Here is a 144,179-nt window from a genome sequence, read left to right on the forward strand (position 1 = left end):
TGAATATTGAAAGTTTGTATTATCCATCTGGTTTTGGGTTTTTTGTTTGTTTTTGTTTTTTTGAGGCAACGGTAGCCCTGGCCAGCCTGGGACTCAGAGATCTGTCTGCCTCTGCCTCCTTTGTACTGGGTTGTGTGTGGTGGTGTGTGTGTGTTAACATAATCCTTCCAACCATTAAGAGGCAGATATCATCAAGCCCATTCCTGTCTGTTATATGGATTCCAGTGGAAACCAGCAAATACTGGTTTACTCTTATTCCAGATATCCATAAGAAGGCTCATCTGTTTGTGTTGTTTTCACATTCTCTTTTAATTCAGAAGAATTAAAGCATTATTAAGAATTAAAGAATTACTAAGCATTCTCCAATTCCATTCACTCATTCTTGTTTGCATGCTTTGTTCAATGGTGCTGTCAAATGAACCCATGTTCTCATTTAATGCCAGATAAAGAAAGGCTCTGACACTGAGCTACAAGCCCACCTCTCATTTAAAGATTTATTTATTTATTATGTATGTGAGTATACTGTTGCTGTGTTCAGACACCCCAGAAAAGGGCATCAGACCCCATTACAGATGGTTGTGGGCTACCATGTGCTTGCTGGGATTTGAACTCAGGACCTCTGGAAGATCAGTCAGTTCTCTTAACCACTGAGCCATCCCTCCAGCCCAACAGGTCTCTCTCTCTCTCTCTCTCTCTCTCTCTCTCTCTCTCTCTCTCTCTCTCTCTCTCTTTTGGGCTGAAAATAAGGCGTCTTCTTTGACTAGGGGAATGAATTGAAATAATGCTTTATGGATTTGTACAAATATTCTCCTTAGGAACTAAGGCGTCTTTGACTAGGGGAATGAATTGGAATAATGCTTTATGGATTTGTACAAATATTCTCCTTAGGAACAGTGATGTTGAGGAAAGCTGGGTTACCAGTTTATGTATCAAAACCCATCACAGCATCATATAAACATTGCTTTTATGAAAAATCTTTTGCCAGGTTTTAGCATCAGTCCTGCCTCCTGCCACATTTTCTGATTTCTCATCCTCCCCGAGTTGTGGAAGAGGCTCCAGGAGACATGTTTGTGAAGTTCTAGCTTGGCAGCATGTGGCAGCAGCTGGGGCTCTTGAATAGGGACTAACGATGTATCAGGGTCCTCAGGAGGATCAGACAGAATTATGAACAGGGATCTATTATGTCTGCTTAGACAGGGGGGCTGGGTAGTCTTGACAGAGTGTACACTCCAGAGGCCCAGAGCACAGTTGCTGCTGGATGCCTCTGCAGTTTTAGTCTGTCCACAGCCTAGAGGATCCTGGAGAACCACCCGTGTCCCATCCACCTTGGAAGGCTGAAAGAAGTGCTGGGAGGCGTCAGCCATCACCACAGAGCAGAGTCACAAGCAAAGCACAAAGGTAGAGGTGCTTCACACGGCTGCTAATGGAGGGAGGTGTTGCCCTTACCCCTTCCTGGAAATGCCCTTCATACCTGCCAGGGACAAGCCTCTGAGTTGAGTTTCAGATCCAGTCAAGATTAACCATCATGAGGAATGGTAGAGAAAGGGTGAGATGGAGCAGTCAGTGAAGTTGAATGGAAATCACATAAACGAGTAAGGACACTAGGGAGGGGAAATAAAAATCACATGATCATGAATTATCCTGTACCCTAGTATTGCACACTGGGTTTCCATGACAATCCTGCCTTCCCTACCACCAACCCTGCCCTCGGGGATCACTGTTCTCTGGAATTAGTTTTCAACTTCAAGCCCCTGAGACATTCACTCCCCTGCCATGGGCATTACTTAGCCTTGGCCTCAGATTTGGACTTGTGCATGGTGCCCTTCTATTTGCATTGCACCTTGGCTAGGAGTGAACTGGTGGAGGGAGGGGCAGGGAGCCATGTTTTCTTGACTTGCTTCAGGAAGGATTGAGCCTAGCAGATATAAGTGCACAGTATGAGCACCTCGTTTGGAGCAGCTGTGGAATAGACCCAAGAGAGTATTCTCAGTAAGATTAGCCTTGGAGGGCTGGGGCTGCACTTAAGTTAGAGAGGGCTTATCTTGAATGTTCAAGGGAAGCCTGCAGCTAGATCTGCAGGACTTTCCTGCCCCACCCCACAAATTGAGACAACGCTGACAAAATTTCAGCCTCTGAAGACCCATCCATCAAAGAGCTAGTGTTCCAGAAAGTTCTCTAAAGTATGAGGGGAAAAGATAAAAAGTCTTTTACCCAGAAAGAGGCATTGATATAATCAATGACAATATGGTTTCTGGCCAGGTACAGGATTAAAAGTGTCCCTTTCTAGGTGTAAAGCCACCTGACAAGCGGTTTGGAAACTGACAGTGTCACCCTTGGGTGCTCTACAGAGCACTGGGCCAGATAACAGACAGGATGTTTCCAAGGCGCATGGATTTCACAGTTTTCACTGCGAGCCAGAGTCCTTATATCCTGTCAGATAAGAGTTCCCAGAAGGGCCCGGAGCCCAGGGCACCAGGAGCGAGAGAGAGCCTAGTGCGTAGGACACAGGCTTTCTCACAGTCCTAGTCTAAAATCATTCAAAGACTCGTCTACACAGCTTTGTACTTAATGCAACTCCATTGTACGGCTCAAGGACCATACTTTAGGGTTATGTGTTTAGCCAGAATAAGCAAAACTGTTTTTAATTAGTAGCACATTCTACGAGAAGCCAGGGGCTATCTTCAAGGCTGGGTGATTTTGCGCATAACTTAGAAAGAGCTGTTCACCACAGACCTTGCAAGTTCCCATGCAGGATGACTCAGGATCACGCTCCTTTACTCACATGATGCTCTAATTGAGCACAGCATAGGAAGCCCTTACTCTGCTGGGAATCCAGTGATCACTGAGATACGGTCTTGTTCTCAGGGCACTGAGTCTGAAGCAGAAAAACAGAAAACTGAATACTTAGCTAAGCTTGATTTTTAAAAGGAAGAAACAAACACTGGGGAGATCGAAAAAAATGTCCCCCACTTCTCAGGGATCCAAGAAAGATTGGTACGAGGTGCTGAAATCCAGAGAGCAAACAGGAACCAAGCAAAATGTTGCCGGTGAGGGGTGAGAGGCAGTACTCCACGTGGAAAGTCCCTCCAGGCCAAAACCCAGAGGTGGGAGAGGATCAACATGGCATGCAGTAAACACACGAGAGGCGCCATAGTCCAGGACAAGCAGTTACCTGCGTCACTCACATCCTGAAGGCAGAGCTGGCCAGCTGAAGAAACGACTTTAGCAAGCAGCTGCACCTTAATGAAGCCCAGCACTGTAGTGGGTTCTATTCTGTACATACTGGTGTTTCCAGAGAAAGGACCACTGCACTCAGATGCTGGCCTACATCTCCTGCTCTTCCAGTTTGCTGTTGCCATGGTAGCCTGGTCTCCTTTTTGACTGTTAGGCCCTGGAGCTAGGTTCAAATACCTACCAAGCACGTGACCTCCGGAATCTCTATATATTTTGTGGTAGGCACATAGTACCTGAGAAGTGCTCAATAGCTATTAATTTAATTATTAGTGGAGGGAACAAAACAAAGTCAGGGACCCCGTTGGTACCACTTTTGTTAGGCTGAACCAAGTTGTTCTATGCTTTTTCTGTGTATGTGGATGGTAGTGGAGAATTTCACAAGAGCTCACAACCTGCTCAGGTAGCTATCGTGAGGTTTAGTGATTGCATAATTGTTGGGGTGCCCTGCAAGGAAGCAGGGAAAAGCCTCACAGCACCGCTTAGAACTGTCGGGTAAGAAGATGGCAAGTGGTTGCTACTTTCAAGGTAACTTCTTTGTGGCAGGCGGGCTAGCTGCCCACCACAAACTCATCCTTTCCCAGTTACATTAACAAACATTTTATCTTGGGCACAGCATGCCTGAGAAGTTTCCATACCCCCTTGTAGCCAGGAGTGAGGGTCTTGCTAAAAAGCAAGCAGAGGTTGTTAGGTGGAACTGCTTGGAAAGGAACTGAAGAGAAGATGGAACCTGCCTTTGGCTTTTTGTTTTTTCCCCCTTTTCTTGACTAGCTGACGAGCAGCCATCTTGAGGTCATAGGTGTGGACCATGCAAAAGATGTACGAGGGTGTGATTGATGGATTGCCTACTCCTGAAAACCTGACTGCAGTGACAAGGGAAAGAAGAAAGGGCAGACAGACAGAGAGACAGACAGACAAGTCATGCTTGTTCTGATGAAGTGGCACCAACTATGTAAAAGCCTGGAATTTCAGCGACTTTGTTATTTATGTTTGGCGTGAGGAGGAGTAAGGTTGTCTCAGTAGGAGGGCTGTGTGTGTACGGAACAATCTCGTTGCTGTCATCCAGACAGAAGGAGCTGTGGTTGCTTGTTTCTGCACACACTACTGACATCTGCACACGGACCAGGAACTCTGCCAGTTTCCTTAGTTTCACGTGTGTACGGCTTTGCCTGTTCCCGTGGGTCTGAGGCACTGGTCCTTGTCATTAGCACATTTACTTAGGACCTCAAACGATCCCTTCCGTGTTCATTCAAGGCTGCTGCCTCTCCCCACAAAGGACCCTCAGTCCTTGGATGGTTAAGAAACGGCTATTTGAACTTCTGTAAGTTGAGGTTAAATTACATATGGCCCGTGATGAAAAGGACCAGGGTGGCCTTCTCTGGTAAACATGCTATGCAGACTGTCCTTGGCCAGTCAAAAGCAAGGGTGACAATCAGTGTGAATGTAGCTGTCGGACTGAGTGCTGTCACTGCCCTGCAGCTTCCTGAGTCTTGTGCATCATGGGTGTAAAATCACATGGGAAGGCATTATTCAAACTCAGTTTTATTAGAATGCTAATAAAAGCAGATAAAAAAAAAATCCACACAGTGAAAGGAAGACACTTGAATGCTGTGACAGATCAGGCACATTAGTGAGGAAGAACTTGTCAGTGTATACAAAATGTAAACATTTGCCCTGGGGTTTCCCACAGAGACCACAGTCCACAAGGACTTATTTGGAACAAAAAAGAATGTCTATTGAATTCCCAGCATAGGCTCTGACCTCTGCAGATTCTTGAATTAAAAGGTTAAGATGGCTAGCACACCCCAAATTTTCTATTCAGTAAACTAAATGGCTCCCAATCAAGGCAATAGGAAGAGCGGCCGCCTCGCCGTACTGCAGGCAGCCGCCACTCACCATGCCAACCGTGTTTACATTACCTTGAAAGATTATAAAAATAGACAGCGTATAAAACTCATGTGAGCCACATGAAGGAGAAGAAATGTCCTTGCTTGTCAAATGCTGCAGCAGGAGACGTCCAGTCAGTCCTTTGAACCTGGGGAGGAAGGACTAAGAAGAGGCCCTTTTCTGTTCAGAAAACGGAGACTCGTAGACCTCCATGGGTGGGCAGGTGCAGACGAGGTGCTGATCTCCGTAGATGTCGTCGATCCGAGCAATGGTTGGCCAGAATTTGTTCTCTGGTTTCACAAAGGGCTGAAAAGGAAAAAATGGATATTTTGGGATGTTCCCAGTCCTTTGGGGGAAATTGAGATGTAGTGGTTTTCGGGTGTTCCCGCAGCCCAAGGCACCAGTGCCAAAAGCTGTACTTTTCACAATTTCAACTTCGGAGTCTTGTCCGTATGCCTCTGGGATCAGACGATGCCTTCCCAATGAAAAGGAAGTGCTAGAGGCTAGAAAGATGGCTCTGGTAAGAGCGCTGACTGCTCTTGCAGAGGACCTGGATTTAGTTCACAGTACCCACAAGGCAGCTCACGAACCACTAGAAATTCAAGTTCCTGCTTCTGCACACAGGGTTCATACACACATAACCTCCACCCACTGCACGCCCCCCCACACAAATAATAAATAAACCTCCAGCTCCCGCCGGATGCTGGTGGAGAACACATTGAGCCATCCGACCAGGACTGCTGTTCAGTGTTGATCTTTGACCCTGTGGGTTCCTAGGCTTGTGACTGATGCCCTCAGTGGGCTCAGATGACTCTTGAGGGCCAAGTCTTCCCCCTTGGTTCCTCATCGAGATCCACACTTCACCAGCCATTTCAGATACACTTTACATAGCGAGGCTGGATGGGAAACCTCAGGGCCAACGGGAGCTATAATAACACGGCAGTTGGCAGAGTTCAGAGAACTTACCAGAGGAAATGCTGCCACCTCTCTGGAATATGGGCGATCCCAGCGGGAGGATGTGACACAGGTCAAGGAGTGTGGAGACATCTGGACAGAGAAATGGTGGCAGACGGTCCGGTCAGAACACTGTGCTGCTTTCTCCTAAACCTCGCCCCAACATCTAACCCTGAATCTGGTGACTATTGCTTCCACTGTGTTTCCACCGCACACACGATAACACCGCCGAGAAGTCGCCACACCCTGACAATGCAGCTTCGCACTGTGGGGAAGATCCTCCCTTTGCTGCAGTATTTCAAGCAAGGTTCTCTCGCCTTCCAGCATCTCCACAACGAACCTCCAGGCAGGCAGTTCTAAACTTGTTACTGCATCACCTATAGCTCTGTCCACAGAGCGTTCTCAAGCCATCTCCTCATTAACGTTTACACTGAACCGGAAAAGTAGGATTCTAAAAGCAATGTGTTTTGGAGGAGATTGGGGACACGTTGGACTTTCCTCTACATGGGCCATAAGCACTGCTAAACTCCCAGGGTGAATCAAACACCAATTAAGCTGGTCTCAGATTGCTATGCCAGCACAAGGGCTGGATTTAGAGAGAGAGAGTTCATGAAGGAAGTAAACGAACGCTGTGACACAGAGTGGTAAGAACTCTCCAACTGGGGAGCCTCCTCTCCCCACTCCCTCCTTCACAATCAGTTGGGTACAGGTGGCATCCACAGCTCCTACAACCAAGAGCCACCCAAGTGACCACTCCACCCCAGTAACAGCACTGCCATTCAAGAAGACAGAAGCCTCTACGATTCTCATAACTCTCTCATTCTGGGCAAGAGTCTAATCACCACAGAGGGCTCAGGGAGGGTCAGCACACTCCCCAGACACCATTTTCAACTTCCGAGGATGCTGTGTACCTTCAGGGGGTTGACCCGTGGGTCGATGCGGCCCTCCTCTATGTCCGCGATTTCCTGCCGGATGCTGATCATAGCATCACAGAATCTGTCCAACTCGGCCTTGTCTTCCGACTCGGTGGGCTCAATCATGAGGGTCCCTGCCACGGGCCAGGACATGGTAGGGGCATGGAATCCTGTAAAGGGAGACCAGAGAAGTGTGTGTAAGTCAAAAGTACACAAATTTATTATAATTAATAACATGGCTTTTACAAGCACCGTAAGGTATATATGTGTATTAGCGGGTAAGCATGACAAAATTAGAGTGGAATTTCCATTTCACCTCGTGTTTTAGAATCTTTCTAGACTGAAGTTGACCCTTAGCTTCAGACCATATGCTTAGCATCCCTGAGGCCTCAGATTCATGAGTGCAACAACAGCCAAAAACAATGGTGACAACCACCACCAAAAAACCCCCAAAACTCTCTGTGATGGTGTGTTGTAACGACAAGAAACAGCCAATCAGAAATTCAAGAGAAAGCAAGCAAACCTCAGCATGCTCGTGCCGTGTGGGGAACCTAGGGGCGGGTCAGCATGTGTGAAGCCTTTGCCTGAACACAGTGTGCGTTAAGAAACAAAGACATGGTCGAAAGAGGTTTTTCTGGACAGAGGCAAGCAGAGCTTCGCCTCCTTCATTCTTAGCGGGATCTGAGCTGCTTTGGGTTTGCAGTGAGAGCTCCAATCCAGGCCCCAATCATGCTCATGTAGATTTCCACCGGACTCTGCCCATCCCATCTCTGAGACCATGTTAAGACTTAGCACAATCTCCCAGACTGACGGCCTTTCCAGCTAATGCTGCTGCAGAGACCAGAGGTTCCCAACGTCAGGCAGACCTCACCATTGGCCTTAACGGACTCGTTTCCCAACATTATTTTAATAAAAATGTTCAAGTCCACGGGTAATTTGAAAGCACTGTAGCCAGGTACCCACATATCTGCCAAAGATTCTTCAATGACACCATCCATGCTATTCTTTAATTTGTGTATTTAGCACATGTGTGTTTGGGTATTGGGAGCCTTTGGGGAGTTAACGCTCATTCCACGTGGGTCTCAGGGGTAGAGCTCAGGCCACCGAGCTTGGCAGCACTTACCACTGAGCCATATTGCTGGCCCCGACTTATTTTTTTATGTAATTCATAGAATGCTGTAACTATCAGAATGCTTTATTTTGTAAGTAGTTTAGAATGCCCATCAGTAACAAGAACTCAATATTCTTGTACTTCGTCATAAACCTCAGAGTGAAATACACGGGTTTCAGCTAAACCATTTAATGGGCTTTAACAAAAGCATTCATCTGTGTCAGATGTTAGCCCCAGCAAGGAGTTGTTTCGGTCTTTAAAGCACAAACCGATTTCATTACCCATTGGAGTCTGTCCTCAATTCCTTGTGTGAGCAAATTCTATTCATATTCTGCTTTAGTGGCTCCCACGTCTGGATCCATCCACATCTGGAACCATCCATGTACTAGGCTAGAAACAGATTCCTGGGTCTTGACCCTATCTCAGGAAGGGAGGCACCCAGATGTGGTTGGTTGCAGCTACCATGGGTACTGCATGCTGGGAATAGAACCCAGGTCCTCTGCAAGGGCAGAGAGTGCTTTTAACCACTGAGCCTCCAACCCTCCCCCAGCTTCTTAATTACTTGTTTTAAGAAGAAATGTATATCAGACATTTCCTAAGTCTTACTGACACATCTTAAATAGGAGGCCCACACACGACTCCCTGTGAATGGGTGACCTATTGTGCAGAATTACACACAATAAATGGAGAATGTCAGAAAACCTGGTTACTAGTGAATTAACAACCAGTTCCTCACTGCCCCTTCTTGGAATCCCCATCAGCTGACAGCAACGTCCTTCCCTCCCTCCCTTCTGGTTCACCTCCTGGCCACGGGCTGAGTAATAGCCACTTGTGACCGGGGCGTGCAGTTCCTGGATCTGTTGTCTAGTCATGCACCGAGTGCATGTGCCTCTAGGAAATGGTCCACAGCCTATAGGTTCCATTGTGCGAATATCAAAAGCCACTTACCGTAATCCTGGAGCCTCTTGGCAACATCCACAGCCTCGATGTTGGCAGATTTTTTGAAGGGTCGTGTGTCCAAAATGAATTCATGAGCCACGTACCCTGTTCAAGAACATAGTGTCCGCTGATGATGGATGCTGGTTTACCGTTTCACTCAAGTGCACAGTTCAGCTCTTTACACCGGACCATGGGAACCAAGGGGTTAAGTGAACTCGATATGGTTACAGTTGGCAGGAAAGACTTCATTTACCCTTTCATACACTCTATCACATCTTAGACTGCATATCTTACAGCCGGCAGTGGATGAAGGGAAGGGTGTGTGTTGGGGGTGGGGGAGAAGTGTTACTAAAACGATCAGCAGGAGATCTGTGAAATTTCTATTCTAAAGACCTAAAATCTCCTTGAAACAGTTAAATACAACCCCGATCTTTTTACACAAATTGTTTCTAAAAGATTCACTGGTGAGTTCAGCATCTTCAACTTTCAAGGTTAAATAGCTTGGCATTTAACCTTGGGCATCTGTGAGTACATATCGATAAACACGTATTCATAGGACACATGCGGAATTTAATATGATGCTTCAAAGGGTGGCCAAGGTTTTTAATATCAGGCTGCAGACCAAGAATTAGAAATAAGCGCTGTCAGCGGGATGAAGTGGTACCCTCCAGTGATCCTAGCACCAAGCAGAGGCCGGAGAATTACAGATCAAGACTTTGTCTCAAAACAAAATCCAAAAAGAAAGAATAGAAACAACAGGAAGAAAAGAAAGAGGGGGACAGGGGGGAACTGTTAAACAACCACAGAATCGGTGAGACTGAAATGTGTGGGGGTCAGTTCACTTCCACCTAGTTCATAAACAGACTGCCTTCCTAGATCCATCAGGAGCTACCGAGGACCCAACCATCAAGAATAAACTAGTGGTGGGGCTAGAGAGGTGGCTAAGCAGTTGAGAACACTTCCTGCTCTTCCAGAGGACCTGTGTCTGGTGCACAGCACTCTTGCCCTGCAGCACACAGCCACCTGTGACTCCAGAGGACCTGTGACCCTCTTCTGGCGAGACTCGAGAAAGGTCTATGTCTAGGTGAGTGATCTCAGAAAAACGTGTCCAATGGAATAACCCTTCTAAGATTTGAGGAGCAAATTAAAAAAAAAAAATCACAAAAATCCTTATGACCTTATCAGCTTCGACTTTTAGGAAACTTAGAGTCCAACGTCAACCTCTGCCCTTTCTCCTCTGAGCTTCGGGCTGCTACCCTGGGCTACAACCCCAACAGGAAGATAACTAGTGATGTTTACTGTTCTGCAGGGCATGTGGCTAGCCTGAGGCTGGAAATGTACGTCAGCAGGAGAGGAGTCATTTGTTGGCAGGCCTAGAGGACAGTCCTGCAAGCAGGGGTTCAGTGGCAGCGGACTGAAGTTCATCTAACCAGGTCACCCCAACACTGCTAAACCCAAGATTCCATCTGCACGGGCACCGCCACAGACGAGTGGTTTGGGAAAAGGTTCACTCCCAAATATGAGGTTCAGATGTTATTTTCTAAGTGCGCACGCTCATCCTAAAGAGCCCCCCTTGCTCTAAGAGCCCTCTAAGGGATAGCATTTAAATTTGGCGGCCATGAGAGGCCAGAGCCCAAGATGCTCTTCTCTGTCTACAGCTTTTGGGAGAGAGTTATACAAACCGGCTCTGCCTATGGCAAACTGGGGCCATCTAAGACAGCAGCTGTTTCCTCCAGCCCTAACCAGGACTGCAGCTAAGAGTGACACCAAGTCAGAGGAGCCTGAAACAGCAGGAAGGGGTGGGAGGAGCCACTGGTCACGGAGGACTGTGGAAGAGCAGAGTCTTCTCAACATAACAGTGCCACGTGAACAGCTCTCAGCAGCTGTGGATGTCTGCATAAAAGGTGAGGAGGTGGGACAATAGAAAAACGAAATGAAGGCCTGGCACTTCAACAGCACGACGAAAATAGGCTCCTAGGGAGTGGCAGTATTAGGACTTGTGGCCTTGTCGGAGTAGGTGTGGCCTTGCTGGAGGAAGTGTGTCACTGGGGGTGGGCTTTGAGGTTTCAGATGCTCAAGCCAGACCCCACGTCTCTCTCTTCCTGCTGCCTGCAGATCAGGATGTAGAACTCGAAGCTCCTTCTCCAGCACCATGTCTGCCAGCTCGCTGCCATATTTCCCACCATGACTATAATGGACTAAATCTCTGAAACCATAAGCCAGTTCCAATTAAACGTTGTCCTGACTAAGAGTCGCCTTGGTCATGTTGTCCCTTCATAGAAATAGAAACCCTAACTAAGACAATGGGATTCTCCACGCTCCCCTGGAGAGCACAGACTGGAGACACTTCTGCAACATTCTCACAGAGACTGCCTCAGAACGCTAGAAGTAAGCGACTTGCGTAAAGCTTGGGCAGGCCATCAAAGGGCCCTCTGGCTCTGTGGTAGCCTGAGACAAAAAGAGCATGAGGTCTGGCACTCTGCGCCCTAGGTTACCATGGACCAGCCAGCCTATGGGGCCACTGCTCACTTTCAGAGGAAGGGCCCCACCTGCAAAGGCCTTCAGGAACAGGAGTTTAACCCAACACTGGCCTTGTCCAAGATGAGAGGCAGATAAAAACGTTAACAAAACCATGCTGCCAGAGTCTAAATCCAGGAGCCGCCCAAAAGGTGAGGGACCTGATAAGTTACAAAATCCCTTCTCTTACAAAGCTACCATCCTTTCTGGGTACAGCAAGAAGACTTGCATAATCCCAGCACTGAGGAACGTTAAGACAGGTCAATCACAAATTAAAGTCTGCTTCAGCTAAGCAGTGAGATGCTACTTCAAAAGAAAAAAAAAAAAAAAAAAAGAATCTCCCCCAGAAACATCTACAAGAAAGACTGACCAAGACCACCAACAGAACAGTTATTTTAATTAAAGTCATTCCTTTTATCTTCATTGCAACAGAATAAAATATTTCTCCAGCTTCTCCAACTGCCTCTTGCCTGCTGTACCCTCATTTGCTTTAAAAGCCCACTAGCCTAGACAGTTTAGTTACTATTCAAATCTCAGAGGAGCAGCTCACACTGCGAAGCCTGGAGTTCATTAAAATGATTGCCTCACAGGCATCTGAAATTCCGACGTCTGATTTAATGCTGGTAAACATGGTTAAGATGAGCACTGGTTCTCTAATAGTGCGACCAGGCACGTTAGAGTCCACTGTGATTATTAAAAACATTCCTATTTTGAGTCCCCAAAGCACAACAGTGCCAGGCTCCCAGGCCCCAAAATATGAGACTTGAAATTGTGTAATGTATGTGTTTAGCATGAGTCAATGTTTGGTTTGACTAACTCTGGGATTGGGTAATAAAGTGTGCAATCAGCAATCTATTTCAGTCCAGGACGAGAACTGCTACTTGCAATTTAATCTGGGGGGAAAATGTCAGAAACCAATGGAAATTCCATCCATCTTTCTGTCCTCTTCAGTCCCACAGAATGGAGTTGGGCTCTATGCCCAAAGCCACGACTTAAATGCTAAGTGCATGGTGACATCTGACCTTCTCACAGGGGTGCCAACCAGCCCCATTCAATTGAAGTCACATTATTTCCTGCATTTAAAACCTAAACTTTGCAATCAGCAAACACATTAAAAATCGCTGAATTATGCAGCTTAAATGAGCAGATTATATGAGAAGGTATGTTAATTCTTGGTATTGTTGCCCAAAGTAAAACACAATATACGACAACTTAAAGGCTGCGACAGACAGCTCGAGTTAGAACACATACCTAGCAAGAGTGGAGCCCTAGATTAAAAAACAATTACTGCCACCAATCACTAACTAAAGAGAGCAAAGAAACACTTAAGGATTATAAATTAAAACAAAATGTCTTCCAGTCATGAAACTGGCAAGTGCTTTTTTTTTAAACTTTTGTTGTTTTTTGGCCTGTTCTCATATGCCTTGGTGTGACGGGCACTCTCAGTGCCAATACCATAAAATAATGGACCCAGTGTCTTTGAGAAAAATAATTGAAGGAACATGTATGTACAAAAAGCTCAAAGCCTCCATACCCTCTTTTATAAGTTATCTAAAGAAATAGAAATCTTTCTTAAAAAAGAAAACAAAAAACAAAAAAACAAAAACCACAGTACTGGAGGGGTTTTTCTTACAGCAAAGACATAAAGCAAATAACTAAGAATTTAACTATCGCCTCCCAGGGCACCCACACTATTTACTCACATGGGACAAAGCTCAGGGAAACAGGATAGGCAGTATTTGTGGCACTGTGGGGAAAATGCTTGCTGTAGAGCCTCTTAAAAAGACATTAGATGACAGTGCATGCATGTGTGCGAGAGAGAGAGAGAGAGAGAGAGAGAGAGAGAGAGAGAGAGAGGGAGAAGCATCCAAGTAGCCACATGAAAAAAAGACACTGGGTGAGGGGCGGGGTGGTGTGTAACTAGGCGAAGAGAGGCTTGCTGGTCAGCCAACCTCACTGATAGCTGAAATGGTGACCGTCAGGTTTAGACCCTGTCTAAAAAAACAAAATAATAGAAAAAAAATTAAAGAAAAACTAAAATTTAAAGTTAATTAATTAAATTAATTAAAATTAAAGAGCTATTAAAGAAGGCATTCCTGGGCTGGAGAGGTGGGTCACTGGTTAAGAAGACTGGCTGCTCTCCTAAAGGCTCTGAGTTCAATTCCCAGCACCCACATAGTGGCTCTCGACCACTTATAGTGAGATTGCTGCCCTCTTCTGGCCTGCAGGTGTACACACGGAGAGAGGACTGTTCATATGCATAAAATAAATAAATGAATCTTAAAAAATAAAAGGCATTCCTATGTCAACCTCTGGCTTCGGCCTGCACCCATTAATAAGGGAGAACATGCCCTTCCTTACATACCCTCCCACACAGATGCAAAAAAAAATCCTTCAAACTGCATCTGTGATGTCAGCTTAATTATCCCAGAGAAATAAGAAAGGGAATACATTAAAATATTCAGTGTTAGCTTTATCTGGCTGACGGGTGCAAGCACCATTTAGATTTTCCCTCGTGTTTTTTTTTTTTTAATTTCCCCAAACTTCTGAATCGAGCAATATACTTCATTTATGTAACCAGACAACATAAATATTCAAGCCCCTCATTTAAGCAAATGCACACGAGGCTAGGTCTCACAGTACGGGAGCTACATCTGAATCCATGCTTGCTGTAGAGTCTCTTAAAAAGACATTAGAGAAGCACTCTGCTGCCTGGCTTGGAGACCGACTCCTCACAACCCGCTCTGCTCTCTCGAGAGCATCCTCCCCAGGACTCCGGGTTATTCACTTCTTTATTTCCAAGCTCGCAAAGTATCCCTTTGCATCCACATTTATAAGATCAGAAGAGCCTTTAAAGTAAGGACTATAAACAATGCAGATGCAGGGTCTGTCTGGGCTGGAGAAACCAAGAGGGGGCCACTGGCCATCCTTCCTACTGCCAGCATCTGCTGGGGGCTTCACTCATTCCTCAGTGTCCTATCCTTGTTTCTCCTTCCACAACTGGAGCAGTCAGGCATCTAAGTGTCTACCTGGTTCCTTTTATTTGTATGCACATTTATATACTCTGTGTGTGTGTGTGTGTGTGTGTGTGTGTGTGTGTGTGTGTGTGTGTCTATGTGACACACACGTCTATGCGGGTGCCTTCAGAGGACAGACGAGGGCACGGGATCACCTGTAACAAGTGGTTGTAAGCTGCCTACGTAGATGCTGGGAACCTTTCCAGCCCCTCCCTGTTTCTGACTTCCATCACGTCCCATCACTTCTGGGATGACTTTGTTCTCCTACCCATTAGTATCTCCTAAACGTTTACCTAGCACGCTGCACTAAGGAGTCACTCTGTCCAGCTGGCTGTACTTCCAAGAACCCATCCATTTCACCGCCTTGACAATTCTCAGCCTTTTCATGACCCTAATCTTGTTACTCCTCAAGCTGGGAAACCTTTGCTGGATGCAACTGGCTCAGGAGTTAAGTCTAGGCTCTTCCAAGACCTTCAAGGTACCAAGCTGTCCTTTCGACCTCATCTCATTGGCCCTCTCACTTCCTATCCCACTTCAAGCAACCCTTCAGGCAGCTCCTGCTTACCAGGCCGCTCATAAGAAATAAGTGCTTCCTTTGTCAGACTACCCCATCCTGACTCTGCCTGCTCTAAGTGGTCCACTCTTTCAGACAACTCTACAACATCCTGTGCAGGATCGGCTCGTGGTGTTTATGTGAATCAATCTCTCTCTCTCTCTCTCTCTCTCTCTCTCTCTCTCTCTCTCTCTCTGTGTGTGTGTGTGTGTGTGTGTGTGTGTGTGTAGGCTATGTAGACAAGGGTGGAGTAGCTCTGTACATCATAGTGAGTACGTTGGTCATGCTTCCAAGAATTCTACACTTTCCTTTGCATATTCTAAGAAATTGAAGCATCCCTCCCACCTTCAAAATCACACCTACATCTAGCATAGTTTCAATATAGGAGCCCCTCGCAGAGAGAGAGAGAGAGAGAGAAAGAGAGAGAGAGAGAGAGATGGCACTTGCCTCTTGCACCTCTGAAGAGGACTCTGTAGTATCTCTCTAATCGTTTGGCCATGTAGTTGGCATTTAGAATGGCGATTTCTGTGGCCTCTTTGAGACCCTTTCCCCCCATCATCTGCAACAAAGAGAAAAAGAGCCATTTGAGTGGGTGAGGTAAAAGCCAAGACACTAACAGATGCTCCCCCATCCCAGATCAGTTTGTTCAAATGAGTTCACCAGCTCAGCATCACTGAGATTAAAAACAAATGGAAATTTCCAGAAAGGAGATCTGTTGGTCTCTGCCATGCTTGAATTTTTTTTTCCTTTAATCGCTAATTTTCTTGATTTTCTTTTTGGTGGTGATGGGGGATCATAGCAGCGAAGCCTGAAGCAGGGCACAGTTGACTGCCCCCTTCTGCTCTCCAGTGAGAAATGAGAACTGTTCTTAGAAATGCCGGAAGGTTTGTTTTTTCACTGACTGTGAATCTGACATGTAACGAGAATTTAGAGTCTGATGAGAGCTTGGCCAAAGTCCATGAGATTAATTTTGTGTAGTTTGTCTTTCTGTATTCGTGTCCATGTGTACCAACTGCCAGCTTCAATCTTTTCTTACTCTGGTGGTGAGTCCTTGCCATCGTACGGGGTAAACGACAGGATGAGCGAAGGGTTTAAAAATCAAGATTACACCAATGTTCTTGGCTGAGGGAACGTCCAAGTACAGCACTGAATAAAACACTGGTACAAAGTTCAAAGTGAAAAGAGAACAATGTGGCAGGAGTGGGGGTGGGGGTGTGGGCGTGGGTGTGGGTCAGAGTAGCCTTCCGGAAGTCAAAGCTAAACTTTACCATAACCTTGAAATCGAGCAAATGAGGGGAGGTTGGGTCTGTAGAGGGGGAGGGGGAAGTGCCAAGTGAGTGGACTGACAACAGCTTACAGTGGGAAAGGCACGTGACTGTCATCTGGGAGTCATCATAGCACCGGGGATTAGGATCTCACGTCCTGAGTCTTTGCTTTGACATGGATGTGGCCCAGTCAACTTCCTACATGTCAGAGTCACCAAGCATCATTCTCTAAATGCTGATGGCTCTAAGCACAAGGCCACATCAGTTGGGTTTTATTCTCAGTGGGACGGGGCCAAAACACATGCTGGTGAGACCAGGCAGTGAAGGTAGGAAGCAAGGAGGGTTCGGGGCATCAGGAAGAGATTATCCTTCGTGAGTCTCCACAGTGCAGTACAGAGGGTAAGGAGAAGTAATAACCTGAAATAAGATAAGGCTCAAATAAACACTACTTATTTAGCTTGAAAACTCATACTCTGTTTGGTGTTCTGGGCATATGGCCAAAACAGCCTTAGGGGCTTTACTTTCTATATGTAAGAAGCCATCTCCAGCCCAAATATGTTTATACAAATAGTCCAATTTAATAGGATCCATGGATCAAAGGGACCGGGGGATTTGGTTGTTTGCAAAGAAGACAATTTTCATTCTCATTGGGTTTGTTTCTCTAATTTGCAAACGACTTGCACAACACTTCAAAGACGGCATCAAGGCTCCGGGGTACAGAACTGTTGCCTTTGCTTCCAATAAACTTTTCATTAAAAATCATAAATGAAGCATGCTTTGAGATGCATGCTGGGAAAGCCAAGACTTGGGAGACAGAAGGAGCTGGATTCGGAGCTCAAAGACTCCTGTCTTAAAAACAAAAACAAACTAAAAAGGGAAAACAACAAAAATAAAACAAAGAATTATAGGGACTGGAGAAATGGCTTAGTGGTTAAGAACACTGGCTGCTCTTCCAAAAGACCCATTCCAGGACCTGTACAGTGACGAATTGGAATCTGTATAATTCCAATCCCAGGCAATCTGATACCTCCAACAGGCACCGTATAGACACAGTACACAGACCCACACGAAGACGAAACACCCATATACATACAATAAACAAAGTCTCAGAATATTATGTAAAAAGGAATCACAAATACCAAGCAGTCACATGACCACCTATGCCTCTAGTCCCACACTTGGGAGGCTAATCCGAGAGAACCACAAGCTTGTACCAGACTGGATAAAGACACTGTGTCTCAGAAATAAGCTTTAAAAAAGAATCATAAATGTCATCGCACTCAGACAGCGCCAGCCCCACAGTTACCCAGCACGACTTGTATAGCTGAGTCCGGGTTTTTGTCTCACCCGAGGCCACCCTCCCTTTACCAAGGGCCATTGGTTTTGAAAACACTGTTCTAATTAGCAACCTAGCAAGAGTGCCTGTTCACAGATTTGACATTCTAGAAGGTGGGCAGGTCAGTCTGAACAAGAGCTGCATAAAATCGATTCTGGTTTGAATGTTTCTGTGGAGAAGGACAAAGGGGGATAAGCCTGTTCTCTGACAAAGTTCCGTTACCCCTAAAATCACAGTCCCCCGAGTCTGAAACCACCCCAATTCCCAATCCATCCTACTCATCCTCCATGCCTCCTAGAAATGCACCCCATCCTGTCCCCCCAAGATCTCAGCAGAGTGTCCCAATGGCCATGTGCAGCGCTCCTCGCTTGCTCGGAGCTGACTGTACTCAACAGGAAACCAGATGACGCAGCCAGAACACTCGCATGACTCACGGAGCTTAACGGTGTCTGGAAAAATGCAAAGCCATCATGAGAATCTAAAGGAACAGATGAAACAGTTCTGGGTGGCCTTCTAGGTTTCCTCCACCCAGCACTGGACATGACCCCAGCCATCAGCACCTCAAGTCACAGAGTTCATTTTTAGCCCCTCTAAGAAAGTGAGTCCCACCCCTCCACAGTAACACACGTTCTTAAACTCACCTTAATATAAGCCCATGAGATGGGCAAGATGGAGCTGGAGCCCCATGGGGCCGCACTGACAGTCCCCACAGGCCAGGTGTCCTCATTTGGTTTTAGGCAAACAATGGGATGGCTGGGCAGAAAAGGCACAAGATGCTTCTTCCTGTATTGGTTTTAAGGCGCACATTGAAATGATGTGGAAGGGACACAATTAAACCAAGTGGCTACCTTCTCTAGGAGCTCTGTTCTTCATGGGGGAACACTGATGGGGGTAGGGACCTGACACGGGTAGGGGGCAAATAACAAGAAAGCAACTCAGGTGGGATCTCTCCATTCCTTCCCTCCCTCCCTCCCTCCCTCCCTCCCTCCCTCCCTCCCTTCCTTCCTTCCTCCCTCCCTCCCTTCCTCCCTCCTTCTTTCCTTCTACCTAATATCTTCCAAGAACTTTCATAGAAAACTTGGCAGAGGCAGCCCCATACAGATCCCTCATAGCAACCCACACCCTTTCAAGCTGTCTGCTGACTACGGAAGGCTGCTGATGACATGGTGCCCCTGCCCTCCACTTGGGGGCTAACACACGAACACTGCCCCACTACACACCCTCTGAACCACCTGGGACGCTCACTAGCTATGCATAATGTGTATCAAAAGGAAAAGACAACCAGACTCCCAGCAAGCCTAAACACTGCCCTTCCCAGACCACCACCACACATTTTGAGAAGTCCAGAAGCTCTAGATAAGTCCGTTACTATAGTGACAAAACTGTCAACAACTAAAAGATATCCCACCGGGACACAGTGATGTCATGCACTTATCTCTAGTATAAAGTGTTTCCTCCTCATTCGTCATGGAGCTGATGAAGAAGATTAAAGCCTTCATCCAATTCACTCTCAATAGTTTCAATAGTTTCTTTGGTTTTGGTTTTGTTGTTTTAACAGGGTTTCTCTGTGTAACAGCCCTGGCTGTTCTGGACTCAGATTTCTAGACTAGGCTGGCCTTGAAATCACAAAGATCTGCCTCCCCAGTGTTGTGATTTAAGGCAAGTGTGGCCACGCTCAGCAAGTATAAGCTTTTTTTTTTTAAAAGGAAAAGAGAACAAGTAAATTAAATAAATAAATAACTCTCAGAAACATGAGGTCAAATCCATGATACTGACAGGGACTAACATTCTAGTTCTGTTAACAAGCAGGCTCTGGAGCCCAGAGCGGCTGAGTAGACACCATGGTTACTAAGTTAATGACGTTTTCTTTTGGACCCGCTCTAAAACACTCCAGTTGTGCATCTAGCTGCTGGAAGTGCACTAGATGTGAAGGTATTCGTGATCCTTGAAGACTCTGGTGGGAGGAACAAGTTTTGGGTCATCCTGCTTCCTAAACAATCCCGAAGCCAGCACCCACAACTCACACTCCGATGGGCCCCATGCCAGGACCACCTCCTCCATGGGGAATGCAGAAGGTCTTGTGAAGATTTAGGTGAGAGACATCAGACCCAAAGTCTCCAGGACGGCAGATCCCCACCTACTCAAAGGGAGAGAGCGAAAGTCAACGTCGTCCTGGCCCTGGGAGGGTACAACGCTCTGTGTTGTTTGTCTCCCCAGGAAAGGTAAGCAGCAGAGACACATCCATAACGCCTGCAGAAAAGGCTTCCTTGGGGCAGGTGAGATGGCTCAGTGAGTAAAGAAAGGCATTTGATCCCCAGGACCCACATGATGTTAAAAGAGAACTGACTCCTGCAAGCTCCCCTCTGACCTCCATGCACGCACACACACGTACAATATAATTTAAATATCAACCATAAAAAGGGTTCCTAAAAGGTTCTGCAGTCAACCTGGCATCCCACAATCAAAGCGACTGTGGTTTCTATGGAAACAGAAACTGACCATTTAGCCCTATTCGGATTTTTAAAGACATATACTGGGGCAGCCCAGAGCTAAATGTCTACCTTAGGAGGGAGTAAGGGAAATGCCACTGACCCTGGGTCACAGTGTGTTCGCCCTCATGATCGGCAACTTTTATAAATCAGCAGCACCACCTTCTCTGGCCAATTCAAGGCTGGGTATTTACTGTGCACACCTAGACTCTAGGCCCTAGAGGATGCTGGGCTGAGGAAGAGGGAGTGAGGCTGCCCATTTTCCTGAGAGAATCCAGATACCCAGTTGCAATATCCAACTGGTAGTCCTGCCGAGTTGACTTGGGAAGATACATTTGCTTCAGGCTGCTGAACCAGAGCGCAGTCCTCCCGGGACTACACTTATGAATGGAATCAAACTCAGGAAAGAGTTAAGAGGCAGGAGTTCGAATTGCAGACCAGCCGTCACTCTTACAACCCGGGGAGGCAGGACTCAATCTCCTGGGGTCCTGTTGAAGGTAAACTCCAGGTAAATTGGTTTGTGCAGGGTCTGTGGGAGCACAGCATCTACCAGTGCCAGCCCAGAACTTGGTTCTAAGCTCCACCATCTAGGATGTCCCCAGAGGTATGGCACTCCTGACAATATAAGCTCCTTGTTCGAACATAATATTAACCTTTAAAAATTAAAAAGAAAAATACATCTATATCTGTTTCTCAATGGGCACTAAGCATCTGCACCTGGGCATTCATGTTTGCCCCGTCGAGGTAGACCTGTCCTCCATGTTGGTGAATCAGGGCGCACACATCACTGATGTTCTCTTCAAACACACCATTGGTAGATGGATACGTGATCATGATGGCGGCCAGGTTCTCCTTGTGCTTATCCACCTGTGGAGAGAGGGAAGCTATGAGAGGAAGAGATCTGATCCTTTCTCAGCCGAGACTTTGCTTTTCTTTCCTAGGATGAGGGAAGGTGAAGTCTTGGTGTCTGAATTCTTGACAATATCTGTCTATGCCACCAGTCGATCCTTCATAAATCACCCAAAAGCAGCAGCAAAGTCCTTTTAGGAAACGGAAACCAGGCTTTGGATGTGCCTCAGCTGACGGGGCTGAGCCTCGCACGCAGAGCCCTAGGCTTGCTCCCTGTACCATGTAAGAGCGGTACACTGTGATAACCATAGCCTGGGGAAGCTGGGCATCCTTGGGTACACTGTAACCATGGGTTACGTGAGACTGTGTCTCAACAAAACCAAGCCAGAAACAAGAGGCTGCTCAGGGGATTTTTGCATAGTTTGGGTCCAGTTCTATAAAATGGTTCTGTTTTGGTTCAAGTCACCTCAAAAAAATTATCCCAGGCTGTTTTTAGAGTGTTGGGGGGGTGGGGGTGGGGGGGTGTCTCTGTTCATGGCTAACCTTCCAGCTAGCCTTTTTACTCATTTATTTTGGTGTGCTCCTTCCTGTTTGGAGACAGGGTTGTTTTGTTTGTTTGTTTGGCTGGTTGGTTTGGTCTCTTCTCGTATGACCTCTCCCTCTCCCCCCTCCCCCTCTTCTCTCTCTCTCTCTCTCTCTCTCTCTCTCTCTCTCTCTCTCCCTCCCTCCCGGGGGGGGGGGTGTTTCAAGGCAAAGAATTCACTCTGTAGTCTGGACTAGCCTGGAAATCAGAGATCCGCCTGCCTCTGCCTCTGCCTCTGCCTCTGCCTCTGCCTCTGCCTCTGCCTCTGCCTCTGCCTCTGCCTCTGCCTCTGCCTCTGCCTCTGCCTCTGCCTCTCTCTCTGCCTCTCTCTCTGCCTCTCTCTCTGCCTCTGCCTCTGCCTCTGCCTCTGCCTCTGCCTCTGCCTCTGCCTCTGCCTCTGCCTCCTGAGTGCTGGGAACTTCAGGCATCTGCCATCCGGGCCGGGCCGTAGCTCAGACTGACTCCCAGCTTTCTATGTAGCCAAGGATGGCTTTGAACTTCTGACTTAATTGTTGGCATTACACGTGTGTGCCACTGTGCCTACTTCTCCCACCCGAGAAAGCAACTGTATTGGGGAAATTGTACTTGTTTTTTCTTGTCAAGTGGGGTAATAAGAGAGGAAATACAAGTCATATTCCATATATTCAATGTTGGTCAAGCTCAACACCTACTAGTGACCGAGAATATTTCCAGACAATAAAGAGCCAATGGAAAGGAAATGGAGAATGGAGAAGACGAACAGGACTGTGTATTTTCAGCATCCTTTGGAGGGCTTTTGCGTAGGTTCTCAGTGCCCGTGCCTACTAACCCTGACAGAATCGCACCGCTATTCCACCAATTTCCCTTCTACTTAAGATGCAGCCTCCAGTCCACTGGTGGAAAACAGATACGGTTGCTAAGCAACCTTTTCCTGGAGGTTGAGAGATTGGGAGTGGGGGTTGGTATTGGAGGAAAACAGGGCTGAATGTTGCCTGGAATCCAGTACAGCTCGGCTGGAACAGTTACAAAATCCTCATGTGTACTTTAATTCTCGGCACAACTGTAACCGTCTGACCGCGAATGGAAATATATGAGGGCTGACAGGGAAGCAGGCCCTGCAGTCTTCATACCATGATATCACAATAAATGCTTCACTCGTTGTATCTCAAGTGGAAGAATCGGGGCTGAGGGGTCTGTGAAAAGACCCTTCTCTCTGTGGGGTAGGGAGGGGGATAGTAGACGTGGCCAGTTTTAATTGGGGACCAAAAAATAAAACTGTCTTTTATTTTTCTCTTTCCCTTTAATGATTGTTAAGGTTTTTGAATTTTGTTCTCTTTCCCTGCAGACCCATTTAGAGAAGGAATCATGGTCTTTCATTACATCTAAGAGAAGACAAAGTTGACACCATGCATCTATTTCACACCCCTCGATCCTCACCTCAGCTCTCCTCAACCCCCTCCCCAACTGCAGCATCACTATCTCTGTCCCTTCCCAGCACAGAGCCCTCCAGTCTATGAAGGGGAGGGTGAGTACCATGGCCTTGAGGTGAGCGACATCGATGTTCCCGTATCTGTCCACCTCCACAGGCTGGATCTTCATGCCGGCCATGTAGGCACTTGCTGGATTCGTTCCATGTGCTGACTTAGGAATGAGACAAACCTGGCACACACAAGGAAAGGAGGCAGAAATGGAGAAAGAGAGAAAATAAAATCTCCAGGACATTTCGAATTATGACACGTTAGACACCACATGTTTTTGCTAAAACCGACCACTGATGGCTTGACATCAGCCATCATTGGTGTTGTTGCTAGGAAAACAATGTCCTGAAGGGAAATTTCCATTTGAACCCCCCAAATACTTTACTAAAGACATCAGAATGCCTTCCCCTGACCCAGAGCACTATACTAAAGACAGGCCTGTGCCTTTTCTAACCTCATCTTAGACACAGTGTATGGAAAGCACCATCTAACAACATGAGGTTGGAAGTTCTCTAGGACCCCAACCCCACAGCTTCTGTGCTGCTCTTGTGAACCAGGACAGATGACAATGACAGATACACCCCAGGGCCTCCCTAGGCCGACACTGGGTCCTTATTCTTCTGTGAATGATGAATGTGAGGATCAAAATCTCTGCAAGGAAAATGGTCAGCACCTGCCCTGTGCTCCCATGCACCGTTCACTAATAATACTAACACTCACTCGGAGAAGCAAGGCCCAGTATCCACAGTGCAGTAGGTGACTGACTAAATGTGACACGGCTTCACTGGAAAAAATCAAGGGACAGTGCCTCAAGACCGCAGACAACACTGTAACCAATGGAGCTGTTGGATTTGGTTTTGGATTTCAGTCAGGTCCTTGCTCCTGTCTGGCGACTCCTCTTCCACTGAGCTGCATCCCTGATTCCTTTATTGAAGCTGCAAAGCCCAGGTTTCCACTGATTCCCCCACATCAGGACATGACTACAGTAAACTAGCAATTTGCAGATCTCGGGGAGAAACGTCACAAGAGAGAACAGGACAGAAGTTTCCCGTCAGAACTCAGACATCCTCCTACCCTGAAAAATCACAGAATCAATATGGCACCTCCTCAGGGGAAGGGTTATAAAAATGGGCTTCCTGAGGAAAAATGCGGCTTCTAGATGATTCCTCCAAACAGAGGTGGACTTAAGAAAAACATGACCAACCACCTCCTGAGAAGCTTCATCCAGTAGTGGTTGGAAACAGATGCAGAGGCCCACAGCCATCAGAGCAGAGCACACAGAGTCTTGTGGAAGAGTGGGAGGATAAGATTGATTAAGCCAGAGTGGGTCAGAGACATCACAAGAAGACCCACAGAGTCAAATAACCTATGTCTGTGGGGGTGTGTAAGGGCTGGATCAAGGTCCCCTGCACATTTGTAGTGCATGTGCAGCCTGGTCTTTCAGGTGGGTCCCTTAACAGTTGACGCAGGCTGTGTCTGACCGTTGCCTGTCATTGGATCCCCTTCCTCTAGCGGGACTGCCTGGTCAGGCCTCTGTGCGACTTGATGTGCCAGGGCAGGCAGGTACCCAAGTGGGGCTTCCCTTTCTCTGAAGTAAAGGGGAGGGAGAAATGGGAGGAGGGATCTCTAAGGGAGGAGAGAAGGAACACGGTGGGGCCACAACTGAGATGTAAAACAAATAAATATATTAATGAGAAAAAAACCACATGTATGCAAACACACACAAGGCAACATACAAGCACACACAGAGATACACACACACACACACACACACACACAGACATTCGTATATACACAATCACATTCACACAGAATGGAGGACAAGGCTGGATGGGTCAACAGTTAAGAGTGTGTACCACTCTCAAAGAGAGCTTGAGCTCCTTCCCTTTCTAGCTCTAGGGGTCTGATATGGAAACTCTGTGAGCACCTGCATTCGCACACACAAACACCATCCCATCCAGAACTTTAAGCACAGGGCAAATGGAATTACCTGACCCTCTCCTGCTAACTGATTAAGTCCTTTTAAAAATGACTAGAATACTGTGTGTGCTGACTCTCCTTTAATTGTTTTTCTTGTTTAAATACTTGTTTATGTGCTCTGTCAAACTTTTTTTTCTTTATTTATCAGGACCAAGTCCAGAGGCACTATCCTTTCTCATAAGTTATTTTTATTCTACATCGTACGATGAAAGCAACCCTTTAGGACAGACTATTGATGAAGAGTAGGAAAAGAGACTATCAGAAAAGTGAGTACAAACCATTCTGAATGGGCCAAAATTAAGAATTTATACAAAAGAGGTTGTCCAAAACGAGCTGAGAATGCCAGCCGTGCTGTGATCAGCTGAGGAACAGTCTTGGGTGTTTCCTGTCCAAGGCCATGGAACATGGGTGTTAGCGTCTACAGCAAAGGAGACAGAAAGGTCTACAGGTGGGGGGATTATTCTGGATTTGGATTTTCAGCTGTTCCTACATGGACTCCCAGGAATTTTGTGGGATAGCAAGAAGATAACCTGCGCCCAGGAGGAAGGTAGCCAGTGGAGACGAGGGAGATGAGGAGAGGCAATCGGTTCTCTCTAGCTCCACCAGAGGAAGGTATCTGAGGGCACCATGAAGACAGTTTCCGGTTCTGCCCTGTAGCTGTAAGACAGACCCTGAGTGCAGTCATGAGACAGTGAGTTTACAGTTGTTTGTTAAAGCAGCTGTGGAAAATCAATCCCACTTTGGAACAGTGGAGAGAGGCACTGTAGACACTCGAGTCTCAGGAGATTGAACAACTTTGAGCTACTTTCGCCCTGAAGTTAACTTCCCCTCGCTTTAAGATCACAGTGTTCTGTTGGACACAGAAGTATCAGGACTCAGATCTGGTGTACTGGATTCTCTCAGGCGAATCCAGCCATGGTGCACTCATTCATCTCCTTTAAGGGGATGCTCTGTCCTGACTTCCAGGAAGCCTGTTTGGGAGCACAGATTTCATCCTCAAAGAATTGCTGACTGTATGACAGATAAAAATTTAAATATTTTCCTGGGATTAAAACCCAGCAAAAGTTATGACTGCCTCAGGCATTCGGGAAGGGAAATGACTCTCAAAAATTAGTTTTAAAAAAAGTGTTCAGATGTGCTGATGTAAGAGCCCCGTGTCCGTCTTTCTATAGGAAGCTCAGCATCTCTTCAGAACACTCGAGTTGAGATTTGACCAGCAGAGTGAAAGACGGATTGTAAAGTGCTTTGTATCTGACACATGGTAATTGCTAAATATGTTTGTTAAATAATTCACATTTTTTCAAATTAAACTGATGAATCATACACTTGGACCTCTGAAACTTCAGGAACCTCTGAAACTTACTCAAAGCAATTGTGAGAGCAGAAGGCCATGAGGAACCCGGGCAGCTCTGCAGCTCATAACTTTTCCCAGTCATCTTCAGATGAGAAGGGTATGTTCAACTGAGCCCCGTTAGAGCCTGTGTGGGAGCAGCTGCCTTAGACATCACTAATGTGGAAAATCTTCCCTGGCTATTTGAATAAGTCATCCTCTTCTCAAAATAGGGCTAAAATTAAAGCTATTTGTCTAGAAGGCAGAAAGTTTTTCCAGACTGGCGGGTTCTGTCCATGTTTCTGAGCTCAGAAGCTAGGAGGGCTTCCCTGTCTTTCTTTTCTACTGTCCAGAAGTGCAGAATCCTGCACCTCCACATGGAATGGCCTCTCACCCCCTGTGACAGCAGTGTGCACAGTGGTGCGGAGGAAGATAGATATCATACCGGGGAAGGGGAGTGCAGGAGGAGGACTAGAATGCTCAGAGAGGAAGCAGGAGCCACCAACAGCCAACCACCAAGGCTGGTGTTCACTCAATTCAGAAGATCTCTCATCTGGAGTATCTGTCTGGCTTGGTCCTCGACTCCTGTATCAAAGCAACTATTTCTTGGTGTCAGAATAAGGAGATAGGTAAATACTGAGGCTTGGGAAGGACCAGAGAGTGGAAAAAACCTGAGTTCTGGCTGGCCTATTATCACTGCTTAGTCCTGGGTCTGCCACAGGCTAATGTGGTTTTGGTGCAGTGGTTGGTTCTCAACCTGTGTATTGTGAGCTCTTTAGCAATCTTCTATGTTCACAAATAATTATGTTATGATTTATAACAGCAGCAGAACTTCAATTATGAGGTAGCAACATAAATAATGTTATGGTTGGGGTCCCTACAACGTAAGGAGTTGAACTGTATTAAATGGTCACAGATTTAGGAGGGTTGAGATCCATTGGTCTGATGGCTTGTCTGCCAATCAATGGCTGTGCAGTGTGAATGACCTCACAGCAAGACCTGCCCCTGGGTCCAGGTTCTCAACTGAACAACAGTGGAGAGGCAAGGACAAGGAACTTGAAGGCTTGCAGGTTATTTTAGACCCTGAAGGAACCAGGAGTGGGTCATGTAGTGTTCCCTCACTGGACAGCTTAGCTCCATAGTTCCCTTTCTGATTCTATTCAAGAACATTCATAGATCTAAACTCCCCTTTCCTCATAAAGCTAAGAGATGAAGGTCACAGAAACCAGGTGAATAAACCCACACTAGCATGTCTGCTCAGTCTACCGTATCATCAGATCTCTCTGCTGTCACACTCTGTCTGCATATCCAGGGCTCAGCAGTTTCTGAGTTCATAAATGGCATATTCCAAAGATTGTTAAAAATCAACTCAGATGACAGTTATGATGGAACACATTTGTGAACCTAGCACTTAGGGTATTGAGGCAAAGCAATTACAAGTTCAAGGCCACCCTCAACTGTGTACTGAGACCCTACCTCAACTAGCATACAAACATATCCAACATCAAAACAGTGGGGCATGTGCTCAGAAAGTCAACCTCAGCACCTGGAAGGTGGAGGCAGGAGGTCGAGTAAGGAGTTCAAGGCATTCTTAGCTGAGTATGAGGCCAGCCTGGGCTACGTGTCTGTAATAGTAACAGTATCATCCCCAATAACAGAAAGAAGGAAGTAGAGAAAGAGGAAGAGGAGGAAGAAGAGAAAGAATATTTATTATTCCATTCCCAGTGGGAAGACACACTATTAGAATCAGATGGATAGGCAACAGAGGGAGACAACACTCCTTCCTCATGCACTTTTCAAGGGAGATGTGGAAGTTTTAAAATTCTTCATTGTAAAACTCAAGACCAGAACAAAACAAACAAACAAACAAAAAACCAGCATCTGTAAGCTTAGAAAGGACATGAGCTTGGGCTGCCACTCACTGACATCACCCTCTTAGGTAAGAACCTTCTGGAGCTCTCCTGGAACAGTCATGGCCTCTTTGTCCTGCTCCTGATACCTACCCTATAACGCCTCTAAGAATCCCAGCTCCATAGCTTAGTACAAACCCTAGCACAGAGCTGGCCTCCAAAGTGAAGGCACCAGGAACAGAGACCTCCTTGGCCTTAAGGAGAATCTTTGGATAGATCACAACACATCTTTCTGGGACATCAGTGGTATCCAGTAGTGCCAGCTGGCCCCCAGGAGTCATTTTTGCAAACTGGACTCCCATGCCCAAAGCAGAGCACGTAGCAGAAACACATCTGCCCCCCATCCTCATGGTTGCATAGTGCTAAGGGCAATCCCGTGGGGGAACATATCTACTCAGTGGAATCTTCTGAGGATACATAGTCTGATGAGCCCAGACTGTGCTTGGGCTCAAAATTGCTAAGTCTTAGGCCCAGAGCTGGGGTTGAGCCAATGAGGAGGGCGGCCGTAGCAACAATCAGGCTCCTGCCTCCCTCTCCCTAGAGAGCACTTGCACGGCCAGCTGACTGACTCCATATGCTGGGTTTGCACAATAGCCTTTTTATCTCTGAATATTGTCCCTCCTGAGGATAATGTGGGATGCCAAAGACCATGATGGTTTCCCAGTCCACTTCCAAAAAGGCTGCAAAGGCAGATCCCACAGAACAAAAGTAACCCTGAGCTCTGAGCCTGCAACCTCCCCAGAGGGAGCAAGTGCCACCTGCCCGTGCTCACCGTTCTGTGCCTCTCTCCTTTCTGGTCTAAGTACGCTCGGATGGTGGCCAGGCCAGCATACTCCCCCTGCGCTCCACTGCAAAGACAAGAAGAGAAGAGTCAGGGTTGTGGTCTCCAGGCTTTCCCGTGTTCAGTCAGGATTTGCCCGACACTAACCACACGTTCAGCAGCCATGGTCCAAGTTCCTACCATACGGCATCCGTAGAGGAAGAGAGCTAACAGCATGGCACTAACCAAAAGTGGGCCATGCTTATCAGCTCAGGGCCAGCAAATCAACCTGGTCTTACTCTGGGGAATTTGACTGGTTCAGAAAAATGTGAGAATATAAGGAACCCATTATCCAGCTTCTACAAGGGGGGAATTTGAAATTATAAGAAGACATAAGGATCAGTTCCTGGTGAGTCTCATTCCTAAACACATCCTGCACTCAACAAACCCCTGTATGCTGAGCTAAGCGATTGTGAAACAAACATCAGGCTCAAACCAAGGAAAGAAATCATAAAAAACGTAATCGCAGCATAATGATCGCACCTGGAATAATAACCTGGTTTTAACACCTTCCAATACTGAGTCATGCAGAGGCCACACTATCTCCACAGAAACTTCCCATTCTTATCGCTCACTGTTTCTGTCCCACGATATCATGGTTGCTAGAGGCCCGGCACTATCTTGCAGGCACCACTTCAAGAGCATTCTTAATGACTCATGTTCCTGTGAGCAAAGCGGAGCCCAACTGTAAATCGGTCAGAGTCCTGGTACTCCGTGAAGCAAGGAAGGGGAAGTGAATAACAGGTCTCTCTGCCTCCTTCACAGATCCTTGTCTCCTCTGTTCTACACTCCCAAGATAAATCCGTCATTTTACAGCTGAGGCCAAAAGTGCCAGCACACTTAATGCCTTTTCTTTCAAGAACAAGGAAATGAGCGCCGTACGTGAGAACCACCACTCATTATATGGTCCCTACTTCTCTGTCACCTATGACCCCAGTTCAGGCCTAGGGCATGCACTGCCATCTTTCAGCCTCCCAGGCCTCCTTGAACCATGTCAAGCAGATTCTCATCCCGGGGCTTCTCACACAATGTTGAGCTGCTCAGAACTACCTGAAACACCAGTCTTGAGAATCTGACACGCTCTTCTGACTTCCTTAGGTGGGTGTGTACACACACACACCACACACACACACACACACACACACACACACACAAATCATCATCATCATCATCATCATCATCATCATCATCATTTTAACAAACCCTATTGCATTTTACCTTACATGGTCATGTAATTCAAGATTAGGCCGTGCATCTGCTGTGTAAGGAAGGTTATTACGATGCTCATGCTATGTGACTGCCTTATTTCAACAAAGCTGGACGTGGCGTTCTTTACGTTTCCCCACAAGGGACCTAAAGAACTGTGTCTTTATGATATGAGGCAGCTCTGGAGTAAGTGCTTAGGAGATCTGTTGCAGATTGAGTTCTACCCTTCAGCCCAGGCAATTCACACACAAGTCCTCTTTCCCCCTGTAGTCAGGGACTTTAAAAAATGTGCAGTGACACTCCCATTCCTGAAGATAAATGTCCTAGGGTTTCCATTGCTGTGAACAGACACCATGGCCAAGGCAACTCTTACAAAGAACAACGTTTAATTGGGGCTGCCATACAGGTTCAGAGGTTCAGTCTATTATCATCAAGGTGGGACCATGACAGCATCTAGGTAGGCATGGTGCAGGAAGAGGGTATTAAAGCCCACATCCATAGTGACACACCTACTCTATCCAACAAGGCCACACCTCCTAATAGTGCCACTCCCTGGGCCAAGCACATGCAAACCACCACCATAATCAACAGCTATCTAATTGGACTTCAGCCTGCCCAAAAGAAGCAAACCACACCTGACACTGGAAACCTAAGTCAACCACACAGGAACGGTAAAGTCATGGATCTTGGAGAACTTACTAAAGCCACTTTACCCAAACCAAGCGTAATTCCTAACTACACTCTAACCACTGATCCTTATACCCCAGATGTATGTAGCCCTCACCCTCCTCGAAGACCAAATACACTTCTCTTTGTGGCAGATGGAGGCCACTGAAGAAAACCATATCTTGTCAAAATGCAAAGAGCAAGTGAAGGTGCCTGGCCCCCGTGAAGACATCTACAATACAACTCCTGACCCAACACTGGGGAACATTGAAGATAGGGCAGAAAGACTTTAAGAGCCAGAGGAAACAGGAAAACTGCTGTGAGACTGCCTTTGAAAAATGACTGAAAAGACACATCCATGAGACCTCAACGGTATGGCTATCTAAACATGAGGTGGACAAAGGCAGCCTCAATAGGATGCTAACAGGGAAGAGGGAGTCTCGTGAGGCCCCACCCCTTGGCAGAGAGCGGGTAAACAACCTTCCCTGGGGATGAGCCCCCTTGTTAGTTATCCAACATAAAGGGTACAGCCATAAAGTCATATACACACGAGCAACACTAACGGACTCTCAGATTGCATGCGCGCACGTGTGTGTGGGGGCGGGGGGGAGACAGGGAGAGAGGGAGGGAGAGAGAGAAAGAGTAAAAGAAAAAGAGGCCATGAATTTGAAAGGAGAGCAAGAGGTTATGGAAGGAGTTAGAGGGAGGTAAGGTGGGAAGATGACGTAAATATCTTACATTTGCCCCTCTTGTTCTCACACCATCCACTCACCTTGCCTTGTGGCAGGTGTGGATGAGCATTGATAGAGACTGGGCATGGTGGGATGGGCCAGTGGGTTAAAGGGGAGCTTGCTGCCAAGCATGATGACCTGAGTTTGATCCCCAGACTCGACCTGCCTGGGTTGCTGTCCTTCAACTACACAAATGATGTGGCACATGTATACACACACACACACACACTCTCTCTCTCTCTCTCTCTCTCTCTCTCTCTCTCTCTCTCTCTCACACACACACACACACACACACACACACACACACACACACACACACAGATGAATGAATAAGTTGTTTTTTCTTTCCTTGTTGTCTTTGAAGAGAAGAAACTATTTGGACCGAAGAGTCAGTAGGCCAAGAGGACGGCAATTCAGGAAAGATGCTAAGGCTGACAATTTTTTTTGCCTTAGATGCTCTTAATATCGACTGATTTCTTCTGAATACTGCAAATACATTTGAATGCCACGTGAAGCTGACTTCAGAGAAATCATTAAGGAAGGTTATTGGTGCCACCTGTTGGCAGAAAAGGATTACGGAAAAATGCTTATCTGTATAAACCAGCTGGGGACCTGCGGGAAAGTATCTGCTATGGAGGGGAACTCAGGGCAGTGGCTTTAATAGCTATTTGGAATGAAAGGGTGATGGTGGGGAGCTGTACGGCAGCCTACAGGAGCTGATGCTAAGGGAGAGCAGGCCTTGGACCCATGGGTGCTGGGTGAGCAGTAGTGTGAGGCTGCCTCCCATCACTCAGAGGAAGGACCAGCTATGCATTGTTCACCTCAGAAGAGGGGGAACTCAGGGACGATTTCATCTAAAACTAGCACTTATTCAAAGAATCCCCAAGAAATTCAGTATGCTTTCAGAGGAAACCAGAATAACCGGTCGAGAACCATTAAGCTGGCCAGAGGCTGTAGCTGAAGAGACCCCAGAGTTCTATGGCAAACTCCACCTCCCCATCTGGGTGCATGGACGCTGGTGTCCAAGCCCAGCTAGACAATATGAATTGAGGAAAAAAAAAAAAACAACTAAATTAAAAAAAAAAACCAACAAATTGTACACCGAGACAGGGAGGTAGTTCATACAGCCAGTTTCCTTTTCTCAGAGTAGAGCAAACATTTAAGTGCAAAATTCAATGATTTTTTTTTTTTTTAATGAGCACCCTCCTGCCAGGAATTATATGAAAAGCCTGAGGTTTTGATGTACCTGCCTCAGACTCAGCTTAGATTTATCTAGTTTTGTGCATTCAATTCTTCCTGGTGCCTAAAGAAGAACAAAATGTCTAATTTCACGGACACCAGAGAAATGTGGCAGAGAGCGCTTTGGAATACTTAGGGACAGGCTTCACCTTATGAGGAATATTTCCACATCTCTCTCTCTCTCTCTCTCTCTCTCTCTCTCTCTCTCTCTCTCTCTCTCACACACACACACACACACACACACACACACACACACACACAAATTAGGAGTGGAGTACATGCTGTCCCCAGCATCAGCTGTCCCCAGATCTCCCACTGAAGATGCGTTGCCCAGACTGAGGCTGGTTTTGAACTCCTGATCCCCTTACCTCTATCTCCCAATGCTGGGATCACAGGAGTGTGCCACCATTGTATTTGTAAAAGTCAAAAGGTATTATGGGTTGAGGAGTAAACTTCATACCCAGAATACTTGAGGCCCTCAATCAAACCCCAAAATGACAACAAGACAGGCATAGACAACAAGACAGCTTTAATATCAGAACTCAGGAGGCAGAGGCAGGTAGATCTTTGTGAGTATGAGGCCAGCTTGGTCTACATATTGAGTCTCCAGGCCAGCCAGGACTACATAATGAGTAATTGTCTCAATTAATTAATTAACTAGAGAATTCAACATTTTCCCGAAAGAAAAGATGATATTAAGGACTGTAGTGGTTAAAAAGCTGAAGATAGTTTGGGGGCTCAGGCCTATAATCTCAGAAGCAGGGATATTGAGTTGGGAGAATTGCTATGAATTTGAGGCCAGAATAAGCTACAGAATAAGATCTTGGCTTGATTTAAAAACAGAGACAAACAGCAAGAGAGTGTGAGGACTCTGCTTCCCATATCGATGTGGAGCCCTAGGCTGCTACCACACCTCCTCAGGCTTGCTCAACAAGCTCTTTGATTCACTGAGTCATCTCCTTTGTGCATCTGAACTTTGATTTGTCAAAAGCAATTGTCTTAGTTAGGGTTACTATGGCTGTGATGAAACACCATGGCTGAAAACAAATTGGGAAGAAAAGAGTTAGTTTGGTTTACACATCACTGTTCATCACTGGAGGAAATCAGGATAAGACCTCAAAAAAAGGCAGGAATCTGGAGGCCACGGAGGGCGCTGCTTACTGGCTTGCTTACCCATGGCTTGCTCAGCCTGCTTTCGTATAGAACCCAGAACCACTAAGCCCTGAGATGGCTCTGAGATGGCTCCCTACACCCTCTCCCCAACCCCACCCCACCCCCAATCAAATCACTAATTAAGAAAATACCCTACTCTTGCCTTCAGCCCAATCTCATGGAGGCCTTTTTTCTGTTGATGACTGTACCATGGATCAAGTTGACATAAAACTAGCCAGCCCAGCAATTTCCTCGACTTTAGGAGCCAAACACGCTAACAGTAATTTCATCGTATCCTCCACTCTATGTGTCCCTGGACCATAAACTTGTTTCTGGCTGCCTTAAACACTGTATCATAATTCTGAACCAATTTTCTAGAGTGTATTTGGTATGTGCTATGGGGTGAGTTTAAGAATGACAGAGAGAGGGCTGAAGAGATGACTCAGTGGTTAAGAGCACTGACTGCTCTTTCAGAGGTCCTGAGTTCAAATCCCAGCAACCACATGGTGGCTCACAACCATCTGTAATGGGATCTGATGCCCTCTTCTGGTGTATTGAAGACAGCTGCAGTGTATTAATATATAATAAATAAATAAATCATAAAGAAAGAATGACAGAGTTTTGGAAACAAGTTGAAGCAAGTCATGCTGAGCTCAATGGGAAAGGCAAAGGCAATTACATATTTTTAGGATTTTTTCTTATCCAGTCTATAAATGTCTTCTGGGTTGATTTTAAGCAAATAAAACAAACAGAAACAGGATAAAACCCACTACATAGTCTTGGCTGGTTTAGAATTGACTATGTAGAGCCATGCTGGTATCAAATTCACAAAGATCCATCTACATCTGCTGCTAAATACTATGATTATAGATGCATGTCACCATGCCCAGCAGGGATAAACTTCTTGACATTTTGCATTTAGGATCTAAATATCCCAGAGAAACAGAAAGATCAGCAATGACTTTCTTAGTATTAAGCAAGGTTGATGTGTCAAATGTTATGGTTATTATCCCCACTCATAGCTTCTTAACTGAAGCACCACAGTTCACTTTCAGAGCATGGGGTGTAACAGGAAGCTGGACCTGAAACATTTATAATTTTGCATGGTTTGGAACATTCCCCCTTTGAACTCAGACACCATGTTATCTCTAAGGAGGCTCAAGGAACAGCGGGGGTGGGGGTGGGGATGAGGCTGTCATATGATGGAAAACCAAGGTCCTATTCAACAGTCCCCTATTTTTCTTCCAGCAAATGATTACCAAATGTAAATGAGGCCACTTTGCATGTCTGGCCATACCCCTCCAAAGAGTCTAAATGCCTAGTCAACACATAATGATACATGGTAATAAATGATAAAATAGAATACACTGATGGGGCTGGAGAGATGGCTCAGTGGTTAAGAGCACTGAGTGCTTAACATGGTGCCTGCTCTTCTAGAGTACCTGGGTTCAATTCCCAGCAACCACATGGCAGCTCACAACTGTCTGTAACTCCATTTCCAAGGGATCTGACACTCTCACGCCAATGCATGTAAGATAAAATTAATTTAAAAAAATAGAATACACTAAGAGCATGCTGTACTTCTGGATGTGTGTTGTATGGCTGCCAACCAAAGGGAATGGTGCCTCTTACCTGTTTGGCTGGAATGAGACTCGGTCATACCCCGTGAGCTCACACAGATCCTTCTCAAGCTCTTGGAAAAGCTGCTGGTATCCCTGGGCCTGGTCCAGTGGCACAAAGGGGTGGATGTTGGCAAATTCTCTCCAGGTGATGGGCTGAAGAGCAAGAAGAGGAAAATAAGCATGGGTACAGTGTAAGGGAAACAATGATTTTAATGCTGAGGATGGCAATATACCAACACCAAGAATGCTACCAAGGGGCCAGGCCCTCTCAAGGCATTCAGAATACACACTTGGTTTCTCTGCACAACCCAAGGATATAAGAACAGTTACTGTCTACACTGTACAAGTGTGGCACAAAAGCCACGAAGCAAACTGTCACAGAAACACTATTCTACCTATCCAGGAGCAAAAAGGTCCCAAAATAGACTGCCGTCCCTGAAGCAGTTAGTTTAGGCAAACTCTTACATGTGTATATATGCACACATATTATTATTATTATTACATGTGTATGTATGCACACACATTATTATTATATGTGTATGTATGCACACATATTATTATTATATGTGTATGTATGCACACTTATCATTACATGTATATGTATGCATACATATTACTCTTTTCACTGAGCAGAACAAGCCATGAACAGAAATGTAAATAGGAGAGACCCTCCCTAACTCATATCGTCAGGAGAATCCCAAGAAATAAAGGGAATGAATTAACTCTATTGTAATGACCTAGGTCTATCACAGCACCAAGTCATTCCTGTTGACATAAAGAATGAATTCAAACCTTAAATAAATCTCACCCTCTGACACTGTGAATGGATTTCCAGAAAGAGGTATATTTTCATTTGTCTGTTTGGTTTTTGAGATGTGAACTCAAGGTCCTGCCTTGATTTTCAATGCTGGGACTACAGGCATGTGCCTGCCAATTTTTCTTTGTTGTTGGAAGAAGCAAACCAGAGCCCATGAATGCCAGGCAGGTATTTTACCACTGAGGCAACCTCCAGTACATGCTTAATGTTCTTAAATCTACCTGAGACTAACTGCAAACTAATAAAAATTAAGAGGTTTTTAAAAGTCCAGATTAAAAAAAAAAAAACTTAATTAAAGAATAATTTCTAAGAGTTGGTAAGATGACTCAGTGATGAAGTCGCTCTTCACGAAGCCTTATGACCTGGCTTTGACCCCCGAGACCCATACATAGGAGAGAGTCACTGTACTGTGCCGTAGTAAAAATAATCACTTGACACAGCTGGGCATGGTGGACATGCTTGTAGACCCAGCTGCTTGGGACACTGAGCGAGGAAGACTGCTTGTATCATTGGCCTTAAAAATATCCTGAGATAAAACTTTGTCAATAAGAGTAATACATTTTGTCCATTAATTGGGTTGTTTTGGTTTGGTTTTAGAGGCAGAGTTTGTCTGTATAGCCTTGGCTGTCTGAAATCCACTTTTTAGACCAAGTTAGCCCTAAACTTAGAGATCCACCTGCCTCTGCCTCCAGGGTGTGCTGGGATTAAAGGCATTTGCCACCATACCTAGCATGTGTATATATTCAATCATTATACATATGAATATAATTGAATAAATTAATATATACATATATTCATATTTATTTGTGTGTATGAGAAAGAGCGAGAACACCACCACACCCAGCTTTATCTATAAATTTAACTGATCAAGTTTCAAGAAACATCAGGGTCTCTGCCACGATTGCAGAATGACAAAGTAAAGGATCATTAGGGCCCAGAGTCACAGTCTAGGTAGGCTTTTGTCATCTACTTCTGCATTGCTGGAAATCTGCCCATAAACGCCCACGTCGCAGACACGAGCTACTTACCGTGAGTTCAGATGAGCTATTGAGCTTCATGGTGCAGGATCCCTTGAAGAAGCACATCCAGCCCATTAGTGACTTTCTGTGCCCCACCTGTGACCCCTCCCCACCTCCCCGCAAGGTCCTACTCCTCCCCTCTTGTACTGTATTAGGTATGACCCACAGAGAATCGGGATCAGGCTAAAAGTGAGAAGAGAGGCCACAAACGGCTACCAGTGGAATCATGCTGTGAACGAGGGAGATGTCCTTGTTCTCCAGTTTCTTCATATATCGAACAAGATTGGTTTCTGAGTGGTAGCTGTGAACGAAAATCACAAGGGCGGTGCCACTAAATTAAATGAGAGTCATGCCAGTCCTCACACAAAAGAAGGAGTCTCAGCCCTGGAGACTCATTAACTCATGTGGTGGGGGGAGTCTAAGGGATCTCACTCAGAGCACCCCTAGCAATTCGAGGCCACTGAGAAGAGGACACAGGTTTCCGAGATGAACTATGTCTGTAAATTCTCCTTCCTTGCACAACACCAGCAGTGCAGGCGACCAGAAGACAAGGTATGCCTGGCTCACATCGGGGAAGCGCTCTTTCCAGCATGACAAGATTAGTGAGCCTGGCTGAGTGGCCATAACCCAGGACCTATCATGGTCAGCATCAGAAACAACATCCGCCCCAGGGCTCCCTGGTTCACAGAACACAAAACACAGAATTGGCTGAAGTCACACAAACCTGTTGAACACCTGATGAGTGAGGAACGGGCTGGTTCTCTTGAATGAAGACCCTAGAAGACCCCTCCATTCCTCTCCCATGCCTTCAGCAACCAATTCCTGAGAGAAAGAGAGAGAGAGAGGGAGAGAGAGGAGGGGGGAGGGAGAGAGAGAGAGAGAGATAGAGGGGGGGGGGGGGGAGCATTGAGGCTGAAGGACAGGAACAAGGCTGGAAGCCTCCAGGTTAGATCACACACCCAACAAAATGGACATTCATGTAAAGACCAAAGTTATTGAACACTCTGATGAAAATATAGGGACCTGTTATTTAGCGTGGTTTTTGTTCTTTGTTATTATCTGAGACAGGGCCTCATGATGTGTCCTGGCTGGCCTGCAACTTGCAGTGTAGATAGGATTTCCTCAGACAGAGGTCCACCTGCGTCTGCTTCCTAAGTGCTGCGATTAAAGGCGTGCATTAACAATGGTGTATGAGCAGCACAAGAGAAAAAATGATGACCTGTGTCAGGGGCGTGGAGGCCTCTGTGCTCACAGACACGCACTAGAGCAGCAGTTCTAGGGCCTTCCTAACGCTGCCACCCTTCAGTACAGCATCTCATGTTGTGCTGACTGCCAACCAGGAAAGTATTTGGTTGTTACCTCATGGTAACTGTAATTGTGCTACTGTTCTGAATCATAGCGTAAATACTGGAATGCACAACCACAAAGGGGTCGTAAGCCACAGGTTGAGAACCTCTGCATTAGAGGCGCCAGGAATGTTAAGCCCAAAGGGTTGTTCCTTCAAGGGAAGAAATGCAAAACCCGTTTTCCACTAGGAAGGCTGGAGCAGGCGTACTTTCTAGCCTGGTGACTTTTGTGCTCTGTCTTTAGTATTTTTGTGGTTAGGGGTTTTTCCAGCACCAGATCATAAATTTGTTTTTCTCAATCAATCATAAATAAATCGGTTTTTCTCAGTCAGACCATAGAACTTTATGAAAATTACAGAGAGTTCTGACATAGTCTCATCTGATCTGTATTTAGCTTACTGTGTCCCTCAGACAGAGAGATATATGCTTTGTTTTGAGTGCAGGATTGAGTTAACCAACACTAGAATAGCTTTTACCAAACGGTGCTGTGCTTAAATATGCCTAAAACAGTGGTTCTCAACCTGCAGGTCAGAACCCCCGGGGTCAAAGGACTCTTTCCCAGGGGTTGCCTAATACCATCGGAAAAGGTGCACATTTACATTAAGACTCATAACAGTAGCAAAATCACAGTTATGAAGTAGCAACAAAAATAATTTTATGCTGGGTGGGGTCACCATATCACAAACTGTATTAAAGGGTCGCAGCATTAAGAGGCTTGAGAACCACTGGTCTAAAATAAATCACTCTGGGTCAGACTCCGGATGTTTGAACCAACACTGGCTACTGAGTTGCGTTGAGCCAAACTGTCTCCTTGCTTCCCTGGGTTCATCTCTCTGCTGCCGAGATGCTTACAGAAACCCTTCTAGTCTTGCAACACATTAAAAATCAAAAATATTTGAGGGGCCGACTGAGGATGATGTAAAGTTGGCACAGTGCTTCTGAAACTCGTGTGAGTTTTACCCATAGACCAGCACAGACTGGATGTGTGACATACACCTACAATCCTAGTGCTAGGGAGGTAGAGGCAAGAAGATGAACAATTCCATCTGTACAGGGCTGGAGAGGTGGCTCAGTGGTTAAGAGCGCTGGTTGCTCTCTCAGAGGACCTAAGTTCAGTTCCCAGCACCAATGTTGTGGCCTACGACCTTGTGTAAATGCAGTTCCAAGACATTGGACACCCTCTTCTGACCACGAATATTCATATGTTAAAACACTTACACATGTAAAATAAAAATAAATAAATATAAAAAAGTTGTGAAACCCTTGGCTACACTAGATCTTGACTTAAACAAGCAAGCAAACAAGAAAACCCAAAAACAAATTAAAATAAACAAACAAATAAATAAGAACATTTGAGCTATGTGAGTAACTCAGGAGCAGATCCGTTGCCTGGCCTGAGTTAAATACACCACCAAAAAGACAACAAAAAACAAACAAACAACCGAGATTTGTAAACTACAGGGTGTAGCTCATTAGTCAAGTCCTTACTTGCTGGGTGTGTGTGTGTGTGTGTGTGTGTTTCACTAGCACAACAAAATAAGTAAGCAAAAATAAAAACATCTGTTCTGTTCATCAGTGATATTATCAGGAGAGCCAAGAAGCTGTTCTAATGATGGGGAAAGTGTGTGCAGATCATACAGATTTTATATCTAGAACATCTAATCTAATACATGCCCTGTTCCTCATCCCTCCCTATGTCAACAGCATGGTGTGCTGGTTTGCCTTTGTGAACTTGACCCAAGCTAAAGTCACCTGGGAAGAGGGAATCTTTGCCTAGGAACTTCCTCCATCAGATTGGCCCTTGGCAAATCTGTGGGGCACTTTCTTGATTGAGGACTGATGCAGGAGGATGGCGTATGTTGCTGCCACACTGGGCTCATGGGCCTGGATTTTGTGAGAAACAAGCCGATAAGCAGTGTCCCTCTATGCTTTCCACCTGAGTTCCTGCCCTGCCTTTCCTCAGTGATATACTGTAACCTTCCTGCTTTTGGTTGCTTTTGGTCATAGTGTTTTTATCACAGCAGCAGAAAACAAATGGAAAGACACAGCTACCTCAAGTCATGTCAATGACTCCAGAAACATCCCTCAAATGTATATAGACCAACAATCTTGAGGAAACTCACTTTGGTGTTCTACAGGAAAGGAGTTTACCTGGTCCTATTTACTTAATAAATTTCAACGTTGGGGGACCACTGGGAAGCTTCATGGTAGTTTATAACTAGTCTCTGGAGTTGAATAATGCTCTTAATAAGTCTGGACAACCAAAGACCATCACTCAGTACTCTGAAGAGTTTATTTCAACTCCTACTGTAAAAGCTTTCTTTCACTAATTCAGTAAACAAATATTCACTGAATATTCTCAATATATATAACAAGCATATGCTCTGCTTAGACCCTGCCATGGGTCTAGAGAGCCATCTCTTTCACTTCTGTCCTACAGCATGGTAAGCCTGTGCCTCGTTCATCCCTGATGGTTGGCTATTGTGGGAACCCACTCAGTCACACAGAACAGCTTCAGTGTCTCAGGCATCTGTCTTCCTGGCCTTTATGACTGTTTCCACCAGGGTAGAATATATATCTGAACCTACCCTTCTCCTCTCACACCATCTTGATGTATCACAGCTCACGCTCACGCTCCTATCTTAAGGTAGGTAACTGACCCGAGCCCTGGTAAGAAAGAAGCTGGCCCGCTCTGCCCCTGGTTTCCTCGCAGACCATGCTGGGATTACTTCTCTGGCTCCTTACTGGACGGTATATTTAGTAGAGGCAGGAACCATGCTCAGTTCGTCATCATAACCTCAGGGTATACATTATCTGACACATATTACATCCTTGAGAATTACTCGTTAAATGAATGGGTGTCACATCCAGAATTGACAGAAACCGAGATGCAATGTCACAAATCTTTGCGTTAAAGTCAGGGTGCAGCACCACTAATAATTCACCTAGCCTGGATGTCCCGACCTGGGTAGGGTCTGTTCGCAGTGACTTTTAGTTTTCAGCAGTCACGGGAACAAGGGACAGATAGGCAGTGCCATAAATTGAACAGCAGGATGGCCATTGCCACACTTGAGCGCTTTCTAACTCATATTCAGGCCCACAAAAGGCAGAGCGGAGCCATTCTCGACACCGCACCTAATAATCATGATGAATGGAACATGTCTTTACTTACGGTGGATGACTCACAGCCAAAGATCCACAGTAAATCATCCAGATCTTTCTCAGTGACTGTTTCATCCAAAGAAATGCCAAGCTACAGAAACAAAAACCAAACGGAAGCCATCAGCTCCAAACTCCAGATCACAGGAGGAAAACTGTCCAAGACGCCAAAAGGGAGAACGTTCTGATCCTAGAACACCAGGAACTGTGAGGGGCAAGTTGACCTTTAAGGGAAAGGGACTAGACCAGTCTCAAACCTGACAAGCTTTAATTAAATTTGGCAAGACAACTGTGGACGCTAACAGTCCAGTGACTTCAGGATGCTCCCACAGGCACTAAATGTGGTTAGCGTCTTCATCCCCCAAATCTCCTTTGTTATCTGACTTAGACACTAAAGCATGAACAGTCCCCACATACAAAAACAATCGGGAAACGCTGAGCACAATTTATGCTTCTTCGAAAAGATCACAGTAGAACAGGCTAGAAATTCGAAACTGTTTACAAAAGTAGTAGACTCTGAATCCCAGTGTTTCTTTAAACAAAATGGAAGGCTCTTCATGAGAGGACTCATGGAGACACAAAGAACTGGCACAAACACTAAGCCTCTGACTCACTGTGCCGTCATCGAAGAGTCGAAAGTTGATTTGCCTCTGAGCTGCTCTGCCCAACACCTCCTTCAGTGAGCAGCCACACTGAACCTTCAAAGTGTCAAAGAACAGGTCGTGCTGGAGTTGGTGTCCCGCTCGCTTGAGACCTAGGCAAGACGGGGAACACAACCATCTCAGACAGAGCGCTGCACAATAGCCCCTAGCGTCACAGACATCAAGAGGTGACCACTGCATGTTTACCGGCCAACGATTAATGCTATGCTATAGAAAAATCATGAAATACATAGCAACAAGGGAGGAAAAGAAATTACCAGAAGACCAACCAGAAATCATTACTACCTATGTTTTCATGTACAAATTAGAAATGGGTGCAGTCTCATTGTGTCTCTTTATCTATGGCTCTCTCTCTCTCTCTCTCTCTCTCTCTCTCTCTCTCCCTCTGTGTGTGTGTGTGTGTGTGTGTGTGTGTGTGTGTGTGTATCTGTGTGCGTGATTAAAAAGGACATTATGCCTAGCACCCTATAAATTGAGAGGATGAGGCAGGAGGATTATACCAAATTTCACGTAGGTCTGGAACTTATCATGGCTCTTCTTATGCAGTCTTGTCTGTCCTGGAGCTTACCATGTAGACCAGGCTGGCCTTAACTTATGACCATCTTTCTGCCTCAATTTACCTTAACTATGATTACAGACATGAGCCACTATACAAGGTCTCATCTTTGCTTGCCTACAGATCAATTCCCACATAATTATTTTTTCAATAGCTGAATAGATTAGACGAGACACAGTGTGATTATGTGCTGTTGCGCATTTAATCTACTTCCAATAATAGTCCAAAGCTGGACTATCTATTGTAAATGAGGTTTCAATGGACAACCCTCTCACATTTATCAGGTTATTTCCTTTAGATATGTGCCTAAATAGTAGTGTAGCTAGATGATGTTTAGGCACAATTAAGTAGGGTTTTGTTTTAACAGCTAGAAGTTGTTAGTCAACTGCACTTCTCTGTGTGTACAATGTATGTGCATGTGGAGGTCAGAGGTCAGCACTGAGCACCTTCTTCAATCCCTTTCATATTTCTCTCTTTGTTTGTTTGTCTGTTTATTGATTCAGGGCCAACCCAAATCTGGAACACACCAACTCCGCTAAACTAGCTGGCTAGCAAACCAGGGGTTGTTAGTCAATACCTCCCCACCCCTGGGATTATAGCTAGGCCTGAAATCTGAGCCACACCCCGGCTTTTTAAGTGGAGTCTGAGGATCTATATTCAAGACCCTGTGTTTGTGAGGTCATCTTCCCTGAGTCAATTTAATTTTTTTTTTGATACAATGTTTAGCTGTCATCCATAAAAAGCTACCACGATAGGGTATGGCCATTTGACAATCCTTGCCAAAGTAAAAGGTCAAGGGCCTAGAGCCTCAGTGCTAGACATGCAGAGGGCTCTGGAATTCAGCCCCCAAAACCATACAAACAGCAAAAACCAAAAGTAATAAGACAGTGTGTGTGGTGGCACATGTTTATAATCTCACTGCTCGGCAAGCAAGGGCAGGGGATCAGGAGTTCAAGGATCTCTTCAGCCACACAGTTTGAGATTACCTTTGTCAAGAAAACAACAAAAGTAAATGAGTGAATAAAATAGTTCCTGGATTAATAATGAGGTTAAGATTTTGTGGGTCCACTGGTCATTGTTGGTATACTTATTTATTTCTGAATTGTAGAATGACTTTTGATCATTTTCTCATAAAAATGTCCATCCTCCTTTTGCATTTGGGGTGAGAAAGATCAAGAGCTTCATCTATTACAAATATCAACACTCACTGAATGGGGTGACACATGGCTTTAGTCCCAGTCCAAAGCCTGTTTGTTTTACATGGTGAGTTGTAGGTCAGCCAGGGCTGCAGAGTGGGACCATGTCAGAGAGAGAGAGAGACAGAGAGAGAGACAGAGACAGACAGACAGAGAGAGAGAGAGAGAGAGAGAGAGAGAGGAGAGGAGAAGAAAAGAAAAAGAGAGAAAAGAAAAAGAAAAAATGAGCAGTCTGTTTGTCATGCTATCGTAGATACTGAAAATACTGTCCTGTTTCTTATTTGACCAATAGTTTGTATTCAGTGTTGTGCCCACCCAAAGACTTCACATCCTTAAAACACATGTATCCATCTTATTATGTTGGGAACATAAATCACTCACCTTCAGACAAAATCAAAGTAGCATTATGAACTCTTTTGGCAATGTGCTGAAGCCCATGGGATCCATGGTAAATGGCAAACATGGCGGCCATGTTGGCTAACAGGGCCTGAAACAAGACAGAACAATTACAGACTCAACCATGTGTTAGAAGACAGGTGGGGGTGGAGGAAGGAACTACAGATTTAGGATGCCCAAGCTGAAGAAAAATGAGCCCAAAATGATTTAATTTCCTGCATTCTCTGTAACAACCACTTACATATCCTGAGGGAAGACAGCACTTAAGTCTCTATACCAACCCTCACAAAGGGGGTCTCACTGGTAAAGGGATCGTGTCAGTCATAAGGGAAGGCTAGCAGCACCAGCAAGCAATAGCTACTGTTGGAAGACAGTAGAGCAACAAAGACCTCGATGGGGAAAAAATGAGATCTGAGATTTTATACACAAACATTTCTTTAAGAACCAAAACAACAAGCAATGTTCACTCAAAAACTCAGACATACAATTCTGAGGCTAAAGCACAAGGGACCAAACTGCAGTAACTGACAGATCAGTGAGGCTGGAGAGATGGCTCAGTGGGTAAGGTACTTACCCAGGAGTGTGCTGGGGGCTGTGTTCAGGTCCCCAGAACCCACGTCAGGCCAGAAATGGAAATGCAACATCTGGGGTTGTCCCCTGACTGCCACACAAGCACCATGACATTTGCGTGCCCATACTCAGATACAGTAGAGCAGTGCTTCTCAACCTAACACTGTGACCCTTTAATGCAGCTCCTCATGTGACCTTAACCATAAAATTATCTCATTGTTACTTCATATCTGTAATTTTGCTACCATTATGAACGGTAATGTAACTCTCTGATATATAGGATATCTGATGTGACCCCAAAGGGGTCACGACCCACAGGTTAAGAACCAGTTCACTAAATAAATAAGTAAATAAATAAATGTAATTTTAAAGTATTCACTTTATATGTGAATTATATGTGTGTACCTGTGTGTGTGTATGTGCACCACATGCATGCAAGAACCCATGGAGGTCAGGAAAATAATCGAACCCCAATCCCTTACATCTGAAATTGTAGACAGTTGTGAGACATCACATAGATGCTAAGAACTGAACCCAGGTCCTCTGTAAGATCCATAAGAGATCTTAACACAAAGTCATCTTCCCAGACCCTGTAATTTATTTATTCATTTATTTGTTTTGTTTGAAACAGGATCTCTAGGCGGGCCTAGCTGACCTTGAAGTTACTATGTAGACCAAGCTGCCCATAAAAGTCACAGAGATCTGCCGACCTGTATCTCCTGAGTGCCACCACACCTGGCAGACTCCGTAATTTTTTTTTTAAAGATTTATTTATTTATTATATTTAAGTACAATGCCGCTGACTTCAGACACACCAGAAGAGGGCATCAGACGCCCATTACAGATGGTTGTGAGCCACCATGTGGTTGCTAGGAATTGAACTCAGGACCTCTGGAAGAGCAGTCAGTGCTCTCGACCGCTGAGTCATCTCTCTAGCCCCCGCAATTTTTAAATATTAAATATATTTACATATATACATGTGTGTGTGTTGACCTACAATACATTCCTGTTTGTTTATTTATTTGTGTGTGTGTGTGTGTATGAGAGAGAGAAACAGAGACAGAGACAGAGACAGAGACAGAGACAGAGACAGAGACAGCACACACAGAAGGAAGATGGAACTCTTGGGGGTCAACTGTCTCCTGCTACTTTGAGGGCTGTGTGGATGGAACTTGGTCATGAGGCCTGAGTCTGCAGACCTCTACCCACTGAACCATCTCGTTCATACTTTCTATTATTGTTAACAGGGTCTCGCTGTTTGCCTCAGGCTTGCCTTAAATTCAAATCCTCCTGCCTCGGTCTCCCTACTGCCGAGATTTCAGTCCTGTGGTTCCACACCTGCCTTTCAGGGAGATCTTTAAACCTTTCTTCTCCTTTCCTTTCTAGAAAGCCTTGTGTGTGCAAGTACATCCTGATCAGCCTGGACAGTTATTGTTCTAGATCCAGTCCTCTGGCCTGACCTTGCCTATTCTTCGCCTACACCAGCAGACACCTTTGGGGGGGGGGGTTGTCAAGTAACTTTTTTTTGGGGGGGGGGGTTTGGAGCTGGGGACCGAACCCAGGGCCTTGCGCTTCCTAAGTAAGTGCTCTACCACTGAGCTAAATCCCCAGCCCCTCGTAACTCTTTTACAGGGATTGTGTAAGACTATCACAAAACAAATATCTATATCACAATTCATAGCAGTAGCAAAATTGCAGTTATGAAGTAGCAATGAGAATAACTTATGGTTGGGGGTCACCACGATATAAGAAACTGTATTAAAAGGGTTGCAGTTTTGGGAAGGTTGAGAACCACTAGCCTTCTGCATCTCATATAGCACATATATCATTTTATGTAGTGGAAATAAATCTCCATTACTTTTCTTTGGGAGAACTGGTCTTATGCTTCCCAGTGTGACCTTGAAATCATGATCATCCTGTCTCTACCTCCCAAGTGCTAGAGTCTGGAGGGATGAGAAATCTAGTGAGTGTCTGTGATGGTTTGTATATGCTTGGCCCAGTCAGTGGCACTATTTGGAGGTGTAGCCTTGTTGCAGTAGGCTGTCACCATGGGCATGGGCTTTAACATCCTCACCCTAGCTGCCTAGAAATCAACATTCTGCTAGCAGCCTTCAGATGAAGATGTAGAGCTCTCAGCTCTTCCTGCGCCCTGCCTACCTGGATGCTGCCATGTTCCTCTCTTGATGATATTGGATCAAATCTCTGAACCTGTAAGCCAGCACCAATTAAATGCTGTCCTTATAAGAGCTGCCTTGGTCATGGGGTCTGATGGCAGCAGTCAAACACTAACTAAGACAGTATCCTCGGTTATATAGTGGCTTTGAGGGTCCCCTGGGATGCAATGAGGCCCCGTTTCAAGCAAAAAAGGAGGGGGGGGGGCACAAAACATTGTGATAATTTTGATATCATTTAGGCCACAAGTTCATAGGAAGAGTTTGAAATGTAATCCATTCACAGACTTTCAGAGATTAAAAGAAAGAAGCAGCCATGCTCTACCAATGATGCAAATCTAAGAAGTCCATGGTGGACCACAGGCAGGACCAAGAAGAACAAGCAACAGTTGACAGACGCAGCATCAGACAATACTCAAAGACAGGGCAGAGGAAAGAGCCCAGGAAAGGGCAGCTGAATCCTGGCAGAAGGGCAACTGCATGCTTTGCAAAGACAAAGGCTCTGGAGGGCTATGAGCCGTCGGCCGCTTACAGAACATGTGAGGAAGGAACACTGAATAAAGAACCAGACAATCGGCAGAATGAAAAGATAACAACCAGGGAAGACAGAGTGCTACACCCCCAGGGCAAACATCATCTTCTTTCGGCTTTTCTTATGAACACCGTTTTCATAACTGCTGTAAAATATGCAGAAAGAAACAATGGGACGAGCTATACATAAGCTAGGTAGAGGAAGAAGAAGCAGCCACATAACTCCGTTCATGTACACAGCCCAGGCGTACTTGGAAATGATTTTCAGACGGTGAAGCAAAAGGGCCAGCAGGCAGAAGAGCTTGCAGGCCTGACGAGCTGAGTTTGATATCTCGATTCATCAGTGGAAGGAGAGAACTGACCCATGCAAACTGTCCTTTGACCTGCACACGTGTGTCATGACACACATGCACCTATTCTCTCTCTCTCTCTCTCTCTCTCTCTCTCTCTCTCTCTCTCTCTCTCACACACACACACACACACACAAAACGTGTTCATGTACATACCTGTATTACAAAATTAAAAAATAAACAAGCAAACAGAATAGTTGTACATACCTATATTAAAAGCAAACACACAGAATAGGTGCTAGAGAGACAGCTCTGTAACCAAGAGCACTGGCTACTCTTACAGAGAATCAGAGACCCTCTTGCCCCTGTCTCCTTTAATTCCTGCTGGAATCAAAGGCGTGTACCGCCATGCCTGGCTTTGCCTACTTTTGATGGTGTGTGTGTGTGTGTGTGTGTGTGTGTGTGTGTGTGTGTGTGTATGTGTATGTGTATGTGTATGTGTGTGTGTGTATGTATGTGTACCACCCGTGCCGAGCCTTGGCTAAGTTTCTAGAACCCGACTCAAATCCCAAATTAACTCAAGGAGTTCAGAAGCCCCAGAACTGCTACCTACATTTCCATCAATTTCGGAAACATTTTCAGTGATTCTCCCCAAAACGTTTCATGTTTATCAGAAGATGTCATCCTGAAACTTCCCCTCTGGCCCCATCAGTCACCTCTGACCCCCTGGCTTATTTCTTGGAGATCTTCCATTGTAGCTCAAAGAAATGGTGCCACATGTCTACCCATATGGACTGCCCATGGTTAAGAATAGAGAGACCACGATGCCCATTCTTCATAATAAACACACTCAAAGCACATGGAGATTAAAGAGCATCCTTTTATCCTTTCTTCGAAATTAAGCAGTTCAAGACGGCAAAGGTTGATTTTAGGCAAAATAAACACCAATAATGTATTTTCTTAAGATTTACCTTTGTGTGTGTGTGTGTGTGTGTGTGTGTGTGTGTGTGTGTGTGTGTGTGTATGTGAATGGGTATACTCAGAGGACAGAAGAGAGCCCAACTTGCATCCTCAGGAGAAGCAGCAGGTACTCTGAGCCATCTCTCTGGCCCCAATGTTGTACTTTTTATTGTTTTGTTACTAATGCCAAAATGGATGCCTAGGCAATGTCAGTGGCATAGAAACGCAATGCGATGCGATACCACGTGACAGATACAAAACCAGGCTTCTCGGTCAGGAAGATCCTTCCATCTGTAGTGTACATGCTCGCCAGTAGGTGGCGACTGAATAAGGACGTGAGAGGGGGGAAGGAGCTCCTCACAGCACTCGGCAAGCATTAGATATGATACTTACCTGAGCGGTGCAGATGTTGCTGGTGGCTTTGTCTCTCCGGATGTGTTGTTCTCTGGTCTGAAGAGCGAGGCGATACACTTCTTTCCCCGTGGCATCCCTGGATCAAGACAACAACACATCCAGTCAGCACAGACGATCAAAGCACCAAGGATTAGAACAGCAGTTCTCAACCAGGTTATCGGACCTGTGGGTCACAAACCTTTTGAAGTAAATGACCCTTTCACAGGGGTCAAATATCAGATATCCTGCATATTTATATTATGACTCATAATGGTAGCGAAATTACAGTGATGAAGTAACAACAGGAATAATTCTATGGTTGGGGGTCGCCACACGAGAAACTGTATTAAAGGGTCGTGGCGTTGGGAAGGTGGAGAACTGCTGTCTTAGATGGGCTTGCTTTCCCAGCTGAAGTGAACGCAGTGGGCTCGTGTGGGTGAAGTTCATAAAAACCAACTTCCAAGTGGCCCTCTTCAACTAATACTATAGGTTGTTGATTTGGACTTAGGCACTGAGATACAGACAATAAAGCCAGGAATAATGAAAGGAGATTTCCCAGGAATCACTCTGCCTCACAGGATGATGGGGATCAAAGATTATATGTCACCCTGGTCTTCGTGGCTGACGAAGTGGAAGGGTGATGACCTGAGAAAATAGTTTCTTCACTGGGGGTTGGAAGGGACTGGATGGAAACTGAAAGGAATGTTAATAGTCTCACTACTCAACTCAGAAAAATTTCCCCTCACTAATGTAAATACATATATATTTATATATTATATAACTATAAATATATTTACATATTACATATATGTATTTATAGGTACATATATACAGATACATATACAGATATATAAACTGCATATACATGTATATATATTTATCATAATATGTATATATCTATATATACATACATATATATGTGTATGTGTATATATATAGACATATATATACACATATTTATCTTAGTCCCCCAAAACTATACACATGCACACACACACACACACACACACACACACACACAGTATAGATACACATATAGTGTTACACAGCCATTGAGACTAAAAACCATGTGGCAGGAACCTCCAGAACCCTACTGGGTCACACTAAATCTGTGCTTTTATTGCAAAAGTGAGTTCTTCCATCCACAAAATGAATATTTAAGAAAGACACTGGTAGGCATGATGCACTTAAAATATGCAGGTCTTTCCAAACATCTATCAAGCTACTGCCTGTACATGGCGACTCCACTAATACCTTACAAAGGATGCACACACCTCACCTTTCCATGTTGTCTGAATAACGGTGCACAGTACACAGCCCAGATGGATCCCTCTTCTTAGTTTGTATTACACTTGTTTTTAATCTACTTGACATGGACCAATTAAATGTAGAGAGATATCAGAAAAAAAGAACGGGGGTGGGAGGGCTCGGCTGTTGAGTGCTTGCCCTTCTGAAGGACTTGAATCCATTTCCTGGCACCCATGCTGGGCAGCAACTGCCTATAGCTTCAGCTTCAGAGGACCCAACACCCTCTTCTTGTGTCCTTGGGTTCCTAGGCACACATGACATACAGTCACATGCACACACACACTCTTTATGGAGGAGAGAAAAGGAACAGGGAGGTCATGATCACAGTAAGGGGCATGAAGCTTTACCTTGTCACCCCCACCATCCTTCCAGGCATCATCCTCACCAGACTTTCTCTGACAGCAAAAAAGGCTGCGTGTGGTCCCCCATAGCCAAGTGGTACTCCAAATCTCTGGGAGTTGCCCAGGGCAATGTCCACTCCAAACTCTCCAGGTGGCCTCAAAATACACAGAGCTAAAAGGTCAGTAGCACAGCAGGTCAGGCTCTGGGGGAGGAAATGGAGAAGAGGTCAAGGTTATCACCTTATCCTGAGTAGAGAGTACACAGGAGTTATGGCTACTGCAGACAGACTGACTGGGACAGTGCATGTCTGTGTCCCCTTTGCTTACGCAGTCACGCACAGGATATTTACTGAGAGTGTACTTGAGGATCAGGGATTGGCGAGTGACGTTAATGAAGAGGAAGGAGTGGGAGAAGAGGATGTCACCATTCCGCATGACAATTGTAAAGAGATTAAAGCATACCGACAGACAGACAGATATGAAACCGGAACATGGCTTTCTAAGCCTCAACAAGGGGCTTACCTACCCCAGTCTGATGGGCTCTTTCTACAAGTTCCGTGAAGTCCTCCACCTTCCCCTCAGTGTCTGGGTACTGGAACAGCACCCCACTGACATCTTTGCCACTGAAATCCATTTCGTGGGGTAACTTCAGCTCGACAATCACCCCCCTATATCTGAAAGGACAAGGGAAAATTGGTCCTCTTTATTATGGTGCGCAAGTGCATGCGTGCCTGTGTGCATGTGTGTGCGTGCATGTGTGTGTGCATGTGATGTTCATTAGTGCAGATACTCATGTGCCAAGGTACGTGCATAGAGGTTAGAGGATGACTTTGGAGATGGGGGGCTCTCTTTCCACCATGGGCTGTGGTGATAAAACTCATGCTGTCAGGCTGATATGCTGACCCAGAAAATGTACTCAGCAGCAGCTTGTTCCCAGGGAGACTGTATTCATTTTCTATTCTTTCCCTGGGTGTCCTTCCAGCCTCACTCCCAGCCCCACCCCATCTCATACCTGGCTCGTTACAGTGCCCCACGCCAACTCACATGTGTGCTTCACCCTTCTGTCCCTTTCCTCTGTCCTCCCCACTCCCCTCTCCTCAACTCTATATGAGAATCTACTCCTGGCAGGAGAACCACCTCTTAGAGTTAAAGACCCAACCCCTCTAACAGAGCCATCTTTGTGACATCCCGGTTCAGCTACGATAAATGAAACACATCCAGATGACAGCAAAAACGTCCTTAGATCCTTAAAACCCTCTAACTACAACTCCAGCCCCTTCTGAGGGGCAGTGTAGGACAGAAGACCATCCCACACGGCAGAAAGCGGATGCAGTAATAATGGCTGGGCTGGGGATGTTTCTGTTGTTTACAGGCCTAATTGCTGCAAAGGCACCAAAGACTCATCAAACTGGTCCTTAGGTGTTGTTGGTTTCCTTAGCAACTACATCTGCACAAAGTGCACACAAAACCATGGCCATGACAGGCATGTGAGCTCTGCTTTTCCAACTGTCCAAAACATGGCTGAAGTTACTCTAGTTCATCTTTTGTCTATATATCTGTTCACTCTTAGACAGGTCCTCTGACTCATTTCCTTCATGGTAGTAGGGGATTGAACCCAGGGCCTCACTCAACCCAGGCAAGTGTCCTGTCACTGAGCCATAGCCCTAGTCTCTACTTTGGGACAGTTTCATACGATGTGGTTCATTCTGGCCATAGACTTGAAATCCTCCTGCCTCAGGCTGATTTTAATATTTTAAATGTTACCAAAAGATGACAGAACAGCATGGGAACTTACAATAGCGAAAGGCAAATGAACTCACCGTGTGTTTGTCCCTCAGTAATGATGAGGGAGTAGCAGAAGCATCCATGGGGAAAGATGGGGGTGGGACTCAAAATTCAGTATAAAGCAGGGAAGGAGAGACAAGGTACAGAGAATATGATATTACCCGTGGGCTCAAAACACAAATTAAATCAATTACTTGGCTCGAGTCTGGACGACAGCTATTGTCTGTGGGTGGCAACGAGGATCAATGAAAAATCTCTTCCTCTTGTTGTGTCTGTTGAAAAGAAAAGACACACTGAAACCTGAAGATCTCAGAAGGAGCTCCCAAATATGGAAGAGGTTGTTTTCCCCTTCTCGGGTATTCTAGCATGGCCTCCAACTCTACTGAACTTCCGATCCTCCTGCCTCTCCTCCACGGTTCGGAGGTAACAAGTGTGAGCCATCATGGCGAGTGTAGGTAGTGCTGGTTACCAACCTGGTCAAGTTCTCTCTCTCTACACACACACACACACACACACACACACACACACACACACAAGTGCACAAAACAACAACACCAGAATCAGAGTTTCTAAAGCAGCAAGGCGGCGAGGGGAACTCTAAGTATAGGGTAAAGAGAACTGAGCGATCAGTTCCTGACGGCAATCCAGCAAAATTCAACCCTGTTCCTACATAATTTAACAATTCAGGTCGTGTGTGTGTGTGTGTGTGTGTGTGTGTGTGTGTGTGTGTGTGTGTGTGTGTTTGTACAGATATTAGGTATAAGGGGAAATTGAAACCACTACACAAAAAAGTCTTGTAAAGTAATATATCTTGTCACAAGAGGTGTTTCAGCTTAGCGTCTCAGTTGGGCAGAAACAAGACAGGCCCTGCCTCAAGGGAGTGGGGGACCAGACCTTCTAGCCTCTACATGTGCATCATGGCATCATGGCACACACAGACAAACCACTCACATACAAAAATAAAAAAGAACGGAAGAAAGAGGATCACGTCGAGATGATTTAAGCCAATGTTTCCACCCAGCACCAGGGGGAAGGACAGAGGCTGAGATGCGCACAGGAAGACCAGTAGCTGAGTGGGCTCCAGGTTGCCCGAGCTGGGCGATTCGTCTCCTTCTGTGGTTTCAGGAAACAAGACTGATGTGAATAAATAAAACTTCAGGTACCAAGTGTGCATCTGAACAAAAAACAGGCACAGAGTGCATGCACTTGTGCATCACGCTACACAACTGCTATCCCAGTAAACACACAATGGTTTCTTTGCAGGCTTGCAATAGGAAAATTTACTCTGAATTATATCCCACCCAGTTTGAAAGATGGTTTTTCACTAAATACTGGTGTTGCTTTTATAATTATATATAATTTATTTTATTTTTGTTTGTTGGTTTTGTTGCTGTTTTGAGATAGGATCTCGGTCTAGGCTGTCCTTGAACTCACAGCAAGCCTCCTGCTGTAGCCTCCTAAGTGCTAGCTTTATACTATATACAACTACATTTGCCATAGATTTGAATTTAATAAGGAATAATTCAAGTTGGAAAAATTAAAAAAATAATTACCTAGTGTAATTATTCCAACAGTTTGAATGGAAACAAATGGGAGAAAAGTGTTAATAGGGACTCAGTGAGCTGAGGTGAGAGCCAGCCCCAGTTACAGTGACTTTTAAAGGGGAAAAGCACACACGCACGCACGCACACACACACAAGTGCACAAAACAACAACAAACCCCCCAAAGTCCTATTCTAGAAAGCTAAGTAGGAATGAGGTGTTCAAAATATACTGAGAAATAGGAGGGAAAAGCAGGCAGAGAGGTGTGTATCTGAAATGACAGCACCAAGAGGTGAGGGCAGGAAGAGCTGAGAGTTCAAGTCCTCATGAACTCAGATAATCCAAGGCCTGAGAAAACAATTCAGTGTCAGAGGGTACCCATGGCCCTGGGACTATGTGCTGCTCAAGAAGTAGGGAGCTGGGGATGGGGGAAAAAGAACGAAAACAAGGCAAACACTAAACAGAAAATTCTTCCCAAGAAGGAGTCGCTGATGGAGCCCATTACAATGTCAGCTCCCCCAACACACCCTACTCCTCCTAGAACCCAGATACCAAGGACAAGGCTATGCCCATAAGAAGCTTAGTCCTCAGATCATGTGAAGGAAGGTAGTTAGTGAAATGTGTGTAAAAGCTGTTAAGTGAAATCTCTTACATTGGCTAGAAGCACCCCTGGGTCTCTGCCCTTTGCTTCTTCCTGAGTGCAGATGTCAATGTTATGGCTAGAAGCCTAACAGTCATCTCTTGGCATGAGGATATAATGTAACCCTAAAGGTGGCAGGCAGAGACGGAACCTGTCCAATAAGTCATCTTCGGACTTACGACACAATGTTTTTCTGTCAACAACGTTTTTCTGTTAAACAATTAGAGGCTTGAAACTGATTGCAACATATATATGAGTCCACGCACATACATATTGTGTGTGTGTGTGTGTGTGTGTGTGAGAGAGAGAGAGAGAGAGAGAGAGACAGTGAGAGACAGAGAGAGAGAGAGAGAGACAGAGAGACAGAGAGACAGAGAGAGAGAGATATTACCCATGCATATAGCAAGAAAGTATGTAAGAACGGGGTTTTGCAGAATTTTCCAACTCATGACTCATTTTTGTCAGATAAATCTTCCCATGAAAGAAAGTATGTTGACTAGTCTTATGTCACCTTGACACACAAACATGAGCTATCTGAAAGGAGGGAACCTCAATTGAGATCTGCCTGGAGGTAAGCCTATAGGACATTTTTTAAATTAATGGTTGCTGGGGAAGGTCCCAACCCTTTGCACATGGTGTCATCCCAGGGCTGGTGGTCCTGGGTTTATAAGAAAGCAGGCTAAACAAGCTACGGTTAATGAGCCGGTAAACAGCACAGCATCCCTCCATAGCTTCTGCATCAGCTCCTGCCTCCTGTCCTGTCTGAGGTCCTGTTCTGACTTGCTTCAATGATCAACAACAATATGGAAATATAAGCCAAAAAACTCTTTTCTCCCCAACTTGGTTTCTTGGTCATGGTGTTCTGTTACAGCAATAGAAATAGTAAGTCAAAAGACATATATGTGTGTGTGTGTGTGTGTGTGTGTGTGTGTGTGTGTGTGTGTATATATATATACATATATATATATATATATATGTATATATATATATCTCACATCCAAATCAAACATTTGCTGAGGATAGAGCATAAAGACATTTATTTTGAAACAACCCTTTAAACAAAAGCAAATTTGCTTATTGATTTATTCGAATGCTGAGGAAAATTTGCATATTAATGAGATAGTCTTTATTTTCACTTAAAGAATTAAATCTTGGCTGAATGTTTGATTGGAGAAGATGAAAAGCATCCTCAGATTCCTCAAGTTGATGGCCACTGTTGATTTTATGTGTCACTACTAAGATACTCCTTGATACAAATATAGTACAATGTGGCGGAAATACGTCTAGAGTCACTCAGGAATTGTTTGAGATTGTCTTTAACCCCAAGCCAAAATTCATGTAACATTTTAAATGGAATTCAACAGCAAATCAAACAGCAAATTTTTGAAAGTGAGCATTCTAGCATAGCGTAAAGCAAAGACATGCTAATTTGACACGTACATCCTGAGGAATTATGTCGGGAAACTATTAAGTATTTGTTTCCATAATGAAAACATTTATGTATGAGAACAGAAAGAAGACTGACTATGCATAGGAAGCCACAGTTGGACATGGTGGCTCATGCCCATAGTCCTAGCACTTGGGACTTAGCAGGTAGAGGCAGGGGATCAGGAGTTCAAGGTCATCCTCAACCCTATAGCCAGAACAAAAGCCCACTCCTATAACTCACAGCATGCAATACTTCTGAACACGAACTGTTTCAGGCAGCGTTTGTTGGTGTGTGTAACAGGAAGAAGGCACATGAGGTACACAGAGTGTGTGGATGTGTCATGTGCCTGAAAGACCAAAGCTGCAATGAAGTCAAATGACACAAGGTCTGCCAGAAACACTTGGAGTCGTTAGTGTCCTGTTTTAAATTAATTTTTGGTTGCTATACCTTCAGAACATCATTTTTATTGTTGCCAAAGTTTTCTTTCAGTGAACTCTACACTTAGCTATAAAATCCAGCATGGGGTTTCCACCCAGAGTTCGGGATGCCGGCACCAGGGGGCCCCTCTCTTCTGGAGGGAGGAGCCCCCGCAGAACCTCTCACCTGTGACACAGTTGCATTGCCTCTGCGGCCGCCGTCGCCTCATCCAGTAGGGAGGCATTGGCCATGTCCAAGCCTGTGATGTCAGACACCATGGTCTGGTAGTTGAGTAAACTCTCCAACCTCCCCTGAGACACCTCGGGCTGATACGGAGTGTACTGAGTGACCCTGGAAGGGAAACAGAAGACTGTGTCCAAACCAAGCCGCTCCTGACCAGAAAAGCTCATGAAATCCCTTTATTTTCAAATTCAGTGCCTAAATCTCTTGAGAATTACATAACACATGGGTAAGACCCTGAGATGACCAATTTGACCCAACTTAAACCTGCTTAGGAGACCAGTGAAATACACTTCTGAGTGCATCTGAGTGTGGAAGTTTCCAGAAAGGTTTAACTGAGGTAGAAGACCCAGCCAGAGGCTCACTCTGAGGTGGACAGCACCATGCAGCAGGTTGGAGGTCTACTGGATTGACAAAGAAGGTGAGTTCCTACATGACCTCCTGCGGTTCCCTCACCTTCCCCCCTGATGATATTGATGATGATATTGATGTTGACGTGGGTGGTGAACCTGGGCAGGCGACAGCCCAGCAGGAGAAGGTGTTTGCACCAAGCCTGACAACCTGAGTTTAACCCCTGAGACCCAAATGGTAGATGAGAACTGCCTTAACAGGTTGTCCTCTGACCTCTATGTGCACACTGTGCAGGGCCCTGCAAAGCACAACCCCCCCAGTAAGTAAAGTAAATAGATAAGTAAATAAAATCTTAGCCAAAATAAATCTCTCACCTCTAAAGTTACTGAGTATTTGGTCACAGCACTAAAAAGCCAGTTAATACATCTTATCTTTGGGTTTTAATGGGGAAGAACAGAATTGTCATAGTAAAAATTACTATTCTTTGTCCACAACCCATATTTATTCTTTCCCCCCTCCGCATTTTTTAGATTTAGTCATTTCATTTTACACACCAATGAATATTTCGCCTGCCTGTGCGCATGGGCATGACATGAGTGTCTAGTGCCCGCAGAGGTCAGATATGGAAATCAAATCTCTTGAAACTGAAGTTAGAGATCCTTGTGAACTACCAAGTGGGTGCTGGTAACCAAATCCATGTCCTCTGAAAGACGAGCGCTCTTAACCACTGAGCCCCTGCCGTTTTATCATTACTCTTATAAACACATAATCGTAGTTTGTAGCTCAGGCTACCTGTCATCTACTCAGTAGATCAGGCTGGCCTTGAACTGACTGCCTCTCCTTACCTTCTGAAGGTCTAAGATTATATGCATACACCACCATGCCCAGCTTTCTAGATTCTTTGTTACATTCCTATTTTAATTGTCTTACTGTACATATGTATTTTGTATGAGCATCGCACATGCATGTGGGGGGGGGCAGAGGTTGATGCTGAGATCGTCTTCAATTTTTCTCCAGCTTACCTTTTTTTAAAAATTCATTTACTTTTGTTTCTCATATGCACTGACGCATTGCCTACACATGTGTCAGGGTGAGGGTATCGGATTCCCTGGAAGTGATCTCACAGTTAGGAGATGCCCTGTGGGTGCTGGGAATCGAGCCTGAGCCCCCTGTAAAAGCAGCCAGTGCTTCTCAACTTCTGAGCTACCTCTGCAGCCCTCCAGCTTGTCTTTCAAGACAGGAACTCTCACTGAAACTGGAGCTCATCAAGTCGGCTAGGATCCGTGAGCTCCACGACCCACCTCTTCCTGGGCACAAGGATTGCAGGTGAGTGCCGCGGCTTGAGCCTTACATGGGATCTGAACTCAGGTCCTCGGCAAGCATTTGACAGAGCCTGTCAATGGAAATCCCCAGGGCATCCGTCTGTGTTTTATGCCTTCCTGCCGCCATGTTCCCTGATGAAGGGCACAGATTTACCTCCTGGAACAGTAAGCCTCCAAATAAACCCTTCTCTAAGCTGCCCTCTCAGGGTATCTTATCACAGCAATAATAAAAATTAACTAGGACACCAAGCCAAAAGAGTTAAGTGATATAAACGGCTTTGATTTTTATACCCTTTTTTTTCTCTCTCTCTCCTGCTCTGGCAATCATATGTAGGCTTTGAAATCATTGCTATGTTGAGAGCTTTATTTAAAATGATTTCTCTTTGAGGAGCACACAGTACTACATCAGCACATTGAAACAAGTTCCAGAGTTTTTTGTTTGTTTTTTTTTTTACCGGTGTGACTGTGTGTGCGGTGGAACCCATTGTTACAGCGGTTAATTCCCTGCGTAGCCTAGATTAGCGATTGTAAAGGCAAATCCTAAGCCAGTGGTGAACTGGAAGGAAGGACGCATGCAACACAATACACAGTGCAGGCGAGTGAATGGGACGTTGAGAGAAGTGAGGTCATACGAAACCACAAACAATGAGCACTGGTGACCTCCAGTTGGACAGGGCCATCACTCACAGCCTGCTGTTAGGAAGACAGCAGTGACACTGTCCCAGCCATATGCTCAGACTTAGACTGCCCAACCGGACACTCGAAGTGTGTTCAGGGACACCACTGAGATTTATCAGGTAGACAGACACGATTTCCTTCTTTCTGTTTGGTTCTTGTCTTCAGAGAGGGTCTCACTATAGGCCTGGCTGGCCTACAACTGTCTATTGTGGACCAGGAGAGCTTTAATCGCATAGGTTAAATTCCCAGAGCTGAGCCTAAAGGCACTCTCCACCACATCCAGCTACACCTAGGAGAGATAGTTGTTACCTGGAGCAGATGAGAGGGGGATACATTTCCGAGGTTAGGCGCTGGTCACCTGAGCCTACACATACAAAGTTGAGCATTTTAAAGAAACAGCCACCAAAGTGTTCTTTTTCATTCAAAGCACGGGCAGTCCTACCTTAACAGCTGTTGTTCTTGAACAACAGTGAGCAATGGCTGCTATTTCCATAGCAAATTCCAGGGCAGCTAGGGCTAAATAATGAGCTGCTGTAAAAAAAAAAAAAAAAAAAAGATACGGTGGCACACGCTGTGACCACGGCATTCGGGAGACTGAGGCAGAAGGATTAAAAGTTGGAGGCTGCCTGGACTAGACAACAAGAACCGTGTCTCAAAAATAAGGGGAAGGGGAGGAGGGAAAGGAGGAATGGAGGAGGGTGACGGAGAGAGGGAGGTGGGTGAGGGAAGGAGGGAGGAGGGAGAGTGTGAGACCTGGTGGCTCATTTCAGAATCTCTAGGGATGATCACAAACCTCCGTAACTCCATATTCAGGGCACCCCCACCACCACCTCCTCCAACTCACTGGGCTCTTCCACAAGGCTACATAATACACCCCCTACAGACACATAATTAGAAATAGAAAAATAGCCTCGTTTTTTTAAATCTTGAGGCAGAGGCAGGGGGTTGAAGTGGTGCTGTTCTTGTATTGGATCTGCTTCTGGATCCCAGCAGCCGTATCGAGTGGCTCACAACCACCTGCAACTGCCATTCCAGAGATCTAATGCCCTGTGCGGCCCACATGCATACACCAGTGACACACACACACACACACACACACACACACACACACACACTCACACACACTCACACAAAACATCAGAACCTTAAATTTCGCATTAATTTAAAAAGAACAAGGAAAAAAAAGACCAGGAATGGTAGTGTGCACAACTTTGGGGAAAAGAAAGTTCAAAGTCACCCTGTGCTACGTGGGAGTTTGAGGTTAGCCCAGACCACTTGAGACCCTGTTTAGAAAAAGCCTAAAATGAAGTCACATAATTTAAATACAGATAGGATCATCAATCTTCCAATGGCATCTGTACCTGCCCAGCCTTTCTTTGTTGCCTTACTAATCTGGCAATTCTTAAAACATGAAATTGCCAAATATTTGAGGTGCAAATGTACATTTTTTAAAAGATTTATTTATTCTATATAAGTACACTGTAGCTGTCTTCAGACACACCAGAAGAGGGCATCAGATCCCATTACAGATGGTCGTGAACCACCATGTGGTTGCTGGGATTTGAACTCAAAACCTCTGGAAGAGCAGTCAGTGCTCCTAACCACTGAGCCATCTCTCCAGCCCCAAATGTGCATTTCTTGACTCCCCGTTCAAATATCTCTGATGAGGCTGGCAAGAAGGCTCACTGGGTAGGAGCACTTGCCATCAAGCCTAAAGTTCGATCCCCAGAGCCCACGTGGGTGGCCTCTGTACCATAGCACATTCATACCCATAAACACACATGCACACAAGTAAAATGAACAAAACCTAAAGATCACTTTGGCTTCCTTTCATGCCTGGGAAAAGCACTAAATTTCCTGACCAGTTGCTCAGCCTGAGACTGCAGGGAGCCGGTGACCTCTGCCAGTGTGGTTTACTTATTCTGTCTTTTGACTGACCAGCCTTCCTGTCCTTAGCCCCCTTAATAATCCAAGACTTAGAGCAGTAACTACCACTGCTCTAAACAGTTACGGGTGTTTTATTTATTTTTTAACACTGTAGAAACATAGCAGGCATAATTGTTCTTCTTAGCAATGGCCTGAAAGGAAGTACAGAATAACCCTCTCTCATCGTTCAAAACTGCTACCAAGTCATGGTGACTCTCATTTAACCCCCACACTTGGGAGGCAGGGGTGGATGGATCTCTGAGAGGGTCAGGCCAGCTTGGTCTACAAAGCAAATTCCAGGACAGCAAGAGTGATAGTGGAAGCCTAACTCAAAAGTCGTCTGGAGAGAGGGCTCTGCACTTATGAGCACAGCTGCTTTTTCAGAGGACCAGAATCTATTACCCACATCCATCTGGTGTCCACAACCATCTGGAATTCCGGTTCCAGAGGGACTTTATGCCCTCTTGTGGCTTCTCTGGGTATTAGACATGTATGTGGAGCAGGGAGGCACATCCATGCAAACACCTATACACATACAATTAAAACATTTTTTAAAAGTATTTTACAAAGGTTTTCAAAGTTGCCATGAAAGGGCTGCTGTCATACATACAGGAGTTTGCCTCAGTCTCGGGTGGGGGTGGAGTGTTTAAAACCATTTGTCTGAGGAACTGCAGAGGTTTCTTAGTGGCGTGAACACGTTGAGTTTAGTATCAGGTACCAAGAGGAATTAAAAGAGGGGAAGACGGTGGTATCTGTGACCCATGGCTGTGTCTTGGTTGACATTAATGCAAATGCTTTCTTTTTCTAGGTTTTTAATATATGTATTTTAAAAGTACCTATATATCTAAAGGCTGATGGTTCTGAAGTCGGTTACTTGTAATATATTCGACGACAATGGCATTTATTCCTAAAGAACCAGTTCCCTCTATCACTTTGGTAATGATTTTCCTTTGGAATCGGGAGAAAAGTAGGGGGCTTGCAGAAGGGCTCATAAAACTCATAAAAAGCCTGCTTTAATCTTACTGCCAAGATTACAAACACCAGAAAGCCACAAGGCAAACGCAAGCGTTGATATTAGTCATTGACGCTCTCAGCAATTGACGCTTTGGGACAGTGGGCCCCATGAGACAAGTTCTAGATCCAGTGTACAGTTTCTTTTCGGAGCCCAAATGTTTGTATTCTTTCGAGTCTATGTGACCCATTTATTTTCACCTCACGTCACCGGAATTTGTTGGCTCCATTGCTATGGAAACCATTCAGAAGTATAATGTGAAGTGTACCACCCACGTGTTCATGGCCCTCTCTATCAGCATGAGCAGGGTGCAGGATCGCTCTGAGGGTCTGGCCAGCTTTTGGATATTAATGCAAAGCAACAATATTTAAAAGGCACCCAAAGTCGGACCCGGATGCTGAAAAACAAAAAACAGAGTATTGTCTCCCTCTCAAAACACTGGCTGCCCCCAAATTAATTAGCATACTAGCTCACGGCCAGAGAGAAATATGGCAGACACTCTGTATGGTCAGTAAGAGCAAAGGCCACAGGCCAGACTCAGGCAGAGAATGCTGGAGCCCATTCATGGACATCGACAGGCTTTTTTTTTTTAAAGGGGGAAGAGAGAAAGGCTATTTGCTTTTGAAATCAACCTTAGAGTTTACCATGCAAACTTTTACCAGAGCCACAGTGGAAAACAAGCCCTCAGCTAGTCAAACACATCGGCAAGCACATTCATACACTGAAACACTGAAAGACTTTCTCTGCTGATGGGTCTGCTTTCCTGTTCTCTTATTAAAAAGGAAGTAGCTATGGAAATCTCCACACAGGGGTAGAGAGCAATCATGGAGATACCAACAGATCTGGTCCCTGTGAAGATGGGACAAGACCAGAAGGATGGCCCAGCGGGGAAAACAGCTTTCGAGACAGGCCTGACAACCTGAGTTCCCCAGACCCCATGGCAGAAGAGAACTGACTCCTGAAGGCTGTCCTCTGACTCATAGAAGCGCTTCCCCCAAGGAGCAGGAAAGAACTATCTGATTGGCAAGGGGCGATGGGAGCAAGAAGCTGGTCATGCACAGCGCAGGCCTGCCCACAACACACATGTTCACTTCCTCAGTAAAATGGCAGCAATAAAGCTGATGTTCCAGTCTTCACTCTGCTGACACCATGACTTCGTTTCTATCAGCTTCGGGCCAAGAAACGTGGGGATAAGTGGGACATGAATATGGACACTTAAAAACCCTGGCAAACGGGGTTGGGGATTTAGCTCAGTGGTAGAGCGCTTGCCTAGGAAGCGCAAGGCCCTGGGTTCGGTCCCCAGCTTCGAAAAAAAAGAACCAAAAAAAAAAAAAAAAAACCTGGCAAACAGCAAAAGTCTGGGACTCAATATGACGAGGTTCGGACACAGCCTGAAATGCCCCAGGGCCTCACCAAAGAGGAATAAAACCTTGTCCAAAACAGTATAGAGATTCAGATTGATTCAGGAAGAGATCACCAGATCTGGACTTTATGCAAATAGAAGGGGAAGGATCTATTTCAACATCCTGCAAGGAATTTCCCAACCAGAAGCCATGTGGGTTCCTGGAGTTGAGGGCGGCAGGGGCCAGGGGGCAGGGGGGGGCGGTGTGTGAGCCATGGGGTACAGGGATCTCATATCTAGTATGCCTGTTCTCGGGCACAGAGATACATTACCATCCAGAATTCTCCAGTAAGTTCCGCAGAATGGTCTGGGGCACCGAGCAGTTATAGTAGCCCATGCCAATATAGGATCTCCAGATCTGGTTTTTGCTTGCAATGGCATGCAGAGTTTCCAGGATCTCATTCTCACCTGATTGTGGGGGAAAAGAGACAGGTTACTGGAGAAAACGCCCCCGAGGCAGGGAGCTCCACTTACAGTTTAAAAGCCTCGTGTTGTTTGAGTGTTTGTATCAGAACAGATATAAAGAAAAATAAAGTTATCCATCCAGCCATCATTAAACAATACTGCATATAGAAACCTGGTAGGAGGACCCACGGATTCCTCAATATTAATCTCTCATTATTTTTCCATCCGTGTAGTATGCGCTCACAGGTGTATGTAGGTGCACATGCTTGTGTGTGAACAGAAGCCAGTGGTTGATACTTTCCTTGATCACTCTCTAGCTTACTTGAGACAGGGTCTCTTACTTACCCCAGGGCTCATTAATTCAGCTATACTGCCTGGGCAGCAAGTCCCAGAGATCTGCGTGTCTCAGCCACTGGGACATGCTCGGTCATGCTTAGCTTTCATGTGGGTGCTAGGGATCAAACGCAGGTCCTCAAACATGGGTGCTCATGCTTCTGTGACAGGCACTTTACCCACCGAGTCATTCCCAGAACCCGACTCTTAACTCTTCTTCATTCAGTGAGCTCTCTCTCTCTCTCTCTCTCTCTCTCTCTCTCTCTCTGTGCATGTGTGTGTGTGTGTGTGCGCGCGTGTGTCTGTCTGTGTGTGTGTACACTCAGAAGTAGCTCATTGACCTTCTGGGAGCTGCAGGCAGTTGTGAGCTGCCCCATTGTGAGTGCTAGGAATGAAACTTTAGGTCCTCTGCGAGAGCAGTAAGTGCTCCTAAGTACTGGGACACTTCTCTTGCTTCTCTCTTTCAGTTGTTTTATAGTCTCTAGAGATAGGCAAGGCCATAGACTTATGTAATACATAGTTTACATTTTGTTTATAATTGTTCTACTGGTTATTTTCTTGTCATTTGAAGAACTATTAAAAAAACAAAACAACAACAACAACAAAAAAAAAGCTGGTATCCAAGAATATAAAGTGACAATCATAACAAAAGACTCACTTAAACTCTCAACTAGTGTTCCCATAAAGGGACCTAGTTAGTAAGGAATTAGAAAATTCTTGAATGCGGGAAATCCAATCACCTCCCAAATAATCTTAGGAACAGAGTGATTCAAAAGCCCAGTAGGAGGGGAGATTAATTAGCAGTGCCTGGCAGGCAAGCCAAGCTTCAATTAAGGTCCGTGAGAGATGGACAGGTCCCTGCTCCACATTGTGCCATCCAGACAAAGGCCCAGCTCTCAAATGAGAACAGTCTGAAAGGATTTGCTGGTCAAACCAAGAGCTCAGCTCTTAGATGCTATAGAGTACTTTTTAGAGGAAGAATATGACTTTGTATTATATACACTCTGTATTATATATATACAATTCTGTATATAGAAGATTGTTCTATATATAAGGTTGGAGAGTCAACAGAGAAGATTGTGGTCAGCAGTTAGCACTAGAGTCCAGGAGGGATATGGGTAAGAGGAATACTGTCAAGTGAATTTTGTCTCCTAAAACAATGCATTGCGATTAGAATCCCTGGTATCTTTGAATGTAACATTGCTTGGATGTTGAGACTCACAGATAGATATAAATACTGAAATTAAAACTCGATAATTTCCATTTAATAGCCTGGTTTTATAAGAACATGGGAATTTGGGCACATTTGACATTTACTCCAAGAGAATGCCATGTCATGTGTAGACCACAGTGATGTATCTACACGCCAGCAATGACCAGAAGCCAGAGAGGGATAGAAGAGACTCTTCCTCAGAGCTCCAAGATGCAACCAACCTGTCAGCACCTTGAATTCGAACTCAGCCTAAGAGAACAAATACCTTCTGCTTGAGCCATCCAGATTGCAGTAGGACACTTGAGCAACCTTAGCTGACCAAGACAGACATCTGCTCAGAAATTTTCTAGAAGCTCTAGGACAATTGTCCCTTCCAGACACTGAAACCACAGCCATGGACCAGGGTGGTTTCCAGGTCTTACTTTGCCAGACCAAAACAAAACAAACAAACAAACATAAGGGTATATAACTTTAACTCCAACACCCTGGAGGCAGAGGCAGGAGGATCTCTGAGTTTGAGGCCAGCCTGGTCTAGGTAGTAAGTTCCAGGACAACCAAGGCTGCATAGAAGACCCTGTCTCAAGCCAAATAAACGAGAAGGGCCTGAGCGCTGCCCATTCACCCTCACAGTCCAATGCTGAGGGTGCAGGAGCTTCCTGAATTCATGTTCCACGAAAAGCTGACCAGAGATAACCAATTCAATTCTGACTGGCTCCATGTCTGGCAATGTAAAAGCTAATTGACTTGGTTAGAAACCACAACCATAAGGCTGACAAGTGGGCAAAAGTGCTTCTCACACGGCCCGAAGACCTGAGTTTGATCCCCTAGAACCCAAGGTGGAAGAAGGGAACGGATCTATGAAAGGTGTCCTGCGACCATTACCACTTTCATAGCCATAGCATTCGTGCACTGCACTCACACACAAGAAAGACGCTGACCAAGCGATGCCTCCCTCCCGGTTTCCCCTGATGAGTTAGGTTTTGACACATTGAGCAAAGACCTGGGCAAAGCCCCCCATTTCAGTTTTCTCAGGAAAGTCTTGAAAAAACTGAAACAAATAAATGGTTTCAAAATGTGACCAACATGGTTTCAATCTCAGGAAACCTAGGTTTCACATTTACTCAGACTGCCAACAGGATTATTCAGTGCAGGCGACTCCTTACCACAAAGAGCAGGGCTGCTCTGAGGACACGTGAGCTTCCGATAGGAAAATGGCTACTGTGCCAAGATTGGCAATTAAGGACCTACATTTCCCATTTAGTCAAATTATCTGAAAAATGCACTCGTGTGTGTGTGTGTGTGTGTGTGTGTGTGTGTGTGTGTGTGTGTGTGTATCTGCTATAGCACATGAATGGAAATTGAGAATTGAGGACACTGTTGTGGACTCAGTTCTCTCCCTTTACTTGGGTTCTTGGGAGCAAACCCAGGGCACAAGGGTGCTTACTAGGCCATCTTGCTGTCCCCAAAGCTGTGTTTTAAAACTCAGATTCAGAGAGTCGCAAGCAGGTCAGGACAGTGACAGGAGTTTTGGGGCTCAGTATAGAATCCAAGAAGACAGCTAAACTACAATCATCAACTCACTGACCTCTTCCTGGAAGGAGCTCCACTCTGTGTAGCTGATGTTAAGATACTTCATAGGTTCTCCTTTTTTCCCACCCTTCATTCCCACACCCCAATTTCACTCCCTATCTAGGAGAGAAAGCATAGAGGGGAGGTAGAGATCCTTAAATCTAATTTCTTTCTTGTTTCTTCTTTACTTACAGCTGATCTTTGCTACTATGTGAGTTCTTTTTCCCACTCTTTATCCCCTTCCCTGATTCCAGCCCCTATCACTACATAGGAAAGGAGAGAGAGAGAGACAGAGAGAGAGACAGAGAGAGAGAGACAGAGACAGACAGAGAGAGACAGAGACAGAGAGAGACAGAGAGACAGAGAAAGCTTTGAATCTCCTTTCTTTCTTCCTTTCTTCCTTTCTTTCTTTCTTCCTTTCTTCCTTTCTTCCTTCCTTCCTTTCTTCCTTTCTTTCTTCCTTCCTTTCTTTCTTTCTTTCTTTCTTTCTTTCTTTCTTTCTTTCTTTCTTTCTTTCTTTCTTTCTTCCTGTTTCTTGTTTGAGCACTACTAGTAACAAACTGCAAACAATCTCCAGGAATAACAGTAACCACCAACCTCACCTCTCAGGGCCCTTGCATTTATATATCCTGTGAAAAGTTCCCAGAACTCCAAACTTCACAGACTGCAGAGATTATCTGCAGCTGGCTAAACCACGCCTCTGCTGGAGCATGAGGCAAATCATGGTCAGCTACTGCAGACAGTTCGAAGCAGCCTCATGCCCTCACACCTGGGATTAAAATGAAAGCCCATTCTTATAATAGGCCTGTTTTTAAAGAAGCCAAAATTCCAAAATTTGTCACTACGGCTGTGCTGTTTGGATTTTACTATCAGACCAGCAGTCATTTTCTCTTTTTACCTTCATTTTCTATTGTCATAAGGGTTTCATTTTTCTAGTCCTATGGTGAGAGCCCTGGCTGTGTGTACTCATTCCCAATGATATAAAAGACAACTTTAATTATAGATCTGCAATGGAGGACCCTCCCGGGGGGAGCAGTAAGACAGATGGGTCAGTTTCTCCAAGGAATCCTGGAAGAAGACAACACTCCCATTCTCTAGTAAGCAGCTCACTCAAGGACAGACAAGACCAGTTAAGAAACGAAATCCAGTCAGTGACAGTCTTGCAGGGGATAAGAGGTAGGGCTGTCTTTTCGACTGACAAATGGAACGAACATAGGAAGTAAGATGGTCCCTGACACTTGAAAAAGAGCAAAAAACCGCAAGTGAAGAAGCTCATAATGTTTGGCTTTTAATAGGCAATTGAGCATAAATGAGGAACAAAGAAAGTCATTATACTCGGAAGCAGGAAAATTCTTTTCAGCTGGGTGTTGGTGGTGCACGCCTTGAATCCCAGCAATCGGGAGGCAGGGGCAGGCAGGTCTCGGTAAATTCAAGGGCAGCCTGGTGTACAGAGCCAGTTCTGGGCCAGCCAGAGCTGTATAACGAGATCATCTCAAAACAAACAAACAAAAAACTCAAAGTGTGACATTCAAGTGGGAAAGCAGGGCACTACCATGGGAGATCCTGACATTTCTGGAGACTCTGGATTCTTAACTAGAATCATTCTCGTACAAGAACACAAAACCTTTGACATACCTCTAGATGGGATGGGGACATCTAACTCTAGTCGTTACAGTGCAGTTCCCATCTCTTCTTTCTGCATCCTCCCAGCTATCCACAGAAAAAGTCAAACTTATGATGTTCATTCTGCTCCGATCTAGCTAGGACCAATACGAATTCTTCCCCATGGTCTTCATGCTCTCTCACTGTCTGTTGAATGAGCTTTGCCCTGCACATCACTTGCACCCTGCCGAGTGTGGAGAGCCAGCCACACTGTGGCTTGTGATTACTAGCTCTCAGAAGACCAAGGCAGGAGGTTCTTTGAGGCCAACCAAGACTACAGGGCAAGACCCTATCTCAAAAGGCAAATGGTTGGGGATATACTCAGTCACATAGCAAGGCTGGGTTCTATCCCCAGCACAGGGTATTGGTAACTTGACACAATCTTGAATCCTCTGGTAAGGGAGTATTAATGAGGCCCTTATTTAATTTGACTGTGTGCCTTCAAGCTCCTGCTGTCTTGACTTCCTTGCAATGATGGGATGCGACCTAGAATTGTGAGGCAAATAAATCCCTCTCCCTTTAAGTTATTTTGTCAGAGTTATTTATCATAGCATCTGGAAACAAAACTAAGACAGCAAGTTCCTGGTCATGCTTCCTGAAGTGTGAATGCTGTGGGGAGCCGTTCCCGCTCTCTCAGCCGCTGCTGCTTGCTTATCACACCTGAACTCCCCAACTAGAAACTAGGTCATTGCTACGATAAAAATCTAAGACCTCAGGCTCCCTCACCCACACATAAGAAAAGCTATCCCCCAAATGCAGAGCTCAGAGTGTACAGTTTCAGATGTCTTCTCGCTGCTTATGTCTCATGTCCATTCAGAAAAAGTCGCTTGGGTTTATGTGCAGAAGGGGCAACCCAATCCCAGAGTTAGCTGCCATCTTGACATGTCCACATAGCAATGGAAGGAAGGGAGAGAAAAGGGGAGAGTTCATAGGCTCATAGCCAGCAATGTATATGCTGAGTCCAGGTCACCTGAAATGGAACTGGACAGAACCGGGCCTCAAAGTCTATAATCTGGACCATAATGAAATCCAAGTAAAATTCCCGTCGGAAGAACACAGGGCCCAGGTGTCACTTCTCATCTGCCTTGGAAAGTACAATTAAATAACTAGGGAAGAAATGAAGACAGAACCAGGAAGGAGAATCCATGAAACACCATGCAGAGGCCAGGCACAGTGCTTCATACTCTTAATGCTAACACTTGGGAGGCTGAGACAGAAGGATTACCATGAGTTCAAGGATAATTTGGGATACATACTTGAGTCATAGGCCAGCCTGAGTGAGCTGCACAGTGAGGTTCTGTTCTCAAAAAACCAGAAAGAGGCTGGGGATTTAGCTCAGTGGCAGAGCGCTTGCCTAGGAAGCGCAAGACCCTGGGTTCGGTCCCCAGCTCCGGGGGGAAAAAAAAAAAAAAAAACGGAAAAGAACCAGTTGGAGACAAGCTGTTATTTTTTTTAAGATGCCTTCAGCCCTGCAGGACCGCTGGACACCGCACCCCCAGTTGTGTACTTCCAACCGTGCAGCCTCTCAGGCAATCTTTCTCACATCTGAGCAGCAAGTTCTTTCCCTGTGGAACAAACACCTACTTCTGGCCTGTTTATTCCCTTGCCTCAGAGCATTACATAATGACCTGGTCCTCACGGACAGAGAGCAGAGTTCGGTGCCCTCTGGGCTCTGCTTCTCCTCAGTCTCCAGGTGGGGAGGGGACTGCAGCTCACCTCCTTCTTGGAATTCATTGAGCACACCTCCTTCCTCCTTATGTAACTCCACAGGACAAAGGCTTTCTAAGAGCAGCTCCCTTGCCTAAAACATCCAGAACCTTGTACCAAATAAATCTTCTCATTTCACTATGGAACTCTGACCTGGAAACCTTGCTGTGTAGACCAGGCTGGCCTCAACTTCAGAGATATATGCCTGTGTCTGCCTTCAGGTGCTGGGATGACAGGTGTGCCAACATACCTGGTTCAAACAAATGTTTTAACGACAGCGTAGGTCTTAAACACCTGGCACGTGGCCATGGCTTTTGAGATTTCTCAGATGAATGCATCTGGAATGGACAGGCAGGCTATGTGAGTCAAGATGCATAGATTGCACCAAAGCTCACACTAACTTAACTTGCATACATGCTCTCCCTCTGTAACCCATGATGAAATCCTCTATTTTGGTCTTAATTATATAGGAAGATGCATTTGGGATTCACTGTAACCCCCTAATCTGAAGATAATATTCCTGTGATTCAATACAGTGTTCATACACACTGCTCATATAATGCTCTTTCTTCCTTTCTTCCTTCCTTCCTTCCTTCCTTCCTTCCTTCCTTCCTTTCTTTCTTTCCTTCTTTCTTCCTTCCTTTCTTCCTTTCTTTCTTTTTTTGGTATGTGGGATTAAACATCCTTGTATATGCTAAGCAAGCATTCTATGCGGGGCTATATACACCCTAAATGTTTATTGTCTATATGTTTAAAGAATGAATACAAGCTGGATGTGGTAGTGCATGCCTATGTATAATTCTAGCACTCAGGCTGAGACAGGAACATTGCCCTGCCCTGCTTTCAAGGCCAACCTGAACGGGCCAGTCTGTAGGAAACAAAATGGCTCAGCCAGCAAAGTTGCTTGCTGCCCAGCCTGTTTGAGTTCAATCTCCGGGACCCCCCATAAAAGAAAGAACTACCTAGCCTCCATACACATTCTCAGATACAGCATAAAGGAAACAGATAAATGTCATAGCAATGAAAAATAAGCATGCACTTGCTCACACATACATAGACCATCTCTGTAATGATTTGTAGAAAGCTGAGGTCAGAGGAAGAGCTGAGTCTCGCTTTCCCCTGAAAATCTTGTGCATCTGAGTTCTGGACAATGCACTTATATTAATTATGATAGCAATTCAGCAACGGCATCATTCCGGGGCTGCAGTTGGGAAGTGGACGGGTGTGGCGCTTTCTGACTGACACTGCCTCCCAGCAGCCCAGCCAGCAGCATCCGCACAGAGCAGACAGTAAGCAATGTCACGGCCTCCCCCGATTTGTCACCCTCCTTACACTTGGCAAGACACTAAGAGTGTCTCCGAGGAAGTCACCGGGATGGAAAACCAACATGCTCACATTTGAGTTTGCCCAGCCAATGTCACCAGCTGGAGAAAGGTCTTTCTTTGCCAGAGGCTGAAGGGAAATGCTGGGGACAGATTGCAAGGGTGGAAACTGTCTTGGCAGATTTTTCTTGCCAGCATGCATATCCTTGGCTTCAGAACTGTGTGGGAACCATGGGGTGGGGGTAGGGGGGCTGGGGAGGATGGCAGGTGTCAACCATGATCAGTGTTTTTATGAGAGATCGTTTATGTTACGATTTTCTGAGTAAAAGCCAGAATAAAGAATCAAATTCTGCCTAAAAAACTTAAGTCTTTTTTCCATATCACCTAGTCATTTACAACACATTGGTGTCTGTCCATTCACCAGTCCAGGTACCTAATTGGTGTCAAATTTCCTCCCTGGGAAGTGGAGGATTTTATATCAACTTCTGTTCAATCATAGACTTTTTTTCATTAAAGGAAACCGAACCAGACCAGACCAGACCAGATTCTCTGTCCACTATGGAATGGAAAGTCTGATGGAAGGCCCTTAGCTACTGGCAATGAAACCCTGTCTTAGTCCCGTTTCTTGCTACACTGGTAAGAAAAAAGATACCCTGATTTTAAATGCAGCTTTAGGGAGATGAGTAAATCTGGCCCACAATTCCAGCTGCAGTCATGGCAGGAAAGTCAAGACGCAGGGGTTTGGAGCAGCCAATCTCCTTACATCAACAGGCAAGAACAGTGCAATTCAATGACTGAAGTATGCCAGAGCTCCCCTCTTCAGTGGTACAGGGCTCCCTGCCCAGGTGCCAATCATCGATAGACCTTTCAACTTTCAGTTAAGGTAATCAAGATGATCTCTGCCCCACGCCGTCCTATCCCTTCCCTTCAGACAGTTCTTTCCCTGGTGATTCTAGGCAGCGTCAAGTTGACAATTAAAATGAAAATCAGTTACTATGGCCACTTTGGCTAGGACAATAGGAGCAACATGAAGATCTGACTACCCTTTACCCTATCCCAGCTTCCTTCCTTCCCTTCTCCAGATCTGGTCAGACCAGATTCCAGTTAGCAAGCCACCATAACTCCTCCAATCACCACTGCCACCGTAAGGAGTTGAGGCATGTCTCTTCTGTGTTCTGATGGCTCCTTCCTTCATGGGACAGAGTCCTTCCTCTGCAGCAGACCCTGCTCAACTGAAAGGCACACAGCTTCAAGATCAACAGAGCAGCAGCCACAGTGGTAGAGAGAAGCCTGAGGGATATCGTAATTGTTATTTTGTTGCTTCAACCCCAAATCTGTCCTTTCTTGGGGAGGCCTCATCCTGGCCTCTGTGAACATAGAGAAACACTGCGATTCATAATATTTATCCAGAACACCAGGTGACCTACGTCTTCCTACTCAGGCCAGATGGTTAGGTTGAAATGAAAGTCGGCAGAGTTTGTTTTCTCTTTTCTGCCCAGGGCATGCTGCTATGCCCTGCAGAGCAAGAGCACAAGGGGAAGTATATGCTCCAAGAGCTTAACTCAAACCACTTACCCTGCCTAAGGGAACGACAAGTGGCCGCCTTTAATAGATCAAAGGAACGATCTGTGGAGAGATCTGTGCTTTAATTTATAATCTCACCAAGTAATGAATTGTATGTAATCTCTTTGCAGACAGGAACACGGTGGGTTAAGAAGAGTTATGTTGGGCTGGAGAGATGGCTCAGTGATTAAGGGCACTGATTGCTCTTCCAGAGGTCCTTAGTTCAAATCCCAGCAACCACATGGTGGCTCACAACCAGGTAGTTCCGCACAACTAATAACTTACCTAGCACAGAATCCATAGTAGATCACTACAAAAATCGTTTCCCTAAACGGTTCAGCTCTATTCTTATAAGCGAAAGCTTTGGGGAAACATTTATAAATGGAAACTCAACACTATCGGGAAAGTTCCATCAGTGCCTACAATAACTTTGGATTCAGGGATTTCATCTTTCCAGAGTTTAATAATCAGCATTGAGAATCCAGACTTTAAACTCTCTCCGTTTGTACTATAAAAATATCCTGGGAATAATAAGCAAGACAGGAGGAGTGAGCAGAGAAAATGAGATTTATGGGGCTGGAATGACGGATGGCTCAGTAGCTTTTATGAACACCTGCTTCTCTTGCAAAGGAGCAGTTTTCAATTCTCCTCGTCCACACTCGGGTTCTAGGAAATCTTCTGGCCTCCAAGGGTGCCCACAAGCACTGCACACACACATACAGTAAACTAACAATGGATGCTTTGTTTTGGTTTTAGTTTTGGCTTTGAGGCAGGATCTCACGGTGCAACTCTGGCTGTCCTGGAACTCGCTGTGTAGACCACCAGGCTGGCCTCGACTCACTACCTGCCTCTGCCTCCCAAGTACTGGGACTAAAGGCGTGAGCCACCATATCTGCCATAATTTATAAATAAGTCATAGAAAGAGATCTAAGTCGTAACCCACAACACATCAAACAAAAAGCAAAGGACACAGCTCCTGGGCGGATGGTTTAGCAGAGACATCAGAAGTCAGAAGACACTCAGAGCAGCGAGTGTATAACCTTGTGATCTTACTTGCCCCAGTGCCTCTGCCTTCAGAATGGTGCGCTGCCCGTGTTCTTGCTCCCTGTCCCATGAAGTTGGTCGTTGAACCTCTAGGTGCAAGATGGATGAGTCTTTCCATCTCCTTCCAAACCCAGTGGCCTGAGCTGACCGGCAGACCTTGAAGTCTCTGGCACTCGAAGGTTCCAATCCTCAACCTCGGCTGAACTTAGTGACTACATGTCTCATTCTTGCTCCTAGACTGTAAATGATGCCTGACAGAATCAACGTCATTCAACTTCATCAGGCTCTCTCTGAGGGGCGACCTCCACTTTTACCACCTAGATACGTGACGGGCTGACTCTTTTCAAATTTCACTTTTGCCCAATTCAGCCTTACTCTTTCTGCTTGCCATGCAAAGAGAATACCGGGCAAGCAGCTCACAAACTCCTACCACCTTAGAGGCCACTCTTGATTCTGCTGACATCTTGGACCCAAGAGAGGTCCAAAAGTCAACACAGGGACCACAGCACTTGAGGAAAGTTTTCTTCTTGATCCTGGTGACTGCACCTGACTGTCCCCCTCCACACGCTCATCTTTCCCACATTCTGCCTCTGTCTGTCCACTGTGGAAGTCCCTCATTCCCACGAAGTCACTGCGGAACTCTGGAGCTCCCTCCGCTCTTTGACGCTTTTCGACCTTTACCTTTCCCAGACTTGCACAGCCATCTCAGAGTCTCTGGGTTCAGTCTTCCTACCTCTGCTCCATTCAGGCAGGGTCAGAGCTGCAACAGTCTGAGGCCGCCTGTCATCCCTGTTCCCATCTTGTGCATTTAGCATGGTCTTGATGCCTGCTTCAGGAAGAACTGAACTATCTCACATTTAACATATGCTTTTTGGCTCTGACTCCTCCAGAGTGACATCTCATACCTTGCTTTCCTTACTCCCTGACAACGAAATAGTCTGTTTACAGTTTGTCCATCACTCCTCAAACAGCCACGTGTTTTCACACTTCACCTCTGCCGAGGCCATAATCTGTTTCCATCCTATTTGCAGAATATTCAGTATTTCCTGTCAGGGACCTTATTTTTATTACCATTCGACTCTAGTGTATCCAGTGCCTCTGTAGCGCCTTCTACCTTCTAACACCCCTCTTCATAGTCCAAGGGCACCTGCATTCTAATACACTCCAGCCCCCTTTTGACATTTCTGTTAACAGTGTGGTCAGCGTAGTTCCATATATCAAAGCCCAAAGAAACTTAAACAAGCCTCTCAGGACGGGAGGATGGGAAACTGACAGAGGAAACTATGGGGGCAGACCTGGAAACTGCAAACTCAGACAAACTACTGCTAACAAAGGCCATTGGAAACACCAATTCAAAACCTAACAAGCTAAATAGTCCAGGGAATTTCATGTAGGGACAAAGGGTCCTTCCCACCTTAGTGGTCTCCAAGGGTAACACTGTATTTACAGCGCTGCATAAGTGATTATGATAGCACTGGATATTTTGATGCTATTTAAAAATTCAGCATAAGTTAACATCATATAGGGAATATGTAGACATTGGGGAAGATGCAGAAGTCTTGTTTTGTTTTGTTTTTTTTCTATCTAATACAATGATCAACACAGGTCATTGTACAGTTCCAAACTCCTAGAACGTACATCATTATCGACTACTGCATAAGAAATCATGCTACTTCCTGAATTAGCTAGGACCCACGAGTAAACATGAATTAATATTCATCAGCCAGACAAGATGGTGCACATCAGGTCCAGCACGCAGGAAGCCGAAGTGAGACAACCACAAAGAGGATGCCTAAGATGAAGGAAAAAGTGGTCCATTAACCGTAACAAACCGACCAATCTGGTGGGAGATGGGGCCAGAAATATACAGGAAATGTGCGGACACTACACGGAAACCTTTATCAAAAGCTGGATCTACAGACATCTTTAAACTACTTTTAAAAAATGTACGTGTGTTAATATTTTTGCCTGCACAAGTCTGGGTACCACATGCATGCCTAAGAGAGCCTGAAGCCAGAAGACATCAGACAAGATGGGAACTGGAGGTACAGGTGGTTCTAAGTTGCTAAAAGGATGCTGAGAACCAAACTCCCTTTCTTTCCAAAACCCCAAGTGCCCTTATCCACTAGTCTCTTTACACCCTTCTTGGCGAGTAAACATCTAAGAAAGAAGAAATCTTAGATCTAATCGAACCTCACAGCAGCCTGTGGGGACCGTAGCTTATTTTTGTTTTAGAGAAACCGTTGAGTTTGGCAAAAATTTCTAATTGGCAGTAGTTAGCCTATAGTTTTTCCAAAACAATCCACTTCAAACAAACAAACAAACAGACTGTCCTGGCTGGTTTTGTGTGTCAACTTGACACAAGCTGGAGTTATCACAGAAGAGGAGCCTCAGTTGCGGAAATGCTTCCATGAGATCCTCCTGTAAGGCATTTTCTCAACTAGTGGTCAAGGGCAGAGGGCCCAGCCCATTGTGGGTAATGCCGTCCCTGGGCTGGTGGTCTTGAGTTCTATAAGAGAGCAAGCTGAGCAAGCCAGGGGAAGCAAGCCAGTAAGTAACATCCCTCTATGGCCTCTGCATCAGCTCCTGCTTCCTGGCCTGCCTGAGTTCCAGTCCTGACTTCTTTTGGTGGTGAACAGAAATGTGGAAGTGTAAGCTAAATAAACCCTTTCCTCCCCAACTTTCTTCTTGGTCATGATGTTTGTGCAGGAATAGAGAACCCTGACTAAGACACAAACAAACAAAATTTAGGAATGTTAGATGCAAAATATGATTTTTCTTTATTTTTATATATAATTTTGTTTGTTTGCCTTTTGCTTTTGTTTTTTGTTTGTTTGTTTTGTTTTGTTTTTTGTTTTGAGACAGAATTTCTCGGTGTAGCCTTGGCTGTTGCTGGAACTAGTTCTCTGTAGACCAGGCTGGCCTTGAACTAAGATAAGAGATCTGCCTGTCTCTGCCTCCCAAGGCCTGGGATTAAAGGTATGTTTTTAAAGACTGTTTGTACTCAGTGTGCATGTGTCCACTCGTGCAGAGAACAACTGGGTGGTTCATTTTCTCCTCCCATCTTTTAGGCTCTGGGGATTGATCAGACTTGGTTGCAAGTACCCTTATACTCTCAGCCATCTCATCAGCCAATAAAACTTAAAAAAATTAGATCTATCTTTTTTTTTCTTTTCTTTTTTTCGGAGCTGGGGACCGAACCCAGGGCCTTAAGCGCTCTACCACTGAGCTAAATCCCCAACCCCTAGATCTATCTTTATTGATGCTAGATGGCTTCCGTGATCCTTTAAGAAGGGGCTGGGGCTGGGAGAGATGGCTCAGGCACTGCCAGCACCCTGGTCAAGGAACTCACAACCACTAACTCTAGTCCCAGGGAACCTAATGCCACTCTGTACTCCAAGGGTACCTGGGCTCAATATACTCCTGCCTCCACTACTCACATGCAATTATTTAAAAATAAACTTTTTTTGATATTTCTGTCAACAGAGTGGTCAGCATGGTTTGATATGCCAGAGCCCAAGAAACCTTGAAATATTTTAATGTTAAAAATGAACTTTGTAAAAAGACTGGGATTTATGGACTTCCTAGCAGCCCTAAGGCTGTAGGTTCAAGTCCTAGCATTTCAAAGACCTTCTAGCTCAGGATCAGAGGGAGCCATAGCCGTGCATGCTCACCAATAGCCCCCTGTTGGAACCATCCCTGAAGCCTCCTCCCCACGTCCACTCTAAAGATTTTTCTATTTTCCAAAACTCAAGTCTAATTCTTGCTCCTGCAAGTTCAGAATAAATAACCTTGACTTTGCCATTCAGTGAGTCCGCAATCCCAGTTATAAATGAGGCAGATTTATCTCAGTTGGGAAGGATTAGGAGGAACCAGAAATACCTGAGCCTCGGGGATGAGGGCCCTCCAGGTAGGACTGACTTGGGGAAGGATAGCTGCTTCATTCTGAGTGCCCAGATCAACTAAAGACTACACAACCCTCAGGGTGATAAAGTTATCGCTTGCATCTGCACTGTACAATGTCCCTCCCACATCACTGCCCTCCACTAAACATTTATTTAAAAATTCATTCTGCTGACACACCTTAGAACATTCAGTCCTCAGGAGCCTCATCCGAACTCTCAATCTGACAGCTCAGCGCCTCAGCTCCAGTTGAATAGTTTGAGCATTGCGAGGGTTGCTCTCCTCTCTCCCAAAGCACGGCCCAGGAAGAGCAGTGTGAGGGTGTGTGTAAACTTTAATCTCTGCAGCATTTGGTTGGTTAGTTTGGGCTAGTTTAATCTGGCTCCTTTGAGATGCCGTGACTGGAAAGGTCTACACAGCAAAACGGAGCAGCGCAACTCATCATTTCGGTTTCTGGAGTAATTTTTAATTAACTATAACACTAATAGAAGAAACAAAATAATTAAAAGGCAGCTTGTATCGTTTGAAGGAAACCAAGGCTCCCACTAAAATATAGTTTTTCACTGATTTATTATTTTGGTGCAAGGTTGTGGCTGAGGGAAACTCATCTGAGTGGAATTAAGCTGACAGGATTTTGAGCGAGAGGTGTTGCTTGCTTCCCTGAGTAATGACTCAGTGACTAATTTATAAAAGTATTTTTCAGGGGATGGGGAGGGCAGCATTAGGAATGTGAATAAATATTATTTTCACTTTCTGAAGGAGAGGAAGTCTCTCTCCAGACGGAAGGAACCCTTCTACTCTGTCCTTTACTTTGCTGGCCCCGTCTGCAGCAGCATCCTCCAGGGCTGTCAGTAAGGGGTGTTTCTCACCCATGCAAGCACTGCCCTCCACACCCACTGCCTTTCCTTCATCCTGGTGTGGGCGCGAGAGCTCCACACTTACAGCCTCATCGTGGGCTCTCATTCCTACTGGGGCAGTTTGCACAGGACAAAAGTGGCTGCTCCAGTATGACTGGCTTGTTGTGCACCTTAGAAGAGTCAGGGCAGGAGTTCTCCGCCTTGCCTGGGATATCACAAAACCAGCAATCTGATGACCAGAGAGGGTGGGCGATGGAACCACCTGGTCTGCGTTTGCATCCTGCTCCCACCCAAAGGCCATTCCCTAAGACACTGGCAAGTTAATGAGCCTCTGTGTATCACGGTTTCTTCCTTTTAAAGGGAGTGATGGCTGTGAAACGGTAGTGTGGTACAATGGTAGGCGGGCTATATTCCCAGGTATCTGGGAAGGGAAGATAAGGAAGCACTTGAGTCCATGAATGTGAGAAGTTTGGGCAACACAATTGAGACCCTTGTCTCTAAAACAAAGGGCAGAGGAGGAGAGAGACAGACTCGGTTCATGGATTGCAATGAGGATTGAACAAATAGTACACAGGAAACACTTTTCAAAAGTGCCCAGAGGAGGCACTATATACACGTGTTCAACATTATATCATTGTGCATAAGTATAACCCAAGTATCTACTCATTGCTTACAATGAGGGTGGTAAAGACAGCAGCTTGCTCTTACAGCCACCACAGCAAACGAATCTTTGCTACAGAAGAGAATCAGTACTCACGGGAAGATAAGTTTGGGTAAGGCAGCTCCACTCCTAAATGCTCCTGTTGGAAGCAACAAGAAACCAGCCTGCTTTCCTCACAGAGACCATTACTAGACATGACACAGCAGTGTAAAACATCCAAGTCTTGCAAACGCAACATCCCTAACCCTCACTTCACCCTTGCTCTTTACCCCAATAAGCAAGCTTTACAGGAAAGGGGAGGTAGAAAGTGAGAATTTTGACTGCAGAATATTTTCTCCGAGGGACTTCAAAGTCTTGGGAACCTGTTCCAAGGGACGGGGTGAAATAAATCTCTTGATAGAAAAATCTGAACTAAACAATAACGAAACAAGTCATTTTTAATCCCAGCACACGCAGGAGGGAGACAGAGGCAGGTGGATCTCTGCCTTTGAAGAAAGCCTGGTCTACATAGTTCCAGGCAAGCTACAGGGACAGGGAGTGCCTATTTCAAGGGGGGGGAGGGTACGGAGTGGGGGGGGTGGGAAACAACACTGATTAGTGTTGTACTAGGGGCTAATATAGACGTTCTGTTTTTGAAAGTCTCAGGAAGGCAATTACTTGCACAAATACTCTTCAATGGCTTCCTTGACAAACAAAAACCACACAACTAGGGTTGAATGTGCACTCCTTTAATCCCAGCTGGTCTCCAAAGTCTGACTAGCCAGGGCAACATAGTGAGACCCTATCTTTTAAAAAAAATGAGAGAGAGAGAGAGAGAGAGAGAGAGAGAGAGAGAGAGAGAGAGAGAGAGAGAGAATGAATCACAAACACAAAATTATTCTCAAAAATACAGTTTTTCCTCATTATAGTGTACACATCATAGAAACTTTACCCAATGAATAAGGACCAGAAAAATCACAAGTTCGAGGCTGCCCAACCTACATGAAAGTCCTTATTTGAAAAAAAACAAGTAAGCCAAGCTCACTGTTTTTCTCTCATTTGATGGCTCAGAACTTTGGTGTCCTGAAATTGAGATAGATACACCTTATGGCCACCTCTTTAAGTCTCATGTGGATTTCTTTGTGAGCAAGCTCCTTACCGTCAGAATTGACAGCAAGAGGGCAGCAGCCCCAGGGAGACCGTTAGGTACAGCGTTCCCCAGCTGCAGGCTCAGGTCACCTTTTAAGACAGAATCAGGTTTGCATCTAGAATTCCTTCTCACAGAAACCAAACCAAACAAGCAGCATCAGGCAAGCAAGCAAACAAACAAAACAAAACAACCGTCCCAGAGAAATATCTCTTATGATCTGAGTAAGCAGGGGAGGAGCTTGGTGGGTTTTTTGATTTTCTTAGGGTTCTTCAGCTCTGACCACGCCCTTAACGTTTAGATTCTTCCCTGACTCCTAGAAGTCAAAACACCCAAAGACAGTTTTTGGACCATTAAAACCATTTTTACCAAGTGGGGGTGAAGAGATGGCCCAAAGTTAAGAACCTGTGTTGCTCTTGAAGAGGTCCCAGGTTTGCCTCTCAGAACCAGCATGCCGCATACCTGTGAGGAACTCCAGTTCTGGAGGATCCAGCAGCCCACGTGGTACGCAAATATAAATGCAAGCAAATCTTAAAAAATAAAATAAATAAAAAGGGAAGCCTATACATAGCCTGAGATTTCTTAACCAAGCATAAATCGGTTTTGTGTGCTCTTCGAAAAAAAGGAAAAAAGAAAAAGAAAAAAACCCGCTCGGTCTTGCAAAGCACTGCTGTCTTTGGGTGGGTGAGTATGGGAGGGCAAAACGGATGTGACACAGAACAATTTGAAACTCTGATGACTACGAGGAGAAGTCTAAGTCCCCTCCCAAACAAATCTCTAACTACTCCAGCTGCATGACCTCAGGTGATTCCTTTTTCCTTTCTGAGTCTCACCTGATCTCTTTAGATAACAACCCTCCCAGCTCAAAGGAACAAAAAGCCCTTCCGGTGGGCGTGCAGGAGGTGGAGAGTCCTAATCCTACACGTGTCTTTCAGCAAGGCCTTCTTTGGGAAGCTAGTAGGTGCCTTGCCTGAACCCCAAGGATAAAGACCACGAAAGGGGCTACAGATTCTTCTCGGGAAAGAAAAATCCCAGCGTTTTAGGGCCTGTCAAATACTGAGCAATCCAATCTCCAAACTGGACCATTAGAGATTAGAGAAGGCAGAGCAAGCAGAGAGCCCCAGGGAGTCCTCCGGGCCACTTACATACAGGGTCTTCCAGTTTCAAGGGTCTCTTCAAGCGGATGCTGGCGGGGACGGTTTTCTCGATGAGTTCATCAATGCTCTAAAATTTAAAAACGCAAGCTGGTGAACACGACAGGCAGAGAGCAAAATGCCTGAGTTCAGAGAGCCACCTCAATTTTTTTCATCTTCAAAGGCTGGTAGGAACTTCTAGTTAGGGGTTCATTTTAAAGTGAAACTTCAGGAAACAGAAATCTTTTGGAGGAAAAAGAAAATGATGGAGCCGGTTGGTAAATCCGCTACTCAGGGTTCGGGAGCGGCAACTGGAGCTGACCGTATTAATGTACTCTAAGTAGGGAGTCTTCCTCCTTTTCCGGCAAAATTAGGGTTCGTCTGGAGTTGGGGATATTTTTTAAATGCGCTTTTGAAGAGCGGGAACAGCAGAAAAGTTAAGAGAGGAGGAGGCACCAAGAGCTCGCTCGCTTCCAAGCTGGGGCCCGGGACGCAGGAGGAGGGCAAGGTGGGAGCCCGGAGGCCCGGCGGGCAGAGCCCGGGCAGGGTGGAGGGTGGAGGGCCTTACCGCCAGCCCCAGCGCCTGCAGCATCTCCCTCCGGTCTTTGTCTCCCGGGCCGATGTGTCTCCGAGCGAAGTCATCGTGTCTGGGCAGGAGGCGCTCCAGGAGGCGCGAGGCCCCAGCCGCGCCGCGGTCCCCGCCACCGCCGCCACCGCCGCTGCTGCTGTCCCGGCTCCGCGGCGCCCAACTCAAGCCGGTGCCCCGAGCCAGGCGGTGGCCGCCCCCGGCTCCAGGGCCCAAGCGCAGCCCCCATGCCCTGGCACACAGCTGCATGGACGCCGTCACCTCCTTCCCAGTCCACGAGGGTCAGCGGCGCTCTCCGGCCCTCCTCTGGCCCCAATGCCCCGCGAGTGGCCGCTGCAGTCCGTGGATTCCCTCCCTGACCACTGTGGGCCGGACCGGAGGACGGGGACTTGCGGGCAATGAATGGGTGCAGCGAACTGCACTAACTCCGGCAAAGTTCCTCCTCCCTCGGAGGCACCTGCTCCGCACACTTTAAGCGTCGCCCGAAGGCGGGCGGTAGGATGGGGCCAGGAAGCCTTTAGCCAATGGGAATGGGTTGCGGGGCGGGGGCGAGGCAGGGCCCTCCCTTTCTCTCATCTCCTCTGTTCCCACCTCCTCCCACTTCTTTCCCCTCTTCAGCAGCAGGATGGAGTCCCTGCCTGATTGCTGGAAATCTTAGGTCCCCAGTCATTGGGACACAGAAACAGTGTGGGCAGCCCTAAAATTAGTGAAGTTCCTGGACCAATACACTGAGACAGAAGACGGGTCTCATACTGTAGGAGGACTCCAATAGTTAGTTGGTATCTCTCTCCTCATTGACTTTAGGGTCACATCTCACTAGAACCATTATGGGAAAACGAAGGTTTTTTAGTAGTTATGAAGTCTGGGCAAAGAGCACAATCCCTAAAAAATCTTACGCTTTAATCTTTTTTTGTAAAGACTTTTTATTTTTGTTTATTTGTGTGTTGGGGAGAATGTCTATCTGTATGTATGTATGTATGTGTGTGTGTATGTGTATGTATGTATGTTTGTGTATCACACGCATGCCTAGTGCTTACAGATGTTAGAAGTGGACATCAGATTCCCTACAAATGGAGTTACAGGCTGTTGTGAGCTACTGTGTGAGTGCTGATAATTCAACGGTAAGAGAAGCAGGTGCTCTTGACCACTGAGCCATCCTCCTGACCCCACTTTTATTGAACTATGATGTGATGGAGATCAAAGCCCCAGCCTCCAGCTAGCACTGAACTATACCCCAGCACCTCAGCACCTGTCTTCCTTTCTCTCCCTCCCTCCTTTGTCTCCTTCCTCCCCTCTGCAACGGTTTGATATGCACTCATTCCTGAAATTTAATTTTCCTTTAGTTGGAATGCATGAGTACACTGTTGGTATATTGGATGTATTTTGATTTCCTAAGTAAACCTAAACAAATACTCTAATGGAAGCAAAAGCATCTTCAGGAAGCTGACCCTCAAGGACTGGCCTATCTGGCTTTCATACGCATCCTTAATGATGACCTTAGAGTTAGAGGGGAAGAGAAACTGGGTCTTGGGAAAGACACAAACAGTGTTGCTTGAACTATCAGGGGATGACTAATGTATCTGTTGCAGGAAGGTCTTTATTAGACCAAATAGTTGCTAAATAGGCCCTTCCAGGGGAAAGACTTTCAGGGAGGACTAACTACTGTCATGAGTTTGTAGGTTAAAATGACAGGTCAAAAACAGAAAAAGACTTCAATGCTCTGAAAGAATCTTGTCCTTTCTGTTGCTACAGGAAGAGTATATTTAACAAATCATTCAGACCCAGTGTTGGATTGCCAAATTTCTACATAACTTGACTTCATAACTTTATTTGGTCTTCTGTCTAAATATCAGAATGAGAACATTTTAGTAGTTTGGAATATACATGATTATTCTGAGCAGCAAATTCTACTGAGGTAAGACGCATTCGGTAACACTTAGTAGTAATCACTGTACTTGGGAGTTAAAGGCAGGAGGATCAGGAGTTCAAGGTCAATCTTGCATACACTGGCGATTTGGAGACAGACGAGGTTTATGTGGCTTTATCTCATCCCCACCATGTAATACACCCCTGCCCCCAAGTCTCCCTTGCTTGCTAAACCAGCTCCTCCTTTATTAACAGACTGGCCATGCCTTCCTTGCGGGTCCTATAATTTCACCATAAAGATGTTAATCATGCAAGGATCTGTCAACATCTCTTAGCTGCTAGACCCATAACCCAAGTCAGGTCTTCGCATATACTCCAGGAAGGTGAATAAGACATTTGATGCCAGACAAGAAGCTTCTACAGGGAACAAATCCCAACACGCTGTGCATATGCTTTATCGTGACAAAATTTCTGCTTGACATCAAATTCCTGACCAAGTGAAAATTCAGGTTATATGGAAATTGCAGGTGTTTGTAGCACCAGAGATTACACGTATTCAGTTATGAAATGGTTAGTATTCATTATCAACTTGACAGAACCTAGAATCACTTGGAGAAGGGACCTCTGGGCATGACTGTTGGCCATGGAGTATCTTGAATGGAAAGATCCTTCGACTGTGAGTGGCACTATTTCCAGGGCTAGCATCCTAAACTGTATAAAATGGAGCAAGTGAACCTAGCAGAAGCATGCATGTATTTCCCTGCTCTCTTCTGACTGTAGACATAATGTAACCAATTGCTTCCAGTTCTTGATACCTTAACTTTCCCACCAGGATACATTGTAACTTGGAACTGTGAGCCAAAGAAATCCTTTCTCCCTTAAGTCGCTTCTATCAGAGTGCTTCCTCACAGCTACCAGAAAAGAAACAAAGTCAGTACATAGCCTCAGCCAGGAGTGGCCCTCAGTTTGCTAAGTTGGCTGATGAAACCCAGCACAATCGTCTCTTCTGTAAATTGGGCAAATATAGTTGATCATTGCTGGATGCAGCTGAGAAGGGAGGAGTTTAAGGTTTGATGAGAAATGGACAAAAGTGTAGAACTTCCCATGTACAACACAGTCTTCCTTTCACCGAAACATCGGGAAGCCATTGGTAAAAGGAGTGCTAGTGGGTTTGGAAGCCCTATCCTTGCCTTTCTGTCCTCTGCCAGTGTGGCGATGGTAGTGTAAGATACCTCTCATGAAATAGGTTCCTATGTTACAGTTTGTGGTGGTTTGAATACGCTTGGCCCATAGGGAGTGATACTGTTAGGAGGTTTGGCCTTATCAGAAGAAGTGTGTCACTGTGAGCATGGGCTTTGGAGGTCTCCTCCTGTGCTCAGGCTCTACCCATTGAGGAAGAGAGCTTCCTCCTAGCTGCTTCCTGAAGATGCCAGTCTTTCCTGGTTGCCTTTGAATCAAGATGCAGAACTCTCAACTCCTTCTCCAGCACCAAGTTTGGCTGCATGCTGCCATGCTCCCTGTTATGATGATAATGGACTGAACCTCTGAAATTGCCAGCCCCAATTAAATATTTGCCTTTATAAGAGTTGCCTTGGTCATAGTGTCTCTTCATAGCAAGGGAAACCCTAAGTAAGACCCAGTAGTAATAGTGCAAACCCAGAATGGTAGAACCCAGTGGCAGCACTGGCCAACAGAAAAGTGACCCGGATGTTCTAAAGGGTATATAGACTACTAACATGTTCCTTGAGTTGATAAACTAAAACTTGAAAAGTCACTAAAACAAAGAGACCTCATTTGAACTATGACCCAATTGACGGGTGCCTCTTAGGTGTAGAGATCTTGAAAAAAGATCCTGCTACAGATATACTGAACACCTCTCTCATGTTCTACACCAACCAACCTGTGGCTATTTACCACGGCAACGATAATATCTAGACTCTGAGTGGATTACTATTACCTGGTTCTATGATGATCCTGAGCCCTGCGGATCTATAAAAACAGACCACAGTCCACAGTGAGCTATGAAAGACACTCACCAATGGAGACTGGGGCTTACAGTTTTAATTCCAGGTTATTAGGAGCATGAGATCATCCTTGCTATTACAATTACACTCAGCCTTACAATAAGAAAAGGTTAGACGTGCTTTAAAAGAATCAGTTAATAATTAATTTTTGTGAAATGACAGCAGCAGAGAAAACAGCAGAGGTAAATTGCCTACCCTGTGATTTCACTGAGTACTTATGGGTCCCAAAATATGGAATGCTTTGGGAATTGGCTTGTCAACCTTGCACAGAAGCTACGGTAGCCTCTGTATCTATCAAACTGTAGTATATGCCACCATGTAAACACTATATATACATATATATATATACGTATATATAGTGTTTATATATATAAAATTAGGGGCTGGAGATATGATTTAGCAGCAAAAACACAGGCTGCTCTTCTAGAGGTCCCAGGTTTGATTTCCAGCACCCAGTTACAGGATATCTGGTGGTCTATTCCAGTCTCTGAGCTACCAGGCGTACACATGGCACACAGACATACATGCAGGCAAAATATCCATACACAGAAAAAATAAACTTAAAAATATTTATCAAAGGGGTTGGGTATTTAGCTCAGTGGTAGAGCACTTGCCTAGGAAGGGCAAGGCCCTGGGTTCAGTCCCCAGCTCCGAAAAAAAAATATATATATATATTTATCAGGTGTGGTAGTTACATATCTTTACAATATGAAGGAAATTGGGGTTTCCCTTGGGGTTTTTAGTCTCATCAATAAAAGAACTTAAGAATGGACTCAAATGAAAGCAGCAAGGCAGTTTAGAGTTTAAAAGAAGAACCTCGGGTCAGGCAAGCATGACTTAAGGGGAGTACACCTTCCCAGAGGTGGTCCTTTCGCCAAAGTGAACCAACCGGAATGTTAGGCCTCCGCCTGGACCAGAGATTCCAGTCTGGCTAGAAGGAGTTCTCTTTAACTTGCACAGCCCACCCCCACCCCCATCCCCACCCCAAGACACAACCCTAAAATCATTTTAGGAAACCAGGTAAGAGGTCAGAGCCCCCAAATATTTTTGGAATTGTTGGCCTCTAGCAAAAATAAGAGCACAAAGAGGCCCCAGGATATTTCTAACTTAAGCCTTGAAAACAACAACAAAAAAACCTGGTTACTGTTTCTTTGGAATCTGGACTGAGTCACCCGTTTCTACCATCTGTCGCATTATTTAGCCCTGGTTCAGGAGGCTAAGGCAGAGGAATCTCTGTCAGTCCCAGGCAGCCTGGTCTCCACAGTGAGTTCCAAGCCAACCAGGGCTACATAGTGACGAGGCCCTGACTCAAAAAGATATGTCTCTCTCTCTCTCTCTCTCTCTCTCTCTCTCTCCCTCCCTCCCTCCCTCCCTCCCTCCCTCTCTCTCTCTCCCTCCCTCTCTCTCTCTCTCTCTCTCTCTCTCTCTCTCTCTCTCTCTCTGTGTGTGTGTGTATGTATGCACATGCTCACATGTCACAACACATTTGTGGAGGTCAGAGGGCAACCTTATGGAGACAGTTCTCTCCTTCTACCTTCTTGGCATGAAACTTGAACTGTCAGAAATGCACAGAAAGTGCCTTTACTGGTTCAGCCATCTTGCTGGCCTGCAAAACAAAACAAAACAAAACAGAGCAAAACAAAACAAAACACACACACACACACACACACACACACACACACACACACACACACACACACACACATTCCAGAGAAAAATACCGCAAGTACAATTTCTACAAATACAAGGTCAATCCAGGTAAACTCAGTCAAGATTCATTTAACCAAAATAAAAGCTTTTGGAACTACAAATGTGTAAGAATGTATTAATGGTACCTTTGGTGAATTGCTGGTCTGATTTGAAGGGGCAGGGGTCTCCCACACTTACAAGGCTTAACTCCCAGGAACCGCCCCATGTTTCAGGTCAATGATGTGAGAACCATCTCTCTGCTACCCAGAAATGATGGAAGAGAACCATGATGAGGCATTCATGGACGTCTCCATTTTCCTCTATTCTCTTCTCTTTCCTTTTCCCTCTTCTCTCATTCCCTCTTTCCTTCTCATCTCCTCTCCCTGCCTCTTCCCCTTCTCTCCCCTTCTCTGTCTTCTTTTAATTTTCTTCTATTCTATTCTTTTTTCCTCTCCCTCTTTCTTTCTCCCTCCCCCTCTTCTTCTTCCTTCTTCTTCTTCTTCTTCTTCTTCTTCTTCTTCTTCTTCCTCCTCCTCCTCCTCCTCCTCCTCCTCCTCCTCCTCCTCCTCCTCCTCCTCCTCCTCCTCCTCCTTCTTCTTCTTCTTCTTCTTCTTCTTTCCTCTTTTTGAGATCGGGTGTCATGTAACCCAGGCTAGCCTCAAGTTCCCTATGTAACCAAGACTGGCCTTGAGCTCCTAATCCTCCTGCCTACCCCAGTCACATTCCAGAGTCTCAGTTTTGCACCCCACACCCAGTTTGCCTAGAACTTCCACCATAACAATGGCCTGCTCTCCAAAGGAAAGTATTTTGCTAGAATTTTGTTCACGCTGAGGGATGGAATTCCTTTCTCCAGGCATAATAGAATAAAGGCACATACTCAACAGGGTAAATATAAAATCAATGGAAACTCTGTAGTCAGGGAGAGAGTAGGAGGTAGAACTGAAAAGTTGTATCAGTTCAGAAATATGGAGAAAGGTCACAGCCCAAGACTCAGGGTTGTGAAGACGCAGACATGTGACCAGAATATTACAGAACACTCACTGTCCCCTCAAAATTACACGTTCAGTAAGGCTCCAATAATGGCAGCCATTGGATATACTGTACAGATTCTCTGAAGGTCACTGTAAGAAATGGAAGCTCTTGTCATTTTTACCCATAGAAAACTAAACACAGAGCTGGAGAGATGGCTCAGTGGTTAGGAGCACTGACTGCCCTTCCAGAGGTCCTGAGTTCAAATCCCAGCAACCACATGGTGGCTCACAACCATCTGTAATGGATCTGATGCCCTCTTCTGGTGTGCCTGAAGACAGCTACAATGTACTTAGATATAATAAATAAATAAATCTTTTTTTTTTTTAAAAAAAAGGTCATACAAGTAAATATGAGCTTAGTAACTTAAGGCTATCTTCATTTCAAATTTTTGGCTATGCATTTTTTTTTGCTTATTTGCTTATTTTTAAAAATTACTTTGTTTTGTTTTGTTTTGTTTTTGAGGCAGAGTTTCTATGTCATCCTGCCTGTTCTGGAACTCACTATGTAGACAGGCTGGTCTTAAATTCACAAGAGATCTTCCTGGCTCTGTCTCTCAAATGCTAGGATTAAAGGCATGTGCCGTCATGCCTGGCCTTAACACCATCATTTTAGAAATCTTCTTCTAGGAGGTACAATGGTTCTGTTGAACTGGACATTTGCAGTTCTTTGTGTCCTGGATCAATAAACATAGAAGCAGGTTATTTGTACCAGCTGGACAATACATGCTGATTATAAACGGGAAGTGGATTTAGTCCTCTACCTTAGGAGCAGAAGGAGTACATCAAGCTGGCCCCCGTGGTGCACACCTTTAATCCACCACTCAGAGACAGAGGCAGGCAGATCTCTGAGTTTGAGGTCAGCCTGATTTACAGAGTGAGTGATACAGCCCATTGTGGAGGAGAAAGCATGCTAGCAGAAGTGTAAGGTGGCTGGGGACATTGTGTCTGCAGTTAGCAATCAGAAAATTAGGCTAGAATATAAGACTTCCAATCTTACTCACCTCCTCCAGTGAGGCTCCTCCTTCTATGGGTATGGACTGCCACCAACTGGAGACCGAGCGTTCAAATACTTGAACCTGGGGAGGACATTCAGTCCACAGTAGCAGTGCTCCATCTGCAGAGTCAGCAGGAAATTGACTGCTTGTGGCCAGAGATACGGCTCAATGACTAAGGTGCCAACCTGCAAACCTAAGTTTGATTCCCGGGACCCACATGGGTAATGTGCTGTAGTACATGTGCACACACACCCACACATGCACAAAAAAAAAAAATCCTACACATGCATACCAATAGGAAAAAAAGAAAATTGATTCTATTTGTATTATTTTTATTTTTCCTTTTTTATTTTTGTTGTTGTTGTTGAATCTGCATTGGTTTTAGTTAATTAATTAAACATTCTTGTTAGCTGAATTGTGTCAACTCAGGATATGGTTTTTGTACTTAAAAGCTCATTCTGAGAAAATCTTGGGGACTATATTGGAATCTAAAACATCCAGTGTAGTCGTTGGCCAGCTAATAGAGATTTTTTTTTTATTGGTTTAACCCCATACACATCCCAGAAACCTTCTCTGGTGGATTCCCTACACCAAGAGAATGTTGCCAAAGAGGAGACACAACAAATGGTGGGATAGTGTGGAACACTGTCTTCCAATGCAGTGAGGAACCCCTAGGAACTATGGTTACCGTTATCTGTGCAAGATTGAGCCCATCAACATAATATCACAGATGATGGAGGGGCTCCTGAGGGCTCACTCTTCCCTGCAGATCCATTGGCAGGTAACACTTACTGAGGAGGGGGAGACATTTTCTTCAGTGGTATAGCTAGTCCATGTTCCCGCACACATGCCCATTCAAGCAACCTTATGTAAATTCAGTGGATCTTTAAATAGTAAAATGAAGGGTTAACAAGATGTCTCAGTGGGTAAAGACCCTTACCATCAAAGCCTTGTGATGAGTTCAATTCCTGGAACTAACACAAAAGTGGATGGAAAGAACTGATCCCACAGCTGACCTGACCCCTCCATGTGTTAGCTGTGACATGTGTGTCACCCCTCAACACACACCACACACATACACACACACACACACACACACACACACACACACACATGCATGCAAGTGCGCACACACAAATACTAATAAATACAAAATAAGTAATAAAATGTGGAGGGGATCAAGAGAAAGTAATAGAAGTGGATATTGTCAAATACATTGTATTTAGTATCATATACTAAAATGTGCTATGTATAATTGATACATGCTAATAAAAGAATAACATTGAGTTACAAATAAATTTTCATTTCCCTTCCTTTTCTATCACCGTGTTAGGCTTCAGGTTGCCAAATATTTGAACAGACTACTGTTTCTATTTGCTTTCACAACACTTTCCTAACTTGCTTGACTCAACATGATGCAATTAGAACAGACCTTTTTGGTCATTTGCTGAGCTCAAATCTTGTCATAAGTGCCAAGGATACACAATGGCAAAAGCCGTATCATTCCAAAGATCTGAGCTATGGTGAAGCTGAGTAATGCCAGGTGTAGGATCATGGAGACTGGGAAACCAGAGTAGGACACTCGGGTGTTTTTCTTATCTCTGAACCCCAATTCATTATTACCTAACAGGGAAGGGCAGCTGCGATGATGACTTGGTGGCTAGCCATTTTAGTATTAAACAAGATATAGAAACCTTCCCAAACTCATCTTGTAATACCCAGGTTGGGAGCTGATTGTTTTAATTTTGCTCTGGGTGCCAATCCTAGGGCATGAGCCATCTTGATGACCCTTTCCACTTATCCAGCTAAGTAAATTAAGTAAGGACACATCAGCCTGAACTCAGCTTGTTTTGTTCCCTCCACAGAGCAAAGGAGTAACAAACAACGAGTCCCAACTCCATGGAAGAATTGAAGCAAAGACAAAAACAACTCCAGATTGTTAATTACGGGGATTCCCTGCCTCCAACAAGCTCTGTTGCCTGCCTGAGCTCTGGAAAGGTTCCAGGCTGAGCTGTGAGTAGAAAAGGCACATTCATGCTCAGTCTGGACCCCCCCCTTTTTGGCATGAAGAGGCATGTTTTTATTTTTAAGATTTATTTATTTATTTTATGTATATGAGTACACTGTCGCTGTCTTCAGACACACCAGAAGAGGGCATCAGATCCCATTACAGATGGTTGTGAACCACCATGTGGTTGTTGGGAATTGAACTCAGGACCTCTGGAAGAGCAGTCCATACTCTTAACTGCTGACCCATCTCTCCAGCCCTGAGACATGTTTTAAAATGGTCTTTTGAGCAGGATGTGATGAATGCCTCTAATCCCTGCCAAGGACCAGCCTCACCTTGGGGAGAGTTTCTGAGGAAAGGGTATCTGGGAGCTGTGGAAACAAATTACTTGAGGTCAAATTGTGGGTTACAAGCTGACGGCCTGTGTTCTGCTTCAGATAGCTTTCTGTAGATAAATAGCTCTTGGCTCTGTAGTCTGTTCTAGACAGCTCTCTCTGCTTGAGACAATTCTAAATGCTCTCTGGATAGCTCATAGGTTTTGTGACCATGACCAGAGTCAGAAAAGTTGCTATAAAAAAAATTCTCAGCTCTTCTGACCAAGTCAGAAATCCTGTTAGAAAAATTCTAAAAGTAACTCTTGGGATTTCTGATCAAAATCAGAAAGCCAGAAAAAATTCTAAGAGTTCTAAGTTTTCACTCTTCAGGTGGCCTTCTCTGGATAGCTGCTAGAAAGCATTATAAAAGAGTTGCATCAGCTCTAAAGTATTTCTTGAGATTTCTGACCAAATCCTATTAGAAAAATATTCTAAAAGAGCTATGAAAAATTCTAAAAGACTATATCCGCACTCTCTGGATTTTCTGACAAAAATCAGAAATTCTGTTAGAAAAAAAAAGTTCTTGAAGAGCTGTTTTTGCTTTCCAGAGATCTCCAGACAGCTCAGCTCTCGCTAGAAAGTAATTCTAAAGAAGAACTATCACTTTCTGCTAGTTCATCTCATGCAGACCAAAAGCCCAGGTTTTTATTCACACATTCAGTTATTTAGTCCAGGTTCCCTTTTGACCATCCCACGAATCAACATTCCATGACTTTAGCCCCCTGACTCTTAGGAAAAAACAGCAAGCACAAGCACAGACAATAAGCTAGGTGGGTGGGACCATGACCTGGAATTGCCATTCCGACCACGCCTGGACCTATTTAACACTGTCCTTCTCCCAAAAGACCTCTCTGTGCTCTAATACCTGTGCTTAAATCTATATTAAAACATTTTTACTGATGACTTGATTCAGGCAAATATAAAACAAGAGTTATAAAACAGAGCTTGGGTTAAGAAACGGAGGAATCCTAGATTTAAGCTGTCACCTATTAGGTGCGTCTTGGCTGGTGTGGTCAGAGCCACATTTCCCAACTACATCTGCAGTCATGGAAGCTCTTCATTTTCAGCCTGGATATTTAGAACCAGTTTGAAGAGAAGGGTGTTGAGGTAGCCTTAAAATAAGAACAAGAAGCAGATACAAAGCCAGGCATGGTGAGACATGTCTGTATCTCTAGTCTTTAGGAGCTTGCGGTAGAAAAAGGAAGAGAGGGTGAATGGAACGGGGGGAGGGGAGGGGGGAGGGGGGGAGGCAGAGAGGCCGGGAGAAGGGAAAGGAGACTCTGAACCCTCATGTGCTCTTGGGCTCTCAGGCTGCTGGCACAGAGCACTGCCGATTTCTTCAGATGCACAGAGGTGTCACCTTTGAAAGAAGATGATGATTGGCCCAGAAGGTTGTTGGGGAAACATGATTGTTCACACTTCCTATCATGATGAGGGTGGAAATTCTCTAATTAAGGTTTGCGGATGGTCTCCCACCTTTTAATTGCAGTCTGAAATTGAACCAATGGAGTGGTACAGTAGTTTGAAAAGTGGAGAGGGGCTCCGGAGAAGAGTCTCAACAGTTAGGAGTACTTGCTGTTCTTGCACACGCATGTGTCAAACAAGTGAATCCAAAGAAGCAAACCTAGAAATATTTTTAAATTAAGAGGGAATTTTAAAATGTGGAGAGATTGTGGAATGTTTGATGGGATAAACTATAAGTTAATGCTCCTGACCATGTACCTCCTAGTGACACTTCATGTTGATGACGAAGCAGGAAAGCACTGAAGGGGGTCGGAGTTGAAAATCAAAGTGGTGTGAGACTGTGTTCAACCTTTGGGAAACATGGTTATTATTTTTGTTACATTAATTAAGTGTATGTGTATGTGTGTGTATGTGTGTGTGTGTGTATGTGTGTGTGGTGTGTGTGTGGTGTGTGTGTGGTATGTGTGTGTGAGTGTGTGTGTATGTGTGTGTGGTGTGTGTATGTGTGTGTATGTGTGTGTGTGTGAGTGTGTGTATGTGTGTGTATGTGTGTGTGAGTGTATGTGTATATGTGTGTGTGGTTGTGTGGTGTGTGTATGTGTGTGTGTTTCTGTGTGTGTGTGGTGTGTGTGTGTATGTGTGTGTGAGTATGTGTGTGTATGTGTGTGTGGTGTGTGTGTATGTGTGTGTGTGGTGTGTGTGTGTGTGTGAATGTGAGTGTGTGTATGTGTGTATGAGTGTGTGTGTATGTGTGTGTGTGGTATGTGTGAGTATGAGTGTGTGTGTGTGTGAGTGTGTGTGTATGTGTGTGTATGTGTGTGTGAGTGTGTGTGTATATGTGTGTGTGGTTGTGTGGTGTGTGTATGTGTGTGTGTGTGTGTTTCTGTGTGTGTGGTGTGTGTGTGTATGTGTGTGTGAGTATGTGTGTGTATGTGTGTGTGGTGTGTGTGTGTGGTGTGTGTGTGTATGTGTGAATGTGAGTGTGTGTGTATGTGTGTATGAGTGTGTGTGTATGTGTGTGTGTGTGGTATGTGTGAGTATGAGTGTGTGTATGTGTGTGTGTGGTGTGTGTGTGTGTGTGTGTGTGTGTGTGTGTGTGTGTAAGTCACAGGACAACTTACAGGATTTGGTTTTCTCCTTCTACCGTGTCAGTCCCCAGGATGAAAGGCCGGTCACTGTAGGACATAAAACCATGCCAGGAAGTTTGGTAAGGTAGAGCAGGTCAGGACCCAGAGGTGACTCCCAGCTCCCTGCCAGACTCCTGACTTGGGACACGTACCATGCTTCTCACATGAAAGAGATGTGCCCTATGGCTATGTAGGCTCAAAGCAGAGTACTAATGAGGTACCTAGAGGCCCAGAGGGCTTATAGCCAATAAGCCCTTCCCAGGCATTCCTCTTGGCAAAAGGTATTTAATCTTAGGCCCACCCTGAGAAGTGGGGTATGGTCTTATCCATCTACTTTTCGCCATGACAATAAACTGTCTAAAACCATGGACTGCCTCTTTTCACTGAGATCCGCAGTGGGGAGCCATGAAGAAGGCTGTGGTCTACAGAGCCACAGCCTAAGGTGCAGTAGAGGGCCTCTCTGTGCTCCCAGCCGCAACAGCCGCCAAGCCTGCAACCCCTAAGCTAAGGACAATCAGTTCCCTGATGGGAAGAGCTGGAGCTCCCCGTGTTCCCTGGCCCCAGGCTAGACACTGTCCCCAGCCCATGGGCCTCCATCCCATTCTCAGCTCTTCTGTGACTCCCAGTGGCACCTTGATGTCCAAGAGTCTGAGAACCCACAGCCCCGACCTTGTCACCGGTCCAGGGACCCCTGAACCAGCTCTGACTTTCCCACATCTCAGGCTGCGCTTCCCCCACCCCCACCCCACCCTGTGCTCCAGCAGTGTCTCAGAGCTTCTCTGAGCCTGGGCCTGCGGCAGCATGAGAGAAGTTGCAGTCACATCCCCGCACACACCCACCACCACGGTCCACCTCCAGGCTCGGTGGCAAGATGCTTACTACCTGAGCCATCGCAGCTCCCCCGTCTGTTGTTTTTGTTGTTTTGTTTTTTGTGAAGAGTCTCATTCTGTGGCCCAGGCTGTTCTGAAACTCACTTTGATAGCACCAGTACTGGCTTTAAACCCACAGCAATTCTCCTGTCTCAGCCGCCTCGGTGCTTGGATGACAGATGTAAGACACCATTTCCTCTTTTAAGCAATCTTTTGAGACATAACTTTAGAAGCCACCAAAATCATATATATGGTTATTGCAAAGACTTTTAGATCTAGGTTTTGGTTTTGGTTTTTGGTTTTTGGTTTTTGGTTTTGTTTTGTGCTTCTTTGAGAAGCACCTGCCCACACTTGGGGATGCCCTTTCCCCAATTGCTCCTTCTTCTTTTAACTTTCATTCTTAAGATGTTTTAAAATCTCTTCTTAACAAACTGCGATTCCGATTCATTCTGGTTCTTCCTGAGAGTCTCTTTGTAGCAGAGTCAAGAATCTCAGCTTCGATAACTGGAGAGATGGCTCGGCAGCAGGAAGTGCGCGCATGCGCACACACGCGCGCGCGCGCGCACACACACACACACACACACACACACACACACACGCACGCACAAATACATAAATACCTGTAATTAAAGAAAAAAATTGGGCTGCAGAGATGGCTCAGTGGTTAAGAGCACCGACTGCTCTTCCAGAGGTCCTGAGTTCAAATCCCAGCAACCACATGGTGGCTCACAAGCATCTGTAGTGGGATCTGATGCCCTCTTCTGGTGTGTCTGAAGACAGTGACAGTGTACTTATGTATAATAAATAAACCCTTAAAGAAAAAAATTATAAAGCTTCAAAAGTTTGCTAAGGAACTTTCTCCTTAGCAAAGTTACTTTCTGGTAAATTGGATTATAATTAGTCTCTCTGGCAGATATTCTAAAGAGACACATGTTGTCTCTTTAGGTGGGAGGATAACTCTGTGGTTAAGAGCACTCATGCTCTTGTCCAGGATCTCGGTTCAGTTCCCAGCACCTCCATGGTAGCTCATAACCATCTAGAATTCCAGTCCCAGGGGATCTGCTGGATCTTCAGACCTCTGTGGGCTTCTGCACTCAGGTGGGATATATCTGTACATATACTCAGACATATACATACACACAAAATAAATTTTAAAATTTTAAATTCAAAATAAAAATGTGTACATGCTACGTTCTGGTCATAATTTCCCATCTCTCATCTTCCCTACTCTTTCCTCCCCTCCACCTTTTCAATCATTTCTCTCTTAAAACAAACAGGCAAATAAAACAGAAATAAGAACAAAACGAAGTGAACAAAGAAATAAGGAGCTTGAGAAACACACACACACACACACACACAGACACACACACAGAGACACACTGACACACATACATAAAGACACCACACACACATAGACACCACACACACACACACCACACACACACATCACACACACACACCACATACACACAGAAACACACACACCACATACACAGACACACACATACATCACACACACACACACCACACACACACAGACACCACACACACACACACCACACACATATACACACACATACACACACATACACACACACCACACACACAGACACACATACATCACACACACACACCACACACACACAGATACCACACCCACACACATCACACACACAGAGATACCACACACACACCACACACACACAGAAACACACACACACACATCACACACACACACACACACACACCACACACACACAGAAACACACACACACAGACACACAGACACACACACAGACATGGTGTGTAGACACAATACAAAGACACAGATACATACAAGGTCCATAAAAACACAAAATTAGAAACCATAATATATAAGCAAAAGACACGTGGAGCAAAAACTAGTATGAGACAAAAACAATCTTCAAAAACACCTTAGAGTTTATCTTACGTTGGTCATCTACTGCCAGGCATGGAGCCTGCCCTTAGGTGAGATTGGTATACCAAGAGAAAGACTCCCTAGAAGACAATAATTTTTCCTGTGAGAGGTTATCAGTTGGACATTCCTCTTGGTTAGGAATGGGGGCTCATGGTCACTTTCCGTTTCAGTGGGGGTGGGGAGTGGGCGGGGCATCTGGTTTGGACCTGTGCAGGTTCTATGCATGCTTCCACAGTCTCAGTGAGTTCATATGTGTTTCAGGCTTGCTGTGTCTGGAAGGCACTGTTTTGTTGTGTGTGTGTGTGTGTGTGTGTGTGTGTGTGTGTGTGTGTGTGTATCCCTTCTGGGTCTTACATGGTGCTTTATCTCTTCTTCCACACACTTCCCAGAGCCATGAGGGGAGAGGTTTGGTAAAGACGTGTCACTTAGGACTGAGTGCTCCAAGGTCTCTCACTCTCTGCATACCAGATTTTTAAACACGTGCGCCCTTCTTTGGTTGTCAGGATACTCCACCAATACATCTGCTAGCTGGAAGAGGAAAACACTGGAGGGCCACCAGAGGAGTACCTGGCCTCCAGGAGATTTACAATTTGTCAGGTGATTACACAAGAAAGACTTGGAGCTGAGACAATGGTGGGCTGTGGGAGAGACCGCACCTAGGCAGGACTGTCTAGGGATACAGTTCTCTCCCCTTCTATTGAAACCTTACTCTCCTTAGCATCCTGAAGATGGACTCATGGGGTTATTGGGTCTCTTTGTCTCCTTTCCAATATACCCACATGGGTTGGGGATTTAGCTCAGTGGTAGAGCACTTGCCTAGCAAGCACAAGGCCCTGGGTTCGGTCCTCAGCTCCGGGGGGGGGGGGGGGGGGGAGAAAGAGTCACAAACCAATATACCCACATTGAATAATTCTCCCTTTTCTGCTTTTTACTATTAATTTGCCTCTTTTAATTAAGGTTTATCCTGAACTTGGCTTATTGGGTACCATTCTGTGACCCTGAGTCCTGCAAAAAGATTGTAGCTATGTCGGATGAGATTATAGCTGATAAGTCAAAACTAAACTCACAAGGGATGCATAAGACAATTAAGGCATTTTTACTGTAAGCAAAGTTTACAAACCTATTTGTGAGAGTCCCAGAAAATTTTGAGTTTAAATGTGGGATTGGAGTAAGGACCGAATTCAGGCCAAAGCATGACCCGTGGCGATTTTCTCTTTCCCATTTAAAAATATCACTACATAAGAGGAACATTGCCTCTTGGTAGCAAATCAGCTGGAGAGGCTTCAGAAAGCCTCTGAGGGAAGATATCCTTCCCCATGTCTTCTTAATGTTACGTTCTATCTGGGCTCACCTCCACATGGGGTGTCCCTGCTGCTGCTGGCCTGTGATGTAAGTTAGTACTGGCCAGAGCTTTACACCAACAGGTCCCAGGGAATCAACTCCAAAGGTCGTTTGTAGCCAGCTTGTGAAAAGAGCAAATAAAACATGGGTGGCCCATGATCTCTACATAAACAACCTCGGGGGAGCACCCGGGCCTCCTCTGCATGTTTCAGAATCCAGGCTCTTTGAATGTAGAGACTTTATTTTATCTTACTTTTATAAAAAAATAATAATTGCGTTGATTTAATATGTGTGTGTTTGCACACCAGGATGCTCACACACGTGCACATGAATGCGTGTGTGTGCACATAAGTTCGTGTGTGTGCACATGCTATAGTTTGATTTTAGAAATCAGGGGACGATGTGAGGGAACCAGTTCTTTCACTGTGTGCATCCTAGGGCTCAAATCCACCCTTGGTTGTAAGTGGCTTTTCCTGCTGAGCCATCTCACTGGCCTGGATTTAGATAATTTATAAGATGAACAGTTCACCCACATGTGGGGATGGAGCCCCGATGGTCTTCACAGTTAACTCGGGGGAAGCTAGGTAGAGCCAGGATAGAATAGATGGGAGTCACTTTTTTTTCTCCCTTGGTTTCAGGTTCACCAGCTGAAGCCACACAAACCAGCAAGAACAAACTGGTTTATTAACATCAGCGTCTCCCTAGAACACACCGGAAACCGGTGTAATGCAAAAAGGTGGTTAGAAATGAGGTTTTTCTGAAGTATCCTGTGATAAGCTAAGGGGTCTGGGGGAAGCAGTGGGAAACTGATCAGGGAAAGTATGGTGGGCAGGATTGTTTAGAAAGGTTATGCAGATTTAAGCTGCTGTCTTCCCTATAGACAAGCCTTAAGAGAAACCGGGGATACCTTTACAAATGCTAATCTCATTCAAAAAAAACCTAAATCTTCCTTACTGAAGGAGAACAGCAGCCTTATTGTTATCAGTGCCCAGTGTCTGGTAGAGTATCTCCAGATTCTTGTCCTCTTTTCCAAAGTACGGCAAATAAAGGCTCACACAGACAAGCAAAAGAAGCCATAGTACATGTTAGAGGACTTGGTTTCCAGGTTGACAACTGGCCACATAAGACTACTCAAGGGCCCCATTACTTTTGGGGTTTCCTTTTATGGGGTTTGAAAAAAAGAGGAGTTAGTTACTAAGGGTTATCATGAGGATGGTTCTCTTTTTGATTGACAGAATCAGCCATATAACCATTTCTGTGCTGCATATGTCTCTTTCCACAATGCATCTGGTTATGTACAGTTGCATTGATGATGGACATGGGAATTCTTTCTGAAAGTTTACTTGGAGGGCAATTTGCCTTACGTCACATGACCCAAAACTAGTTCAGGCCAGATCTACTTTTCTATTCCTCATAATTAGATACATAGGGATATATTTGAATAGAAGTTATCTATTTGACTACCCTTAGAGGGGAAATATATCCATTGTTTAGAAAGGGATGTGTATGGTCAGTGCCTTTTCCAGGGAAGGATTGGTGGAATTGGTGAGTTTAGGAGCTAGCTATAAGGGAGCTAGGCTGCCAGGTATATAAGCCAACCACCCAGGCCAACCATGAGCCCCAGGTTAATAAGCTTTCCCCACGTTTGCCCGACTCTTTATTTCAGGATGGCTTGTTCACGAAGGCCTTTAGTTTAAACTAATCTACTCGCCAAAGGGGCATACCTAGGGTTCTGTCACACTTCAAGTACAGACGCAAACAACTGCCTTTGTTAGTTCCAGCTTGGCTCTGGGTGAAGGATGCAGCTAGTCTGTTGGGTGGCCTGTATGGAGGTTCAAGGGGCCAGTTTGTAACTTTAGGGTGATTGAAGGGTGGAGCAGGTCCTTCAGGGGTTGGAATCTGAGGTGCTGCTAGGCAGCCTCTGTGGGGCAGGAAAAGTTCACTCCCCCACCCCCGGCCATCCTTGAGCACTTGGCCTAGGGCAATCTTTTTAATTTTTTTTAAAGCTACAGCAGGCTAGCAAACAGGAACTTCCAAGAAATGGACAAATACCTGAAGCTGAGAATATCTCCGAACGTTTCAAGGAAGCAAAGAGGAAGGCCTAGAGACACTGGAGCAACAGGAAACCCATGAGCTTCGGACGATTAGCATAGCAGGATCATTGAATGCTGTCTCCCACTGCCCCTGCCCTACCCTCTTACACGCTCTGTATGTGTCTCAACATCCAGCTGGCAAGGAGTTGTGACACTTAATCTCCATCTCCCTAGCCAGTGCTAGGTTTGAACCCAGGGCCTCTCACATGCTAGGCATGCACTCTATGGATGAGCTACATCCTTAGCCCCATCACTTCTATTCTTGGCCTAGAATAAAAATCCTTCACAGGTCAATCAATACTCAGTCTTACTATAGGTACCAGAGTCTTGGGAGAGGAAAAAGGCCCGTTTGAAGTTAAAAAAAAAATCAGTAGCAAGGGGCTAGAGAGCTGGTTCAGGGGTTAAGAGCACAGATTATACATGGAGGCAGGGGGATGGGGTGGAGGAGGTGGAGGGGTTGGGGGTGGGGAACATCAAGGCAGAGGAGACTGAAGGGAGAACTGGATCTAGCCTGGGATCTCTCTCATCCCTGAGAAGCAGTGTGGAGCTCCAGAGGGAAATTTGCTCCATTCCTAAGGGGTGCTTTGGTAAGGGCTTAACAGATCCCTACAAATTAAAAGTCCTCTGGGAACTCTTAGCTAGTAGAAGAGTCTCAAATAGAAGAACTGGGGTGGGAAGAGATCCCGCCTTTCTCCCAGCTCTATGTGTGCATGCTGGCTGTTGGTTCATCTTCTTTACAAACTGTAACACTGCCACAGTGCCACGGGCAGGCCGAAAGGAGTTCTGACTCAGTGGGATCCCCAAACTGTCCCTGTCCTTTTTCCTCTCTCAAGACTCTGATATTTACAGTAAGACTGAGAATTGATTGACCTGTGAAGATTTGGGATTCTCTCTCTCTCTCTCTCTCTCTCTCTCTCTCTCTCTCTCTCTCTCTCTCTCTCTCTCTCTCTCTCTCTCTCTCTCTCTCTCTCTCTCTCTCTCCCCCCTGTGTCTGGAGGTACAAAGGATATGCCCACCAGACTTACTTCTAAAGATTTCCTTTCTCCTTTGTATTCTTTTTTTTTTTTTTTAGGGTGTATCTGAGTTTATTGACAGTAATGTAGCTGCAGAGTCTTCAGATAAACGTAATGATCCAGCTTTGAGTTCTGAATTCACAGCCGATTCCACATGATAAAGGCTCAGCTCTGAGTCACATACAACGAATCTATCAACCTGGTGTGGTGCCCACAAAATATCAGGCTTGGTACCGCTCATGTTTATTGATGGGCTTAAAAAGTCCAGTCAGGTCCATTCACTAGATTCTCACAAAGAAAGGAAGCTTCTTAACCATGTCTTGAGAAGCTTGCTATGTCCCTGAGGAGGTGGCGTGTCGCCACACAGACGTTTCCGGCCTGTACGCCGCCCCCCCCCCCCCCCGCCGCGGGAGACGGGCGCGGGCAAGATGGCCGCCGAAGAGCGGGCTCTCCTTTGTATTCTTTATTTTTTCATTAATTAATTTATTTACTTTGTACCCTGATTGTAACCCCTCCCTCCTCTCCTCCCAGTTCCACCCTCACAAACCTCACTCCCCCATCCCCTTTTCTTCAGAGAAGGCGAAGACCCACACTGGTACCAATCCTCCCTGGCACATCACGTAGCAGCAGGACTGAGCACATCCTCTCCTGCTGAGGCCACACAAGGTAGTCCAGCTAGGGAAAGGGGATCCAAAGGCAGGCAACAGAGTCAGAGGCAGCCCCTGCTCCAATTGTTAGGAGACCAAGCTCCACATACGCCACAAGTTTGTGGTGGGCCAAGATCCAGACTATGCATGCTTTTTGGTTAGTGGTTTAGTCTCTGTAGCACTTCTTTGGGTCTGTGTGTTGTAGCATGTTTATCCTGTAATTTATGGCTAATGTCTGCTTATAAATGAATACATAGCTCACTCAGGATGATATTTTCTACTTCAATCCATTTGCCTGATAATTTCATGATGTATTTGTTTTTAAATATTGCATTGTATAAATCTACCACATTTTCTTTATCCACACACCTATAGATACTTGATTTTTGACAAAGAAGCCAAAACCATACAAAGGAACAAAAGAAAGCATCTTCAACAAATGGTCCTGGTCTAAATGGATGTTTGCATGTAGAAGAATGCAGATAGATCCATATCTACACACTGCACAAAACTCAAGTCCAAATGGATCAAAAACCTCAACGTAAAACTGGGAACACTAAATCTATTAGAAGAGAAAGTGGGGAATGGCCTTGAACACATTGGCACAGGAGACAACTTCCTGAACAGAACACCAACAGCTCAGGCACTAAGATCAACAATTGATAAATGGGACCTCATGAAACTGAACAGCTTCTGTAAGGACACCATCAATAAGACAAAATGGCAGCCTAGAGACTAGGAAAAAGATGTAGAGGGAGGTGTCAATTCCCGAATTGGTTCTTGACTGTGTCAATAAAGGAGGCGAAAACCAATTGCTGGGTGAAGGGAAAAAGGTGGGACTTCTGGGTCCCAAGAGGAAGAGAAGGGACACAGAAAAAAGTTTCCGGACCAGGCTTTGGATATGTAAGTCTTGGGGCCCTTACTCCGCTGAGAGCGAGGGGCCCAGGAAGATGGAGGGAACTAGTTGATAAGATTAAGGCAGGAAACTATTCTACTGGCCATTGAGTTATCTGGCTAGTTTTAAAGTAGTAAAACTGTCTAGTGTTTTCTATCCGTTGCACTAAGGTGGGCAGGAGGAGAAAGTGGGCAGCCAGGGTGGTTGTTGGTGGCTTCGCAAAGCTTGCTGGGAGGGGCTGGAGAAGTGATCACTGGCTAAGTCGGGAGCTCCAGCTGGCTGGAGTGTGAACTCAGAGCTAAGAGCACGGCCCAGGGGAAAGGAACAAGCATGTTTTTAAAACTATACACAACAAAAAGATCTTCACCAACCATACATCTGACAGAGGACTAAAACCCAAAATATATAAGGAACTCAAGAAATTAAGATACCAACAAACCCAAGAACCCACTTCAAAAATGGATACAGAGCTAAACAGAATTTTCAACAGAGGAATCTCTGGTGGTCAAGTAGCACTTACAGAACTCTCCAGTGTTCGTAGTCATCAGGGAAATGTAAATCAAAATGACTTTCAGATTCTGTCTCACACCTGTCAGAATGACCAAGATCACGTGCTGGCAAGGATATGGAGCAAGTGGAACACTCATCCATTGACGATGGGAGTGCAAACTTGTACAACCCTCTGGAAAACAATTGGGTGGTCTCTTAGAATATTGGGAATAATTCTACCTCAAGATCCAGTTATACCAGAATATACTGGGCATATACTCAAAAGATTCTCCACCATCGCACAAGGACGCTTGCTCAGTTATGTTCATAGCAGCTTTACTCATACTAGCCAGGAAAGGAAGCAATCCAGATGCCAATCAACTGAAGAATGGATAAAGAAAATGTATGTGTGGAGAATTTCTGTTCTAGGCCAAGAATAGGTCTAGGGCTGAGGAAGCAGCTCAGTGGCAGGGCAATTGTCTAGCATGCATGTGGAAATCTGTCTCCCCAGTGCTGACTAAAGCTATCCTCTGCCTCCCTAATCCTCTCAAATCCTCTCTCTTGATGAAGTAGCAGGAAGAAGTGAACTCAAACTCTAGGAATAGTTTCCCAGCTAGGTAAGATAGCACATTCGGGCAATCCCAGTACAGAAGAGGCCTAGACAGGAGGACTGCCTTGGGTTTGAAGCCAGCTAGGAATGTATAGCAAAAGCCTGACTCAAACAACATCCACCACAAAACCCTATAAGGCTGGGAGTGGTGGCATAGACCTATAACACCAGCATTTGGGAGGTAGAGGCTAGAGGCCAGCCTATGACTTTGTCTTAAAACACAAACAAGAATAAAAACGAAAACAGGGAGAGAAAAAAAGATTCTTTTCTTCAGGTCTCCCCTCTGCAGAAACTCTTGAGTGCTGGCCTATGAAGTTCTTTCTTTAACATGAAAGTTCGTACCTCACGCTCTGCAGGGCCCTGCTCCAGCAATGTTTCACTGGCAGTGACGTCACTGATCCCCTTTCCTATTAATCATTCACACCTCTCCATCCCCTCCAAGTCAATCAACCCTGCTGGAGAGTAAACTGAGGGTCAGCCAAGCTCACGATCACAAGGGCAAATCACTGGTCAGAGGCTGAACACAGTCCTTCCAGACAGAGCAGCGACTGTGCCTTAAAAGACTTCCACTGCTTAAGGTTGGGCCAAGGTAGTAACTGAACTGTATGTGAGACTTCACAGTAACTGTTGAGTGGCCTGCAGTGTCACTGTCCCTCAGAACACTTGCTGCATCTTCAAAAGCAGCTCGACAGTCTGGGGGGTTTTCACATCTCTTTAGCTCAATTTCCCCAGACCCGACTCTCAACTCCACACTTTAAGCAGTTTGTATGTGCAAGAAAATGACCAGGAGATGGTCCCAGTGTCCCTCACTGTTCTCTTGGAACTTCCGGTTCTGACAAAGCTTTAGAGGGAAGGATTGGAGGCAGAAAGGCCCAATCCATGGTTGGCATTCAAATTGTACACAAGCCTCACTGTTGTATATTTGAATGTGTTTCCTTCAGAGTAAGAAGTCTATGTTTGAGGAAATTGGAACCACTCAGGTCTTACCAGCCGGCTGTCGTGGGTCTCTTTGTTCTATGAGAAATCTTGGGTAGAGAAACCAGGAGAAGCCCTTCCTGGCTGGAAACCCAGATTCTTTAGTGCTCAAGACTTGGGACAAGACTAGAGGGTCCAGAAGCTTAGAGCATCAACAGATGTACGCTAATTCACTCAGCTTCCTACTGGCTCGTGAGCCAGACAGAGAGGGTGTGGCCAGGCAGATGCATCGGCACAGCAGTCCTTAGAAAGGCTGTTTGCTTCCATCATGGCAAAGTTCCTCATGCAAAAGAGAAATGATTTTTTGTGCCAACCACAGGCCTTTGGTTGGTTTATCAGATCAAGTATTTTCCTTCTAGTCTGGGGGAAAAGTGACTATAATGTCGTTTAGAGTTCCCCGAGCCCTGTGATGCAAAGAAAACCAAAACATACAAACAAACAAACAAACAAGGAAAGCAAGCTGTTTCGAGGCAGTAATAGTATTTATTAGAAGACATTCTTAAGCAGTAGTCAGCCGTGATTATCGTGTTGCTTCCTCAAGATGTCTATGGAGTATTCGAAACAGTCAGTCCAGGTATGAGGGCAGTCTTGCTGGCTGCTTGGCTGACGGCCTTCACTGAAGATAGATGGGGCACCAGAGAATCAAATAAGTCTCAGCCAATGACTCAAACCACCCAGGCTTCTATCTTACGCACATAACAGTGACCAGGTATAGTGTACTTTGTAGGCACCTCCTGCCACTGAGGAGTTTTGTTATTTGCTTGCCTTTGAGATAGTCTTTCTAACTTAGTCCAGGCTAATCTTGAACTGCCAATGCTCGCATCAGCTCTAGAGCACTGGCGTTGCACGCACTTTCACTGAACTCTGGCTTAGGGGATATTTTTTTAAAAAATATATTTCTTCTGCTTTTAAAAAAATAGTTATTAGCCATGCAAACTTCTAAAGGAGAGATGACACCAATAGACCTTGAGATATAGGTGTATATGATATACCATATCTACATTGCATATGAGCCATAACAATGATTAGCACAGTGTGAAAACCCCAAGGGTACAGTATACAGCATGTATACCTTGGTGCTAACCAACTTTTCTCTAATTGGACGTGAGACCTGCTCGAAAAGAGGGAGATTATGTTTGGTAGTGCAAACCTAACCAAATACCCAGGGCTAATGAAGTCTTGGGTCTTAGAGAAGAACCTGCAACAAAACTTAACCAAACCAGCAACCCCCTAACTACATTCTATTTACCCTTGCACTTACAGGTGAGTGTAGTGCTCACCCCTCATCAAGGAAACTTCTCTCTGCAACAGATGGAGACCATAACAGGGAGCTATAACCAACCAAAATGCAGTCGTGGAGCCCCGCCCTTAGTGGGGCATCTACAACAGGCACGGTTCTTGAACCTAGGGCTCTGGGATCATGGTGGAAGAGGAAGGGGAAAGATTGTAGAGCCAGAGAAACGGGCTTCGCTGTGAGAATGTGTCTTCTAGAAATGGCAGAGATGCTACCCATAAAACCTCACCAACATGGTTGGATCTGAAAGATAGCAGTGTCAGGGGTTATATAGGGGAGGTTGGAGGGAGGAAAGAGAAGATGGGGAATTATGTAATTATATTATACAAAATACACAAAAATTTTAAAATGACTGTTAGCTTGGCGTGGTGATCTGCAAATGTAGCCCAGTGGCCTATCACAACTTCACTATCCTCTAATGCACATACAGTATTGACTTTCTAGAAAATACATCTCGTTTATCTTGTGGGAGAAAAGAGGACGTCTCACTACACTTCCCAGGTTTGTGTTGAACTCATGGTCTTCCTGACTTCCTGCCTTTACTCTCAAAACAGCTGGAATTAAGTATGGGACTTATCACATCAGGTTGCCACCTCTATCCCATATATATATATATGTACTATACATATGTATAAATATATATATACACACGTGTGTGTGTGTGTGTGTGTGTGTGTGTGTGTGTGTGTACAGGTGGAGGTCCGACGACAGTTTGTGGAAGCTGGTATTCTTCTACCGTGTGGGTTCTAGGAACCAAACTCAGGGCCTCAGGCTCAGGGGTAAGCCTTTCCCTCACCATCCCTTGCTGCAAATGGTTTTATAACAAGGGCTTTTAAAGCACGCGCAGATGAGCCGCCCTCTGTCTGGAGCTGGTGTTTTCGAGACAGAGTGGCTCACACCTAATGTCGTGATCACAGTGTACTTAAGAAATAGTTGTTGTTGCCAGGCCTGAGAAGAGGCGAGGGAGGTCACAACGTGAAGGTGTAGCCGCTGTAGCCGCGCCCGCTCCCTCTGCGAGCTGGGAACGTTGAGAACAACCATGTCCTACTGCCGGCAGGAAGGGAAGGATCGGATCATATTTGTGACCAAAGAAGACCATGAAACTCCTAGCAGTGCTGAGCTGGTGGCTGATGACCCCAATGATCCCTATGAGGAGCACGGGTTGATACTGCCTAATGGAGACATTAACTGGAATTGCCCATGTCTTGGGGGAATGGCCAGCGGCCCCTGTGGGGAGCAGTTCAAGTCTGCCTTTTCCTGCTTCCACTACAGCACAGAGGATATCAAGGGATCAGACTGTATAGACCAGTTCCGGGCCATGCAGGAATGCATGCAGAAATACCCAGACCTCTATCCCCAAGATGAGGAGGAGGAAGAGGAGGCAAAGCCAGTGGAACCAGTGGAGGAAACGGCTGATACTAAGGCCTCTGCAGCCAAAGAGCAGGGGGCAAGCTCCTGAAGGCCTCAGGCCCTGGCTGCCACTCACCATGGGACTTTCTATACAATGCCTTTTGGTCACCTCTGTGAAAGTTCTTTCCCTCTGTGCACTGTAATATACAAAATAACTTATTTTAATAATCAGGGGTCTTGGCTACTTGCCGTATACACTGAAGAAAAGGGGGTGTGTGCACCTGTGTCCTGCATAAACCTGTCCTTAAACGTTAGGCCACTGCTGGATGTACTCTGTGATTGCCCTGGATTTTGCCACTTTGAAATAATGTGCTGAGGCTTCTCAGCAACCAAAAGTTGTTACTCAGGAAAGTTTATCGTGAGAAAGCTGATTTATTCTGGTCCATGGTATGTATTCCTTTTGGTAGATTTTTCACCTCTTGGGAAAATTAAGTAAGTAGATGCCAAAACTCTTAAGAGTAGGTCCATCCCTACTGGAAGAGGCTGGTGGTCAGGTACTGGAGCTGGAGGATGAGGCTGCTGCCTCATTCCTGACAGCTATGTTTCTGTGTTTGCAGTCCAGGCTCCAGGGCCTACAGCTGCAGGGTGGGATTGGACTCTGTGACTCCCAGTCCCTCCTAAGTGAAAGGAGAGGCTGGCTTTGCAGTTTATTGTTTTCCTGTTCTGAGAGCCCTGGTTTGGGGCCCATGTTCACTCAGTTGTGATATTGAGGTGGGGACCTAGCTGCTTCCAGAGCAGAAGCCAACAGAGGAATGTCTGAATGAAGTACTCAATTAAAGAGAAACAATTTCTAAAAAAAAAAAGAAATAGTTGTTGAGGGGCTGGAGAGATGGCTCAGCAGTTTTGAGCATTTTGCTCTTGCAGAGGACCTGGGTTTGGTTCTCAGCACCCAAATGCTTGCTAACAACCATTTATAACTCTCGTTCCAAGAGGTCCAACACCTACTGCTGGCTGTGGCGGGCAGCAGACATTCAAGTCGTTCACATACACACGTTCAAGCAAAACACTCACCTACATACAACAATATAAATGACTGTAAGAGGAAATTTGAAGATTGTTATTGAAACCATGAACGAGAATAAGAGAAATGAGATTAAGAATCCATGGTCCTGCTGGGGATTTAGCTCAGTGGTAGAGCGCTTGCCTAGGAAGCGCAAGGCCCTGGGTTCGGTCCCCAGCTCCAAAAAAAAAAAAAAAGAACCAAAAAAAAAAAAAAAGAATCCATGGTCCTTCCACTACAGCGAAGCTACAATTACTCCTGGTTTATTTGCCTCGGGAGAGGATGTGCTTATGTGTATGTACATATGGGAGTGTGCATTTACATAAGGACACGTCTAGGTATATATCCATTTGGGTCCCATTGGGTCCTCAAAGCCCTTATTTGCTCTTTGAAAAAGAAGAGTTTAGAACGTTGAATGCTGGACAAGAATGAATGTCAGAAAAGTTTCATTATTCTCATCGTCTCTCTCGTAATTTAGTAATTGCCTTTTCAAGTTGAGGTTCCAACTGGAGCATCCCGGATGACCTGAGAGTTTGTGGGACTTTAAGGGGCGACCTGAGCTGGCTGGTCAGCTTCCGAGCATCCTGCCGGAATTCTGCCACCTAGTGTTCGCTCTTGAGAATCGCACATACCCAGCAAGGACTGGTTTAGTACCATTTTGGTTTAGACTTTGAAATGAGATGGGAAGCTGAGCTTACAGCACTGCACAGACGGCTCAGCCCTCATCAGAAGCCTTTGTGTGCTGCAGCTCAGAGGTAGGTGCTTGCTTGGCATGCATGAGGCCCAGGATGCAACGCTCCCACTCAACAAACATGTGCGAGGATCTGATATCATCCTAGTTCTGGACGCCCCCCGCCCCTAATATGATAGGTCTTCAGATTGCAGCGTAGTCTGTAATCTTAGGATTCTCCCCTTTGATTTCTTCAATTGAAGCCGTGTCCCATGTTGTCAGTCACCGACCACCCGGGTACTAGGCATGTATTTCTGTGCTAGTGTTATCAGTGAACAAGTCACGTGGACACAGGGCGGGCGCCGATCCTTTTCTGTTTTTTTTTTTTTTTTTTCTTTTTTTTTCTTTTTTCTTTTTTTCGGAGCTGGGGACCGAACCCAGGGCCTTGTGCTCTCTAGGCAAACGCTCTACCGCTGAGCTAAATCCCCAACCCCCCGCCGATCCTTTTCTATGCAGAGTTTTTGATCCTCACACTAATCGTTCACAGCAGAGTAAGCTGCCGGTAAGTGTTGGCACGGAAGCTGTGGGATTGGAGTCCTGGAGGTCAGCTTCCAACCCCATGTTGTTAGAAGGTGCTTTCCTTATGTTCCGTGGAGTTCAGGGAAGGGAGAATCGCATCCAGTCTGCAGGGTGCTGATCTGCACAGATCGCAGTGCACTAGTGAGGAACTCCAAGGCACCGATAATGCCTGGGTGTCAACGTTAAGGAAGAAATAAAAACACTTCCCCTTGGAGTGGTTTACACCAGAGTGCGGATTTGCATTTTCTAGTTCATGCTCCCTGACCTCCATTTTCTGTCTGTGTCTTGCATGAGTCTGAGTCTGGGTCTGCCTGAAGGATGTCTTGTGAACCTGTGTGTCCGTGTCCGTGTGTGTCCGTGTCCGTGTGTGTGTGTCTGTGTCCATGTCTGTGTGTGTGTCCATGTGTGTGTGTGTGTCCATGTGTGTGTGTATGTGTGTGTCCGTGTCCATGTGTGTGTGTATGTGTGTGTCCGTGTCCGTGTGTGTGTCTGTGTCCATGTGTGTGTGTGTGTCCATGTGTGTGTGTGTGTCCATGTGTGTGTGTGTGTGTGTGTCCGTGTCCATGTGTGTGTGTATGTGTGTGTCCGTGTCCGTGTGTGTGTCTGTGTCCATGTGTGTGTGTGTGTCCATGTGTGTGTGTATGTGTGTGTCCGTGTCCGTGTGTGTGTATGTGCGTGTATGTGTCCGTGTGTGTGTCTGTGTCCATGTGTGTGTGTGTGTGTCCATGTGTGTGTGTATGTGTGTGTGTCCGTGTCCGTGTGTGTGTATGTGCGTGTATGTGTCCGTGCGTGTGTGTGTGTGTGTGTGTGTGTGTGTGTGTGTGTGTGATCTGTCTTTAACAAAGGGTTTGTATTGTAAAGCGCAGAAAGCATCACATGGGGGAAGGAATGTTGTACTTTACAGAAATCTTTAACAGAGTTTTACAGGGCTTAGGTCGCTGGCTCCAACTCTCCCAACGGACCCAGATAACAAATATCATTGTTTATCCACCAGTGCCCATAGATGGGTGGTAGGTTTTAGGAAGTTTGCTTTCAACTTATATATTTGCTGCTATCAGCGAATTGATACACATGCATTGTCCTGGGTCAGGAGCATGCAAGAGCATGATTTAGGATTGCAGCTATCCATTAACTTAGGTGATTATGTGGGAAACTCAAGGCAAGTAGGGTTGGCCGATCCATTGTTCTCTTCAAGGCAGGTTAAACAATCAGGCTGAGAACACAGTAGGCTAGCAGTCTTAAGTGACCTCAGGGTACATCATTAACTTTGCCTGTGAGGTTCAGCAAAAGTTCTGGTCTCTTAGGAGGTAAGAGCTATTTTCAGAATATGCCAGTGACAGCCGGAAGTGTTTCTTCAACCTGAAGTTTTCTAGAACTGTCCATGTTCTAGAAAGCTGGACACTGGACTATGTGAGACTCGGCAGCCATTCTGTAGCTGTGAGGCAAGGGAGAGGGCCTGAGTCTTTTTTTGCGACGCTCCTTTTTGCCAGTCTTCCCCAGCTGCCCACACTCAGCTTCCCCCTCAGTCACTTTGCTTGATTAACTCAGCTTCCTGTCAACAAGCTAGGGTCATCTGGGAAGAGAGAACCTCAACCGACAAAATGCCCTCACAAGATTAGTTTGTAGGCAAGTGTGTGGGCCACTTGATACGGGAGGACCTAGCCCGCTGTGGACATCCGCCCTCAGCAGGTGTCCTGGGTTGTATAAGAAAGCGTTTTTCACAAGACATGGGGAGAAAACCATTAAGCAATGTTCCTCCATGATCTCTGTTCTGCCTCTATCCGAGGCCTATTTCTGGGCGATGGACTGTAACCCTTAAGCCAAACAAGGCCTTTCCTTCCTAGGCTGCTTGTGGTTGTGTTGTTTATCACAGTAATAGGAAGCAAACTAAGACATTGTGTTACTTCACTGACAGTCCCTAATCACAGTATGGGGCCAGAGCCTTGCTCTGTGACATTTGGACACTCCAGTTACAAAGAGAGTGCACACTCAGATGTTTCCAACCCCTTTGTAGCAAACCCACAGTGGCAGTGAGAGAGTGGGGAACTCACTAACAGCCAGGGACCCGTAGGTTTGTAAGTCTGACCGCTGGACTGGAGCGAGACTGGGAATTCACTGGGGCCCAGACACAGCATTTGCACTACAGAAATCCTAGGGCATTTGGTTGAAGTGCCTGTTCATGTGGGGACCCTGGGGTGCACAAAGGACTCCATTGAAAGGTTCTAGGCACATAGGAACGAAAAGCCCTAGCCTACTGGGGTTCGATTCCAAATTGAGACGTAGATAGACACCATCAGACAGGCAGCATTGCTGAGCTGCTTCTCTGGGCAAAGAATGCTATACAGACACAGAGGTCTGACTTAGGAGGAATTCATGATGAGCCTCAAAGGCTGACACATTTAGGGATCCAGTGGCTGCGGACACTCGAGGACTTGGTAGCATGAGCCAGGCTCACATCACAAAGGCATATGAAATGCAGCGATGAGCCATTCAGGAGCCAGACACACTCAGCTGTTAGTTTGGAAGCCCAGCACTGTCATCGGTGGACTAGGTGCCACCTGCCTCTCCATCACTAACCGGATGTTAGTGTCACTTCCCTAAGACTTCAGGGTGGCTGCAGCCATCACTTCCCTAGTGCTACTGTTCACTGTAAGCTAGGGAGGCCTTGTCTTCTCTGTCACTTCATCCTTCAGGAGGGACCACTGCAGGAGATTGTCACCGTCCACACTTACAGGTGACTAGAATTGTAATTGGGTTATGTATTTCTGCCCCAAATCATCTCAAGTGTGAAGGAAATAGAAAGCCATGGACAATTTGTACAGAGCGTGGTGTTTTAGCTAGGGTTTCCATTGCTATGAACAGACATGACCAAGGTGACTCTTATAAGGACATTTATTTGGGGCTGGTTTACAGGTTCAAAGGTTCAGCCCATTATCATCAAGGTGGGAGCACGGCAGCATCTAGGCAGGCATGGTGCGGGAGGAGCTGGGAGTTCTACATCTTGTTCCAAAGGCAAACAGGAGAAGACTGGCTCATGGGCAGCCTAGGAGGAGGGTCTCAAAACTCACCCTCATGTTGACACACTTCCTCCAACAAAGCCACACCTCCTAATGATGCCACTCCCCGAGCCAAGCACATTCAAACCACCACATGCGGTTCTTCCAAGTTGAGTCTCAGAAGAAAGAGGAGAGGGAGGCACAGGCTGCTGTGTGAGCACCCAGCATGACCTGTGCTGAAGGAACCACGCACAAGGGAACATGCTTCAAAGTCACAAGGGACATTGAACGAGAACACATGAGGGTGGAGGAAATGAGTGGTGGGTCTACTGACCCAGTGCAGCCTTCTAAACTCAGCTTTCACCTCTACTTCCATCCACTCCTCTAGGTTGTAATGGCCACACTCTATGTCTCTCCTAAGTCTCTTCAGCACCGTGTGTGTGTGTGTGTGTGTGTGTGTGTGTGTGTGTGTGTGTGTGTGTATATATATATATATATATATATAAAGATTTTTTTCATTTATTATATATAAGTACACTGTAGCTGTCTTCAGACACACCAGGAGAGGGCATCAGATCCCATTACAGATGGTTGTGAGCCACCATGTGGTTGCTGGGATTGAACTCAGGACCTCTGGAAGAGCAGTCAGTGCTCTTAACCACTGAGCCATCTCTCCAGCCCTTCAGCACCTTCTTTGCCTGGAACATTCTTTCTCATATAGTGTTGGTTTCTCCCTTCCCTTCCCTTCCCTTCCCTTCCCTTCCCTTCCCTTCCCTTCCCTTCCCTTCCCTTCCCTTCCCTCCCCTCATGCTCCCCTCCCCTCCCTCCCTTCCTCCCTCCCTCCCTCCCTCCCTCCCTCCTTTCTTTCTTTCTTTCATTCATTCCTAATCTCCTTTGCTCTGGTCTCACTCTTTCTAATAGGTCTACCCTATTGAAGACTGTTCAATACTGCTACCAATACCTCGTTCAACCCTGGGTAGTCAGGCAAGGCTTTGCCATTGCAGGTGGGAATCATAACCGTGCATGTCAGGATGAGATTTGAAGATCTATTGTCACTGAAAGGGGTGGAGGTCCTTCAGTAGATGGAGCAGGTTGCGTGTATGTGTGCAGCCGAGGCATGTCAACATGTTATGCCTGACGTGGACAATAATCAAGCCCACGGTTTACCTAATATATATGGTTTTTGGTTTTTTGCCATAATAGTTTGCTTGAATAACCACAGGATGTTACAGAACCCGGAATTGCCACAAGAGGTCAAAGGACATCAGCGTGAAGGAAAACCATTGTGTGTAATAGTAGAAGCTTGGAACCTAGAAAGATGGGTAAGAAACCATTTTTGGAAAGTGATTCATTCATGGTCATGTAGGGGCTCTAAACATCCTTCCCCACCAAATTAGAGAGTTCTACATACAATACAATACAATACAATACAATACAATACAATACAATACAATACAATACAGACAACCACCTTTAAACTTTCTCATTTATCTAAAAGTAGAAATGTCCAAGGAGTGAGGAGTGTAAATTCCTCTTCATGGTGGCTTCTACTCTCAGGAGGAGGACAAGAGAGAGCAAGCTTACTATAGCTTCTCTGTAGGGATTTTGTGATTTTTAAAAGGACCACACTTCATAAGAACATTATTTCAAACTTTTTAGACATGCCTTTGCTTTCCTTAAGAAACTTATTTGTGAATGGCGACTCATGCCTTTAGTCCCAGTACTCAGGAAGCATAGGCAGGAAAATCTCTGAGTTTGAAGGCAGCCTAGTTTACAGAGCGAGTTCCAGGATAGCCAGGGGTGCACAGAGAAATCTTGTCTTGAAAAACCAAGAAATGAACAGAAAAAAAAGATCATTGAACAAAACTGCTAGTTTATTTCATATAAATGTTTATACACTGCCATTGATAGAACAGGCCAAAAAGCTTTTCCAACCAAATGAACTCATTCTTTTCCTTCTCTCTCTCTTTTTTTTAAAAGATTTATTCATTTATTATATATAAGTACACTGTAGCTGTCTTCAGATACACCAGAAGAGAGAATCGGATCTCTTTACAGATGGTTGTGAGCCACCATGTGGTTGCTGGGAATTGAGCTCATGACCTCTGGAAGAGCAGTCGGGTGCTCTTAACCGCTGAGCCATCTCTCCAGCCCTCTTTTCCTTCTCTTTTGCTTTATGGGAATCTGTAAAAGAACAATTCGTATCTGTAAAGAAGAAATGAGTGATTCAGGGGAAAAGGGGCTGAGGAATTGACAGTCATAAGCTTTATTCTAAATTTCTAACGTCCTTCATCTCCTACCACTTTAAAAATATTCATGTCAATTCAAATTAGTCAAATTGGGCTGATGTTTTTTTTTTTTTTTTTTTTTTTTTTTTACTTTAGGACAAGTCAGTTTTACTTAAATCAGGACTGTCCAACAAAAACATTGTTAGCCATTCATGATCTGAATTTGGTGTATGAATTAAATTATGGTGTACACTAAAAACCATGAGACATTTGTAATAAATAAGGCAGTGGAATTACTCATTAGTAGCCTCTTTTTTAGATAAGCTATCAGGACTGCCCTTTCTCTCTTCTTAATTCCAGTGAAGATCAGTTTTGTTCCAGGGATGTACTTTTTGGGATTTTCCAAATACTCCATCAGGGCATCCTCTCCCCAGGTGACGCCTTTGTTCTTGCTGGCATTTGTGTAAGAGACTCCAGCAGCCTGGCCTGTTTTCCACCCAAACAGACCCTGGAGGTTTGGTCCAGTCTCATGCTTGCCTCCTTTTCCACAGTGTGACCCCGGGCGCACTTCTGAACAAAAATCTTCTTACCTTTTTCAACATCGCCCATTTAAAATTTGCTCTGGTCTGGTCAACACCACCAAATGTACAGATTCTTAGACAGATGTCTGAGTCTCTAGCCCAAGGACACGCCGACCCATGTCTATGTACTGTGTCAGTACCTGGGCTGATGTTTTTATAAAGCTGCCCAACCTTTCAAGGCAAATCACCTAGAGCTTCAAGGGTAAGCAAGACCTGGAAGGTCTTTGCTATAGATCTTGTTCAACCCCTCTGAGTCATCTCAACGGATGGTATGAGGCTTTGATTGCCAACACTTGAGAAGTTGCCCATAAGGGTGTGGTTTTATTTCTGGGTCTTCAGTTCTATTCCATTGATCAATCTGTCTGTCTCTGAACCAATACCATGCAGTTTTTTTCAAACTTCTTTTTTTTTAAAGATTTATTTATTTTACTTATATGTGAGTACACTGTAGCTGTCTTCAGACACTTCAGAAGAGAACATCCCATTGCAGATGGTTGTGAGCCACCATGTGGTTGCTGGGAATCGAACTCAGGACCTCTGGAAGAGCAGTCAGGGCTCTTAACCACTGAGCCATCTCTCCAGCCCTACCATGCAGTTTTTAATCACTATTGCTCTGTAGTACAGCATGAGGTCAGGGATGGTGATTTCCCCCAGAAGTTCTTCTATTGTTAAGAATTATTTTCGCTATTCTGGGTTTTTTGTTTTTCCATATGAAATTGAGAATTGCTTTTCCCATGCCTTTGAAGAATTGTGTTGGAATTTTGATGGGGATTGCATTGAATCTGTAGATTGCTTTTGGTAAGATGGCCATTTTTACTATGTTAATCCTACAAATCCATGAGCATGGGAGATCTCTCCATTTTCTGAGGACTTCTATTTCTTTCTTGAGAGACTTGAAGTTCTTGTCATACAGATCTTTCATTTGTTTGGTTAGAGTTACTTCAAGATATTTTATATTATTTGTGATTATTGTGACGCGTGCTGTTTCCCTATTCTCTTTCTCAACTTGTTTATCATTTGAAAAAAGGAAGGCTACTGATTTTTGAGTTAATTTTATATCCTACCACTTTGCTGAAGTTGTTTATCAGCTGTAGAAGTTCTTTGGTAAATTTCTTGGGGTTGTTTATGTATAATATCATATCGTCTGCAAGTAGTGAGACCTTGACTTCTTTGTCAATTTGTATCTCTTTGATCTCTTTTTGTTGTCTGATTGATCTGGTTAGAACTTTGAGCACTATATTGAATAGACATGGGGAGAGTGGACAGCCTTGTCTTGTCCCTGATTTTAGTGGGATTGCTTCAAGTATCTCTCCATTTAATTTGATATTGGCTGTTGGTTTGCTGTTTATTGCTTTTATTATATTTAGGTATGCACTTTGAATTCCTGATTTTTCTAATACTTTTAACATGAAGGCAAATGCCTTTTCAGCATGTAATGAGATGATCATGTGATTTTTTTTTCTTTGAGTGATGACTCTAAGATCAGGGCTCCAGGCTTTCCTTTCCAATGCTCGCTCTTTCTGCTTTTGTATTTTTGGTTGTGAGCCTTAACAGCTGAGCTATCTCTCCAGCCCTCTTTGTTTCTTGAAGCACAGAGTCGTGAGCTTCATTATGGCATTTCTTACTGACCCTTGTCCATCCTTTCTCTCCCAGGTCCTTAGCCCCCACCTGCACCCTCCTTCCCCTGTAGTCTCCTCTCCCCCTCCTTCCCCTGTAGTCTCCCTTCCCACTCCTTCCCCTGTAGTCTCCCCTCCCCCCCTTCCCCTGTAGTCTCCCCTCCCCCTCCTTCCCCTGTAGTCTCCCCTCCCCCTCCTTCCCCTGTAGTCTCCCCTCCCCCTCCTTCCCCTGTAGTCTCCCCTCCCCCTCCTTCCCCTGTAGTCTCCCCTCCCCCTCCTTCCCCTGTAGTCTCCCCTCCCCCTCCTTCCCCTGTAGTCTCCCCTCCCCCTCCGTCCTCTGTAGTCTCCCCTCCCCCTCCTTCCCTTGTAGTCTCCCCTCCCCCTCCTTCCCCTGTAGTCTCCCCTCCCCTCCTTCCCCTGTAGTCTCCCCTCCCCCTCCATCCCTTAAAGTCTCCCCTCCCCCTCCTTCCCCTGTAGTCTCCCCTCCCCCTCCTTCCCCTGTAGTCTCCCCTCCCCCTCCATCCCTTAAAGTCTCCCCTCCCGCTCCTTCCCCTGTAGTCTTCCCTCCCCCTCCTTCCTCTGTAGTCTCCCCTCCCCCTCCTTCCTCTGTAGTCTCCCCTCCCCCTCCTTCCCCTGTAGTCTCCCCTCCCCCTCCTTCCCCTGTAGTCTCCCCTCCCCCTCCATCCCTTAAAGTCTCCCCTCCCCCTCCTTCCCCTGTAGTCTTCTCTCCCCCTCCTTCCTCTGTAGTCTCCCCTCCCCCTCCTTCCCCTGTAGTCTCCCCTCCCCCTCCTTCCCCTGTAGTCTCCCCTCCCCCTCCTTCCCCTGTAGTCTCCCCTCCCCCTCCTCCCCCTGTAGTCTCCCCTCCCCCTCCATCCCTTAAAGTCTCCTCTTCCTTTCTTTCCCCTGTAGTCCTCTCCACATTCATGTCACATGCATTCTATTAGCCAGGTTTTCATCCCTACCCACTTCCTCAAAACCTAATTTCCCCTCTATCCCCGTCTCCTTTCGAGTTTCATGCTATATACTCACCCCCACATATATGCACACATATAAAAATTAAAATCTAAGATCTGTATTTATCTTTCTGAGTGTTGTGTTTTATAAAAAGATAAGGAGAGAGGGGATATGTTTGGTAGACGTGTAGTCAGGTATGGGGGAAGGGGTTGCATCGGCGGGCCCATGCTGAGGCATCCCTTCCCCCTGAGGCACCAGTCACACGATGGTACAGTATAGAATAGAGTTTACTCAGGACATGGGCAGGAGAGTTGAGAGAGTAGTAGAGACAGAGAAAGGAAGAGAAAGAAAAGTAGAGGATTAGAGGTCTGCTATGAGCAAGTGGGTAGAGAGGGGAGGGGAGTGGGGAGAGGGGGAAGGGCGAGAGGACAGAGTGGGAACAAGAAGGCAAGAGCAAGAGAGTGCAGAGGGGGCAAGCAGCCCTTTTTATAGTGAGTCAGGTACACCTGGCTGTTGCCAGGTAACTGTGGGTGGAGCTTAGACAAAATGCTAACATTGAGTCTGGGCTACCTTAATAATAACTTCCAGATTCATTTATCTTCTTGCAAATTTCATAATTTTGATTTTATGTTTGACTGGATAAAATTCCATTGTATATGTGGGTGAGATGGAATCTCAAGATAATTTTAACTTGCATTGGATAAATGGCTTAGGCCATCAAACATTTTAAAAATTACTGGCCATTTGTGTTTCTTCTTTTGAGAACCATTTGTTCTGTTTGGTTGCTTATTTATTGAATAGCACTTTTGCTATTCTAGGGTTTATGGCTCAAAAATTTTTATCTAGATATGAACTCCTTGTCTGAAGCAATAACTAGAATTCTTTCCCCTCCCCACCTTCTTTCTTTCTGAGGTCTTCTCACTATGTAGCCCTGGCTTGCCAGGAACTCCCTATGTAGACCAGGGTAGCCTTGGATTAACAGAGATCTGTCTGCCTCTGTTTTCTGAGCGCTGGGATTAAAGGTGTGCACTGAAGGACCCTAGTTCTTACTGAAGCATAAGATCTATTAGGAGGCTTGGCCTGGTAGAAAGTAGGTAGGTTATGAGGACCCTAAGAGCTTTCGCCAGCTTTACACCTTGCCCAAAGAATTTAGAATAACACCCTGCTCCAGGAAATGAGCTAACCTCAAAGAGGGAAGGGCCCTTAGCAAGTCCCCCATCCTCGTGCCCAAGATATCTCACCATTGAGGAATGTAAGGGTCAATGTGCATCATCAAGGATCAACTCATGCTGTTGCCAAAGGCTGTCCTCCACAAGTGTATAAAAAGTGTGTGCTTTTGCTACTCAGGGTCGCCTCTGTCCTGATCACAGGGCCACCCCAGCGTGCTGGATCATTAAACCTTTTGCTTGATTGCATCTCTCTCCGTCTCTGTGTTTTCATGAGTGGGAGCTCCCGGACATAGGGCTCATCAAGTCCTACATGCACCACCACACCAGTCTGTCTTCTCCTGCATTGTGAAAGCCTTTTAATGCACTTTCAAGTGTCGACTCTTGGGTTATTTCCTGTGTTATTGGAATCCTTTTTAGAAAGGTTTTCTTTTAAGATAAACAAAATAGCCATTCCTATATCTCAACGTGTTTTTATTTTAACAGTCTCTGTGATCTAGGCTGTTTTTTAGAATTACTGTCTTTATTTTATGTGTGTGGGTGTCTTGCCTGTGTGCTATGTCTGTGTACTGTGTATATGCAGTTTCCTGAAGAGGGCAACTTCCAGGGGACTGGAGTTACAGGTGGTTGCCATGTGGATGCTGGGACTAGAACCTGGGTCCCATGGAAGAGCAGCCAGTGCTCTTAAGTTCAGTCATCTCTCCAACCCCAACTTCTGGTGGTTTTGTTTTGTTTTGTCTGTTTGTTTGCTTTCAGCTTTTGAGATAGGATCTCATTTTATTGAAAACCCCTCCTCTTTGCAGAATTGTTTGAAGATTAAAGAAGAAAAAAACTCTGGAGGCTTAGCACTGGGATGGATTCAAAGACGATTTCACAGTGGCCTTTTACTTCTGGTTCCTACTAGAAAGCTTACTCCCAGAGTGTTCTCAACTTTGGAAAGACCCTCTGTTCTCACCTTTCAGCTAATCCTCACAAGACCTGCTCCCCAAGTTCATGCCTGCACCCAGCTCACACCTGCTCCCCCAGTTGACACCTATACTTCCCAGTTCACACCTATACTCCCCAGCTCACACTTGCACCCACTCACACTGCACCCCTAGTTCACACCTGCATCTAAGCTCACACTGCACCTCCAGTTCATAATGCACCCCACCTTCACTCCTAGTTCACGCCTGCACCCCAGTTCACACCTGCACCCTCAGTTCACTCCTGTACTTCCCAGCATATACATATACCCCATTTCACACCTGCAACCCCATTTCATGCCTGCACCCCAGTTCACACTTGTAACCCAATTTACATCTGCACCCCAGTTCTCAACGCACCTCAGCTCAGCTCACACCTGCATCCCTGCTCACACCTGTACCCCCAACTCATGCATGCACCCCAGTTTGCACCTGTACGTCCCAGTTCACACCCACATACCCGGTTCACATCTGCGCCCCAGTTCACACCTGCACCCCAGTTCACACCTGTACCCCCAGCTCACAATGTGTTCCAGATCATGCCTGTACCCTCAGTTCACACCAGAACCCCATTTCATGTCTGCACCCCAATTCACCATGGCACCCCAGTTCACACCTGCATCCCCAGTTCACACCAATGATAGAGTGTCACAGTAATGTCAAGCCCCAACAGATCACATTACTGAGTTGAAGGAAGGCAGGCATTTGGGGCACATGGTTGCAACCTCACAGCAGCCCTTAGTGCTCTCCCTATCCTCTTCAGAGTCCCAAGAGATACATACTTCAGTTTAAGGTCTCTGTTCTCCCCACTGAGGGGTTTTAACTGGGTACAGAGGAAGGTATAGCACTCCAGCTTTCCTCTGCAATGTATCTGAGCACACTGCCATGTTCTTCCCTGTACGGTGGCCATGCTTCTGTTGACAGCAGTGACAGAGGTCTGCAGTTCATTTCCCTTGGACCGTTTCATTCCCAGGTACCTGAGCCCGAAGACCTCAGGTCACAGCAGTGAGCTCTGCATGTCTGTAGTTGCCAGGCAGCTTTTGGTGTTGACTGTTGTCCCCATAGCTCTGCTTGGCCAGGCTACAACAGTGGATTAGTGACCACTCGGCTAATGTAGGTCTGTCTGTGACCCACTCAGGTTGCTGCTACCAAACTCCATCAGGGCCAGGTGGTGGTGGTAAACTCCTTTAATCCTAGCACTTGGGAGGCAGAGGGAGACAGATCTCTGAATTCAAGGCCAGCCTGGTCTACAGAGTGAGTTCTAGGACAGCAAGGGCTACACAGAGACACTCTGTCTTAGAAAAACCAGTCCTCCCTCAAAACAAAACAAAACAAAACAAAAAAACACAAACAAAAAAAAAAAACCAAAGCAAAAAAGAAAAACCATGCAAACAAACAACCCCCAAACCTCATACAAACCAACCAACAAAACTCCATCAAGAAAACTTCCTGCCAGGAACCTAAATTTTTAAGAGTTCTTCTCATCCCCAGAGCTTAGAAAAATGCTTTATTGAAGCTAAATTTGTGTGAACAATATGACTTATGCTAAAGTCCTCATGTCCTTCCAGGAGTCTGGGATTTTGGCACATGCTATGCAGGTGTCTGCTGAAGTGTTTGATCTTCCTCGTCATCGTGACTGGATTTCAAGACATTCTGGGTATGTCTTTGAGGGAGTTTCCGGAGAGGTTTAGTTGAAGGAAGACCTATACTGAGTGGAGGTGACACCACCCTACTGGCTGGGGTCCCACAGTGAATAAAACAGAGAAAAGAAAGAAGACATCAGAGGTCCTAAGTTCAGTTCCCAGCAACCACATGGTGGCTCACAACCATCTGTGATGGGATCTGATGTCTCTTCTGGTGTGTCTGAAGACAGTACAGTGTACTTACATATATAAAATAAATAAATCTAAAAAGTAGAAGGAGAAAAAGGAAGAGGAGGGGGGAGAAGAGGAAGAAGGGATAGCATCCATCACAATGGGAGGGCACAGTAGTGGGAGACAGCCGTCCACACTATATCCAGGGATCGCAAACAGAAAGAGCAGCCAGTGCTCTTGATCAGACTGATTTTATTTCTTCTTGAGCTGCAAGCCAAAGTCAACACTTCTTCTTTTTTTTTTAAAGATTTATTTATTTATTGTATATGAGTACACTGTAGCTGTCTTCAGACACACCAGAAGAGGGCATCGGATCTCATTACAGATGGTTGTGAGCCACCATGTGGTTGCTGGGATTTGAACTCAGGACCTCTGGAAGAGCAGTCAGTGCTCTTAACTGTTGAGCCATCTCTCCAGCCCAACACTTCTTCTTTAAGTTGTTTTTAAAACCAGTATGTTGTCACAACGCCTCTGAATGGCGTTATATCAATAAACTCTGTGGACACCTAGACTAATGACTTTCCCCAGGGTACAGTTTTTGCTTTTGCATGTTTCTCAGTTTCTTATTGGGGAAATGGAGTGAAACCTTCTAACTACACAGGGAAGGGCTCTCAGAAGTGGCTTCCTGGTTTCCTTTAGACTTCACCCTGTGTACTATTTCCCATTGCTCATTTTGTTTTTTATCCTTTTATAAATTATGTCCACAAATATTATACACATTGAATCATGTACATACTTCTGTGGGTCCCAGAACTTAGAGATGAAGGTGATGTCCTGTGCACCATTTCAGGGTGTTGCAAGAATTAAATGATACATTGCCCCCAAATTAAACGGCAAGGAAAGACATATATTAGATACTTAATTGTAAATGCTCTCCACACACTTTGGCCTATTGCAGTTCTCAGTATGGTCAGAAGATGGCAGGGTTGACCCGTAGCATTCCGTGAAGCACACTAACCAAGTTTGTGCACTGACCCCGTACCGTGCCTCCCAGAGCCAATACAGAGCTGCATATGAGGACAAAAATCCTTCCTTTCCACTGTTCTATGGCTCCTTAAACAAAGGAATCAATACAGAACACGGGTAAGTATTTCTTCATCAGTCCACTTAGGCACTTCCATGTGTCTTCTGCCTTCCATCCCAGGGAGCAATCTTCTTTGACTTACAATGGTTAATGCTTTTCTTGGGAGCAGAGGGAATAATCATCCCCTTACGATGATTCTCAGGTTGCTGAATGCTCTCTTTAAGCCCATTTTACAGGCAGACAATGGAGATTAATAGAGAAGTCCTTTTCTGTGTCATAATTTCTCAGGTAATAATAGATTCTTTTTTTTTTTTTTTATAGTTTCGTGCCTTGTTTTATTGACTTTCGTTTTGCCTACAGCTCTACTTGCGTGCTCAGATCTCAAATTGGGTCTGAGGTTTTTTTTTTTTTTTTTTTTTTTTTTAACTTGAGTATTTCTTATATACATTTTGAGTGTTATTCCCTTTCCCGGTTGTTTCTGGGCAAACATCCGCCTAATCCCTCCCCCTCCCCTTCTGTATGGGTGTTCCCCTCCCCATCCTCCCCCCATTGCCGCCCTCCCCCCAACAATCTAGTTCACTGGGGGTTCAGTCTTGGCAGGACCCAGGGCTTCCCCTTTCACTGGTGCTCTTACTAGGATATTCATTGCTACCTATGAGGTCAGAGTCCAGGGTCAGTCCATGTATAGTCTTTAGGTAGTGGCTTAGTCCCTGGAAGCTCTGGTTGCTTGGCATTGTTGTTCATATGGGGTCTCAAGCCCCTTCAAGCTCTTCCAGTTCTTTCTCTGATTCCTTCAATAGGGGACCTATTCTCAGTTCAGTGGTTTGCTGCTGGCATTCGCCTCTGTATTTGCTGTATTCTGGCTGTGTCTCTCAGGAGCGATCTACATCCGGCTCCTGTCTGCCTGCACTTCTTTGCTCATCCATCTTGTCTAATTGGGTGGCTGTATATGCATGGGCCACATGTGGGGCAGGCTCTGAATGGGTGTTCCTTCCGTGTCTGTTTAAATCTTTCCCTCTCTATTCCCTGCCAAGGGTATTCTTGTTCCCCTTTTAAAGAAGGAGTGAAGCATTCACATTTTGATCATCCATCTTGAGTTTCATGTGTTCTGTGCATCTAGGGCAATTCAAAGCATTTGGGCTAATAGCCACTTATCAATGAGTGCATACCATGTGTGTTTTTCTGTGATTGGGTTACCTCACTCAGGATGATATTTTCCAGTTCCAACCATTTGCCTACGAATTTCATAAACTCGTTGTTTTTGATAGCTGAGTAATATTCCATTGTGTAGATGTACCACATTTTCTGTATCCATTCCTCTGTTGAAGGGCATCTGGGTTCTTTCCAGCTTCTGGCTATTATAAATAAGGCTGCGATGAACATAGTGGAGCACGTGACTTTTTTATATGTTGGGGCATCTTTTGGGTATATGCCCAAGAGAGGTATAGCTGGGTCCTCAGGCAGTTCAATGTCCAATTTTCTGAGGAACCTCCAGACTGATTTCCAGAATGGTTGTACCAGTCTGCAACCCCACCAACAATGGAGGAGTGTTCCTCTTTCTCCGCATCCTCGACAGCATCTGCTGTCACCTGAGTTTTTGATCTTAGCCATTCTCACTGGTGTGAGGTGAAATCTCAGGGTTGTTTTGATTTGCATTTCCCTTATGACTAAAGATGTTGAACATTTCTTTAGGTGTTTCTCAGCCATTCGGCATTCCTCAGCTGTGAATTCTTTGTTTAGCTCTGAACTCCATTTTTTAATAGGGTTATTTGTCTCCCTGTGGTCTAACTTCTTGAGTTCTTTGTATATTTTGGATATAAGGCCTCTATCTGTTGTAGGATTGGTAAAGATCTTTTCCCAATCTGTTGGTTGCCGTTTTGTCCTAACCACAGTGTCCTTTGCCTTACAGAAGCTTTGCAGTTTTATGAGATCCAATTTGTCGATTCTTGATCTTAGAGCATAAGCCATTGGTGTTTTGTTCAGGAAGTTTTCTCCAGTGCCCATGTGTTCGAGATGCTTCCCCACTTTTTCTTCTACTAGTTTGTGTGTATCTGGTTTGATGTGGAGGTCCTTGATCCACTTGGACTTAAGCTTTGTACAGGGTGATAAGCATGGATCGATCTGCATTCTTCTGCATGTTGACCTCCAGTTGAACCAGCACCATTTGCTGAAAATGCTATCTTTTTTCCATTTGATGGTTTTGGCTCCTTTGTAAAAAATCAAGTGCCCATAGGTGTGTGGGTTCATTTCTGGGTCTTCAATTCTGTTCCATTGGTCTATCTGTCTGTCTCTGTACCAATACCATGCAGTTTTTATCACTATTGCTCTGTAATACTGCTTGAGTTCAGGGATAGTGATTCCCCCTGAAGTCCTTTTATTGTTGAGGATAGTTTTAGCTATCCTGGGTTTTTTGTTATTCCAGATGAATTTGCAAATTGTTCTGTCTAACTCTTTGAGGAATTGGATTGGTATTTTGATGGGGATTGCATTGAATCTGTAGATCGCTTTTGGTAGAATGGCCATTTTTACTATATTAATCCTGCCAATCCATGAGCATGGGAGATCTTTCCATTTTCTGAGGTCTTCTTCAATTTCTTTCTTCAGAGTCTTGAAGTTAATAGATTCATTTTATAGCCCTGGGTGAGGCTGAGGAGGTGACTTGGCTTGCAAGTGCTTTCCTCATAAGCATTAGGAGATGAGTTAAGTTTCCCAGACCCCACTCCCCATTGCCACTCAGAAGAAGACAGGTATGGAAGCATGAGTCTGTAACCCAGGTGATGCCTAAATGGAAGATGGACAGGCAGATGCCTGGAAACTCCTTGGCCAGCTAGCCTGGCCTTTATGGTGGCTTGTTCAGGCCAGGGAGAGAGCCTGTCTTTGGTCAAAGATGAAGAACCCTTGAATACCGATCAAAGTTATCTTCTGACCTCCACAGGTGAGTCATGAGTACGTGTGCCTCCCACCCAAGTGCACACACAGACACATGCATACACTAAATAAATGGATACTTATAGCTAGAGAACTAGAGCCATGATCCTCACTATCACAAAGGCCAACGAACAGAGAGAGGAACCACATCTTTACATTGCTGTTCTTCTGGAGCCTGCAATCTGAGACAGGAGCAGGCTAATACCCTGAAAACTGCTTTACATCTCATCCATAGCCAGGAGACATGCCCACAGGTCCTTGGCTGCATTCTAGTCTGTCAAGTTGTCAATCAACACTGACTACTGATGCTTTGCTAAGGGATTGTCTTTAAAGTACTAACTAATTCCATCGATCAGTTCTGCTGTCTGCCTTTCTCTGCCAGAAAAACTTCTTGTTCTGTAGGCAATGATTAGTGCAGAGACTGGTAACAGGCCCGAATGCTGAGAACAAGTGGCTGCTGAGTGCTTGACCTAGCTGAGGGGTGTGTGTGTGTGTGTGTGTGTGTGTGTGTATGTTGGGGGGTGGGGGTGGGGAACAGAGATGAAGGTAGTCAGCTGTGGAGAGCTTTTGGGGCCCTTTGGCAGGAATTTGACATTGAGTCTGGACAAGGAAGTAGGCTTAAAGTAGGAATTTGACATTGGCCCAGGCAGGAATCTGATTTTGGGCTAGAACAAAGAAGTAGGCTTCAGGCAAGGATTGACTTTGGGCTAGGACAATACTTTGGGAAGTAGGCTCAGAAATCTTAGTCATCTTGATAAGCCTCTAGAAACAGTGATCTTGAGACTTTGTTTATTGCCTTGCTTGTTCCTTGACTGTGTTTATTGTCTTGCTTGTTCCTTAACCTAGAACTGACCTTATTATCTGAATATAATTAAAATGGTATAAAAGCAGATTAGGAAAAAATAAACCCACCTCAGCCTCAGAACTGGCTGGGTGTCTAGTTGTCTTTTTTTTTTTTCCCCTTTTTAATCTTCACTCCTGCCCTGGAGATCCTGTTGACTGACTGAGCTGGCTTTGTCAAATGGATATAGAAAATGTGGTACATCTACACAGTGGAGTACTACTCAGCTATCAAAAACAATGACTTCATGAAATTCGTAGGCAAGTGGTTGGAGCTAGAAAATATCATCCCAAGCGAGGTAACCCAGACACAAAAGAATTTATTAGCTGTTTTTATTTCTTCTTTTGAGAGCTCTTTTCTCAGGTCCATACCCGATTTTAAAATTGGTTTCTCCCTGTTAGTCTTTTAAATTCCTTGAATATTCTATAAATTAATCCTCTGTCAGATATGAAGATTTTTCTCCCACTCCATGGGCTGCCTCTTCACTTGTTAGTTTTGGTTGCTGTACAGAAGTATTTTATTTGATGGGTTCTATTTATTGATATTGCCAGTCATATTTCCTGAGTAACTGGAGTCCTGTTCTGAAAGCTTTTACTTTACCTACATGTTGACATGTACTTTGTACCTTTTCCTCTAGGAGTTACCGAATTTCATATTGAAAGGTAAAAGTTGGGTTGGGGATTTAGCTCAGTGGTAGAGCGCTTGCCTAGGAAGCGCAAAGCCCTGGGTTCAGTCCCCAGCTCCAAAAAAAAAGAAGCAAAAAAAAGAAAGGTAAAAGTTTTAAAGTTGCCCCCTAGACACAAAGTTTAGAGCAGAAGAAAAAAAACAGGTTAGGCCCCAGAATTGTATGTTCCAGGAAGCCTCTCCTAGGGCTATAGAATGGGTAATTACATCGGCTGGCTCAACAGCTTTCTCCCAGAAACTAGCTGACCATAAATCTTAGAGAACAATCTTGAAAAGCAGGAAGCAACTTCTCCTAGGAACTAGCGGACCATGAAGTTAAACCATCTTGAAAAGCAGGAGACAGCTTCTCCTAGGAAACAATCTTGAGAAACAGAGTTTCTCCTAGGACGCCATCCCTGCCTCCTCGGGTTGTGGTTTCTCCCTTTAAATACCCTTTCTCCCAGCCTCTCGGGGTCGAACTCCACTGTCCCTGCGTGGGATATGAATCTTGACCCCAGTGCACTGGCTACTATCGATAAACCTCAGGTGATTACAGCAAGGATGGTCTTGTGTGAGTTCTTGGGGGGTCGCGGCGTCATCCCGAGACTTGAGTGAGGGTCTCCCCACTCTAGGGGTCTTTCAATATATTGTGCTGAGGTCTTTTATTTTTGTCTGGAGTTGATGGTTTTGGTTAGCGTGAACAATGAGGATCAAGTTTCATTCTTCTGTTTGCTGAAATCTAGTTTTTATAGCTCCATTTGTGAAGAAGTTTTCTTTTTTTCCATCAGTGTGAACTTTTAACATCCTTGTCAAAAATCATGTGATTCTAGTGTGACAGGCTTATATCTTGGTTCACTATTCTGTATTGTTAATTTATGTATTTGTGTTTGGCCAGTACCATGCTGTTTTGGTTACTACAGCTCTGTAATGTAATCTCATGTGCTGATACTTCTAGCAGTATTGATTGTTTTTGTTGAAGATTGCTTTGGCTATCTGAAGTCTTCTGTGCTTTCATATGAATCTTAGGATTACAATTTTACAATTGCACCTTTTTTAAAATATAAAATTTGTTCGTTTTTTTTTAATGTATGTGAGTACATTGTCACTGTCTTCAGACACACCAGAAGGGGGCATTATAGATGGTTGTGAGCCATCATGTGGGTACTGGGAACTGAACTCAGGACCTCTGGAAGAGCAGCCGGTGCTCTTAACCACTGAGCCATCTCTCTCTCAACTGCACATTTTTTTGTTGTAAAAATTTTAGAGAACATTTTATTTTTTGGGATTATAATATAACAACATAATTACATAATATGATGTAATATAATTACATAATAACACAATATACATATGTTACATAATGGAATATAATTGCATAATTACATTATATAATGTAAAACAATTACATGATTTCCTCCTTCTTTTCCTCTCTCAGAACCTTCTCTATAACTGCTCTTATTCACTGGAACATCATTCCAGCCCCTCCCTATGTATAATAGTATCTGAAATTTTTGTTATATCTTGTGGTTACTTTTATCAGTTTCATAATTCTCTATATTAAATTTAACCAGTTTAGATCATTAGCTTCTAAATGGCACCAGAGTGCTGAACCTTTTCATAGGAGAGAAACTGCATTTTACATATACACTCACAGTGGGGGTGTACAATGTATGAAAAGTTGTAGACTTACCCAAGTGCTACGCATTCGTGTGCATACAAGAGAATGTTCTCACACAGACTCTGCACTACAGAAGGAGAATATCTGTTAAGTCTCCAGTGAGAGGTTTCAGACATTCATGATTCAGTTAGTCCAATAATGCTATGGTAAATGCTGTGAATTTACATAAATGCTACCTAAATGTCCTGAGAAGATATAGGTGAAAGGGAGACCATACAAATGATGCTGAATGATATTGGAGGATGTTTTTAAATTCTCATAAAGAAGGAGACTTGAACTAATTAGTGAATTAGTGAAAGCCTAAGTACTCAACGGGCCATGGTATTTTTCTGAGCGTAGAAAGAAAGGCCAGTGCACCTGTGTGGCAGTGCACCTGTGTGGCAGTGCACCTGTGTGGCAGTGCACCTGTGTGGCAGTGCACCTGTGTGGCAGTGCACCTGTGTGGCAGTGCACCTGTGTGGCAGTGCACCTGTGTGGCAGTGCACCTGTGTGGCATCTACCTGGGGCATTGCTGTGATCACTCTGTTTCTTCCAGTCTTGCTTGCCTGTGACTGCTTAAGGTGCTGAATACAACCTGTACAGTTCAGTTTTGTGTGTGTGTGTGTGTGTGTGTGTGTGTGTGTGTGTGTGTGAAAGTCTTATCATCTCCCTTTTTCTTTTCTTCTTATTTATCTATCCGTGTCTATCTGTCTCCTATGTATGTATGTATATATGTATGTATGTATGTATGTATGTATGTATGTATGTATGTATGTATGAATGAGATAGGGCCTCTTTTTATAGTCCAGGCTGTTCTGGAACTCATTGTGTAGACCAGACTGGCCTTGAACTCACAGAGATCTGCCTGTCTCCTATTCCAGGGTCAAGGGTGTGTACCACCATCCATCCCCACTCTTATCTTTTTCATTCATACTCACCTCACACCTTTCACCTGTCCAAGTGTCTAAGCCTGGAACATCTTTTGCTCTGCCCTAAGACCCATTTTCCTAATATGTTCTTCAGCTAAATACATCCTGGCTGTGCTTAGGATTTCAATTATTTTATTGTTCGGTTTGGTATTTCTCTTCCACTGCTTTTGTGGCATCTTCTGCCTATTTTGGTTGACTAGAATCTTCAGGTATTTTTTTGTCAATGTTAATTAGTCAGCCCCTTCTAAGGATTTTGTTTCAGTTAGTGAGAGTTTCTGATCCTCTCCTTTCTGCTCTACCTCTCACATCAGTGACCTTTGTGTTTCAAAGGTGTCACCCTCTGCCTGATGACCTGTTAGGCTTGCTCTGTAACCTTGCAGACAAGACAGGATGAGTAATGCCCCTGGTTATGGAGACAGATGAAAGTGTTGCTGCTTGTTGGAAGGCTCTCAATACTGTTGAGAGAAGCAGATGCCCTTGCCAAGAGATGTCACTGTGCTAGAACTGTACCTTGGGAGTGGAGGGACAGGGGCAGGACAAGGAGAATGAATATCTGAGAGGGCTCAACGCTCCTCATATGATCTCACTGCCTGTGGCAATGGGGCAGGCCTTTGCTGTCAAACCTTCAAAGCTTCCCTGTACTCCAGTCACCCCGGGTTAGATCTATGTCAATGGGTAGGCATGGTCTCCTCTTGTGGGCAGATGTGATCCCTCCTAGTTCACGGGAATAGGGACTTAGGAACCCACGGCACAACTCAGAAGCTGTGGTGGTGTTACTTGTCTTTACTGAAGGGGTCTGCAACGTCTTTAACTTCACTGCGTTCTTTTAAGATGGAAACTTAGAGGGATGCAAGACAGAGAGCGTGTGGACATAAGATGGGTATAAAGGGCGCCCTGACGAGAAGAGCACCTCTGTCTGCTGTCTCTCGAACCGCAGCTATTCCCCACTGAACAGCAACGCACATCAAAATCATTCTTCCACGGCCACAAAAACATTCTGAAGTCACCTCTACATGAGCCAAAAGGGGCATTTTATATAAATGGAACCATGCCCCTGTCCTGTGAGGCATGAACATTTGCCACCATTTTACAAAGTACAAAAACTCCCTTTCCATGTTGCTTTTGTCCTAAATAGAATTGAGATCCTCGACCACAGAGTGCTCAGCTTCTTACTAGTGCCTCTACAGAGTAGTTTCTCTTTTTAAACTTATCTCTAAAGAGCCCCTAGGACAAAGGCAAGTCCCACAAAAATCTTTTGAGAATCTGTAGCTGAGAAGCCCCAATATAAATCACTATACACAATATCCTTGCTGTAGCAGGCGGGGGAAAGAAGGACTAACATCCCAAGTTAAACAGCTTTTTAAACTTTGAGTATACATGTGTTCTTAATGATCTCTGCTTAGAGGACATGAACCTGTAGAAAGAGATTGAAGCTCAAAATCTTACTTGTTTTAGATGCAAAAATGAAAGTTCAGCCAGAATACATGGTCTGTCTAAACTTTCAGGCATGGGTCAAAATCAAGTCTTCTGATCCTAGGTCTCAGGCCGGACCTTTCAAGTGGTCTCTACGATGGCCCGGTCACTCTGGAGAAGGTGAAGTCGCCATCTTCATAGGCTGTCCCTGTCAGGGACCCAACAAGTGTACATGTCACGTCATAGCCGAGGTTCACCGAAGAAGGGATGGAGTATGTAAGTCGGAAGAACTCGGCCACAGTAACTAAACCAGGAATATCAGAGTTTGGATCATACCTTAGCAAAGAGATGATGAGCGGGCAGTTTTCATGTAGGGTTGAGAGGCCATTGTCTTTGTAGCCTGTTGGGGTAAGGTGGACTTACCAGAAGGAAGCAGTGTCACAAAGGTCCTAGGATCCAGAATACACACCTTGTCTGTGCATAAGCAGCTGATAATGTATGCAGAAAAGGAGCTCTTGTGACATAATAGTCCTATGAAAGACTGGAGGAGGGCTGGAGAGATCAGTGGTTAAGAGCATTCACTGTTCGTCCAGAGGTCCTGAGTTCAAATCTCAGCAAACACATGGTGGCTCACAGTCATCTATAATGAGATCTGATGCCCTCTTCTGGTGTGTCTGAAGACAGCTACAGTGTACTCATATATAATCAATAAATAAATCTCTAGGAAAGACTGGAGGGAAGGCTGTTCATGTGAATAGCACTTAGCTCTGTAGTTAGCTGAAAGGTTGACAGCCCATTTAGGAATGGTAGGGCCAGGGTCTGAAGGGCAGTTTCCTGACCCTGGGACTAAGTACACACAGAAGCAAAAAATACAGACATTATGATCAAAGGCAGCACCACCAGTTGACCTAGTGTCCTCTATTGATCTTACCTCTGTCACTGCACCAGAATCAGGGGGAAGCTCTATCTACTAAAAATAATGAAGAAACACAAGAAGACTGAAGAGTCATACGACAAGATGCCTTCTGCCTTTTCTGTGGCCAGAAACAATAGACATTTGCTCTAACCAGGTGGCGTTTACCATCCTGAACAGTTTCCCAAGCACAGGAATATGTCAAGAGAAAGTAAGGAAACTGGGCCCTTCATAAACACAAGTCTGATTGGAAGGGACCTGGAATGGTGTCTCAGTCCTACTTGTGGTGTTTGGTGACCTCCACTACATCACCCCCAGACTCTGTATGAAGCTCTCACAGGGGGTTCCTTAAATTCTTCAAGCTAACGTGGCTTTTCCACACCAGCTGCTGTATTTGGATTTAGGATACCTCCAAAGGTTCTGGTAGTAAAGACTTAGTATTCAGCCTGTGGCAGTACTGCCAGCAATTAAGAGCACTGACTGCTCTTCCAGAGGTCCTGAGTTCAAATCCCAGCAACCACAGGGTGGCTCACAACCATCAATAATGAGATCCGATGCCCTCTTCTGGTGTGTCTGAAGACAGCGACAGTGCACTTATATATAATAAGTAAATAAATCTTTAAAAAGGAGAGAGAAAGCTGGAGCAGGGTAAGTGGTTTTAGGAAGCTGGAGGAACATTTCTAGGTAGGCTGTGGGAAGCTGGTCTTTCCCTCTTTCTCTCTGGTTGTCAGATAAGCTGCCTTCTGTTTTAAGTCTTTATATGGGACATGGCCTCATCACAGGCACAGGAACAAGAGGGGCAACTGTTCATTCCTCTTTATAAGTCAGTTATTTCATGCATTTTCTTGGAGCAGGGAAAAGCACAGTGACACAGGAAAACAGCTACATTGTAGTTCAGGGGCTGGCGAGATGGCCCAGTGGGCGGGTGGAGGGTGCTTGCCACAAATCTGATCTCATGCATTTGATTGCCAGTGCCCATACGGGGGAATAAAAGACTCCTACAAACTGTCCAGTGTCCTCTGGCTTCTATGTAGACCATGGTGTGAATATGTGCACACACACATGCATGCATACAGGCACACAAGCACACACAAATCAATGAGAAAAACAAATGTATTTCAGAACATACTGCATTGTACTTCATAAATGTATTGTGCCATATCTACTATAGCATCCCGATCGGCCAATGAAAGAAGACCATTGACCCACAGGATGTTCGCCGTCTTCTTTCCCTAACTGCTCTTCACTGCCTTGGTTTCCAGCTCCATTGAGTGGCCTTAGACTCTCAAGTCAGAAACTTGTATATAAATTTCTCATTTTTTGTCATTTCACATCGAGCCAGGTCCCGAGCTCAACCATTTACATTTCTTAGATGTTTCTCAAATTCGGTCCACCTTGAGTCAACTGGCCACTCTCATCCATCACTTAGATGATCATGAAGTTTTCTGTTTCTGCTGTAGTATCCAGTTCTGTATCTACTTTGTCTTTTTCCTCACCACAGACAGAACAAATCTTACAAATTAAAAAAAAAAAGACATCTTCCTTTTGCAGGAGGAGGGTGTTTCTCTGAAGACCTTGAAGAACATCTGAAGTCTTTAATCCCGCAGTTTATAAGCTCTTTGGTGATTGGCGGATATTTTGTCCCTTGTCTGGTGGATCTCCCAGTTTGAGTCCATAGGGACATCATAGTGTTGAGGCATTTTTTCCTTTTCAATCCACAACCCAGGCTATTCACACTTTGAAATGTGAGGAAAACTGAATCTTAAGGGATGATGGATAGTCTTTGAGAATCACACATCTTTTTTATAGTCCTTTTTGAAATCCCCTTCTTTTTGAAATCATCTTAATCTCACACAAGTTGAGAAATTATTACAGAAAATTCTTGGGGGGCTGGAGAGATGGCTCAGTGGTTAAGAGCACTGACTGTTCTTCCAGAGGTCCCGAGTTCAAATCCCAGCAACCACATGGTGGCTCACAACCATCTGTGATGAGATCTGATGCCTCTTCTGGTGTGTCTGAAGACAGCTACATGTACTTATATAATAAATAAATAGATCTTAATAAAAAAGAAAATTCTCATTGTTCTGTCATATATCATTAATCATAGGTTCTAATATACAACGTGGGACAAATATCAAGACTATAAAATGGGTTGGGATGATAAAATAATAAGAAATGGATTTTGGGGAAGTAATTATTTATGTGCCTCTTGTACTTGGTATTTAGTCCTATGAAACTTAAAAAAAATAATCATAGGCTTACGTAGCAATCACAGTCAAGATACAGAGTTGTTTCCTCATCAATAAAATGTTCTGATCGTATACCTTTAAACTTACACCATCCAGAGATCTATGTCAACCAATAATTTGTCCTCTATGGATTTAATTTAATCATTTCATAGAGTAATACAGTTTATAAGCACTTGAAATAGAGCTTCTTTAATTTAGCATAGGACTCACGAGATTTGTCCTTCATTGCATGAATAAGTAATTTACTATTTTTTTCTTAGAGTTTTCTGTTATAGGACACATCAGCTTCTCATTCACAGATGAAGGAAGATTGGGTTGCTTTAAATATTTTGGGCTACAAAACAGAAGCTTCCAAGTACATGGTACACACAGAGAATATTACCTTGCTTCAAAAGAGAATGAAATCATGTGACGATGAAATTGGAAGACAGTATCCTAAAAATAATGAACCCATATGATAATTATTGCATAATTTCAACCATATGCCCCATCTAAAACATTTAACTTCTTAGAGGCAGAAAATAGAATGGCCATTGTCAGTAATGATAAGGAGGGGAGACTTGGGTAGTTATTGTTTAATGTGTAGAATTTTAGTTTGAGATGATGAAGTATTGTTGGAGATGGGTTCTGTCAAAATCATAAATGTTCTTACTGACTTACACATTTAACAATGGTCAAAATGATATGTTTTACCATTTTGTACCAATGTGGTACATTTTACTACAATAAAAAATGGCTAAAATACAATGCATTATAATCAATACAAACAAACACACCTTAAGGTAAGAGAACCAAGTAGAACTGCTTTAGTTAATATGGCAGTAAGTTTCTCAGGGACAAGGCTCTTTGAATTAGAAGAGGAAAAGCCTGAGAGAAGAACACTAAAGATTCAGGATAGCCCAGGCTGCAGATGATAGTGTGGAGTCTAGAAGTGTTCTTGACAGAAGCTGGATCTCTGCTGTCCCTTAGAGTGTATGCATGCGTGTGTGTGTGTGTGTGTGTGTGTGTGTGTGTGTGTGTGTGTAGAGGAAGTGTGCGCAGAGTGTATACATGCTTGGGTATGTGTGTTTGTGTATGGTAAGCAAGGAAATTGACATGATTAACCACTTGAACCTACTTACTAGGGCAACTTAGTCATGAGAATTAGCAAAGTGGATGTCAGCTGAAGGGGAGATGGTGCTGTATTAAGGTAGACAGCCCTGGTGTACTCACTGGAGGCCTCTGGGGAATCCTCCTAAGGAGTGCATAATACAGCCCCAAAGAGGGTTGCTTATTAATCTGGGGTTGAAGGTCAGCTTGGGTTATCTTTTTAAAAATCAGGCTCGGCTCCTCCCTCACTTTGAGGTATCTGTTAAGAGTTCCAGGTTGAAGAGACTCTTCCTTGCCCCTGAATCTTTGCTGTTTCAAAGCCTTGGAATACCATTTTTGGTGAGTGGATTTGGGTTCCTATATTCAAAGTCTAGGGATTTGACTAAACTCCAGAGGTATGCCTGAGAGAAGAGGCGTGCCAGGCAGAAATCATGTCAGCAGCACTTTCTCTGCTTGCCTGGACACGTGAGAGTTCTCTCAGTCATCTGTTTGCAAAGATGACTTTACAAAGACAGTGTCATGGAATCTAAGACCCTTGGGACTGGGCTGTTATGATTTCTTAGGAAGAGCTGGATGAAAATCTTGAAGGACAGACAAAATGTCTAGAGAAGGATTCAAGGCAGGTTGTCTAATTGAGAGCGGTTCTGTCATGGGAAAATCCAGGAGGTAGAGAGAAATTTATAGACAAATTGCTTTCCCCAGCCACCTTGTCTTGCTGCTGGAAACAAACTATCAGGAAGTTCACTTAAGTTCATTCAGGGCTAGGCTAGTAGACTTCTATGAGATTGGAGTCTGACTCTGTCTCTTTTAATCACCAGCCTATAGTTTATTTCTGGGAACCGAGGAAAGGGTATCTAACTGGTCTTGGAGGAAACCATCTTGTCCTATGTGAAAATAGGATTTGGGCTGCAGACCGTGGCACACATGTGAGATCCTTCGGAACACAGTGTCTCCGATCATCCTCAACCCCTAAGCCATCCGACACTGGTGAGTTGGTAGTGTGAACCTGTTTTGCTCTCACTGCCATGAGAGACATCTGCCTGCAGAGACCTGGACACTAGTGCCCTCCCTCAGACGGGCCTCTCTTGCATGCATGCTGTTATGCCTTTTTTTTTTTTTTTTTTTTTGTTGTTGTTAAAATGCTAACCACACAGCATCACAAGGAATGCCTAATTTTCAAAATACCCAATCTGGACACCACCTTTCCCACGACTAATCCATCCGTACAGTGTCTGTCCCCAAGTTACAGGACAGAGGCAGGGTTGGTACATACATACTGGAAAGGATATGAGGTAACCTTTCATGATTTTTCTTACGTCAAGGTGAGGACCATGTCCCTGTTCACATCCTTCCTTCTGCTCTGCGTGCTCACGGCAGTCTATGCCGAGACCTTAACCGAAGGGGCTCAAAGTAGCTGCCCTGTGATTGCCTGCAGTTCTCCGGGCCTGAACGGCTTCCCAGGCAAAGATGGACACGACGGTGCCAAGGGAGAAAAGGGAGAACCGGGTATGCATTTAAGCCGTTTTCGTTACTCTTAAACTCTTTTGGTTTTAATTACGTGTGTGGGGTACATGCACGCATGCTCCTGTGCATTCCAGGGCAGGTAACCTTGGAGATCAAAGACATAGTATCATCCTGCAGCTGAAGTTACAGGCAGCTGTGAGCTACCCATCGTGGGTGCTGGGACCTAAACTCAGGCCCTCTACAGTAGCAGCGCATGCTCTTAAGCACTGAGCCGTCTCTCCAGCTCCTTTCTCTGACTCTACATTCTAGAGGAAGTTGACTAGAACTACAGGCAAGGAAAGTCTTATTAGGCAAATTGCACTCTCAGCAGCGACATACTGTAACTCAGAACAGATAGAATTTTAGTTGTCTGGCATTCGGGGCTGCCACACAGAAGCATGTAGGATTGTCTTGCCTGTCCAGGACAGTGACCTCATACTGCTCTGTCTCTCGGAGCAGAGGGAACTTACCTCATCACAGAGGATTAAACTTTAGAGAAAGCAAAGCCACAGATATTGACTTATGCTTTGTTTGTCTTCCCTCAGGTCAAGGCCTCAGAGGCTTGCAGGGCCCTCCTGGAAAAGTAGGACCTGCAGGGCCCCCAGGGAATCCTGGGTCAAAAGGAGCAACGGGACCAAAAGGAGACCGTGGAGAGAGTGTAGGTGAGGACGTCATTTCAGAATGTCTGGGTTTAGAACGCTGGATGCTGGTGGGATGTGCTTCTCTCTCAGTGCTGGGGGGAGGGGCGCAGATGCCCATTTCAGCTTCCTGGTCAAGTTCCCTTAGCACCGTCTGGTTACTTAGAACCTAAGAGAGTTTCCATCAATGTCTAGATCTATAGTTGCAGATCTTTCAGGAAATCCTGTTTTCAGATACCCTGTAAAGTGTGGGAGGCCAGACTCTTTTCTTTCAAGCAGTCTCCCTCCGCTGAGTTTTTGACCTCAAGGAGACAATGCCATATGTCAATGTGGGCTTATTATGCCTGTTCAACTTATTATAACTGTTTCAACATTGACAGGCATGTAAATTATATTCCATTTTTAAGAAACCAACCCCAAACTCAGGAGGCTAAAAGCACAGACATTTATTTAAACATAATTCGGTGGGTCAGCCACAAAAGGTCTGATTTTAGCTGAGTTCATTTATGCCTGTGGTTCACTGAGGGCCAGTGGTCCTGCTCACACGTCTGTCTTCTGTGTGGGGGTGGGGGTCAGCTGCCGTAAGGAGGGCCAGACACGAGGTTCTTATCATGTCATAGGCTATCCAGGCTTGTATAGGTGATTAGGTAGTAGTGATTATACAACCTTTTCCTTTTCTTTCTTTTTCAGGATAGGGTTTGTCTGTGTAGCTCTAACTGTCCCAGAGCTCACTCTGTGGACCAGGTTGACCTCAAACTCATAGAGATTCGATTGCCTCTGCCTCCCAGGTGCTAGAATTAAAGGCACGGGCCACTGTTACCTGGTGATTATATAACTCTTAGCACAGAAGCTAAAATATATATACACAGTCACTTTTGGTGTGTTTATAAAAGGCACAGTCCAGCCCAGAGTCAAGGCGTGTGTGGAAAGACCGCATTTCCTTCTGAGAAAAAACTGGTACCACATTGCAGCTACTTAGTTCACACCAAGCAGCACGTGCCCTTCTCTTGTGAAAAATGAGGAGCTCAGAGAAAATGTTGTTGGTTTCTTTCATGACAAATTTCAGTAAAACCAAGGCAAAGCAGGCATTAGGGCGATGGCTTGGTTCAGTAGAGCATTTGGCACGAATTGTGGATGTGACCGTTTAGTATCCATGTGAGAAGGTGGGCATAGCAATGCTCACTATGATCCTGTCACTGTGGAGGTAGAGGTGCCCACACAAATGTGCACACATGCACGTACACACACACACACACACACACACACCAACCAACCACTGAAACAGGAAACACTGCTACGTCCATGGATGAAACAACTGAAAGGCAACAAAAATCGATTTTTTTTAGAGACAAAAATCTCTTGAATTAATAAATGTGGGCATTTACTTAAGAATGGCCCTCATGAATGCTACGGTGGCCCTCACAGACCCACGTGTGACTGGCACTACTAGGAGGTGTGGCCTTGTTGGAGGAAGCATGACACGGTGCAGGTGGGCTTTGAGGTCTCATCCTCAAGCTAGTCCTAGTGTGGCAGTCTCCTCCCTGTGGCCTGAAGATCAAGATGGAGAGCTCTCACCTTCTTCTCCAGCACCACGTCTGCTTGCATGCTACCATGCTTCCTGCCATGACAACAACGAACTGATTCTCTGAGACTGTAAGCCAGTCCTAACTGAATGCTTCTCTTTACGAGAGCTGCCATGTTCACGGTGTCTCTTCACAGCCATAGAAACCCCGAGACAACCAATAATAACTTCTTCAGAGATTTGCTTTAGCCCTAATGAAGCAATTTGGGAGAACAGTCAAGAACTCACTTACAGATTGCTGTCAAGCTCTGTCATTGAGTGAGTAGATGAATGTACTAGAAATATACATTAAATATCTTTGTATATGGGGCCAAAATGTCATTTAATTAACGCATGAATTTATTTGTTTCTCAAGCCGGGTCTCACTATGAATCCCCGGCTGGCCCCGAACTCATTTATATAGACCATACACCCTTGAACTCACAGAGATCCATCTGCCTGTGCCTGAAAGGCATTTGTCATCAGTTCTGGCTCTGACTAGAATTTTTAGGATAATAATCCGGGGCTCAGACAGCTCCAAAAAGATAGGATTGGTCACATATTATCTTATGCCAATTAAACATGTGAGTATTTGAGAGAGGAACACATAAAGGAACTATTGATTTTCAATCTGTCTTCAAGTTTAAGTATAGAAACACAGAGAACAGGGGACAGAAAGGACTCACAATTAAGCTGTATGTTTTCTCATTGATGATTGTCCAGTTCTGCCTCAGGGAGGCAGTCTGAAGAAGTCACTTGAAGGGACCAGTCTGATTCCCACAAGGTGATTGATCACTCCTGCTCCCACAGTATTGCCTTGCCCTCACGGGTAACTGCCTCATCTTGGGAGATAGTCTGTCTGTCCTATGAGAATTTGCTCTTCCTGGAATCTGATGAGGACTTCTTCACACTGTCCTCCTTGCAGAGGATGAGACAGGTTAGAAAGGCAGTGTGTGAGGCGCTAGCCTACTAAGGACCTGTTTTAGGAAAAGGAAGAGATTGATGTTTTAGGCCACATAAAAGCAGGTTCTTTTTTTTCTTTTAGGTATTTTAATGTTAAAAACAAAAGGCAAACCTTTCTTCCTCCTCCTCTTCCTCTTCCCCCTCCTCCTTCTCCTCTCTTTCTTCTCCTTCTCCTTTTAATCTGAAAAAAGATACCACACTCCCGAAATGCACAGCTTAGGTCCTCACGCTCACACTGCCTTTCACTGTTTAACTTTCTAGAATTTGATACTACCAACATTGATTTAGAAATTGCAGCCCTGCGATCGGAGCTGAGAGCTATGAGAAAGTGTGAGTATCCTCCCGTACCCTTCTAGCAGCTTAAAGTTTGGGGATGGTAGGAGGCAGGACGTTCACTGCACACGTATGATTTCCTAGGACCTGAAAAAAAAAAACTGCTCCCATTCAGGTCCCATGAGATCCTCCCAATGATCATTTGTCAGAACAGAGGCAACTCAGAATTAAATGATTTACTCAATTTCACAGAGCTCAGTGGTAGAACCAGTTTATAAGCTTCAGTGAGTCTGACTCTAGGACCCAGATCTGTAGGGTCAGATCTTGTTCACTAAAAATAGAATGTGGGCTACTTTGTAATCCTGGGATCTAGACCAGATGATGGAGCCGATCATGTTTCTTCTAGCTGTGGCCAGATCTGCTCAGGCATCTTTGTTTGATTGAGAGTTAACAGAATGGTAGAATTCAGAATTCCAGATAACCTGTGCTCCACGGTGCAGATCTCAATATACAAAGTCGTGCCTGTTCGTTCATATTAAGACAGCAAGGTGAAAACAAGATAACAGCTAAACTGGAACTTTAGGTAAAAAGATGCGTGTTTTGATTTGTGAAAGCATTTCACGACGGGTCTCAAGAATGCAGACCCATTATGTTATATGCCACCAGAGAAAATGGAGTATACATGTTTCCATTTCAACTTCACACAGTGAGTGGTCTAGAAGATAAGCCAGTGTCACCTACCTTTTTACATTTTAGGGGTGCTCCTTTCTATGAGTGAAAATGTTGGAAAGAAGTACTTCATGAGCAGTGTTAGAAGGATGCCCCTTAACAGAGCGAAGGCTCTGTGCTCCGAACTCCAGGGCACTGTGGCCACTCCCAGGAATGCTGAGGAAAATAGGGCCATCCAGAATGTGGCCAAAGATGTTGCCTTCTTGGGCATAACGGACCAGAGGACTGAAAACGTTTTTGAGGACCTGACAGGAAACAGAGTGCGCTACACTAACTGGAATGAGGGTGAGCCCAACAATGTGGGCTCTGGGGAAAACTGTGTGGTGCTCTTGACAAATGGGAAGTGGAATGACGTTCCTTGCTCTGATTCTTTTTTGGTAGTTTGTGAATTCTCTGACTGAGGGTGCTTGTTTCTCATCCCTCCTTGATACTTCAGTGTATTCTATAAGTCCACAGTTTGTTCTGAAAATATAGGCAATTCAACATTGGTTACCTAATTAAACTGTAACATTTTTCAGAATAGCATTCTCTTGTGAAGGTGTAGAAATGAAAGGAGTTTTACTTTTCATTTATGACACGTGCTCTGCGGGGCCCTCTTTTCTCCTTGAGTAATGGCGTCACCCTGTCTAATTCCACAGTTTCTCAGCCCAGCCTCAGGTATTAAAAGGGTCTACTCACAGCTTTATTTCAGAGATGTACTTCCTAATGAAATGTCTTAATGGG

General features: G+C 45.1%; 3 protein-coding genes and 2 pseudogenes across 8 annotated transcripts in view; 3 read left to right on the forward strand and 2 right to left on the reverse strand.

The window, feature by feature from the left end:
• Positions 1–4,746: 4,746 nt before the first annotated feature.
• Gldc (glycine decarboxylase) lies at positions 4,747–83,750 on the reverse strand. Of its 2 annotated transcripts, none has more exons than XR_015627098.1 (25): positions 83,284–83,746; positions 82,728–82,806; positions 64,490–64,625; positions 57,473–57,637; positions 53,453–53,530; positions 52,000–52,147; positions 51,480–51,676; positions 49,825–49,921; positions 44,895–45,000; positions 42,714–42,853; positions 42,113–42,193; positions 38,319–38,416; positions 37,811–37,895; positions 37,604–37,645; positions 35,769–35,911; positions 29,095–29,170; positions 23,158–23,283; positions 20,931–21,080; positions 19,749–19,861; positions 18,366–18,507; positions 15,571–18,173; positions 9,046–9,141; positions 6,984–7,156; positions 6,085–6,165; positions 4,747–5,424 (listed from the first exon to the last, which is right to left on the reverse strand). XR_015627098.1 is itself a non-coding variant. In NM_001415944.1 (25 exon segments), coding segments are annotated over 25 exon segments (3,075 nt in total). In that variant the 5' UTR covers positions 83,551–83,750; the 3' UTR covers positions 4,758–5,280.
• Chchd4-ps1 (coiled-coil-helix-coiled-coil-helix domain containing 4, pseudogene 1) lies at positions 109,000–110,257 on the forward strand (annotated as a pseudogene).
• LOC147997095 (uncharacterized) lies at positions 111,123–136,529 on the forward strand. Its single transcript, XM_087609212.1, has 6 exons — positions 111,123–111,209; positions 115,922–116,021; positions 123,778–123,866; positions 124,982–125,166; positions 133,663–133,814; positions 134,487–136,529. The coding sequence occupies exons 1-4, from the start codon at positions 111,130–111,132 to the stop codon at positions 125,028–125,030; spliced, it is 318 nt and encodes a 105-aa protein (XP_087465338.1). The 5' UTR covers positions 111,123–111,129; the 3' UTR covers positions 125,031–125,166; positions 133,663–133,814; positions 134,487–136,529.
• Positions 116,183–117,536, reverse strand: Cycs-ps1 (cytochrome c, somatic, pseudogene 1; annotated as a pseudogene).
• Positions 136,530–138,013: 1,484 nt separating the features above from the next.
• The window catches only part of Mbl2 (mannose binding lectin 2), a 29,112-nt gene continuing 22,946 nt past the window's right edge, over positions 138,014–144,179 (forward strand). The window contains 6 exon segments of one of the 5 annotated variants that reach the window (NM_022704.3): positions 138,037–138,128; positions 138,608–138,776; positions 139,112–139,295; positions 139,838–139,954; positions 142,716–142,784; positions 143,484–144,179. The exon segment at positions 143,484–144,179 is cut by the window's right edge and continues 2,065 nt beyond it. In NM_022704.3, coding sequence (NP_073195.2) covers positions 139,121–139,295; positions 139,838–139,954; positions 142,716–142,784; positions 143,484–143,857 — 735 coding nt within the window. In that variant the 5' untranslated portion in view covers positions 138,037–138,128; positions 138,608–138,776; positions 139,112–139,120 and the 3' untranslated portion in view covers positions 143,858–144,179. 5 annotated transcript variants of the gene reach the window in all.

This window comes from Rattus norvegicus, chromosome 1 (genome assembly GCF_021556685.1).
Source record: "Rattus norvegicus strain SHRSP/BbbUtx chromosome 1, alternate assembly SHRSP_T2T, whole genome shotgun sequence".
Taxonomy (NCBI): domain Eukaryota; kingdom Metazoa; phylum Chordata; class Mammalia; order Rodentia; family Muridae; genus Rattus; species Rattus norvegicus.

What these genes read in the sequence shown, in the direction of transcription:
- LOC147997095 (XM_087609212.1), top strand. Translation starts at nt 111,130, where the DNA reads ATGAGATGGGAAGCTGAGCTTACAGCACTGCACAGACGGCTCAGCCCT. An exon ending in CTTGGAACCTAGAAAGATGG is followed by an intron (nt 116,022 to 123,777) that starts GTAAGAAACCAT and finishes ATGTCCTTCCAG; the next exon opens with GAGTCTGGGATTTTGGCACA. An exon ending in TGGATTTCAAGACATTCTGG is followed by an intron (nt 123,867 to 124,981) that starts GTATGTCTTTGA and finishes GGCCTATTGCAG; the next exon opens with TTCTCAGTATGGTCAGAAGA.